The sequence below is a fragment of the Mustelus asterias genome, chromosome 1 (genome assembly GCF_964213995.1).
Source record: "Mustelus asterias chromosome 1, sMusAst1.hap1.1, whole genome shotgun sequence".
Taxonomy (NCBI): Eukaryota; Metazoa; Chordata; class Chondrichthyes; order Carcharhiniformes; family Triakidae; genus Mustelus; species Mustelus asterias.
Window position 1 is genome coordinate 159,548,057 of NC_135801.1, and position 144,179 is coordinate 159,692,235.

General features: G+C 42.6%; 3 protein-coding genes and 1 pseudogene across 3 annotated transcripts; 3 read left to right on the forward strand and 1 right to left on the reverse strand.

Moving 5' to 3' along the window:
• Positions 1–3,363: 3,363 nt before the first annotated feature.
• LOC144501684 (U2 spliceosomal RNA) lies at positions 3,364–3,568 on the reverse strand (annotated as a pseudogene).
• A 4,731-nt stretch (positions 3,569–8,299) lies between these two features.
• Positions 8,300–76,278, forward strand: gba2 (glucosidase, beta (bile acid) 2). The gene is made up of 17 exons (XM_078221941.1): positions 8,300–8,597; positions 15,787–15,878; positions 16,938–17,053; positions 20,355–20,573; positions 21,266–21,505; positions 25,137–25,239; positions 44,651–44,804; positions 47,857–47,982; positions 52,044–52,228; positions 52,665–52,769; positions 54,733–54,840; positions 56,923–57,074; positions 61,724–61,830; positions 64,485–64,627; positions 65,975–66,090; positions 71,119–71,310; positions 73,015–76,278. Exons 1-17 carry the CDS (start codon positions 8,320–8,322, stop codon positions 73,225–73,227), a joined length of 2,649 nt encoding a protein of 882 aa, XP_078078067.1. The 5' UTR covers positions 8,300–8,319; the 3' UTR covers positions 73,228–76,278.
• An 8,922-nt stretch (positions 76,279–85,200) lies between these two features.
• On the forward strand, positions 85,201–110,560 carry taf1c (TATA-box binding protein associated factor, RNA polymerase I subunit C). The gene is made up of 14 exons (XM_078221954.1): positions 85,201–85,400; positions 88,219–88,315; positions 90,746–90,855; positions 91,601–91,696; positions 94,312–94,382; positions 95,385–95,632; positions 98,656–98,784; positions 101,050–101,167; positions 102,473–102,544; positions 103,149–103,284; positions 104,734–104,862; positions 106,445–106,622; positions 107,653–107,790; positions 108,874–110,560. The coding sequence occupies exons 1-14, from the start codon at positions 85,263–85,265 to the stop codon at positions 110,109–110,111; spliced, it is 2,898 nt and encodes a 965-aa protein (XP_078078080.1). The 5' UTR covers positions 85,201–85,262; the 3' UTR covers positions 110,112–110,560.
• Positions 110,561–122,875: 12,315 nt separating this feature from the next.
• hint2 (histidine triad nucleotide binding protein 2) lies at positions 122,876–134,150 on the forward strand. The gene is made up of 5 exons (XM_078221966.1): positions 122,876–123,071; positions 124,228–124,383; positions 126,024–126,128; positions 132,583–132,655; positions 133,859–134,150. The coding sequence occupies exons 1-5, from the start codon at positions 122,970–122,972 to the stop codon at positions 133,948–133,950; spliced, it is 528 nt and encodes a 175-aa protein (XP_078078092.1). The 5' UTR covers positions 122,876–122,969; the 3' UTR covers positions 133,951–134,150.
• The last annotated feature ends 10,029 nt before the right edge of the window (positions 134,151–144,179 follow it).

Here is a 144,179-nt window from a genome sequence, read left to right on the forward strand (position 1 = left end):
CAGAATTGTTAGTGAGAAGCAATAGTTTTATGGCACAAAATATTCATAGCTGGCCAATAAATTGAACAAAGTTATATAACAAAACATACACAGTAAACATTTCCAAAAAGGTATCCTTAACATCAATGAATGGCATTGTTCTGTGAACTGGTTATGTCTGGGTTGATATAACACTTGTACAGTTTGTGCACATTATCTGTTATAAATATTTTCTCAGTGATGTTTGGTGCTCTATCAGGACTTCTGCTATTACTAACAAAATGAAGAGCTGGAGCCAAAGATGTGTGGATTAGGTTGATTGCAAAATCTCACTAACTGTCCTGGCTGGAGACAATATATATCTCTTTAACCTGTGCTTAACCCTCTCTCCACTCACATTGTCTGTACCTTTAAGACTTGATTACCTGTAAAGACTCGCATTCCAACCATTACAGCCAAGTAGGGTGGTGGAGGCAGGCACGCTGACATCGTTTAAGACTTACCTGGATAGTCACATGAGCAGCCTGGGAATGGAGGGATACAAACGATTGGTCTAGTTGGACCAAGGAGCGACACAGGCTTGGAGGGCCGAAGGGCCTGTTTCCTGTGCTGTACAGTTCTTTGTTCTTTATTATTTTGTAAATTGAGTTTGTGTCTTTATATACCCTGCTTGTGAACAGGACTCCCACTCACCTGATGAAGGAGCAGCGCTCTGAAAGCTTGTGGCTCGTGCTACCAAATAAACCTGTTGGACTATAACCTGGTGTTGTGAGACTTCTTACTTAGGTTGATTGGCCATGCTAAATTTTCCCTTAGTATCAGGGGACTAATAAGGTAAATACGTGAGGTTGCGGGGATGGGGCCTGGGTGGGATTGTCGATGGGCCGAATGGTCTCCTTCTGCACTGTAGAGGTTCTACGATTCTTCTATGATGTGAGTGCCTATCACCAAGTGCCGTAACACCCGTATCTGCTTTACATCTACTAGCAGTAAATGACCAATCAAAGAAACGACATCACTTTTACTAATACCACTAAACCTGGGGCTGAAATTATAAATCAGAGGAAGTGGAAAACAGATGCCACTTCTCTAACTTCATTACTGTGGTCAGACTGGCTTCCAATTTCTACTGTAAGCCTATTCATTCCCACAGCTATACTGATTATATTGCCTCTCATCCTAGGTCCTGTCAGAACTATATTCCATTCTCCCTTTTTCTTCTTTTCCATCGATGATGCCATCTTCCACACATGTGCTTCTGATATTTAAAGTTTAAAGTTTGTTTATTAGTCACAAGTAAGGCTTACATTCACACTGCAATGAAGTTACTGTGAAATTCCCCTATGAACAAAGGATACCTTGCCACCATGGATGAAAGGGTCCTTGACTATGTCTGTTCCATTTCCCACACTCCTGCTCTCACCCCTTTCACTCTGACCTACTGCACTGGTGATAATGTACTCTGTACAGTGTATGTTTTACCAGTGGCTTCAAATTCATAATTTCAGCCTCTAAATAACTGAGGTTTGTGACATTGGTGAAAGAGATGTTGTTTATTTGATTGGTCTCCCAGTACACCTCAGCAAGGCATCCAAGTGAACAAGTCAAACTAACCAACATCCAGCGACCCGCACATCCGATTAACAAATCTTTTTAAAACTGGCTCTCAATGGTTCAGGATAGCTCTCTTATCTGGCACAGTGAGTCATAGAATCCCTACAGTGCAGAAGTAGGCCATTTATTTGGCCCATCGAGTCTGCACCGGTTTTCCGACAGAGCATCTTACAAAGATCCTATCCCCATAACCCCACATATTTATCCTGCTAACCTACCCATCTTGGGACGCTAAAGAGTAATTTAGCATGGCCAATCCACCTAACCTGCACATCTTTGGACTGTGGGAGGAATGATGTGGAGATGCTGGCGTTGGACTGGGGTAAGCACAGTATGAAGTCTCACAACACCAGGTTAAAGTCCAACAGGTTTATTTGGTAGCACAAGCCACAAGCTTTCAGAGCGCTGCTCCTTCATCAGGTGAGTGGGAGTTCTGTTCACAAACAGGGCATATAACAGGGCATATATATGACCTGTTTGTGAACAGAACTCCCACTCACCTGATGAAGGAGCAGCGTTCCGAAAGCTTGTGGCTTGTGCTACCAAATAAACCTGTTGGACTTTAACCTGGTGTTGTGAGACTTCTTACTGTGGGAGAAAACCAGAGCATCCAGAGGAAATGCACACAGACACAGGGAGAATGTGCAAACTCCACACAGACAGTCACACAAGCCAGGAATTGAACCTAGGTCCCTGACACTGTGAGACAGCAGTGCTAACCACTGTGCCACCATGCCGTGGAGTTGTGGAGGGGAGGAAGGACCCAGGCAGAGACTCAGTCTATAAGCGCTTCTCAGCTTGGTGGTAGTCGGGGAGATGATGGCCTAGTGGTATTATCGCTAGACTATTAATCCAGAAATAAGCTAATGTTCTGGGGACCCAGGTTCGAATTCCACCGTGGCAGATGTGGAATGTGAATTCAATTTAAAAAATATCTGAAATTAAAAATCTACTGATGACCATGAAACCATTGTCGAATGTCAGACATACCCATCTGGTTCACTAATGTCCTTTAGGGAAGGAAATCTGCCAACCTTAGCTGGTCTGGCCTACATGTGACACCAATGTGGTTGACTCTCAACTGCCCTCTGAACAAGGGCAACTAGGGATGGGCAATGAATGCTGGCCAGCCAGCAATGCCCATGTCCCACGAATGAATAAAAAAGTTTGGATGCTGCGATGAGTGTCAGAGAGACGAAAAATCAGGAATGAAGAGAGAAAACATCAATCAACATTTCCTGAGTATTTTCCCAAGAAGGTTGATTGCAGGCATGTGTAAATTTGCTCAAGATATGCCCTTTTGCAGTTGAAATTTCTGCCAACACTTATTATAAAGTTTACACAAGAAGAATGATTATGTGGGTATAGTGGCATAGAATTTCCAACAGCCACGGAACCATATCCGTTGCACCGAGAGAAATTTAAAAAAAATGTTAGCAATGCAACATAATTGCTGTTGTTGCAGCACCACCTGGTGGTCCTGGATGTTATATTCATGCATAATTGGTTGGTACCTGAGTTTGTCAGATCATGCAACAAGTCTCCAAGTGCAGTCCTGCACAACTCAAATTCATTAGCAAGTGTCTGTGAGATAATTCTTCTGTCCAATCAGTAAAATGATCAAGCCAAACAGAATTTTTAAAAAATTTTTAAAAAATACTTTTCCAATTCAATCAAATCCAATTCAGAGTCTTAACAAGTTGAGGCATTTCAGATCCAGGCTGACAAGACAGGGCAAGCGACCAAACCACCCTGTCCTGGGCCCGATCTACATGAGCCAAGCTGATTGGAGAAGGGGGAGGTTCCTCCTCCAAGACTTGGGCTCATTTGCATCTGAGCCAAAAGGACGAGATGCCGCTTTTAAAAATTGCTTCATATGAAACATATGAAGCTTCAATGTAACCCAATGACCTCAACCAAGTGCAGCATCCTCTCCATACTACACTTGATCTTAGCCAAAAGGCCGAGAAGCGATCAAGCCAAACAGAATAGGTGAAGCAATAGCCCTGCTAAATATTTCCTACTTGCAAACCTGAGGGATTGGACCTCCCCAAGGTCCCTGTGGTACTGTAAACAAGTTGTGGCATCATCAAAAATGCAAGACAAAAATAAAACGTGGTGTGCTGCACACCGGTCCCTTAAGGTAGCAGGACAGGTGAATAAAGTGGTTAAGAAGACATATGGCACGCTTGTCTTTATTGGCCAAGGCATAGAGTTTAAGGGCAGGGAGGTTATGCTAGAACCTTATAAAATGTTGGTTAGGCCACAGTTAGAGTATTGTGTGCAGTTCTGGAATCCATATTACAGGAGGGATGTGATAGCATTGGAAAGGGTGCAGAGGAGATTTACCAGGATGGTCCCTGAGCTGGAGAGTTTTAGTTATGAAGAGAGATTGGATAGGTTGGGGTTGTTTTCCTTGGAGCAGAGGAGACTGAGTGGGGTGACATGATTGAGATGTAGGAAATTATGAGGGGCATAGATAGAGTAGATAGGAAGCAAGTTTTTCCCTTGGTGGAGGGTTCAATGACCAGGGGGCATAGATTTAAAATCTATTTAAGGGCAGGAGGTTTAGAAGGGAGTGAAAGTCTGGAACTCACTGCCTGAAAGGGTGGTCGAAGCAGAGACCTCATAACATTATGGAGTATTTAGATGTGCACTTGCAATGCCAAGACATACAAGGCTTGTATCCAATGAGGAAGAAGGACCACTGGAAAGGGATAAATCAACTTTGGTTAACCATAGAAGTTAAGGATGACAGTATTAAACTGAGAAAAAACATACAACGCGACAAGATTTAAGGTAAGCCAGAGGATTGGGAACATTTTAAAAGCCAACAAAATATGACAAAATATAAAGAGGGTGAAGATAAATTATGAGGGTAAAAAGCAAGTAATATAAAAATAGACAGTGACAGCTTTAAATATATAAAAAGGAAGAGAGAGGCTCAAATGAATACAGGCCCCTTAGAGAATGAAACTGGGGAAATAATAATGGGAAACCATTTTGGCATATCAGGTACGACTCTCACCAACCTTTACAGATGCACCATAGAAAGCATTATTTCTGGTTGTATCACAGCTTGGTCTGGCTCCTGCTGTGTCCAAGACCGCAAGGAACTACAAAAGGTCGTGAGTGTAGCCCAATCCATCACGCAAACTAGCCTCTCATCCATTGACTATGTCTACACTTCCCACTATTATGTTCTTGAGTTGGTTGGTACGTGACCTCAGACTTTTGTATCTTTTTCCCGAAGGAAGAAGGTGGAAGAGAGAATGTCCAGGGTTCGTGGGCTCCTTAATTATGCTGGCTGCTTTGCCAAGGTAGCAGGAAGTGTAGCAGAGCCACTGAATGGGAGGCTGGTTTGCATGATGGATTGGGCTACATTCACGACCTTCTGTAGTTTCTTGCGGTCTTGGGCAGAGCAGGAGCCATACCAAGCTGTGGTACAATCAGAAAGAATGCTTTCTGTGGTGCATCTGTATAAGCTCATAGAATCATAGAAACCCTACAGTGCAGAAAGAGGCCATTTGGCCCATCGAGTCTGCACCGACTACAATCCCACCCAGGCCCTACCCCCATATCCCTACATATTTACCCGCTAATCCCTCTAACCTGGAAAGGGACACTAAGGGGCAATTTTAGCATGGCCAATCAACCTAACTCGCACATCTTTGGACTGTGGGAGGAAACCGGAGCACCTGGAGACACGAGGAGAATGTGCAAACTCCACACAGACAGTGACCCAACCGGGAATCAAACCCAGGTCCCTGGAGCTGTGAAACAGCAGTGCTAACCTTTGTGCTACCGTGCCGGTGAGAATCGTAACTGACATGTCTAATTTCCTTAATCTTCTGAGAAAGTAGACCCGTTGGTGGGCTTTTTTCACTATAGTGTTGGCATGGGGGGACCAGGACTGATTGTTGGTGATCTGGACACCTAAAAACCTAAAGCTCTCGACCCTTTCTACTTCGTCCCCTGCCACTTTGAAAAAGACCCATTTATTCCAACTCTCTATTTCCGGGATGCTAACCAATTCTCAATCCTTGCCAATGTATTACATCCATTCCCATGTATTTTAGTTTTGGAAACTAACCTCTTATGTGGGACTTAATCAAAAACTTTCTGAAGATCACCTGTATTATTCAATAGCAATATAACTTCTTTAATGGTGTGATTTATAACTCAATGATTCAGAAAATCTGACCACAAAATCACCTTATATCACCTCAGCTCTAATTCCTGTTCTGCTTTGTTTAATCTTTTACTAGACATGCAAAATCAGTAATCGGTACTCTCTCCTCAGACAAAGTAGCTCCAAAACCCACTCTACCTCTTACATACATAATCCAGATTGACACTCCAGGGCAGCACTGGGGGAATGCTGCTTTTCCAAAGTTGCATCTTTTGAATGACAGATTAAACCAGTTTGTCTTATGGTACTTTGTACATAAATCGATCATAAATTACACCATAAGCTTTCCAGTCTGGACATCCAATGCTCAGAAAGATCATTTGTCCAGATTTCTTTTGAGTGAGCCCAAGCAAAAAATGGCATTACTTTATTATGATGTGGAGATGCCGGCGTTCTCCTGCTCCTCACCTGATGAAGGAGCAGCACTTCGAAAGCTCGTGCTACCAACTAAACCGGTTGGACTTTAACCTGGTGTTGTGAGACTTCTATTACTATACTATAGTACTTTGGGAGTGGAAACATGGAAGATACGGATGAGTAAAACATTTCTAATTGCTGCTTTATAATGTTTTATCACTGTTTTATGCTTTTGGTGAATTTTATATTGATGGTGTTTTCCGGTTCACACATTAGTCGTTAAGACACTATACGGTCATTCTATAATCCTGAAAATTCCAAAATCCAGAAATGACTTGGTCCAAAGTATTCTGGGCTGGTGGAGAGGATATATTGTAGTGGATGTTTCCTCCTTTTTTAATATACTCCAAAGCAGGCACCAACCCAGCCTCTAGATTTTCTGATATAGAATCATAGAAAAGTACAGTACAGGAGGCTCTTTGGCGCATCGGGTTTATCTGCACCATCACTTTTGAAGAGCAATCCAGCTAATCCCTCTCCCGATCTCTTTCCAAATGTCCCTTCAATCTTTCAGGTATGCAGCTATCATTTGAGGGTGGCACAGTGGTTAGCATTGCTGCCCATAGCGCCCAGAGACCCGGGTTCAATTCCAGCCTCGGGTGACTGTGTGGTGTTTGCACGTTCTCCCCATGGCTGTGTGGGTTTCCTCCCACTCTCCAAAGATGTGCGGATTAGTTGGATTTATCATGCTAAATTGTCCCTTTGTGTCAGGGTGATTAGCAGAATACGTGGAGTTATGGGGATGGTGCCTGGGTGGGATTCTTGTCAATGTAGGCTTGATGGGCCAAATGGCCTCCTTCTGCACTGTATCAATTCTATTCTATTATTCTATCCCATTTCCTACTGAAAGTTATTGTTCGATCTGTTTCCAACACCCTATCTGACAGTGCATTCCAATCCTAACCACTTGTTGAACAAAAAGTTATAAATTTCTGCTGCTTTTGATCCATTACACCTGCACGCTTCTTTTTTCCCACTGCCTACCACTCAACTTCACTTCTCCTTACTCCAACCAGAGGGAGCAGCAAGACACACCTACATTATTAAAACAATGTCTTGAATTAGTTTTATTCTGAGTTCCTTTCAGTTTTACTGAATCAAATGTTAAGACCATCTGTGGCTTCACCAGATTGAGGAAGAAAGAAGTTAATTTATTAGTGACAAGTAAGGCTTACATTAACACTACAATGAAGTTACTGTGGAATTCCCCTAGTCACCACATTTCGGCACCTGTTCGGGTCAATGCACCTAACCAGCACGTCTTTCAGAATGTGGGAGGAAACCGGAGCACCCGGATGAAACCCACGCAGACACAGGGAGAATGTGCAAACTCCACGCAGACAGTGACCCAAGCCAGGAATCGAATCTAGGTCCCTGATGCTGTGAAGCAGCAATGCTAACCACTGTGCTACTGTGCCGCCCCTAACCACCGTGTTACTATGCTGCCTCTAACCACCGTGTTACCATGCTGCCCCTAACCACCGTGTTACCATGCTGCCCCTAACCACCGTGTTACCATGCCGCCCAGCAGGAGGCACATGCGATACTGATTTCTGCCTAGTGACATTGGTCAGTGTAACCAATACTAGTCCATTAATATAGGCAGGTCCCATTTCCTTCAGTAGGGCAACACAAAGCTCATTAATTTGAAATGCTAACTTTGTTTTTTTCTCTCTGCAAATGAGCTGCTAAGTGTTTGCCAACATTTTCAGGTTTTTTTTCAGAATTGTGCCCTTCTTCCTTAAATTATTAAACTGTCACAGCAGGCGAGGAGACCACTCAGCCCATCTTACTCTGCACCCAGGAATTTGACTGATGGAAATAGTCAGGTCCCAACCTCGCCTCACACCAACTTGGCAGTGCGCCTGCGCAATACCCTGCGCGGGCCCTCCCCTTCTGTTGTTCACCGTTACGTATAGGACGCATGCGCAGATCTGGATTCAAACGAAACGGTCAGTGGGGTGCAGGAAAAGTGCGGGGCGGAAGGACAGGAGGGACGGACCAGTGCGGGGCGGAAGGACAGGAGAGACGGACCAGTGCGGGGCGGAAGGACAGGAGGGACGGACCAGTGCGGGGCGGAAGGTCGGGAGGGGCAGAACGGAAGGAGGAACGGACAGATGGGGCGGAGCAGAAGAGGAGAGCCGGACGGACAGCGAGAGTGTGGCGGCTGGACTGACTGTGTGAGGCGAGGAACAAGAATAGGGATGGGAAGCGGGGAGGCCCCGAGCGCTGAGCTGATGCAGCAATACGCGGGCAGCCCCTCGGATGGAGCCGGGATTCCGCACTTCGGCTGGAGGATCTGCCTGGCCCATCAGTTCAGAGAGCAGAGGAAACCTTTCGAGGCCACGGATGTCTCCCTGGCGCATATGTTCAAACACTTGGGCCTGGGAATCCGGTGAGTGAGCGGCAGGAGCGGAGCCGACACGACTCGCTGCACCTTCCCTGGGATTTGCTGCTTCAAAAGCCGCTGTTGTTTCTCTTGAGCATGTGTTTAATGTGTTTAAATCACGGCTGGTGCCACCGACCAGCTCGGGGATATTTTAACATGCATTTGAATCAGGAACAGAATTGTTATGGTGCAGAAGGAGGCCATTCGGCCCATCGTGTCCGTACTGGCTATGGGGGATGGTGGGCCTGGGTAAGATGCTCTTTTCGACAGTCCGTGCAAATGGCCGCCTTCTGCATTGTACGTGTTCAATGATAATGCCCTCTGAACACCTCGGTTAAACATGCCTGCAGCACATTTCAGACCCGAACCTTTCCTCACATCATGCTTGCTTCTTTTGCAAATCATTTACAAATCCCACTTCTCTGCGTTGGACATCATCTGCCACCCATCTGTTCACTCCTCCAACTTGCCTATGTCCTTTCACAGTTTACAATACTTCCAAATTTTGTGTCGTCTACAAACTTTGATATTGCCCCTGCACATCAAGGTCTAGGTCAAAAGCAAGTGCCTAAAACCGACCCTGGGGAACACTATTCTTGTAACTGAACAATGTCCATTGATCATTACTCTCTGCTTTGTATTATTCAGCCAATTTTGTATCCATGTCGCTACTGCCCCTTTACTGCTTGAGTTATAGTCTTTCTCACCAGTCTGTTGTGTAGCATTGTATCGAATGCCTTCTGAAAGTCCATGAACACCACATCGATTGCATTACCCTTATCATGTGGTTATGCTATTTAAGAAGGGTTATAGAGATAAGCCAGGGAACTAAAGATCAGTGAATCTCATGTCAGTGGTAGGGGGAAAAAAATTGGAGAAAATTCTGAAGGAAAAAACCTATCTGTACGTGCAGATAGGTTAAATTTTATTCAGGTATAGTCAGCGTGGCTTTAAATCTTTTGAGGAGGTGACCATGTGTGTAGATGAGGGTAGTGCAGTTAATGTAATTTATATGGATTTCAGCAAAGCCTTGGACAAGGTCCCACGTAGGAGACTTATAAAGAAGGCAAATGCACATTGGATGCAGGGTAATTTGACAGTGGATTTAACATTGGCTCAGTTGAGGAGACAGAGGGTGATGACAGATAGAAGGCTGCTTTAGTGACTAGAAGCCAGTATCCAGTGGTGTACCACAGGGGTCTGCGCAGGGTCCCCTATTATTTGTCATTTATATAAACAACATAGTGAGGGGTAGGATTATTAAGTTTGCTGATGACATAAAGATTGGCAGAGTGAATTTGAGTATGCATGCTTTCTTGTGACACTGGGCACACTCTGCTGTTAAACTTTCCTGAACCCAATCCAGGAACATTTGCTCTTTTCTGCCCAGTCTACATTTGGGTAAAATCCCCCTTTAGAGCTGCTCACTAATGTTTGCATCTCCCTATAATTTGATATTGTTTCCTTTCCTGATCTGAATTTATGACATTTTTATTGAGTCATAGATGTTTGCAGCATGGAAACAGGCCCTTTGGCCCAACTTGATCATGCTGCCCTCTTTTTTTTTTTAAGCCCCTAAACTAGTCCCAGTTGCCTGCGTTTGGCCCATATCCCTCTATACCCATCTTACCCACGTAACAGTCTAAATGCTTTTTAAAAGACAAAACTGTACCAGCCTCTACCACTACCTCTGGCAGCTTGTTCACTACCCTCTGTGAAAAAAATTGCCCGTATGGACCCTTTTGTAGCTCTCACCTTAAACCTATGCCCTCTAGTTTTAGACTCCCCTACCTTTGGGAAAAGACCTTGACTATCTAGCTGATCTATGCCCCTCATTATTTTATAGACCTCTATAAGATCACCTCTTAGCCTCCTATGCTCCAGAGAAAAAAAGTTCCAGTCTATCCAGCCTATTTTTCAATTTCTTTTTAGAAACACTCCCTGACTTTAGCTGACAGCATGGACACGGTGAGTTAAAGGTGTTCCTTTGTAAGAGTCAGTCTCTGGAAAATGTCATGGACACCGTTGTAAAGACACACACAACATCCACTTGTACTACAGGTAACCCCTGCTGCCTACTGGAAAAGCACTCTCGGCCTGCATTGGCAGAGGGCCATTTTGTCAGTCAAGTTCCTCCTGTAAAAAGCTGTAAAAGTAATGCTGAGTATAAATAATTCTACTCGTTTACAATTTCCTCGAAGCTTCTTGATTTTCATCATTACCTTTTAGATTACTATAGCCCAGTATCTTCCTCAAAAAGCATTTCATTTCATGCTCAAAGCATTAGCTGCCTTCATCTAAAGTTTCCAGGTAATAGTATATTGTTATGGATAGAGGAGAGAGATAAACAGAAGCCCCCAATTTCCTAATTCTGTCTGTAATCAATGTAGATTATTTTTGAAAAGTCTAATATGTGTGTTCCCAAGCCCATGTAACTTGTCAATTTAAAAGTTACCGGAAGCATACTTCCATGGATTTAAGGGGAGTATTATTTATTTGCGTGCACACCCTGGAGAGGTCTATTGCTATGTCAATTGCACAATACATACCCAAGAAAAATACAATTAAAGACACTCAAATCATCTACAGACATTGAAACTAAACAGAATAGTTAGCAGTCTGTGTTTTTGAGTCCAGTGAAGGAGGGAGCTTTTCCCACTTTGGAATTGAAGTTCAGATGGCTGGGGTCAAACCCAGGTTAACTGCAGATTTTCTTCTGAAGTCATAGTCGTACTGCATGGAAACAGGCCCTTTGGTCCTACTTGTCCATGCTGCCCAGTTTTTACCACTAAGCTAGTCCCAATTGCCCATGTTTGGCCCATACCCCTCTATACTCATCTTACCCATGTAACAGTCTAAACGCTTTTTAAAAGACAAAATTGTACCCGCCTCTATTACTGCCTTTGGCAGTTTGGTCCAGACACTCACCACCCTCTGAGTGAAAAAGTTACCCCTCTGGACCCTTTTGTATTTCTCACGTTAAACCCATGCCCTCTAGTTTTAGACTCCCCGACCTTTGGGAAAAGATGTTGACTATCTACCTTATCTATGCCCCTCATTATTTTATAGACCTCTCTAAGATCACCCCTAAGCCTCCTATGCTCCAGAGAAAAAAGTCCCAGTCTATCCAACCTCTCCTTGTAACTTAAAGCATCAAGTCCTGGTAGCATCCTCGTAAATCTTTTCTGCACTCTATCTAGCTTAATACTATCCTTTCTATATTAGGGTGACCAGAACTATACACAGTGTAGTGTGTACAGTTCAAGTACAAACTTAAAAACTGTTCAACAGGTTGGCTGATGGCTGCTGTAACCAGAGGCCCAATTTCTTGCATGCAAACTCAGCTGTTCGAATCAAGTTGGAGAAGGCTTTTAAAAGACTTTAAGCCTCACGGATCTTGAAAAGGCAAGATGACGTGGCCTTGTTCCAACAATATACTTTATTCATAGAATTTGTAAAAGTATGGTGGAGTTCTTCGAAAATGTGACTAAACACATTGACGAAGGGAAAGCGATAGATGTGGTTTATATGGATTTTAGCAAGGCGTTCGATAAGGTCCCCCATGCAAGGCTTCTCGAAAAAGTGAGAGGGCATGGGATCCAAGGGGCTGCTGTCCTGTGCATCCAGAACTGGCTTGCCCAAAGGAGGCAGAGAGTGGGTATAGATGGGTCTTTTTCTAAATGGAGGTCGGTCATCAGTGGTGTGCCCCAGGGATCTGTTCGGGGACCCTTGCTGTTTGTCATTTTCAGAAATGACCTGGATGAGGAAGTGGAGGGATGGGTTGGTAAGTTTGCCGACGACACGAAGGTTGGTGGGGTTGTGGATAGTCTGGAGGGATGTCAGAAGTTACAGAGGGACATAGATAGGATGCAAGACTGGGCGGAGAAGTGGCAGATGGACTTCAACCCAGATAAATGCGTAGTGGTCCATTTTGGCAGGTCAAATGGGATGAAGGAGTACAATATAAAGGGAAAGACTCTTAGTACTGTAGAGGATCAGAAGGACCTTGGGGTCTGGGTCCATAGGACTCTAAAATTGGCCCCGCAGGTGGAGGAGGCGGTTAAGAAGGCGTATGGTGTGCTGGCCTTTATCAATCAAGGGATTGAGTTTAGGAGTCCGGGGATAATGATGCAGCTATATAAGACCCTCGTCAGACCCCACTTGGAGTACTGTGCTCAGTTCTGGTCGCCTCATTACAGGAAGGATGTGGAAAAGATTGAAAGGGTGCAGAGGCGATTTACAAGGACGTTGCCTGGATTGAGTGGCATGCCTTATGAGGATAGGTTGAGGGAGCTCGGTCTTTTCTCCTTGGAGAGACGTAGGATGAGAGGAGACCCAATAGAGGTATATAAGATGTTAAGAGGCATAGATCGGGTGGACTTTCAGAGGCTTTTTCCCAGGGTGGAAATGGCTGCTACGAGAGGACACGGGTTTAAGGTGCTGGGGGGTAGGTACAGGGGAGATGTTAGGGGGAAGTTTTTCACACAGAGGGTGGTGGGCGAGTGGAATCGGCTGCCGTCAGTGGTGGTGGAGGCAAACTCAATAGGGTCTTTTAAGAGACTCCTGGATGAGTACATGGGACTTAATAGGATGGAGGGTTATAGGTAAGCCTAGAAGGTAGGGATATGTTCGGCACAACTTGTGGGGCCGAAGGGCCTGTTTTGTTCTTTTCTATGTTTCTATGTTACAAAATATTTCAACCTGAAAATTGCAGTGCGGTAAAATTCAAATCTGCATGTTCCACTCTCAGACGTCCCAGTATAATTGTAATACTTTTGATATGCACAATATACATTCCATGTCTGTCTTACAGCTTGAAGGCAAAATGCTTCAAATTGAAGATTATAGAACGTGCAATGCAATCCAACTTGTCTCCATACAGCATGTTCCACTCTTGATGTGCTTCATTACAATTTCAGTAGTCTATATATTTACAATATATGTTCCTTGTTAGGCATACAGTGAGTGATTCTACACAGTTTCCCAATGTATTATGCTGAAAGGCCTTAGACAGTGACCTTTCCCCATTGCAGTATTGTGGTGACTGCCCAAGCTTTCGTACATCCCCCACCATGTAATCCTGGACCTTGGATTGTGCCAGTCTGCAACGCTTTGTACTGGAAGATCAGCAAGTTTTGGGCAGACCAAGGAGCATCACTGAATCGATGGTCTCCCAACCACAGTTAGTGCTCGTTGTGGTGTGCATTCCTGGGAACAGCCCATAGAGCACCGAGTCCTGTGTCACGGAGCTGCTTGGGCAAACATTGATTTAAAACCATTGCGCATTTCTCCAAACCTTCTTTGTAAAGACACATTCCAGACTGAGGTGGGCAACAGTCTTTTCCCCACCACAGCTGTTTGGAGAACATTGTGCAGAGGGGTGGGACTTCGGGCATGCAGGAAGGATTTGACAGGGAGTGCCTGTCTCACAACTAGCCAAGGTATATCTTGATGATTGTTTGCCAGTTTTCTTGATGAGGCATTCTGACAAATGACTTTGACAGTCTGTTCAGGGATCCATCTGATCATACCTACCATCTCTTTTCCTGTTACATGCAGACCGCTTGCTGCCTGATGGACTTGTGGTTAAAGGTGTTTTGCTGCATAATTTTTTCCATGAAGGATAGGTGGTATTGGCATGGTCCAGCTACTTGTTGCATTTTGTGGCAATGTTGCCAGGCCGCCACAATGGGGATATGTAGAACCTCAGCAGGTAATGATACTTGGTGTTTGCATACTGTGGATCTATGCAGAGCGTTTTGCTGCTGCACACAAGGTGACCATCAGGGTGAGGACAATGTTTGGTACATTTTTCTTCCCTATCTAGAGGTTTGTACGTCGTGCCCCTGTGAACATAGTCCTCCAGGTAAAATGGAAGATGGTCTGGGTGATCATCACAGCATAGAATTGAGGAATGAGCCAGAGCTGCGCTACAGACAGCAACACCAAGAGTGCCTCGCACCTAATAACCAGGTTCTTGCCCGCAATGAAGGAGTAGCATCACTTCCGTGTGCCCAGTTTTTGTTGTGTCACTGGTACGAGCTCCTCCCAGTAGTCTAGCCTGATGGTGAAGGGGACAAAGGATTGATCAGCCCAAAGAACATGGCCTTGCTCTTGCCACAGTTTAGCTTGGCTCCCAAAGCCAGTTCAAATTGGTCACAGATGCTCATCTGTCTGCACACTGACAATGGATCTAAGCAAAAGATGGTGAAGTTATCCATGTACTGGGGGGCTTTGATCTACATGTCCTTGCTGCCTGCAATTGCCAACCCCTGCATCCATCCTGATGGACACTGCAAAAAGATTGATACAACAGACAAATAGGAGAGAGGATAGCCCCACCTGACTCCAGACTTGATTGGAAAGCTTTCTGGTTTCCACTCATTGATTTATGTGCTACTGAAGTTTGTGTAGAGCAGTTGGAACAATTGTAGATTCCCTCCTCAAACTCCATTTTGGAGAACACATGCATCATGTAGGTGTGCAATATTTGGTCAAAGATCTTTTCCTGGCCCAGGCTTTTCAGGCAGATGTCCAGTCCCAGTCCTGCACACAGGCAACTGCATCCCTGAGTTGCACATTACTCTCGTCTTCGTGCTGGGTACAGTATAGGTCCGATCAGGATGGATCACTGAATTTGGAGAAGACTTGACCCGACTGCCAAAGACCTTGGGCAGAATTTAGTACTCCACATTCAGCAATGAGATGGACAGCCAATTTTTATTTTCCTCCCTTTCCCTCTTCCTCTTGTAGATGGGCATGATGGCTTTTCTCATGAATCCTGACATGTTGCCAGCCAGAAGCATATTCTTGCACACTTCCAGTAGGTCTCGGCTGATCCAACCCCACAGAGTTGAACACAATGTAGCTGGTAAGCCGTCAATTCCAAGCTTGAGGGCCTGGAACTCCTTTCCGAACAGCACTGTTACTGCATTTCTAGACATGGTCTATAGCAGTTCAAGAATAGGACTCACCACCACCTTCTGAATGGCAATTATTGATAGGATACAAATGCTGGCATAGCCAGTGAAAGAATGCATTTAAAGAAATGATTGGGGCAAGCTTTTGACCTGTCTTCGTATATAAAGAGGAAGGATTTGATCAAGTATACTGATGAGAATTACTTATGCAATTAATTAATGACTTGACTTTTCAACTGTAAGGAAAAAAGTACTATGGTTTTGTTTTTGAACAGTTATTTCAAATGGTGGTACAGAAAAACTCGAGTAGAGAAGAAGGCACCTTTTATTGACTCGTTCAATTCCATTCCTTTGCGTCAGATTTATGGTAAGTGCAAATGTGTAAACTTGCCGTGCAATATTCGGAAAAATTTTATTCAGGCTATAGTCAGATTTTTCAATTCCCATTTCCATTTGAATGGTAATGTGATATTTTGTGCCAAAGGCTTACTCATAGCATAACTTGGGTAATGAAGACAGAAGTATAGGTATCATCACACCTTTACCACTGATCTTAACCATAGAACCATAGAAAATTACAGCTCAGAAACAGGCCTTTTGGCCCTTCTTGTCTGTGCCGAACCATTTTATGCCTAGTCCCACTGACCTGCACTTGGACCATATCCCTCCACACCCCTCTCATCCATGAACCCGTCCAAGGTTTTCTTAAATGTTAAAAGTGACCCCGCATTTACCACTTTATCCGGCAGCTCATTCCACACTCCCACCACTCTCTGCGTGAAGAAGACCCCCCTAATATTCCCTTTAAACTTTTCTCCTTTCACCCTTAACCCATGCCCTCTGGTTTTTTTCTCCCCTAGCCTCAGCGGAAAAAGCCTGCTTGCATTCACTCTATCTATACTCATCAAAATCTTATACACCTCTATCAAATCTCCCCTCAATCCCAACCTATTCAATCTCTCTCTGTGTAACTTCAATCTCTCTCTGTAACCAGGTAACAAGGCTGCCTGACAAAGATGTTTTTTTTGTAATGTGCAAGGACTAGGATGAATTTTGATAAAATCTGATTTCAAAAGATACTGGAACAGTGGTTAGCGCTGCTGCCTCACAACGCCAGGGACCTCGGTTCAACTCCCAGTTTGGGTCTGTCTATGCAGAGTCTGCACGTTCTCCCTGTGTCTGCATGGGTTTCCTCCGGGTGCTCCGGTTTCCCCCCTCAGTCCAAAAGACGTGCTGGTTAGGTGCATTGGCCATGCTAAATTGTCCCTCAGTGTACCTGAATAGGCATCGGAATGCGGCGACTAGGGGATTTTCACAGTAACTTCATTGCAGTGTTAATGTAAACCTACTTGTGACACTAAAACTTTAAACTTAAACTGAATATTGGAACTGATTTTGTTAAAATACCAAACATTTTTCTTTTCAGGGGCTCCACTAGGTGGGTTTGGAGGAGGTACCATTACAAGAGGGTGGCGAGGGGAATTTTGCAGGTGGCAGCTAAACCCAGGAATGTACACTTATGATACTGTGATTGAGAACCAGGTATGTGTTTGGTGTAGGTGACAACATATCCAGGGCACTGTGAAACTTGACAGTATTGCTGTTGGCTGTACTTGTAAAATTGAACCATTGCAAAGGGGTAGCATTCCCTGAAAATATGTTTGGAATATATTTTCACATGCAAAACAAGTGTCGGATAAGAAAAACTAAAGTTACCTTTGGGTTTCTGTGTTTTTTAGCAGTTATAAGCCAGCTGGATTTGTCTTGCCTGTAAACCTATAATGGAATCAGTTAGTGGCTGAAAGTTGGGTATCATTCTGTAAGAGTGTGTATTATTTTTCCGAAGTTATTTTTAACTTTTCTGGAACCTACAGATTATGTGGGCTCTCAGCAGGTTCGTATCCCCTGGGTCACCATCATGGAGGTGTTAAACCAGTTAAGATTCCATGTAATGCTTGTTTACTTTATTAACATATTGTGGGATATCTCTCCTAAGATTTCTCATAAGTTTTTAATCTGTGCATTGGTGTCAAAACAATCTTGTTTTCTTTATAATTGATTCTCAGAGGAGTTGATTCAATATTATAGAGTTGAAATTTTTGCTGCTAAGAAGATGAGAGACTGTTTCTGGAACACTTCAAGGAATGTCAATCCTAAATAGGAGAATATTGATTAAAGGATTGGTTAAAAGACAAAACAGAGTAGGAATAAATAGACCATTTTCTGCAAGGAGCTGTGCTAGAGCTCCACCTTTTTATAACATAAATGACTTGAATGAAGGAACAAGTATAACTATCCAAGTTTGCCGATTATTCAAACTAAGTTGGGAAAATAAGCAGCGAGTAGGACACACGGGGATATTTCACAGTAACTTCATTGCAGTGTTAAGTAAGCCTTACTTGCGACTTTAACTTTAAAAGATGTAAGACCGATTAGGTGAGTGGAGTAGAAAGCAGTTTTTTTAAAGGGTTACAAACTATTATGTTTATGTTCAGAAGGATTTGTGTAGCCTTTTACATAAGAGTTATGACTGGCCCAAGCAGTGTTTATGCTCTGCATGAACCCCCTCCCATCTTTCCTTTTTGTATTCTTTCATGGGATGCTTGCACCCCAGCTATGACTGTAATACTACATTCTGCAGTCTCTCGTTTCCTTCTCTATGAACGGTATGCTCTGTCTGTATAGCGCGCAAGAAACATTTCTCACTGTATACTAATACATGTGACAATAATAAATCAAATCAAAATCCTCCCACAGTCTGAAAGACGTGCTGGTTAGGTGCATTGACCCGAACAGGCGCCGTAGTGTGGCAACTAAGAGATTTTCGCAGTAACTTCATTGCAGCGTTAATGTAAGCCTACTTGTGACTAATAAATAAACTTAAAAATTTTTTATGATCTTTTGGGTGTCCATACTCCCTACGAGCATTACTGCAAAATCGTCTGTCAGCACTGACAATTAGGAGACAGTCACTGATGGCCATGACCCCTGGAAGTTGCCTGTTTGGAAGAGATGAGCTGAAACATAAAGCTCAGCTGGCTGAGAAGAGGGCCCAGAGAAAACCAAAGCTAATGAATTGTATACCTTTTCAGCCCACTGTCTTCCTCTGCAGTAAATGTGGCAGAGGCTGCCATTTAAGAGTCAGGTTCCTGAGTCATACTGGGCGATGTTGACCACCAGGTCATAAGCCACCGTGTTATCAGATGGAACATAAGAAATAGGAGCAGGAGTAGGCCATCTAGCCTCTCGAGCCTGCCCCGCCATTCAGTAAGATCATGGCTGATCTGAAGTGGATCAGTTCCACTTACCCGCCTGATCCCTATAACCCCTAATTCCCTTACCGATCAGGAATCCATCTATCCGTGATTTAAACATATTCAACAAGGTAGCCTCCACCACTTCAGTGGGCAGAGAATTTCAGAGATTCACCACCCTCTGAGAGAAGAAGTTCCTCCTCAACTCTGTCCTAAACTGACCCCCCTTTATTTTGAGGCTGTGCCCTCTAGTTCTAGCTTCCTTTCTAAGTGGAAAGAATCTCTCCACCTCTACCCTATCCAGCCCCTTCATTATCTTATAGGTCTCTATAAGATCCCACCTTAGCCTTCTAAATTCCAACGAGTACAAACCCAATCTGCTCAGTCTCTTCTCACAATCAACACCCCTCATCTCTGGTATCAACCTGGTGAACCTTCTCTGCACTCCCTCCAAGGCCAATATATCCTTCCGCAAATAAGGGGAAGGCTGAGCTCAATAGGTCTTTGGACCATAGAGGAATCCAAGAACATGAAGTTTGGGCAAGGAGGTTGAGGTTCAGCCATGAACTTATTGAATGATGGAGCAGGCTCAAGAAGTTACAGCCCTACTCCTGCTTCTGTTTTATATTGGGAGAAAATCTTTTCAAAACCATAGTCTACAGCTGAGACAGCATCCTTGAACAGGATGGAGTTAATATTTTGCTCATTTTCCATAGATAACAAGCTAAAAAGAGGAACTGTCTTTTTAACTGTTTTTCTATACTTCCTGTTTTGAAGTGTGTTGCCAAGTACTAACTAATTCTTGTTTATGCACACTTGAGAGGAGATGGGAATTGTACAGCATTGCTAGGTGCTTAAACTGTTGATATATTGGTTTAACCTGACCACTGCAACACCATTTTTGAACTTCCAAATGTCAAAATATTCTTTGTAATCTGGAGATTATCTTAGTTTTATCGCTTTTTGATTAACTGCAACTCTGTAAAGAGGATGGAGTGTTTGTAAGGACTGCAGATGTTGAAAGAACCTGTTAGGATTGTGGTGCTGAAAAGCAGCAAAAGTGCAAGCTAACATAGTTTCTCATTGTGAAAAAGTAAGTTTTCTCTTCTCAATGGCCTTTTTGCCAGACTTTGCCTATGCACCTGAGCTGGGATGTTAATATTTTGTTACTATCATAGTGAGACAGTTATTTTTTTGCCCTGTTTTCTCTTTGAAATGTACCAGAGATTAAAAACTGTTGTGAAGGACATTGACATTTCTCATCCTTCTATTATGTTTGGTATAAAGCAATGAAAAGGGCAAAACGCTCAAATCCTTCATAACCGTAATAAGTGGATCAGGTGGCATCTATAATTACATGTCTCTGGAAGGACTGGGCTGAATTGAAATCTCTCTCTTGTGCTTGATTGGTAGATGTTGTTCTCGAATAATGACTACTTTGTTTTAAAGGGAATGTGGGGCCGCAACTGACTGCTGTGTGATAGAGTCTGGATCAAGATTTAAAATCCTTATGTTAAAGCTAATTTTCACCAGGGTGCACCAATATGATGTGTGGTGACTTTTAACCTAGATTTCTGTTGTGTTCCCAGTTCACTGTTTGCTTAAGAAAGAATGGACAGACCATTTATCAACAAGTGCTTTCTGTTGAGCGGCCTCACAAGCTCCAGTGTTGGAATTGGGGATACTGTGGAGAATATGCTTTTTACCATGCCCTATATCCACGTGCATGGACAGTTTACAACCTTCCAGGACAAAATGTAACTCTGACATGTCGGCAGATATCTCCAATTATTCCTCATAATTATAAGGTTAGTGCTATTATCTTAGCATAATGTGAATTCTCACCTTTTTCGATTTGAAAACCCTGATTTTCTCTTTGGAAGAAAAAAAATCTAAGTATAAAATGTAATTTTTGTTTTAGTTGATCTCCTCCTGCCCATCCATGTCTTTGAGTGGCACCCTGATACTTCAGGATTCCAATATATCCACAGGGTTGCCCCTCTTGATGTGCTACTGTGGTTAAATCAATTTTTTTTGTAATGTCTTTTGTTCAATCCCAACATTATTGAATGTCAGTAATAAATCTTCTGCTCTGGATTCGTGCAGATATCTTCTTTCTGCTTCATTGTTACAAAGGGAATTGTTAATCATGACATTAGTACCCCACCACAATCACCTTTCCCCCTTGTGCTGTCCCCTACTTTCCTGGGTGACAAGCTTCCTTGACTTTATTTCTCATTGCTTTTCGGTGTAACACCAGCATCCAGTGCCTGAAATCCTTTGATACTGCTATTTCTAGGGTGACCTTCTGTCACCCTGTTTTCCACTTGTTATTTATCATGCTGAATAATCCCATTCTGTCTTTGGTTTTTCTATTCAATTAAATTACATTTTGAATAATAATCTGTGAAACTTTCCTTGAACTTTTTAGTTTTTGCCTTCAGCTGAATAGGCCAAAAGCTGTGGAAAGGATTTAACTAGTATATCACTTGCCTTCCAGGACACGAGTTTGCCTGTTGGGGTCTTTGTATGGGAAATTGAAAACCAAAATGAAGAAGATCTGGAAGTTTCGCTTATGTTTACTCTGAGGAATGGTACTGGAACTAAGGATGATCAGACAGGAGGACACTGGAATGAACCATTCCACTTGGATAAAGAAGGCGAGCATGTTTCAGGAGTATTGTTGCATCATTCTGCCCCTGTGAATAGCTACACAATGGCAATTTCAGCCAGACATAAGGTGAGTGAGTTGCTCGGTGTTCCAGAGTTCAGAATAATTTTCGAGCTGTAGAATGCCCTTTTTCGCATACTGTCACTTCAGAGCAATTAGGGATGGGCAATAAATGTTGGCCCAGCCAGCAATGCCCACACCCCATGAATGTTTTTTTAATTACTAAATGTTTCTGCCAACTTAGTCTGGTTGACTTGTTGGCGTCATCTGGTTGAAGAGTCAATAACATGAGGGTCATCAATTAAAAATAATTATTGAGAGTAGAGAAGCTCGAAGAAAAAGGATTCTAGGGGCATGAAATGCATTGCCACAGTTTCTCTTTGAGGCACACTAACGCAACCTTTTAAGGGAAAATTGGACAAATATTGTTTGTACAGAGTTCCTCCACCTGAAGTGTGTTGTCACGTGTTCAGTTGCGAAATACTGACTGAGGTTGTGTACTGAATGTTGATAAAGCTGCACAGAATTTCCAGAGCTGGAAAGAAGACAAATAGATTCTGTTTCATCCTGTTTTCAGATTCTAATCCACCTTTCTCAACAAAAGTTCTATTTAATGTGTGTTGGTGGCTTCAACTATATTCAGGGTTTTCTTTCCAAGCCCTGCAGATGAATGCATATCCCCTTTGATCTTTCTTTTGGTCAGGGAACCTTGTACTTTATGGCTGGAGTATAAATTAAGGGTGATAGTTTCAGATTATCGATTGCTTGTAAGTATATCTTGTGTTGTAAAAGGAAGTAATCTGATGAATAAAATGGCAAAGAATAAGTAATCCTGAAATTATTTTCACGATGAAAGGAAATGACGTCTGTTCAATTATGAACTTCAATAGAAGAAACTACATATTGACTTGAGTATTGCTTAAAAAAAAAAGACACAAGCCATCAAAACTTTTTGTCTTGCACTCATCAGGACAGATTCAGAAAAAAAAACAGTAATAAAGGAAACATCAATTTATAATGCAAGTGAAGGGAGTGCTGATTAGTTGGCAAGTAGACTCTAGTAGAGGCATTGCTATGGAGAATGCTCCAGGGAACAGGTAACTGCCAAGCTTTTGTTTAAATTCAGACCAAGCAGGTCCACTCTGGTCAATGGGATTGAATCACAGAATGGCTGTCCCCCCCAAGCTTTTGTTTAGTTGAAAAAGCTGCAATGCATGGATATGCTCCTTTTTATTCCTACTTTTTTTCATCAATACTCAAGTTCTTTACTACTGTTTCCATTTAGCTGTAGAACTTGGACCGGTTTCTGTTCTTATTTTAACAAGATATTGAGTGATGACACTCCTTCAGAATATCAGCTTCAAAGCTGGATGACCCCTCTCTGATTCACATGGATGCTGGCTTCAGCAATGTTAAAACCCACATGCTCCTAAGACCAGCAAATCTGCTTTTCTTCCCTGCAGCTAAAATGTTCTTCATTCCATTTATTGCATTTTTTTTGTCAACTACTGTTTGGATGGTTTACCTCGAGTATATTGGTTACATTTTTTTTATCTTTATAAAAATCTAAACATTAATGTTAACTAGCTGGGTGGCATAGTGTCACAGTGGTTGGCACTGCTGCATCACAGTATCTGGGATCCGGATTTGATTCCGGCCTTGGGTGACTGTGTGGAGTTTGCACGTTCATAGAAATCATAGAAATCATAGAAACCCTACAGTGCAGAAGGAGGCCATTCGGCCCATCGAGTCTGCACCGACCACAATCCCACCCAGGCCCTACCCCCACATATTTACCCGCTAATCCCACTAACCTACGCATCTCAGGACTCTAAGGGGCAATTTCTAACCTGGCCAATCAACCTAACCTGCACATCTTTGGACTGTGGGAGGAAACCGGAGCACCCGGAGGAAACCCACGCAGACACGAGGAGAATGTGCAAACTCCACACAGACAGTGACCCGAGCCGGGAATTGAACCCGGGACCCTGGAGCTGTGAAGCAACAGTGCTAACCACTGTGCATTCTCCCTGTGTCTGCGTGGGCTTCCCCCGGGTGCTCCGGTTTCCTCCCTCAGCCCAAAGCTATGCAGGTTGGGTGGATTGGCCATGCTAAATTGCCACTTAGTGTCCAAAGATATGTAGGTTGGGGGATTAGTGGGATTGCAGGGATAGGGTGGGGAGTGGGCCTGGTTAAGATGATCTGCTGGAGAGTCAGTGTAGACTCAATGGGCACAATGGCTTCCTTCTGCACTCTAGGGATTCTATGAAAATCTATTCTAGCTGCTATTCAGATTGCCTCCCCCATCTCTCTGAGCAGGGGTAAGCCCTTCAAACTTGTTTTGCCACTCGGTTAAATTATGGTGGATCTGTATCTTAACCACATTCACCCTCTCTGGTTCCATAGCCCTTAATAGCCTTGCCTAACAAAAAAAACTATCAATCTTTGCTTTAAAATGTTAATTTGACTTAACGTCTCCAGCTTCTTGGGGAGGTAGGGAGAGGAGAGGATTCCAGATTTTTTTCCACCCTTTGTGTGAAGAGGTTCTCTCTGAAATCACCCTTAAACAGCCTAGTTTTTAATATTTTATACCCACTTGTTCGGGATTACCCCACTAAAATTGTTTCTCTCATTTTTTGATCATGATTACCTCAGGCAGCTCATCGCTGGATCTTCCCTATTTGTAGGGATTTAAAATGTGTTCTCACAATTTAATCCTTTTAGCCCTGGTAGCATTCTGATTAATTTAAACTGCGTCCCCCAAAGTCGATACGGACTTTCTATTTCTGAATCTAATTAATATTGCCATTTCACCAGATAGTGCTGTGCTTAATGACTGTTTTACACTGCTTGGTTGTGGGTTTTTTAAAAAAAAAATTCATTCTCAGGATGATGTCTGTAAAGTCATCTTTTATTTCCCATCCCCAATTTCCCTAAGATGATCATGGTGAGCTGCTATCGCAGCTTGATACAACTGAGTGACTTGCTATGTGACCTCAGGGCAGTCAACTACTTTGTAGGATTTCCATCACTTGTAGACCAAACTGGATAAGGGCACAAAGGACCCAATTTTTAACTCCAAGTGAATTGGTTTTGAGTGAGTTAGTATCAAGTCCTGGGTTTCTATCCATAAAGGAAATTAGTGAATCAGTTGGGCCTTTATGACATTCAGACAACTTCTTTTGATTAATGCCAGCTTTTTATTTCCAGCTTTTTAGATCTGAATTCAAATTCTCAAACTATCATGGTTTCTCTGGAATAAGAGTCCAGGTTTCTCCGTTACTAGTCCAATAATCTCTGTTGCCACATCCATATGCACAAGAACTACCATCCTTCAGTCAAAGACTTTAATTGTATTTCGGTTGTTAAAAGCAATCAGATCTTTACAGTGGCTCATGAACATGCCTTCAGTGGATATTGCCATATGTGTGGTTCCTCTGCATTATTATCCAGCAATGTGTGATGGATGTCTTCTATTGGACAGTGCTCTAAATGATTGCTAAATTTGGTGCAGCCAGATTATAAAATTTATAGCATAATTTTTAAAACATCTTGCAGCCATTTTTTTTTCTCGGTTGAAAGAGACATCCTTCTTTATATAGTTCTGCATCAGTGAGAGCCTCCCACTGTTTTTCTATGTAAAACATTACAATATAAAGAGTTTTGAATCTAATTTGAATTGAAACTTTTTTTTAAACAGCAAGGTTTAGAAATTAGTCACCAGACTGAATTTAATCCAAACGGCCTGGGACAAGAAATCTGGAAAGATCTGCTTCAAAATGGGAAACTGAACTCAGTGCCAGGTATGTGTATGTTATTTTTAGAGTGACTTTACTGATTTTAAATACTTTTGAAAATTGGCATGCAAACTTTAGCATCACAGCACTTAAGTATTTTGGGTTTGAAGAAGAATTGTTAAATATGCCAAAACACATTCGTCTTTAAGCTCTTGAAAGATAATGAATATAAATGCACAAAGCTCCCCTTCAGATTACTAATATTTGCTTACAACTGAAGCAAACTGCCTGACTATGTGGTGAAAGCAGATTCAATTGTGGCTTTCAAAAAATTAGATAACTATCTGAATAGAAACAAAAAGACACAGGGTTGCAGGGAAAGGGCTGGTGAATGGGACTAGCTAAATTACCTTTCCAAAGTGTCAGCATTAACTGACTCTTACCACCTGTGCTGTAATCATTCTATTATTTTGATTGATGTTCCCCATTTTGAACATCTTCCAAATAGTCTTATCAGTCCCTGGACCATTCCTATAAGTCTTAAAGAGGCCAAACAGTGATAACTTGGAAAGCCAACATTTGGAAATGTTCAATTTAATGCCAATGATTTTTTTAAAAAATCATTTGGTGTACTAAATTATTTTCCTTCCTCCCTCTTAATTTTCTGCCATCCTCTGCCCACTGAGTAATCATGTAGTCATGACAAGATTGTGCTGTCTTTTCCTCCCTTCCCTATTTCACCCCTTTTCCCCCTGTCCCAACCATACCCCATCCCTATCAGGTATCTAATTTTCCTCCTTGTGTGTACACTGAAAGGTCATGCTTTCTGGCATGGGGGAGGGCTGAACTTAGTAGTAGCAACTTCATAGAATCCTACAATGCAGAAGGAGACTATTCGGCCCATCGAGTCTGCATCAACCATAATCCCACCCAAGCCCTATCCTCATAACCCCATGCATTTACCCTAGCTAGTCCCTAACTTGTGCTGTCAAAGTATCACTAATACATTGGGCAACATCAACGTCAGTTGAAAGCTGGTTTCCTCACACCCCATGCCCCCAGTTAGTAAAAGTTTATAATGTGTATGGTTATAATCCAGTTTACCTTGAATACAGTTTACCCATCAGATTTTGGTAAATTGTCTGTATAACTGAATCTAGGAGTGGAGTGACAATAAATCAAATCAAAAAAAGAGAGGGGTAAAGTATTTTAAAGGGGTAAAATGTTTTGGGTGCTGATTAAAAATGTCAAAACATTATGCATCGACATGAGGCTGTAACTCGACACATTAAATCCTTGGTTTTGTCCTGTGGAAAGTAGAATACATAAGCAAGACAGGAGTGTTTTAACTATTGCACTTAGGGCTGCAGTTGATGTATTTTGTACCGTCCTTTTGCATATTTTTGTGCAAGTCATTCTCTAATTTAGAATCTTTTTACACTTAAGTGCATCAGAATGTGTTCAGTGTGAAGAATTCATGCAGTATATTAAATTTGCATCCAAGTTATTCCTTGAATGATGTAACTGGGCTTGCATTGAACTATTTGGAAAAGTAAAGATTCATTTTGGAGTCCTCTTGTTGCCAAAAGTTGACCTTTCTATGAACCACAAACTCCATCACTTCCAATATTCCATTGCCTTTTCAAAGATCCAATTCTTGCTTACTGTTGTATCTTTTAAAATCTTTTTGGCAACTTGAATAGATTTGATCACTCTTAAGTCTCTGAGCTCCTTGATATTGGTGTCAAGGGTTATCTTTTTAAAAATCCATTTTCTATTTTATTTTCTAGTTGTTCAACATTCCCAGGTTATTTTGTTTAGAGATCATCTAACATTAGTACATCAATTTCCTCAACCTTAGTCTTCAGCATGATAAATCTAACTTTGCAGTGGTCTCTAAAACACAAGATATCGGATCCTGGCTCATGCCCATCTGTATATTTTGTGGTCAGCCATTAATACCACCCTTGCAGTTGTGCTTTCACTTCTCTTTTGGTTGTCTTGAGTTTAACCGTGACCTCTGGATGAATGTAATTCCTACATAGCCTCTTTTTGCATTTTTAAAAAACTGTTTCCTATCTGGTTATCTTGGAACTGTGATTATAAGGCTGTGAACCAAATGTTTGACAGCTATTCTACCCTCCATCATTCCTTCAGTCAGTTTAATCTATATAAAATATCCTACAACATTTTATCTTTAAATATCACTGCTAGTTGATTTGCTTTAACATTGCTTATGGATAGTTTAAGATGTGGAGCTGACATTCTTTATATGATACTGCATTGGTCAAGAGCCCTTGCTTTGTTTCAGTGTGATATAACAGTTGTCTTGAGCATGGCTTATTTGGATGCACATGGGAAATGAGTTTCAGACTTGGTCTGAAGGGAAGAAGGTGTAGTGATAACATCACTGGACTACTAATCCTCTGGGAACACAGGTTCAAATCCCACAGTGGCGGTGGTGGAATTTAAATTACATTGCTAAAGTCTAGAATTGAAATCTAGTCTCCGTAATGGTGCTACTGTCAATTGTCATTACCCATCTGGTTCACTAATTTTCTTCAGGGAAGGAAGCCTGCTGTCCTTGCCTGGTCTGGCCTACATGTGACTCCAGGCCCAGAGCAGCATGGTTGACTCTTTAGTACTTTCAAAAATGCTTGCAAGTCACTCGATTTGAGGGAAATTAGGGATGGGCAGCAAATGTTGACTTTGCCAGCAATGCCCACATTCCATCAAAGAATAAAAGAAAGATGTACTCGTCAAATGGGTTGTGCTTTCTGGACAGTTAATATCTAAGGTTAATGGGAATTTTGCCATTTCTGTGCCTTGTCTATGTATATATATATATACAGTCATTTGATAATTTTGGAAGTCCCCGAAAAGAACTGCTTTGTGCTTTTGAAAGGAAGATTCCTTGGCAACCAACTTGACCTAATTATTTCCTGAATACAAGCAGTGGCATAGAAAACTAGACAACTGTTATTCAAAACAAATGAATTGTCAGACTTGCATAATGTAATCAATCTGAAGCCAATTTTTAAATCCCATTCAGAAAACAGGAACTTACTTTTATATAGTCCTTTTTATATTCTCTGGTTGTCCCAAAGTCAATTAAGTAGTTTTGAAATGTAGTTACTCTATAATAATGTATATGATTCAACAAATTTCTTCAATTGATGCAGCAATTATCAATCATTTTTCTTCATTGTTTGAAGAGTGTATGTGTTATGATTTAGGTTTTGAAAATAGCAAGCTACAAAGCCAGTTAACAAATGTGAAAGAAGAAAATTTTACACTTTTAAATAGAAAGTTGATGGCACTCCTGATACTAAAGAGCTGGAATTAGTGAGCATTTTTGAAAGGTTTGGACTATTTGACCAGTCAGCATGGAATTGTAAAGAATAGATTGAAAAAGGGCAAAGTAGAAGTGAATGGATGTTCAGATTGGTGAGATGTATGGCCCAGGATCAATGTTGGGGACCTCTGTCCACCATATACAAGTAGTTTGGTTATGTGAATTAGAGGAACTAAATATTCACAGTTGCTGATTGCACCAAAAGGAATCAGATCGTATTACAGTTAAGGATAGTGGACAACTTAATACAGAAAGTCAAGTAGTAAATTCTTGGGAGAAAATGGAGGGAAAATACTATATGTCATGCAAAACTTTTTAAGTGGGTCAGCAGAGAAATCTAAAGACAATGAGGTTTTTAAAAATGGATTTCAGCTGTGGGGGCAGCTATAAAAAGGGTGAATGAGGTTTTGTTCTGTATATACGGGTACAGTGTCTCAAATCCAGCTGTTTGAAAATTGGATGTTTTTAAAGCTGCCGTGCATGGATTTTAACTATTATTGGATGAGTAAAATAATTTGCTTGTTCAGCTAGATGTTGCATTGGGGTGGTGTTGTGCCAACTAATTATTGGCTGTGCATGTCTGTCTTTTCCCACGATCCGAGTTACCCTTGACCTGCATCGCCCAAACTGAAAACTGGCAAGATCCAAAATCCAGCAGAAATTTGGTCCCAAGGTTGATGGTTTTAAGATATGGTACCTGTAGTGACATTAAATGAGAAAGAAATCTATGTGGACATTAGACAGTTTAGAGAAACTCCATTCTCAAAAATATATTGACACTATGCAAAAAGGTAAATTCTGTATTTAACTGGGATAATACTAGAGATAGGTGGGGGGAGGGAAGGATTGAGAGTAAATAAAGATTGCTTCATTCTTTGGTCAGTCAATAATGAGCGCAATATTTTGGGATGAGAAGAAAATTTCAACATTTTAGAATTTGGGATGCAATGCAACAATTGGCTGCTGAATCTTAGTCTAAAGTGATACTGCGGAAGGAAGTAAATCAACACTGAAAATATTCAAAGGTATTGTAAGAGAACAAGGGCATGAAATTGAAGAAAGTTTCATTGTGTAGCAACCAAGGCACATTCACAATGGCACAAACTTGCATTTTGTGCTGTGGTTTCTTATGCAGCATTTGTCTTGGCTGAACTCAGCATAGCCACTGTGCCATTTGATAGCTACCCTTGCATATGTGGGCATAAGTTAACTACTTTTTGCATTGATCTGCTACTTAGTCTTGTAACTATATTGACTGTGACCAACAACAGCAAGTAGTTTTTCTGACAGACCAGGGTGAACGCTGATTTTTCTCTGATTGAAATTTCAGTTCATCTTTTACTCCGTTATCCTGCTTCTGCTATGATTTTTCTGTCAATTGATGTGTAGGAGGTTGAATGTTGCAGCCAGTGGTGATTCTCCTTTTGCCAGTTGCTTGCTTAAAGTAACCTCGGGAACAGATCGATCACAATTAGTGGGTAGTTGAGAAGAATCAGCGGTGGTCCAGTGTCTCTGGACTTTCTTCCTTCCCTGACAGGTAAGCCTGTTTGTTAACGATAATATCTACTAATCTAAATTTCCATCTTGCTCTTTTGATCTCACGTTTGAGTTTATTTTATTATTCTTCATGGATATTCAGTGTTGGAACCATGGAACTTTGTTAAATAGAAGTGTTTATTTGACTCTTGTATTTATCGCAAGAGCAATGCAAAATGAAAATCCTTTCCTCTTAGTCCTTTGCTTCAAAATATCTGTCCAGTGTTCCTTTAAATGATGCAGTGGTCTCTATGTCCCAACTACAGTCTGGTGGTAAAGGGTTCTATGCTCTGGCAACTCACTAAAGACATTTCTCCTAATACCTCTTTCTTTTCATGTTTATTATTCCAGTCTCTGACCCACTCTGACAATATATTTTATTGTTCACTCTGTGCTGCCAACTCCACAGGCTTTTGAATTCCGTATTAAATTGAGTGCAGTCTTTTCACCCTCAATTGAAGGAGGTGGGAATATATTTTCTTTCAAATTTCCCTTTGAATTTCTCCCTTTCCTCCTCTATTTGAGTAGAATCATGGAATACCTACAGTGCAGAATTAGGCCATTTGGCCCATCGAGTCTGCACCGACCACAATCCCACCTAGGCTCTATCCCCGGAAACCCACCTATTTACCCCGACACTGACGGGCAATTTAGCATGGCCAATCAACCTGACTCGCACATCTTTGGAGTGTGGGAGGAAACCGGAGCACCTGGAGGAAACCCACACAAACACAGGAAGAATGTGCAAACTCCACACACAGTGACCCAAGGTAGCAAGCAAGGTTGTCATTATCATGTTGTGCAGGGTGTATTTTCTTCTTTTGAAATGTCTCAAACTTAATTTTTACTGCTCAATTTTAAAAAAAATGACTTGGAGTAGCAGGAAACCTTAACTGTCGTTCTCTACATTAATCCTGCAAGTGGCCTCTAGGTGTCTGAATAAGGGCAATGTCCCTCCGGTTATGCAACTCCAGCTTTCCTATTCTGCAACCGTTGCTCCCTCAGGGCCAGCTTAACCACGTGTGACAGTTGTTGAAGTCTGTTCATCTGTGAGCCACCTATGAGCTCAAACTGCCCAATTTGTACGGATAAATACAAATTTCTTTTAAAAATTATGCCCAGAATCTCTGATTTTATGTAACCTTTAGCAGGGGGAAGTGGGGGGGAGTTGACTGACTATGCCAGAAATCTGGCAGGCAGATGCACATGGAGGCCGTGGCGCCCAATAGGAAGCCCGCTAAACGGCCTCCGCATAAGTCCCCTGGCTCACTGCGCTGCTCTAATCACCCCCCCCTCACAAATCTAAACTAATTTTCTTATTGCTTCACTTTTGAACAAATAACCAAAACTGTGTTCTTCCCCTCGAGAGCAAAGTATTTCTTCAGTGATTGTAATATTATTATTGGTTGTTCTGTATGTAGAACCAAATCTGCTGGCAATACAAGATTGATAGGAAAGAAAATTGTGAGGATACAAAGAGTCTGCAAGGTTTGTGATAGGTTAAGTCAGCAGATAAAAATTGGCAAAGAGTATAATATGGGAAAATGTGAGGATATCCCTTTGGCAGGAAGAATAGGAAAGCAGGGTACTATTTCAAAGGAGAGACCACAGAAAGCTGTGATGGAGTGGGATTTGGATGGCCTTGAACATGAATCACATAGTTACCATGTAGGTAAGAAAGGTCATTAGGAAGGCAAACAGAATGTTGGCCTTAATTGCAAGGAGGGTGGAGTTTAATTATTTTTCAGTTAAATTAGTGAAAAAAATCGGAGGTTTTTTTTTTCTAAACAGGAAATAGGCCCAGCAGCAGCCTGGGAAGGTTTTGGAGGGTTTAAAAGTGCTTAACTTGGAGGTTTCAGCCTCATTGTTCCACAGGAGCAGGCTGAGGGTAAGGGAGCTTGTGTGTGCACTAATTTATTTAATTATTTTTCAGTTAAATTAGTGAAAAAAATCGGAGGTTTTTTTTTTCTAAACAGGAAATAGGCCCAGCAGCAGCCTGGGAAGGTTTTGGAGGGTTTAAAAGTAGGCCGCACCTTTGAGCGGGCAGCGTCGTTAGCGGGCAGCGGAGTGAGCAGGGGGCAGAGTGAGAGCTAAAAGGGCTTCGGCGAAGGCGAGGAAGGTTGTTTGTTTGTTTTCCCTCGGTTACACCCCCTTTTTGTTTTATCCCCAAATCTAAAAAGGACATGGCTGGTATGAGTGGGAGGCCAGTGTACTGCATTCGGTGTGGGATGTGGGAGTTCCTGGAGACAACTTGCCTCCCGGAAGTCCATATCTGTGCCAGATGTGTGGAACTGCATCTCCTGAAGGATCGTGTAAGGGAGCTGGAGCTGAGGCTCGATGAACTCAGTTTAGTTAGGGAAAATGAGAGAGTCATAGATAAAAGTTATAGTCAGGTAGTGACACCAGGGTCTCGGAAGGAAGACACGTGGGTCACAGTCAGGAGGGGTAATAGTCAGAAGGGTGCTGTGCCAGAAAGTACCCCAGTGGCAGTCTCCCATAAAAGAAAGGAATGGGCAACAGATGGGAGAAGGGAAGGGAGTGAGCAGTCTGTGGAGGGATCCCCTGTGGTTGTCCCCCTCCAAAATAGGTATCTTGTTTTGGATTCTGTGGAGGGGGATGACCCTCCAGGGGTAAGCCACGAGGACCAGATCGCCTCCACGGAGACAGGCTCAGGGATCCAGAAGGGAAAGAAGGGGTTTAGGAGAGCGATAGTTGTGGGGGACGCAATGGTTAGAGGCACGGACAGGCGCTTCTGTGGGACTGAACGAGAATCCAGGATGGTAGTCTCCCCTCCCTGGTGCCGGGGTACTGGATGTCTCCGAGAGTGTAGGAAGCATATTTAAAAAGGAAGGTAGTCAAACGGATGTGATTGTACACATTGGGGGAAATGATGTAGGTAGGAAGAGCAGGGGGGTCATACGAGAGAAATTCAGGGAGTTGGGTGCTAGGCTAAAAAGTAAGACCTCCAGGGTAGCAATATCTGGACTGCTCCCGGTGCCTAGTGCAAGTGAGGCTCGGAACAGGGAGATTCTACAGTTGAACGCGTGGCTAAAGGACTGGTGCAAGAGGGAGGGTTTTAAATTCATAGATAACTGGGAAATCTTCAAGTCAGGATGGCAACTGTACAGAAAGGATGGGTTACACCTTAACTGGAAGGGAGCAAATATCCTGGCTGGGAGTTTTGCTAGAGTGTTTCGGCAGGATTTAAACTAGTGTGGCAGGGGGGTGGGGAACAAAACAGGAGGTCAGTAAATACTGAGGCTGGGGTCGAGCAGGGGGCCAGGGCAAGGTTAGCTAAGAAGAGGAGCACTCTGGAGGAGGAGGACCTGACTGGGCCTGGAGGTCTGGAGTGCATCTGCTTCAAAGCGAGGAGTGTAACGGGTAAAACAGACGAACTTAGGGCCTTAATGCTTGTGCGGAATTTGGATGTGGTTGCGGTGACGGAAACTTGGTTAAAAGAAGGACAGGACTGGCAGCTGAATATTCCGGGGTATAAGTGTTTTAGGCGAGACAGAGGAGGGGCTAAAAAAGGTGGGGGAGTAGCAATATTAGTTAAGGAGCATATTACCGCGGTGCAGAGGTTAGACAACTTAGAGGGGTCATGTACTGAGTCGCTGTGGGTGGAACTCAGAAACAGGAAGGGTGCAGTCACTATGCTGGGGGTGTACTACAGACCACCCAACAGCCCACGGGAAGTGGAGGAAAGGATATGTCAAGAGATTCTGGATAGGTGCAGAAAACATAAGGTTGTTGTAGTGGGGGACTTTAATTTCCCTGGCACAGACTGGAAAGTGCTTAGAGCTGGGGGACCGGACGGGGAGGAATTTGTAAAATGCGTACTGGAAGGTTCTTTGGAACAGTATGTAGATAGCCCGACTAGAGAGGGGGCTATACTGGACCTAGTTCTGGGAAATGAGCCCGGTCAGGTCGTCAAAGTTTCGGTAGGGGAACATGTGGCAAATAGTGACCACAACTCTGTTAACTTTAGGATAGTAATGGACAAGGATGAGTGCTGTCCTACGGGCAGGGTGCTAAATTGGGGGAAGGCTGACTATAGCCGGATTAGGCAGGAATTGGTGGATGTTGATTGGGAGAGGATGTTCGAGGGTAAGTCCGCGTCTGGCATGTGGGAGTCTTTTAAGGAACTATTGATAAGGCTGCAGGATAGGCATGTGCCTGTAAAAAGGAAAGATAGGAAAGGTAGGATTTGAGAGCCGTGGATAACCAGGGAAATTGAGGATCTGATTAAAATGAAAAGGGAGGCGTACGTTAAGTCCAGGCAACTGAAAACAGATGGAGCTCTAGAGGAATACAGAGAGAGTAGGAAAGAACTCAAACGGGGAGTTAGAAGGGCAAAAAGAGGTCACGAGATGTTCTTGGCAGGCAGGATTAAGGAGAATCCTAAGGCATTCTATTCATACGTTAGGAACAAAAGAGTTGTCAGGGAGAAAATCGGACCTCTCAGGGACAAAGGAGGGGAATTATGCTTAGAACCCAAGGGAATAGGGGAGATCCTAAATGAATACTTTGCATCGGTATTCACGAAGGAGAGGGGCGTGTTAACCGGGAGTGTCTCGGAGGGAGGTGTTGACCCGTTAGAGAAAATCTCCATTACAAGAGAGGAAGTGTTAGGTTTTTTAGGGAACATTAAAACTGACAAAGCCCCAGGGCCTGATGGCATCTATCCTCGACTGCTCAGGGAGACGAGAGGTGAAATTGCTGGGCCTCTGACGGAAATCTTTGTCGCTTCTTTGGACACGGGTGAGGTCCCTGAGGATTGGAGGATAGCGAATGTGGTCCCGTTGTTTAAGAAGGGTAGCAGGGATAACCTGGGTAATTATAGGCCGGTGAGCTCTCCAACAACTTCCCGTGGTAGGGAAGTTGTTGGAGAGGATTCTTAGAGACAGGATGTATGTGCATTTAGAACGGAACAATCTCATTAGTGACAGACAGCATGGTTTTGTAAGAGGGAGGTCGTGCCTTACAAATTTGGTGGAGTTTTTTGAAGAAGTGACAAAAACGGTTGATGAAGGAAGGGCCGTGGATGTCGTCTATATGGATTTCAGTAAGGCATTTGACAAAGTCCCACATGGCAGGTTGGTTAAGAAGGTTAAGGCTCATGGGATACAAGGAGAAGTGGCTAGATGGGTGGAGAACTGGCTTGGCCATAGGAGACAGAGGGTAGTGGTCGAAGGGTCTTTTTCTGGCTGGAGGTCTGTGACCAGTGGTGTTCCGCAGGGCTCTGTACTGGGACCTCTGCTATTTGTGATATATATAAATGATTTGGAAGAAGATGTAACTGGTGTAATCAGCAAGTTTGCGAATGACACGAAGATGGCTGGAATTGCGGATAGCGAAGAGCATTGTCGGGCAATACAGCAGGATATAAATAGGCTGGAAAATTGGGCGGAGAGGTGGCAGATGGAATTTAATCCGGATAAATGCGAAGTGATGCATTTTGGAAGAAATAATGTAGGGAGGAGTTATACAATAAATGGCAGAGTCATCAGGAGTATAGAAACACAGAGGGACCTAGGTGTGCAAGTCCACAAATCCTTGAAGGTGGCAACACAGGTGGAGAAGGTGGTGAAGAAGGCATATGGTATGCTTGCCTTTATAGGACGGGGTATAGAGTATAAAAGCTGGAGTCTGATGATGCAGCTGTCTAGAACGCTGGTTAGGCCGCATTTGGAGTACTGCGTCCAGTTCTGGTCGCCGCACTACCAGAAGGACGTGGAGGCATTGGAGAGAGTGCAGAGAAGGTTTACCAGGATGTTGCCTGGTATGGAGGGTCTTGGCTATGAGGAGAGATTGGGTAGACTGGGGTTGTTCTCCTTGGAAAGACGGAGAATGAGGGGAGATCTAATAGAGGTGTACAAGATTATGAAGGGTATAGATAGGGTGAACAGTGGGAAGCTTTTTCCCAGGTCGGAGGTGACGATCACGAGGGGTCACGGGCTCAAGCTGAGAGGGGCGAAGTATAACTCAGACATCAGAGGGACGTTTTTTACACAGAGGGTGGTGGGGGCCTGGAATGCGCTGCCAAGTAGGGTGGTGGAGGTGGGCACGCTGACATTGTTTAAGACTTACCTGGATAGTCACATGAGCAGCCTGGGAATGGAGGGATACAAACGATTGGTCTAGTTGGACCAAGGAGCGGCACAGGCTTGGAGGGTCGAAGGGCCTGTTTCCTGTGCTGTACTGTCCTTTGTTCTTTGAGTATAAAATTAGGGAAGTCAAAACAACTGAATGTGGCATGGGTGAGACCACACCTAGAATACTTTGTACTGTTTGGTCACAGAGGGATATATTTTCATTGGAGGCAGTTCAAAGAAGATTCACTGGACTGATTCCTGGGATGAGGAGTTTGTCTTGGGGAAGGTTGAACAGGTTGGGATAATGCTGATTTGAATTCAGAAGACTGAACGGTGATCATATTGAAAAATGTAATGTTCTGAGGGCGCTTGACAGGGTAGGTGCTGAATGTTTCCATTATGGTAGAATCTAGAATTAAGGGGCAGAGTCATGCATCTCATTTATTTAAGACTGAGGTGAAGAGGAATTTCTTCTGAGGGTCATTAGTATTTGGATTTCTCTTTCCCAAAGTGAAGTGGAGGCTAGGTCATTGAGTATATTCAAGGCTGCGTTGGACAGATTTTTGATTGACAAGGGAGTTGAGGGTTATTGAGTGCAGATATGGAAGTGGTGTTAAGACTGCAATTAGATCAGCCACGATCCTTTGAATGGCAGAACAGGCTTAAGGGGCTGAATGGCCTACTCCTATTTTGTGTTCTTGTATCTTCTAATAAGAAATGAGTACTGGCAGAATAATGGACAGAAATGTAGAACTGGATATAATTAAAGCTGACAGAACTACTTAGACCTTGCCATCATCAGTGCTTAAAAACTTGCAATTGAACATTGCAAACTCAAAAGTAGCAGTACAGTGAACTGTAATTGAAATCTTAATGGGTCAATAACTGGCAAGTAACATTTGCATGATGTAAGTGCCAGGCAATGGCCATCCCAAACACAGAGACTCTAACCATTTTTACTTGATATTCAATGATGTTACCATCACTGAATTCCCCCACTATCAACATCCTGGATGTGCCCATTAACCAGAAACTTAACTGGGCCAGTCATGTAAATACAAGAGCAGGTCAGAGGCTAGAAATCCTGTTGTGAGCCCATCTGACTTTCCTACGCCTGTCTCATCATTACAAGGCACAAGTCAGGGGTGTGATAGAATAATCCCCATTCATTTGGATGAGTGCAATTCCAACAAAACGAAAAACTTGCAACACCATCCAGGGAAAGGCAGCCAGCTTGATCAACATGCCATCCACCGCCTTAAACGTATACTCCCTCCGCCAACTGTGCACAGTGTCAGTAGTGTGCACCATCTACACGATGCACCTCAACTATTCGCCAGTACTCCTTCAATAATACTGTCCAAACCCAGTGACCTCTACCAGCTTGAAAGGCAAGAGTAGCAGATGTAAAAGGACGCCATCAAGTTCCCCTCCAAACTGCACACCATCCTGACTTGGAACATTTTTGCTGTTGTTTCACTGTTGTAGGATCAAATCCTAAAACTCCCTCCCTAACAGTACCGTGCGTGTACCCACACCACACTGCAGCAGTTCAAAATGTCTACTTGGTAAATTAGGGATGGCAACAAATGCAAGCCTAGTCAGTGATGCTCACATCTCGTGGACATGCTCTGAAATGGCTGCTTAGAAGTTGCGTTTCCTCTGAGAAGAGCTGAGATTGCTAATTTAGTTGTTTAGAAACTTTCACTTGCACCTGTGTTCTGTTCTTCAGTGGTGTTGAATGTTCTGCATACATCTGTATTTCAGTTGTTGCCTCGGCATCATCAGGAGCTTGTGATGCCTTTTGATGGACCTTCCAGCTTATGCTGCATCAATATTTAGCGCCCCTGGCTAGCTGCACACAAGTGATAATCAGTACCATCTTTCTCCTGTGGTACCATCTTTCTCCTGTTCTCCCTTTTCAACCAAGTTGCTCTCTGTTAATGCAGCAATTTCAGAGCAAGCCAACTCTTGTGCTACCAGCATAGTTTTTAACAATTCTGTAATGTATTGAAAAATTTTGATGTTCCATAAAGCCAGTGTTCTTGTATTTCTTTATAACAGGTGGGTACCAGGGCTACCAGTTATGATTAGTTGCTCTGTCTTTTGGATAGCAATGATCTCTATGGCACATTTTCAAGCCCAGCTCCCATGTGGGTTAAGCAACATAAACCCTGAAAACATTTCTGGAGTCAACTGGAATGATGTTAAATGACATCATAGTGTCAAATTTTTAGTGCCATTGTCAATCACCTTTATGTAAGCTCATTGCTGCAGCACTATATCTCTGAATTGGCTTCTGTACCATGTAGAATAACTGTTACATGGTACGATGCATCTGGCATAAAATCCGTATCCTCTGACTCAGAGTAGCATCATTTGAAAATGTTAAGAATGCAAGGTTTTAGAAAATGGTTATATTTTAAATTGTCCCTTTTTCAATTCAGGGTAAAATGGATCATGAAACCTAGCTGTGCCCAACAATGAACCCGTGAGATCTAGTTAGCAGTGGGGACGGGTGGCCCAGCTCAAGTGCTATTGAAATCCACGTGCCAGATTTATAATCTGGAAACAAAGAACAGAGCAGTTGGCTTTCTGTTGAGTAGACTTACAGGGCCCTATTTTACCATTTTGATTCTAAGTGCTGGGTGGACTTGAAACTGGGAGTGTTTCAGATTCGACTTTTAGACCTGTTCTCAGGCGCCCCCATACGCACTCTGCCTGCAAAAATATCAGCGATTCCGAATCACGCTGCACAAACCTGTGGGCGGGGCTTAACGTGCCTGTAACTCCGATCGGCGCCTCCAACTACGTATGCTCAAAAAAATGGTAAAATGCTGCTCCCCTGCCATGTCCCTCCCGGACCCAGATAATGCCTCCCCCTAGCCCCCACAGACAGTGCCCCACCCCCACAACCGATCTCAAGCAGAGAGCCGTCAGATGCTCGGGACTTACTTCCTCACTAACTGGAGCACCCAAATCGAACTTATATGGAGCATGTCTGTTTCGCGCTGATTCTGGATGGGTGAACGTGGTAAAGAGGGAAATGGCGGCAAAGTTGGGTATACAGCCCATTAAATGCAAATGCATTTAAATGGCCATCGCGCCTGTTTCGGGCGCAGTCCCGATCGTGGTCATTTTCGGGCCTTGGTAAAGGGGGAACCAGCGCGGAGGCGGGCGCGGATCGCTTTACTCGTCTCATGCCCGACTTTACCAAGTTTTCGTGTCGGAAAACGCAACACGATGGCAAAATCAGGCCCATAGACTCAGATTTCTGTGTACTTTAGAGTATTAGTTACCTACCAAGTAATATCTAGTTGGCTGAATTTATTCCAGTAAAAGTCTTAAAACATGAAATCTTGTAGTACAGTTCCTTTAAGTCACTGAGAATTCAATTTTTGGGATTGTCACAACTGAAATGCTTCAATTTCGTTTGATGGCAACTGAGTCAATTCAGTTCCAAGCACCCTGTGAAAATTTGGAATGTAAACTGCCAGCGAACAAAGAAAAGTGGGGTTCCTATTCTCAATGGGAGATCCTTCATTGCAGTTAAGCAAACAGAGGGGAGGGGGGAAAATGTGCATTGGATAAACGTGCAGGAATTCTATTGGAGATGTAGCTAAAGAGTTTCAATAGATTTTTTTTAATTATCTGGGATGGTGAATAAAATAGAAATTATCTTGTTTGGGCTTCATGTATGCAATAGATGAGTGAAATAGCTTCACAATTGAAGGACCCATGACTGCTAGTAAATGGAGTAGAAACCTAAAATCTGAAGCTGTTGAAATCATTGTTCAAACCGGATGGTTAAATAAAGGAGTAAAATAAAATACTTTTCCTGAACTTTGCATTGTGATTGCCTGGAGTCACATTGATTTCTTTCACTAGACTCTCTGTAAAAGATAGTTTTGTTTCAGCAGGCCGACAACTCTTGTGTACCAAAACTTAACCTTATGCTTGCAGAGAATGGGAGGCTTGCCTGTTTGCCCTTTTGTTACAAGTTGTACTCTCCATAGGTCAGGATAGCTACTATTTAATGTTGGTCCCTTCAATGGATGTAAAAATGCCATGCTACTAGACTTTTCTCAGGAGGCTAAAGAAATTTGGCATGTGTACTACGACTCTCTCCAACTTTTACAGATGCACCATAGAAAGCATTCTTTCTGGTTGTATCACAGCTTGGCATGGCTCCTGCTCTGCCCAAGACAGCAATAAACTACAAAGGGTCATGAACGAAGCCTTGTCCATCATGCAAACCAGTCTCCCACCCATTGACTCTGTCTATACTTCCGTTGCCTCGGAAGAGCAACCAGCATAATTAAGATCCCACGCATCCCGGACGTGCTCTTTCACCTTCTGTCAAGAGAAAGTTACAAAAGTCTGAGGGCGCATACCAACCGACTTAAGAACAGCTTGTTCCCTGCTGCTATCAGACTTATGAATGGACCTACCTTGTATTAAGTTGATCTTTCTCTACACCCCAGCTATGACTATAACACTACACGCTCCACAATATTCACAGTTTTGAGTTGCTACCAACTTTAAAATAAAGGAAAAACCTAGGCCTCAGTTTCTACAGTTGCAGTACACTGATCTGGTAAGCATTGTTTGATGCTTTTGTGTAGCCTGATGAGTTATTGATGTGAAATAACTAAACGCATTATTGATCAACTTCCATAAATGGTCTAATTCTATTTTGAGAGAGAGTGACTGAACTAACAACATTCCTTTATCATGAGCACAATACTGGTTCTGCAAGTGTTTACATATTCCACAGAGCAAAAAGTGCAAATCCAAAAGCACAAGTTCAACTATCCTCAACCAAAGTTTCTTTGTCCGCAATTTCTAAACAGTTTGGCCTTTGAATGCTGGCTGTTCGTTTTTATTTATACTTGCATTTATTATCATCTGAACAAGAATAAGGACGTTCTCTGCAAGTATACTGGCCAATATTTATTTATCATTCAACTGTCATAACCTAAAATAATAGCTAGATAATGTATATCATTACTGTTGTGGAACTTTGGTATTTGCACACTAGTTGCTGTGTTTCCTACAATATGGCAGTGACTACACTAGCTCTAAAACACATTGGGATGCCCTGAGACAATGAAAGACGCTATATAAATGCAACTTTTAAAGCTAGCATGTTTATCCTTTTTTGAGCTTTGTGGGTAGTGTTGCCTCTAAATTCAGCCATGTTCTAGCAGGGTATTAACTGAGACTGTCTGGAGTGTTAATGCAAATAGGCCTGTGAAAAGGTGCAGATATGCACAGATTTGATGCAAGAGGGACAAGCATCGTCATTGTAAATTTTGATCTTACAGAGACCAGTGCCTTCACGGTTATAGAACATAGATAGAACAGTACAGCACAGAACAGGCCCTTCGGCCCACAATGTTGTGCCGAGCTTTATCTGAAACCAAGATCAAGCTATCCCACTCCCTATCATTCTGGTGTGCTCCATGTGCCTATCCAATAACCGCTTAAATGTTCCTAAAGTGTCTGACTCCACTATCACTGCAGGCAGTCCATTCCACACCCCAACCACTCTCTGCGTAAAGAACCTACCTCTGATATCCTTCCTATATCTCCCGCCATGAACCCTGTAGTTATGCCCCCTTGTAATAGCCCCATCCACCCGAGGAAATAGTCTTTGAACGTTCAGTCTATCTATCCCCTTCATCATTTTATAAACCTCTATTAAGTCTCCCCTCAGCCTCCTCCGCTCCAGAGAGAACAGCCCTAGCTCCCTCAACCTTTCCTCATATGACCTACCCTCCAAACCAGGCAGCATCCTGGTAAATCTCCTCTGCACTCTTTCCAGCGCTTCCACATCCTTCTTATAGTGAGGTGACCAGAACTGCACACAATATTCCAAATGTGGTCTCACCAAGGTCCTGTACAGTTGCAGCATAACCCCACGGCTCTTAAACTCCAACCCCCTGTTAATAAAAGCTAACACACTATGGGCCTTCTTCACAGCTCTATCCACTTGAGTGGCAACCTTTAGAGATCAGTGGATATGGACCCCAAGATCTCTCTGTTCCTCCACAGTCTTCAGAACCCTACCTTTGACCCTGTAATCCACATTTAAATTAGTTCTACCAAAATGAATCGCCTCACATTTATCAGGGTTAAACTCCATTTGCCATTTTTCAGCCCAGCTTTGCATCCTATCTATGTCTCTTTGCAGCCTACAACAGCCCTCCACCTCATCCATTGGAGACATTGATGTGTTTGATCTTTTCCATGTCTTTCAGCAGAGTTTTTGCCTCTATGGAAGCTGAACTGTACTTACCATTTTAGGAGTTGAGCCTTGGCTCGGGGAAGAAAACTACAGTCCCGTTGATTCCAAATAAATGCTTATCTGATCCAAAATTAAAACATAAGTAAAAACAGAGCATGCTGGAATACTCCAATCAAGCAGCATTTGTGGAGCGCAAAGCAGTTATCATTGGAACACCACAGATGTGCCCTATAGGCGCGACAAAAAGCAGATTGCGCAACCATTTGCGGAATACCTGTGTTCAGTCCGCAAGTCTGACCTCTGGTTGTCTGTCATTTAATTCTACACCTCACTCTCTCACTAACCTCTGCGGCCTCCTACGGTGTTCCCACGAAACTCAATTCAAGCTCAAGGGACAGCATCTCATCTTTTGATTAGGCACTTTACTGCCTACCAAACTCTACATTGAGTTCAATCATTTCAGACCATAAAACTTTGGTCTTGCCCTCCTTGTTTTTCTCATTCTTTGCTTTTGGATGGCAGCTGTTCATCTTTCTTCCGTTAACGTGCCTAGACTCATGATGTGTTTTTTACTTGTCACATTTCCACCCCTGCTTGCTTTGCATCATCTTTTGTCATTTAATATCTCCTATATTACACCCTATCCCAGACCTTTCTCTTTTTCCAAACCTCTCCTCTTTCATTTGCATAACCTGTTATGTTTCCTACGTTTTCTCAGTCTGATGAAAGGGCATCAAGCTGAAGCATTAACTGTTTCTCTCCATAGCTGCTGCTGAGTATTTCTACCATTTTCTGTTTTTATTTCTGATTTCCAGCATCTGCAGTATTTTGCATTTGTAAAATCTAAGTGTAATTTTTGTTCCTTCTCATTGGGCAAAATTGTAAATTTCCACAACAGGCATTGGCAAACCACTGTAGTACTTTGCCAAGCATAATGATGGACCAGTCCAATGAAAGTCCTTAGTCGCCAATGCGCTCTTGGGGTATGGTATCTCAAAGAGGGAGGAATGTTATGTAACAGACTGATAAACTAAACAGTGTTATCTGGAAGTTATAGAACATAGAACATAGAACATTACAGCGCAGAACAGGCCCTTCGGCCCACGATGTTGCACCGACCAGTTTAAAAAAAAACTGTGACCCTCCAACCTAAACCAATTTCTTTTCGTCCATGAACCTATCTACGGATCTCTTAAACGCCCCCAAACTAGGCGCATTCACTACTGATGCTGGCAGGGCATTCCAATCCCTCACCACCCTCTGGGTAAAGAACTTACCCCTGACATCGGTTCTATAACTACCCCCCCTCAATTTAAAGCCATGCCCCCTCGTGCTGGATTTCTCCATCAGAGGAAAAAGGCTATCACTATCCACCCTATCTAAACCTCTAATCATCTTATATGTTTCAATAAGATCCCCTCTTAGCCGCCGCCTTTCCAGCGAAAACAATCCCAAATCCCTCAGCCTCTCCTCATAGGATCTCCCCTCCATACCAGGCAACATCCTGGTAAACCTCCTCTGCACCCTCTCCAAAGCCTCCACATCCTTCCTGTAATGTGGGGACCAGAACTGCACACAGTACTCCAAGTGCGGCCGCACCAGAGTTGTGTACAGTTGCAACATAACGCTACGACTCCTAAATTCAATCCCCCTACCAATAAACGCCAAGACACCATATGCCTTCTTAACAACCTTATCTACTTGATTCCCAACTTTCAGGGATCTATGCACACATACACCTAGATCCCTCTGCTCCTCCACACTATTCAAAGTCCTCCCGTTAGCCCTATACTCAACACATCTGTTATTCCTACCAAAGTGAATTACCTCACACTTCTCCGCATTAAACTCCATCCGCCACCTCTCGGCCCAACTTTGCAACCTGTCTAAGTCTTCCTGCAAACTACGACACCCTTCCTCACTGTCTACCACACCACCGACTTTGGTGTCATCAGCAAATTTGCTAATCCACCCAACTATACCCTCATCCAGATCATTAATAATAATGAGAATAATAATGAGAATAATATTAAGAATATCAACTTGTGCTTTTCCTGTAATTTGCTATTTGCTAACCAAAATGTCCGTTATACAGTGAGCAATACTTCTGTCCTCATCATCCACAGGATAGCATCTGTTTCTTGTAAGCTGATTTATCAACTGTGTTTGCTAAGAAAAATCTAGGCTGATTTTGATCTACATAACAATGAATTAAAAGCGTATTTTTGTTTGTGCACCTAGGAAAAGGTAAACTGACAGAGAAGGGGCAAGTCACTGCAGCAGCGATCGCAGCTACCTGTGTCGTTCCATCAAAAAATCAAAATATTGTTGAGTTCTGTCTTGCGTGGGATATGCCCAAAATCCATTTTGGATCAAGGGAAAAGGAGCATGCAAGGTAAGAGAATGAACGGAAAAGTAAAAGACCATATAATGTATTTTTCTTGGCCAAACTGGTCTATTTAGAACAAAGAAAGGCTATCTTGCACAGTTGGCTATATCATCAGGTTCTACCCAGTTCTCTGAGAGAAGCTTCTGCAAGATTTCTCGACCCTTTCACCCGAAACAAAGTCCTTGAATAGCTTAAATTTATGTGACATCACCTACTCTTCACTTGGGGTCTGACACTTCACAGAAGGAGACGGTTGGCCCACCACGACTTCGCAAGCTCTCCTAACGAACAATGCATATACTGCCGTTCCTCTGCCTTCTCTTTGTAAACACAGTAAGAAGTCTCATAACACCAGGTTAAAAGTCCAACAGGTTTATTTGGTAGCAAAAGCCACTAGCTTTCGGAGCGCTGCTCCTTCGTCAGGTTCTGTTCACAAACAGGGCATATGAAGACACAAACTCAATTTACAAAGTAATGGTTGGAATGCGAGTCTTTACAGGTAATCAAGTCTTAACGGTACAGACAATGTGAATGGAGAGAGGGTTAAGCACAGGTTAAAGAGATGTGTATTGTCTCCAGCTGGGACAGTTAGTGAGATTTTGCAAACCCAGGCAAGTCATGGGGGTTACAGATAGTGTGACTTCTCTTTGTAACCCAATATGTTTATCCATGTCAGATAATCCAATTCACTTTTTATGAATGCTTCAATTGAATCTGCCTCCACTGCACTCTCAGGCAGTGCAGTCCCGATATTCACCACTTGCTTCACGAAAATCATAGAATCATAGAAACCCTACAGTGCAGGAGGGGGCCATTTGGCCCATCGAGTCTGCACCGACCACAATCCCACCCAGGCCCTACCCCCATACCCCTACATATTTACCCGCTAATCCCTCTAACCAACGCATCTCAGGACACTAAGGGGCAATTTTAGCATGGCCAATCAACCTAACCTGCACATCTTTGGACTGTGGGAGGAAACCGGAGCACCCGGAGGAAACCCACGCAGACACGGGGAGAATGTGCAAACTCCACACAGACAGTGACCCAAGCCAGGAATCGAACCCAGGTCCCTGGAGCTGTGAGGCAGCAGTGCTAACCACTGTGCCACCGTGCCATCCAAACCACTGTGCTACCGTGCCGTCCAAATGTCCCTCCTCCTATTTCCATTACTTCTTTTGTCAATTACTTTAAATCTTTATCCTCTGGTTTTTGATCCTTCCAACAATGGGAGTAGTTTCTCCTTGTCTACAGCCCTGACCCCTTATGATTTTGAATACCTCTATCAAATCTCCTCTCCACCACCTTACCTTCTCTGTGGGAAAACAGTCCCTATTTCTCCAATCTATCTATGTAACTGAAGTTCTTCATCCCTGGGACCATTCTCATGAACCTTATCTGCATTCTATCAGTGCCTTTACATCTTTCCTCAAGTGTGGCACCCAGAACTAATAACTTTTAATAATATTTTTAATAGAAGTTTGCCATTTTACATTTGCCACAAAAAACAACCCATCTCCCCAAGTCAGTCAGGATGTACAACATACCATGCTGCAGGATTCCCAAGAGCTGAAGGTAACTGAGGAAACCACCCTCTCTCTTGACAGGATTCTCTTCTCCGCTTTAACCATTCTCTGTAGGATATTTTGCAATTCATCAAAATGAGCACACAGTCTGTGCCGGGAAGCTGAGACAGTCATCCGCACTTTCACTCTCAATGGCAGCCATCATCTTAATGCCAACAGCATCACTGAAGTATAGGTCGAGCAACCAGCAGAACCGCCATTGCAAACTGAGCCCCACACTGTCCGTCTCCAACTGCCTCAATCAAACAAGGATTTCCTTGACTTAACTCGGCTCCTCTTTGCCAAAATTTAGCCAGGATCTTCCAGGATTGTAGCACATATTTTACACATCAGGGTCAGATAATCAAGGGTTGTGTATCAGGATAAAAAACGGATTAAAAGATAAGTAGCACCAAAGCTTGTGAAGTTGCAGCAACTCTCGTGTTGACATCATATGACTGACCCATCTCTCTCCCCCCCCCCCCATGAATATCCTTTTGAAATTTGGGTGTCCAGAATTATACTCACTACTCCATGTATTTCCATGGTTTGGTTTTAGACCATAAACGTTAACTCTTCACGGAGGCTGCCAGACCTGTTGAGTTTATCCAGCATTCTCTGTTCTTATTTAAGAATAACTTGCTTGAACTGGTAGTTAACATCCATAAGAACATAAGAAATAGGAGCAGGAGTAGGCCATCTAGCCCCTCGAGCCTGCCCCGCCATTCAATAAGATCATGGCTGATCTGAAGTGGATCAGTTCCACTTACCTGCCTGATCCCTATAACCCCTAATTCCCTTACCGATCAGGAATCCATCTATCCATTGAAGTAACTCCTTTGTTTTCCATTGGCTAAATGCTTTCACTGAATAGTCAGTAGTCCTATCAAAATCTTATCGCTGTGAATGGGTATGTTATTATATATGCATTTGCCGCGTGACCAGCTACAACCATTGACTGATCAGTATACATTTTACATTGCCCTTGATTCATCCAAAATTGTTGAGCTTATTGTCCAAAGAAAATCGTGAAATTTTACATTTAGCTTGTAAACCAGCAGCACAAGGTGCTTAATTAGGCAACCCAGTAGCAGAATAAAAGTGCTTTAAATTCACTGAGATATTGTTACTTCCTCCTTCAAATCTGACCTGAATGTTTAGCAACCGTAACCATTTTCTAAGTGTATTGAAATGTTTGTTTACCCTGTCACTACTCCTGTCACTGTCCTGCCATTACTACAACAAAGCCTGTTGTTTGATGGGAACGATTTCAAGAGGAGCTTGAGTTAGTAATTATTGTATCAAACCGTTCAATTTGCATTTAGGATTGAGTGCTACTGAAATTGTTGTTTCAAAATAAATAAGCAAGTTAATTTTTAGTTTAATTTAAACCCATTTTGGAATTGATCTTTACATTATTAAGAGAATAGTAAAGTACTTTGACGGCAATGACCTTGCAGCACATCTTAACATTAGTTAAATTTTGTTTCTAGGTGGTACACGCGCTTTTTTGGGACAAGTGGGGAAGCTGCTCCTGCTCTGAGTCATTACTCCCTAACACACTACATAGATTGGGAGCAAAACATTAATGATTGGCAACGTCCAATTTTAGAAAATAGGTAAATATTACAATGTTATGCAAAAGGAAAACTTGCATTTTATATATAAAATTGTCCTTTACTGCTAAGTTTTATGGCGATATAGGAATAATTTATCATTTTCTTGATGTCTATCAAACTGTCTATAATCTTGCTTGCAACCAAGTGAAACAGTATGTATTGTATAATTTTGTTCTGTATCTTACTCATAGAGGGTTGATGTGGAGATGCCGGCGTTGGACTCAGGTGGGCACAGTAAGAAGTCTCAACACCAGATTAAAGTCCAACGGGTTTATTTGTTAGCATGAGCTTTCGGAGCACTGCTCCTTCATCACGTGAGTCTGTAATGGACACCTGATGAAGGAGCAGTGCTCTGAAAGCTCGTGCTAACAAATAAACCCGTTGGACTTTAACCAGGTGTTGTGAGACTTCTCACAGAAGGGTTGAATGCTGATCTTATCAGAACTTGTTTTAAATGTTACTGACCATCATTGTATGGTGGAGCTAAATTGGTGAATTTTGTAGGTCAAATAGTTCAGATGGGGCAGTTTTTGTGCAGTGTGTGCAGGAGGGTTTCCTGACACAATATGTGGATAGGCCGACAAGAGGTGGGGCCACATTGGATTTGGTACTGGGAAATGAACCGGGCCAAGTGTTAGATTTGTTTGTGGGAGAGCACTTTGGAGATAGTGACCACAATTCGGTGTCTTTTGTTATTGCATTGGAGAGGGATAGGGCCGTACGGCAGGGCAAGGTTTATAATTGGGGGAGAGGTAATTATGATGCGATTAGGCAAGAATTAGGGGGCATAAGATGGGAACAGAAACTGTCAGGGAAAGGCACTAATGAAAAGTGGAACTTTTTCAAGGAACAAATACTGCATGTCCTTGATAGGTATGTCCCTGTCAGGCAGGGAGGAAATGGCCGAGTGAGGGAACCATGGTTCACAAAAGAGGTGGAATGTCTTGCAAAAAGGAAGAGGGAAGCTTATGTAGGGATGAGGAAACAAGGTTCAGATGGCTCGATTGAGGGTTACAAGTTAGCAAGGAATGAGCTGAAAAAGGGGCTTAGAGCTAGGAGGGGGCATGAGAAGTCCTTGGTGGGTCGGATCAAGGAAAACCCCAAGGCTTTTTACTCTTATGAGAGGAATAAAAGAATGACCAGGGTGAGGTTAGGACCGGTCAAGGACAGTAGTGGGAACTTGTGTATGGAGTCAGTAGAGATAGGAGAGGTGATGAATGAATACTTTTCTTCAGTGTTCACCAAGGAGAGGGGCCATGTTTTTGAGGAAGAGAAGGTGTTACAGGCTAATAGGCTGGCGGAAGTAGATGTTCAGAGGGAGGATGTACTAGCAGTTTTGAATAAACTGAAGGTCGATAAGTCCCCTGGGCCTGATGAAATATAGCCTAGGATTCTTTGGGAGGCAAGGGATGAGATTGCAGAGCCTTTGGCTTTGATCTTTGGGTCCTCACTGTCCACGGGGATGGTGCCAGAGAACTGGAGAGTGGCGAATGTTGTTCCTCTGTTTAAGAAAGGGAATAGGAATGACCCTGGTAATTATAGGCCGGTTAGTCTTACTTCGGTGGTTGGTAAGTTGATGGAAAAGATCCTTTAGGGATGGGATTTACGACCATTTAGAAAGATGCGGATTAATCCGGGATAGTCAGCACGGATTCGTGAAGGGTAAGTCGTGCCTCACAAATTTGATAGAATTTTTTGAGGAGGTAACTAAGTGTGTTGATGAAGGTAGGGCAGTTGATGTCATATACATGGATTTTAGTAAGGCGTTTGATAAGGTCCCCCATGGTCGGCTTATGATGAAAGTAAGGAGGAGTGGGATAGAGGGAAAGCTGGCCAATTGGATAGGTAACTGGCTATCTGATCAAAGACAGAGGGTGGTGGTGGATGGAAAATTTTCGGACTGGAGGCAGGTTGCTAGCAGAGTGCCACAGGGATCAGTGCTTGGTCCTCTGCTATTTGTGATTTTTATTAATGACTTAGAGGAGGGGGCTGAAGAGTGGATCAGTAAATTTGCTGATGACACCAAGATTGGTGGAGTAGTGGATGAGGTGGAGGGCTGTTGTAGACTGCAAAGAGACATAGATAGGATGCAAAGCTGGGCTGAAAAATGGCAGATGGAGTTTAACTCTGATAAATGTGAGGTGATTCATTTTGGTAGGACTAATTTAAATGTGGATTACAGGGTCAAAGGCAAGGTTCTGAAGACTGGAGGAACAGAGAGATCTTGGGGTCCATATCCACAGATCTCTGAAGGTTGCCACTCAAGTGGATAGAGCTGTGAAGAAGGCCTATAGTGTGTTATCTTTTATTTAACAGGGGGTTGAAGTTTAAGAGCCGTGGGGTTATGCTGCAACTGTACAGGACCTTGGTGAGACCACATTTGGAATATTGTGTGCAGTTCTGGTCACCTCACTATAAGAAGGATGTGGAAGCGCTGGAAAGAGTGCAGAGGAGATTTACCAGGATGCTGCCTGGTTTGGAGGGTAGGTCTTATGAGGAAAGGTTGAGGGAGCTAGGGCTGTTCTCTCTGGAGCGGAGGAGGCTGAGGGGAGACTTAATAGAGGTTTATAAAATGATGAAGGGGATAGATAGACTGAACGTTCAAAGACTATTTGCTCGGGTGGATGGAGCTATTACAAGGGGGCATAACTATAGGGTTCGTGGTGGGAGATATAGGAAGGATATCAGAGGTAGGTTCTTTACGCAGAGAGTGGTTGGGGTGTGGAATGGACTGCCTGCAGTGATAGTGGAGTCGGACACTTTAGGAACATTTAAGCGGTTATTGGATAGGCACATGAAGCACACCAGGATGATAGGGAGTGGGATAGCTTGATCTTGGATTCAGATAAAGCTCGGCACAACATCGTGGGCCGAAGGGCCTGTTCTGTGCTGTACTGTTCTATGTTCTATACAGTTGAGATGGCATGCTCATGTTTTGATTCTGCATGTATTGTTGCATAAATTGCTCCTCGTTGGGCCTTATTGGCCCTAAAGTCCTGTGCTAGTGGCTAAATGAAGGGCACAGGTGGCTCAGCATGTACTGCAAGGATAAATAAATGAAGCTTCACTTAAAATATGTACCAGAAAGACTGTTGAGGCACCTGTGTTTGTAAAATAAGGTTGAAATAAAAAATAAGTGAAGGCAGCCAAAAGAAAACTGAAATATCACAAACTTTCAGATCTTACTGGAATATACTAATTAAACTTGTGATTATAGTGCTTTGTTTTTTCAATTGCTCTTTGTAAATAGGTTTATATTTTTTCCTTAAACATCTGTTCTACTATGAGAGAGAATATTAAAAAATTAGTATTCTATGTTAATTCTGTTCTAAGGAGCCTGTTCAGTCCCTTTGCCGTACCAACTCAGATCTTGCATGGCAAAAAATTGTATTTTTGGTATCCTACAATTGGCTAAATATAATTTTTGTTCATACTTTTCTGAAGTTTTATAACTTGAACTAATATGATATTTGCAAGTTATTAAATTGCAGACACTTTATTAAGGAAATAAAATTATTCCAGAAATTAATTGTTCCTCCCCTGTTTTGCAGTTAAGTCTTTATTTATTATTGTCACAAGGGCCTGTTTTGTGCTGTAGTTTTCTATGTTTCTATGTTAAGTAGGCTTACATCAACACTGCAATGAAGTTACTGTGAAAATCCCCGAGTCGCCACACTCCGGCGCCTGTTTGGGTACATTGAGGGAGAATTTAGCATGCACCTAACCAGCATGTCTTTTGGACTGTGGGAGGAAACCCACGCAGACACTGGGAGAGCGTGCAGATTCCACACAGACAGTGATCCAAGTCGGGAATCACACCCCACAGCAGCAGTGCTAACCACTGTGCCGCCCAGAGCCAGATTGATCGCCCATTTATTTAAAGGATACTCACAAATTTTTGCTTTAGTTAACTAATTTTAAGCACATTTTTTGTGGAAATAACTAAACGTTTACACTACTGGTTTTAGACATTTTAATCTCAAAATCAAATCATTTTTTAACAAACGTTGTAAATTTGGGATCTTGGTGTTTACATTTTCCTGTTCCATTTAATTTTATAGCCAGTTACCTGACTGGTACAAGTCAGCCTTATTTAATGAACTGTACTTCATATCTGATGGAGGGACAATTTGGCTCCAAGTGACTGATGATTTAAATATAACAAATGGCTTGATTATTCAGAAGGATGGGCTTCCACCCCTACCTGAAGTACTGAAGGAGTATGGACGATTTGCATATTTAGAAGGTACATATACTGCTAACAGTGTACACTATCATTGTGTGTGTGTGCACATGTTGTGGCCACCATCACTTATGTGCGCTGCTTTAAAGTTATCAGCCCTTGGAGACTAATCCAATCATTGAGCTCCACATATTCTCGATATTAAAGTTGACTATAGACATTTGGTAGTGTTTTATTTTCCAAACAGCTCAGAAATAAATAGTCTAATTTTACATAAATTGGACAATTGACCAAATGTTTTGAAATATATGAAATGGAATTTGTTCACGAGTAAATGATTCTGCTGTTGTCTCAATTTTGGACATAGTCTTGTATAACCTAGTGAATTGACACAAACATAAGTCCGTGGGAAGAATCTGCTAAATAATGTGTTCTTTGCTGCTGAAATGACTGCTTAGGTGTTGTAGAGAATGTCAATTGGTTTTCTCTTGCGTTGTAGGACAGGAGTATCGAATGTACAATACATATGATGTTCATTTTTATGCATCATTTGCATTAATCATGCTATGGCCCAAACTGGAACTTAGTCTGCAGTATGATATTGGTAAGTAATATCAACTCTATTTGGAGCACCTTTCAGAAACTGAACTATTTTTAACTTTATGGGGCTAGAATAATTGCCTAATCTTGAGAGTTGCAAAAAATTCATATGACCCTTGCAATACAAACGGTATTTGTTCAGGAGATCAATATTCCAGTGAGCTGTATTCTGCTAACTATAATGCTTTAATTGCACTGTTGAATTCCATTAGTTCCATAAACTCTTTTATTATATTTTTGGCACGTAAATGGAGTTTAGAAGGATGAGGGGGGATCTTATTGAACCTTACAGGATACTGCAAGGCCTGGATTGAGTGGATGTGGAGAGGATGTTTCCACTTGTAGGAAAACTAGAACCAGAGGGGACAACCTCCGGCTAAGCGAATGATCCTTTAAAACAGAGATGAGGAATTTCTTCAGCCAGAGAGTGGTGAATCTGTGTAACTCTTGCTGCAGAAGTCTGTGGAGGCCAGGTCATTGAGTGTCTTTAAGATAGCGATAGATAGGTTCTTGATTAATACGGGGGTCAGGGGTTATGTGGAAAAAGGCAGGAGAATGGGGACGAGAAAAATATCAGCCATGATTGAAGGGCAGAGCAGACCCGATGGGCCGAATGGCCTAATTCTGCTCCTATGTCTTATGGTTACATTGGTGCTAGTTTTAACCATTAATCTTGTACATTTTTCTGGGCATTTACATAACTGGGAAAAAATAATTTTCAGAACCAACTCTATCAATATATAATTTTATCTGGCTGGCTATTAATGTTCCTAGCAATGACATGTGAAACAGTGATTTTAAAAAAACACTTTGGCTGATAGCACTGTTACCTGAATGAGAATTCAATTCCTCCTATGGAGTGATGCACTCATAAGTGACATCTTTCAGATGTTACAATAAATTGAGAGACTCTCTTTGATCAGAAGCATGCTAAAAATCCCATAGCACAGCTCAAAGAAGAGCAGGAAGTTCCAGGCCAACACTCTTCCCTCAGCCAAAAATACCAAACCTTTATTCATCTCTCTGCTGTTTCCACGATCTTGCTGTGCTCAGATTGTTAGGTAGGCAAATGCAGCAGCCAGTTACTGCATTTCAAAATGAAATTATGTACAGTGCTTCTTTAGATTTTTAAATATTTGACATGGGACACATTTCTCAACATGTATTAAAATGTTGCAAATAAGTCACATTTATTTAGGAGATGGGTGGAGAAGAAGTGTTAAATTTATACAATCCAGACTTCTGAAAGTGTAGATTAGATCCAGATGAAGCTCCCTGTGTATCCCATCTGTTTGACATAATGCCGTTCTAACTGGGTTGTCCTTTACCTATAATGTGCTGGAAATACTAGGTTTGATTGGCAATCTTTCCAACGATGTTGACTGCAGACACAGAAAGAGGAATCTCCTGTTCCTAGCATTAGCGTTACCTACACGCTAGTGCAATACTGAAAAATGTCTGGTTTTCACTCTAAGCGTTCCCTTGTTTTCAACCCTTTTGTGATTTGTTAGATTAGCATATTGAGAGGTAATAGGATGCAATTTTGTAGTTATAAGGAGCATGATGAAATAAATTTAAACTCACTGTATTCTGTACATTAACTTATAACTTAAAAATAAACCAACTTGATGGTTTACAGTTGACTTTGTCTCATTCGTGTTTCTTGTCTCCCTTCAGGAAGATGGGAGAAATGCTTGAGGGCACGTGTAACCGCATTATTGACATAACGCAGGGCTTCATTGTCATGAGCCCTGTGCCTCACATGATTGCATGATAAGATTGAGAATTGGAAATAAGCTCAATTGTAAGGAATGTGGTTTCCACCAATGAAAGAGATTGCTGACACTGAATCTGAGAGGATGTTGTGTAAATCCAAAATTTGTAGCATTTCAGATTTTATGGGGCTATTATTAGACAGGTCATTATGTGATGTATTTAAAAATTCATGCTAAGTGTATCTTTTTTAGCTGCTGCTGTATTGAAGGAGGACAATACACAGCGCATACACCTGATGAATGGTAGATTGGCAAAAGTGAATACAGCAAATGTAGTCCCACATGATATAGGAGACCCAGGTGAGATTTGGTGCGTTTTTTCCTATGTCAAAATTAAACTTTAATTTTGCTTTTGTTCTGTGTTAGCAAAATAGATTTTTAAAAAGTCTACTTTCAAGAATACTTGTCGTTTAAAAGATGATAATCTTCCGTATTGCTTTTGGATGTGTCATAGCTTTCTCTACTGGAGATCCGCATATAGGTCTCTACCTTGCTTTTTCTACAATCGCTGTTATGTTTATTTTAACATATTGATACCAATAGGAGAAAATAGTACTTGAGGCATTCTGTATCAGAGTGCTTTAATGACAGAATCTCAAATATTAGTGTACATGTCTGTCTCTGATTTGGTGCTAGCATCTGAACTGGAGCCAGTTTTCCCAATTCTAATTCCCTACTCTTATTCAATGCCAAAATGGTTAGTTAATGTTCCTTCTGAAATGCTGTGGCTGCTTCTAGTCTATAATCTAATAATTTGAATGGGGGAAAAAAATCCTCCTTCCTTTTTAAGCTATTATCTTTATGGCCTCTTGCTCATTGACCCTGATTTTGCAGTCAGCATGAAAAGAACAGTGCTCTTGTTCATGATGCTTACAGCTGCCCACCAAATATCCATAAGCTATTGAATAGCTGTCATTGAGCAACTGATCCAGCACAGCACATTCTATTATAGACTTGTGCTATGTGTGTGTGAGCCTCCAAACAATCAGATTGAATATCACTGAGACACAGACTAAGCAAGATGGTATATTTTGAATTTTTAATCTGATGTAAAGTGGTGGTGGGGTGGGGGGGTCGTCCTTAGAACAATGGGCCAGAATTCTCTATCATTAAAGGCTGTGGAGGCCAAGTCATTGAGATCAGATGTAAAATGCATGTTCCTCCCTCTCAAAATAAAATTTAGTGGAGACAGTCTCTGATTGGTTTGGTCAATTACAAGATTGGTTTGATCCAGGGCAAATTCAAGTAAAGGCTTTCAAGTAGGTGTCAAGAATGCAGATACAACATGGGTTGTTTGAAGCCAAATTAGTTGATCTGATTTAACCTCTGCCATCTCAATGGAATGGTTTTACATGGAGTGGTTAGTTGCTTGAAAAGTCAGTTCTATGACAGCCTTCCTTGCCACATATTTTCATTATTGTATTTTGAATGATTCATTTCATGCCTTATCTCTAACACTGCTTGATTTTAATTATCATTAAATAGTGTTGTTCCTATCAGCAAACATGCAATCATGGAAACTAAAGCACTGGAGCTAAGTTATGGTCGTGTGCTTTAAGCAATCTCTCTGAATTCTACATAAAGCTTTGAAAATATGTTTTACAATTTCTTCAGTTCTTCCTTTAATAGCTAAAGGTGCAGAATATATTTATCACAAATTTAATACAAATCATTGTGCCCTTTTTAACAGAAGATGATTGACTGCAATAGGCATACACTTATGGTATTCAATATCTCTAGATTTTATCAGACCGAGAGTTAGATTTTCTAATTGAAGTCAGAAACTCAGCTTAAAGATTAAATAATTTTCTCAATATATAGATAAAGCAAAACAGTGTAAATGCTGACAGCACTGCAGGCTTAACACCTGTAGAGTGAATATACATATTAAGATTTAATTTGTCATCAGCACAACCATCCATGACCCTGGAAAATACATAAAGGTGGGATACCATGTGAGCAAAAGATTTGATTCAACAGTGATGTGAAGCTGTTGAACCATGTAATTATTTAGTGAGGAGGGCTACCTCATGCTGGAGCTCTGTCCAATGACGTGCGGGTTAGGTTGATTGGCCATGCTAAATTGCCCCTTAGTGTCCTGAGATGCGTAAGTTAGAGGGATTAGCGGGTAAATATGTAGGGATACGGGGGTAGGGCCTGGGTGGGATTGTGGTCGGTGCAGACTCGTTGGGCCAAATGGCCTCTTTCTGCACTGTAGGGTTTCTATGATTCTATGAATGGGTGTTGTCGTCATTACCTGCTACCTGATGGACTTGTCCATTTTTCTTTGTAGAAATGTATATAATTAAAAGTTTAGTTAAATTTAGTTTAATTTATTCTGATTAAAAATGCCCTCCTTTTAAAAAAAATTGTTTTGAATAGATGATGAACCATGGGAAAGAGTCAATGCTTATTTAATTCACGATACTGCTGACTGGAAAGATCTCAACTTGAAATTTGTTCTACAAGTTTATAGAGACTACTATCTAACTAATGACAGCACATACCTCAAAGACATGTGGTCCGTCTGCCAGGTAGAGAATGTTTAATTGTTCTGTGTTTTAAAGTTTTATGTAAAGCTATAACTTGTTCTTATAAAATAACTTTAAATATCCTATTGAGGCAGTCACGGGCTTCTAATAATCTAAACCATGTGTTAAGTCTAGTAACTCACAACCTACAATATGAATTGGGAAAATGGAGTTCAGCCAAATACATAATTTTATGTGATACAATGCAGAGTGGTGTTTATTCTCTGTCGACCTCACATTGGTCCATTGAGCATGTTTTCTGTAGCAGTCATGTATATCTATTATACAGGATGAATGAGGAAGGTAGAATTATACTTTAAAGGAGTGCAGACTCACTTGAGTTCCAAGGTGAAATAAGTGACTTCCTGTTCAAAAAAGGTATTGAAAGTAAGATCTGTAATATTATGGATCTAGGTTACAATGTGATACAATGGTTGCTTTTTCACGTTTGAGATTTTTTAGCTCTGATTTGGACATTTCTGGTAATATTACAGCATTGCTATTCAGTTGCATTTAGCTCAAAAGGGATTACATTTGCAACATAAAGCTTTTGAGAATGTGGCTTGGGAATCATTCAAAGAATGTCCAGAAAAGTACTTTGCTACATACCACACTAGGTGGATACAGTGGAGGTTGTTAAAGACATTCCCAATAAATATTCAAGCATCATGCGTTGAATACTATAGCTTCATTCATGTAAGTCCAACAAAGTTACCTGACCAGATTTAGAAAGGTGATGTATTTAGCCCACTGATTAAGATAATGTTGTATACTTTGTTTTCTAAGTTACAAGTAAATTTATGGATTGGATGAAATTCCACAGTAGACACTACTTTGATTGTGTACACATGTCTGTTCGCTTATGAGTGATCTAGTCCTAAGCATGATTTTTTTAAAGAATTGGTTCATGGGATGTGGCATTGTTGGCAAGACCAGCATTTATTGCCCGTGTGAAACATTTAGTTTGGAAACTTTGAGAAGCCGATACTGAGATTACAGTAACAATACTGTGACACTATTATATGAACATACATACGGATTAGGAGCTTCTCAAGCCTGCACTGCCATTCATTAAGATCATGTATGATCAATTCCACATTCCTGCCTATCCCCAATAACCTTTCACCACCTTGTTTATCAAGAATCTATCCATCTCTGCCTTAAATATTCGAAGACCACTACCACCACTTTGTGAGGAGGAGTAGGCCAAAGACTCACGACCCTCTGAGGAAAAAATTCTCATCTTTGTCTTAAGTGAGCACCTCAATTTAAGCAGTAATCCCTAGTTTTCCAGTAATCCCTAGTTTCCCAGTAATCCCATTAATCCCTAGGGGCGGCACGGTAGCACAGTGGGGCAGCACGGTAGCACAGTGGTTAGCACTGCTGCTTCACAGCTCCAGGGTCCCGGGTTCGATTCCCGGCTCGGGTCACTGTCTGTGTGGAGTTTGCACATTCTCCTCGTGTCTGCGTGGGTTTCCTCCGGGTGCTCCGGTTTCCTCCCACAGTCCAAAGATGTGTGGGTTAGGTTGATTGGCCAGGTTAAAAATTGCCCCTTAGAGTCCTGAGATGCGTAGGTTAGAGGGATTAGTGGGTAAATATGTGGGGGTAGGGCCTGGGTGGGATTGTGGTGGGTGCAGACTCGATGGGCCGAATGGCCTCCTTCTGCACTGTAGGGTTTCTATGATGATTTCTATGAGTTCTAGATTCTCCCAAAATAACAGAAACATCCTCTCCACATCCACCCTGTCAAGACCCTTGAAGATCTTATGTTTCAATAAAGTTGCCTCTTGCGTTTCTGAACTCCAATGGATACAAGCCTAGCCTGTCCATCCTTTCCTCATAAGACATACTGCCCTTTCCAGGTATTAGTCTAGTAAACCGTCTCAAAGTTTCTTCTTACGCAGGCTCACCCCACCACCCTATCCCCATAACCCTGCACATTTACCATGGCCAATCCACTTAATCTACACATTTTGGACTATAGGAGGAAACTGGAGCACCTGGAGGAAGCGCACGCAGGCATGAGGAGAACCTGCAAACTCCACACAGTCACCCAAGGCCAGAATCTGTTGCAGGTCCTATGGCGCTGTGCGGCCCTCATTTACATCCTCCTTTTTAGTAAGATCAATACTGCATGCAGTACTCCAGAAGTGATCTCACTGATTCCCTGTATAACTGAAGCATAACCTTCCTACTTCTGTATTCAATTCCCCTTGCAAAAAGCATTAACATTCCATTAGCTTTTCTAATTTCTTGCTGTATCTGTATGCAAGCCTTTCTTCATGCACTAGGACACCCAGATCCCTCTGAGCTCTGCAATCTCTCACCATTTATATAAGTTTTTTATTCTTCCTGCCAAAATGGGGAATTTTACATTTTCCCATATGATACTCCAATTGCTGGATTTTTGCCCACTCACTTAGCCTATCCATATCTCTTTGTAGTTTCCTTATGTCCTCTTCAGAAACAACAACATATTCTGCAATAAAGGTAAAAATTCCTGATCATGTGAAGTGTCATATCTTTTTGTAAGAGAGACCAGTTATGCTGAGCCCAAGGAAATGTTAGTGCAGATCTGAAATTTGTGGCATTTCCTTTTATTAGTTGGTGGCATTATAACCCTGAAGGAGGTGGGTAACACTCTGCATCTGAGCCTGAAGCTCTGGCTTCCAGTACAACCCCACAACCTGATGGCCAAGAAATATGTGTTCATAACATGGCCAACCAGGATGAGTATCTACCTGAAAATTCCTTCTAACACTACAATGGCAGGCCATAAGAACAGAGAACACTCCTGGTCAGCCAAGCTTGCTGCATCCCTCAAGCTATAAGCCACTAGCGACCTCTTCCAGGAAATAATTTGCTATGGGAGCAGACTAAAGTCTGCCTTCTGCACTACTAAGTGCAGGAGGTGAAACAACAGCAATTATTACAATAAAAAATAAAGTACTGTGGATGCTGGAATCTGAAACAAAAACAGAAAATGCTGGAAAATCTCAGCAGGTCTGACTGCATCTGTGGGGATTGAATAGAGCCAAAGTTTCGAGTCTAGATGATCTTTCGTCAGAGCTCAAAAAAAGTTAGATCTGTAATATTACAGATCTATGTTAGTGTGATACAATGGGTGCTTGTCACGTTTGAGACTTTTTAGCTCTGACGAAGGGTCATCTAGACTCAAAATGTTGGCTCTATTCTTTCCCCACAGATGCTGTCAGACCTGCTGAGATTTTCCAGCATTTTCTGTAGCAATTATTATAACTCTGAGCAGTTGTGGATTCAAGTCTCATTTGGTGATGCAGGCTGACTTTTCCAGGGCAGTACTGGGGAAATGCTAAATTATCAGATGCCAACTTTCAGTCTGACATTTATCTAATCTGTAAAAAAAAATTAATCTATAAAAATTGTCTGCTGTTTTGCTTAATTGACGACTGTAATTCATTAGATGTTAAAGTTTCATTTAGATGTTTTGAGACCAAGGGGACTTGCATTGCAAAATGGTCATGTTTTACTGGACAAACTATATTTTAAACTTTTATTGGTAAGAAGTCTCACAACACCAGGTTAAAGTCCAACAGGTTTATTTGGAATCACGAGCCTTTGGAGCGCTGCTCCTTCTTCAGGTGAGTGGAGCAGTGCTCCGAAAGCTTGTGATTCCAAGTAAACCTGTTGTACTTTAACCTGGTGTTGTGAGACCTCTTACCATGCCCACCCCAGTCCAACGCCAGCAACTCCACATCTTAAATTTGATTGAGTAAGCATCAGTTGCCATGATTGTAGTTGGTGTATTTTTCATTATTTCTGTCAATGACTTTAGTTATTTTTAATCTTAAACAAATAACACAAAATTTCCAGATTGTAACTGGTGTGGTTTTAGTTATTCTAATTTTACTAACTGCAGTTTACGTAGTTTCTTGCTCGCCAGACTGATTTTGGCTCCTTTGAACAAAGGTGCAGGTAGAGAAATTTGATCCAGCCTTTTATTGATGGGGCGGCATGGTGGCACAGTGGTTAGCACTGCTGCCTCACAGTGCCAAGGACCCCGGTTCGATTCCCGACTTCGGTCACTGTCTGTGTGGAGTTTGCACGTTCTCCCTGTGTCTGTGTGGGTTTCCTCCGGGGCTCCAGTTTCCTCCCACAGTCCAAAAATGTGCAGGTTAGGTAGATTGTCCATGCTAAATTGCCCCTTAGTGTCAGGGGGACTAGCTAAGGTAAATACATGGAATTATGGGATAGGGCCTGGGTGGGATTGTGGTCGGTGCAGACTTGATGTGCCGAATGGCCTCCTCCTGCACTGTAGGATTCTATGTTTAACAGAATTGCTTGATCAATTTTTCAGCAAGGGAAACTAAGTGTTTCTTAGAATTTGGACAGAAAACTGATAAAATAACCATATATGAACTCTAGCAGGATTAACAGACTGAAATTTTCTTGCTTTGAAATGTTTTAAAGAGCACTATATTTGGGTAATTACCTTTTGTGAAGCTGGTCGGGTTTCCTGTTTCAAGTTATGTAAGGTGAGAAAGGCCGATACGAAAGGCAGTAAACTTAATCTGAAATCAGGTTTTAAATTGTTTGGTGTGGAGAATTTACAATAAGATAACAAATTAACTATAGTAAACTGAGGTTGCAACTTCATTAATTGTTGCTTTTAGGCTGTCATGGAATCTGAACTGAAATTTGATACTGATGGAGATGGACTTATTGAAAATTCTGGTTATGCGGACCAGACCTATGATGGATGGGCTGTAACCGGACCTAGGTAGGAAATCAATCTGTCATTTATTATCATTTAAGACAAAAAGTTATTTTATTAGAGAATAATTGGAATCTATGCTCTTTTCCTTCCAGTTTTACTTGCATCTTTCCTCTTCCCTGCAATTGAACAATGCATTATTTCTCGCAAAGGCAGGAAACCTGGCCTCATTGCTGCTGTTATCAACAACTAAACTTGTCTTTAATATAGAAAAACATTCAAAGATGTCTCATGGGTGCATGATCAAACAGAATTTATGTCTGCTTAGATTTTTCTGACCCTTTTGGCCAAAAACTGACCTCTGTTCCAATCTTCTTGGAGCATGGTCCAGGGTATTGGACTGTGGACATGAACTTGAGCAACTGTCTTGCTATGTATTGTATGTCCCAAAAGTTGTTAATCTAAATTGGGGCAAGGCCAATTTTGATGGTATCAGGCAGGAACTTTCAAAAGTTAATTGGGGGAGTCTGTGGGAAGGCAAAGGGACGTCTGGTAAGTGGCATGCTTTCAACAGTGTGTTAACCAGGGTTCAGGGTAAACACATTCCTCTTAGAGTGAAAGGCAAGGCTGGCAGAAGTCGGGAACCCTGGATGACTCGGGATATTGAGGCCCTGGTCAAGAAGAAGAAAGAGGCACATGATGTGCATACGCAGCTGGGATCAACTGAATCTCTTGAGTATAGGGGCTGTAGGAGTAGAGTTAAGAGATAAATTAGGAGGGCAAAAAGGGGACACAAACTTGTTTTGGCAGATAAGGCAAAGGAGAATCCAAAGAGCTTCCACAAATACATAAAGGGCAAAAGAGTTACAAGGGAGAGAGTAGGGCCTCTTAAGGATCAACAAGGTCATCTATGTGCGGATTCACAAGAGATGGGTGAGATCCTAAATGAATATTTCTCATCAGTATTTACTGTTGAGAAAAGCATGGATGTTAGGGAACTTGGGAAATAAATATTGATGTCTTGAGGAATGTACATATTACAGAGAAGGAGGTGCTGGAAGTCTTAAAGCGCATCAAAAGCTAGGGAGGAAATTGCGGGTCCCTTAGCCGAGATATTTGAATCATCAATAGTCACGGGTAAGGTGCCTGAAGATTGGAGAGTGGCAAATGTTGTGCCTTTGTTTAAAAAGGGCTGCAGGGAAAAGCCTGGGAACTACAGGCCAGTTAGCCTCTCATCTGTGGTGGGTAAATTGTTGGAAGGTATTTTGAGAGACAGGATCTACAGGCATTTAGAGATGCAAGGACTGATTAGAGACAGTCAGCATGGCTTTGTGAGTGGAAAATCATGTCTCATAAATTTAATAGAGTTTTTTGAAGGGGTAACCAAGAAGGTAGATGAGGGCAATGCAGTTGATGTTGTCTACATGGACTTTAGCAAGGCCTTTGACAAGGTACCGCATGGTATGTTGTTGCATAAAGTTAAATCTCATGAGATCCAGGGTGAGGTATCTAAATGGATACAAAATTGGCTTCTTGATAGAAGTCAGAGGGTGGTTGTAGAGAGTTGTTTTTCAAACTGGAGGCCTGTGACCAGTGCTTCAGGGATCAGTGCTGGGCCCACTGTTATTTGTCATTTATATTAATGATTTGGATAAGAATATAGGGGGCATGGTTAGTAAGTTTGCAGATGACACCAAGATTGGTGGTATGGTGGACAGTGAGGAAAGTTATCTCCAAATGTAGCGGCATCTTGATCAATTGGGCCAGTGGGCTGACGAATGGCTGATGGAGTTTAATTTAGACAAATGCGAGGTATGCATTTTGGTAGATTGAACCAGGGCAGGACTTACTCAGTTAATGGTAGGGCGTTGGGGAGAGTTACAGAACAGAGATCTAGGGGTACATGTTCATACCTCCTTGAAAGTGGAGTCACAGGTGGACAGAGTGGTGAAGAAGGCATTCGGCATGCTTGATTCCATCGGTCAGAATATTGAATACAGGAGTTGGGACGTCTTGTTGAAGTTGTACAAGACATTGATAAGGCCACACTTGGAATACTGTGTGCAATTCTGGTCACCCTATTATAGAAAGGATATTATGCTAGAAAGAGTGCAGGAAAGATTTACTAGGATGCTACCAGGACTTGATGGATTGAGTTATAAGGAGAGGCTGAATAGACTGGGACTTTTTTCTCTGGAGCGTAGGAGGCTGAGGGGTGACCTTATCGAGGTCTATAAAATAATGAGGAGCATAGACAAGGTAGATAGTCAGTATCTTTTCCCAAAGGTAGGGGAGCCTAAAATTAGAGGGCATAGGTTTAAGGGGAGAGGGGAGAGATACAGAAGTCTCCAGAGGGGCAATTTTTTCAGAGGGTGGTGAGTGTCTGGAACAAGCAGCCAGAAGTAGTAGTAGAGGCGAGTACAATTTTATCTTTTAAAAAGCATTTAGATAGTTACATGGGTACGATGGGTATAGAGGGATATGGGCCAAATGCGGGCAATTGGGACTAGCTTCGGGGTTTTATTAAAAGAAAAAAGGCGGCATCGACAAGTTGGGCCGAAGGGCCTGTATCCATGCTGTAAACCTCTATGACTCTGTATCTGTTTTAAAGCCTGCTTATTGGCAGTTTCACAATTAACATGGAATGTAATTCTAATTTTGAACAGTTTTATGTGTATCTACTGTTAAAAATAATTCAGCTGTCTTTGTACAAATTGCAGTGCCTACTGTGGAGGGCTCTGGTTAGCATCTGTGTGTGTTATGTGCAAGATGGCCGAGATTCTGAAACATGACGAAGAGTACAGAAAATACAAAGACATACTAGAAAGAGGAAAAGAAGCATTTGAGAGGATACTATGGAATGGTGAGCACTGTAGTGGACTTGAGCTATTGGCACTTTGATTACAATGAAATACTATTTATAATAATGAGTTATATTTGTAGTTTATAATGAAATACTAACACTTAAGCTGACCATAACTGATTCTTGACCATGTTGGATAGAATAGATGAAAACTATGGAGAGGGAAGCTCCTGTCAATAAATGACAAGAAAATAGGTGTCAAACACACAGGTTTTAATGGTATTATGTTAAGTTGATGTGCTGCATTGGGACCCTCGTTCTTTGCCTCACTAGTTTTGGAATTTCCATTACAGAAAGTACAAATTAGTGAGGTTCTCCTTTCGCAGCTACAAATACTACAAGAAAGGACAGATCTGGTCAACACAGAACATGTATATTAACTTTTTTGCAAATTTTTAATAGTCTTTTAAATGAATTGATAAATGACTTGCTTCCCTTTAGGCATTTTCTTTTTTCTTTGACCTAATGCTGTGTGGTTTTCTGAACACAAATTTTCTCTAGTGTGCAAAAGTTATTCAATCTGAACCAGCCGTTTAAAACCAATTGATCAGTTTTTTTTACCAGGTATATATTTTTAAAAATTAATCCATGGGTGGCATGGTGGCACAGTGGTTAGCACTACTGCCTCACAACACCAGTTTTAATTCCCGGCTTGGGTCACTGTTTGTGCGGAGTCTGCACGCTCTCTGTGTCTGTGTGGGTTTCCTCCGGGTGCTCTGGTTTCCTCCCACAATCTGAAAGATGTGCTGGTTAGGTGCATTGGCCATGCTAAATTCGCCCTCAGTGTACCCAAACAGGTGCCGGAGTGTGGCGACTAGGGGATTTTCACAGTAACTTCATTGCAGTGTTAATGTACGCCTTACTTGTGACACTAATAAAGAAACTTTTTTTAAAAAAGTGGCTGGGTAACATGCAAATAAATGCTATGCATATCCAGGGCAAGATGGGGAAAACCTTTTCTTTTTGATTTTTGTTTTGCAATTTCTTACTGTATGCATGGTTTAAAGAATAACAACTGTTCTTTATTCAAAGTTTGATACATACCATTATGACTAATTTACTAAGTTTGCAGTGGAGTGGTGCAATTTGTGGGGTCATCAAACTGAACTGTCTGACTTGTCATGTTTTCCTGCTGTGGCTACGACCAGCTGGTGGGTCCAGAATTTTAAATTGAGAGAAGAAATGTATTTAACCCTGTGCGATTTATTGTCCTAATCCAAAGGGTTTTTTATAACTTGATGGCGAGACATGTTCTGAAACGTCTGGTGTCGACCAAGTTTATAGATTTTTAGCAAGACTTCTGTGCAGGTAACTCCTACTGAATGTGACATTCTGCTCATCTTGCAGGAAAATACTACAATTATGATAGTAGTAAGAAGTGCTACTCAAACAGTGTGATGTCAGACCAATGTGCTGGACAGTGGTTTGTGAGAGCATGTGGCCTTGGAGATGGTGAATATGAGGTAACTATATTGAATGTTTTACATAATACCATTCAATCCTTCAAATAAGCAAAATTATCAAAACTCTTAAAATTATGTCTCTAAGGGAAGAAAAATAATACAGTCTAATTAACAATTGTCTCTGCCTTGTACATTTTTTGGCAGTCATGAACCATTACTTAGCATTTGTCTGCACACATTGGACTGCTTTCTATCACAGAAAAATATAAAATTAGCAAATTGACTTATTTAAAATGAATTTTTAAGTTAGTTCTGCAGGGCTCAGTGTTGGGACCTCTGCTGTTTGCTTTAAATATTAATTGATTTGGACTTGAACGTGGGGGCCGTGATTGGAGAAAATTGCAGATGACACAAAAATTGGCTGCGTAGAGGATAACTATATACTCCAAAATTATATAGATGGGTTGGAGTGGGCAGAAATGTGGCAGGTGGAGTTCAACTCTGACAAGTATGAGGTAATGCATTTAGGGAGGTCAAACAGTAAAAGGAAATGCACAATAAACAGGAATATACTGAGGGGTAGATGAAATGAGAGATCTTGGCGTTCAACTGCGCAAGTCCCTAATGGTAGCAGTACGGTAGATAAGGTTATAAAGAAGTCATATGAAATACTTTCCTTCATTGGCAGAGGTATAGAATACAAAAGTAGGGATATAATGATGAAACTGTATAAGACACTAGTGTACCCTCAGCTGGAGTATTATGTGCAGTTCTGACCACCACATTACAGGAAGGCCATCATTGCTCTGGAGAGAGTACAGAGAAGATTTACTAGAATGTTGCCAGGGCAAGAGAATTGTAGCTACGAGGAGAGGTTAGGGTTGCATTCCTTGGAACAGAGAAGGCTGAGGGTGACATGATTGAGCTACACAAAATTATAAGAGATAGAGTAGACAGGAGGAACCTGTTTCCCTTGGCAGAGAGTTCAAAAACCGGGGGTTATAGATACAAGCTAAGTGGCAAAGGATTAGAGGAGACATGGGGGAATGCTTTTTGATGCAGAGGGCGGTGGGGGTCTTGAATTTGCTCCTTGAGTTGGTGGTGGAGGCAGAGACCCTAAACTTGGATCTGCACCTCAAGTACTGAGAGTTACCAGACTATGGTTCAGGTGCAGGAAGGTAGGATTAGAAAAGCCATCTGGGTGTCCTTGGGTTGGCATGGACAAGGTGTGCAGAATGGCCTCCTTCTGTGCTGTAACTTTTCTATGGTTCTAGAAAGGCAATTGGGAAGGCATGAAAACAGACCTAGCTAAAGTAAACTGGCAAATGTGGTTAAGGGATAGGTTAATGACAGACGTTTAAAGGAATATATCAGAATACACAGAATAGAGACATTACAATGAGAAATAAATTCCAAGGGAAGACCCGTAAATACAGTATTCTATACCTCTGCCAAAGAGGGCGAGCATTCCATATGTCTGCTTTACAACTTTATTTAAGTTTAAATTACTAGTCTTGGATGTACTCTTCTCTCCCTCAAACTGAATGTAAAATTTGATTATTGCTACCTCGGGATACCTTCATTGAAGTAATTAATTAATCTTAGCTCATTGCACAATACCAGGTCTAAAATAGCTTGCTCCTGGCTATTAACCTCTCTGCTAAGGGAACTAGGACCTTCCTAGCTGCACTAGAGCAGCACGGTGGCACAGTGGTTCGCACTGTTGCCTCACAGCACCAAGGACCTGGGTTCAATTCTGGCCTTGGGTGACTGTGGAGTTTGCACATTCTCCTCGTGTCTGCGTGGGTTTCCTCCGGTGCTCTGGTTTCCTCCCACAGTCCATAAAGATGGGTTAGGTTGATTGGCCATAGTAAATTGTCCCTTGGTGTCATGGGGAGGAGCAAGGTAAATAAACGGGGTTATGGAGATAGGGCCTGGATGGGATTGTGGTCTGTGCAGACTTGATGGGCCAAATGGCCACCTCCTAGACTGTAATGATTCTATTTGAACCCCTCAAAATGTTGTATGTCAATTAAATCTTCCTATAGCAGACCCTGCTCCAAAGAAAAATGACTTCTACCTGTCCAACCTTTCCTTACAGTTAAAACATCTCCAATTCCGACAGTATCCTAGTAAATTTAATCTCTGCCCTCTTTTAAGTGCAATTCTAACCTTCCTGCAGTGCAGTGGCCAGAATTGTACGCAGTACTCTAGCTGTAGTCTGACGATGCCTTGGCCGATAAAGGAAAGTAATCCCGCATCCATTTTTGACTGCCTTATCTATCTGTCTTACTATCTTCAAGGATATGTGGGCATGCACTCCAAGGGCTCTCTGTATCGTTCCAGTTGATTACATTTTCTCTTTACTTTTTTGTCCCCTCTGCATACATTACCTCGCTCTTTTCGGGATTGATTTCCTTTTATCATTTTTCTGCCCGTCTGACCAATCCGTCGATATATTTCTAATAAAAGCTGGAAATGTGAAATTTCTAATGATTGGCCTAACCAATCCCCTTGACCAAAACCATACAAAATACCACTACTGTGGTGCAAACCAGCACCCTACAGCAAATGTGGTCTAAGTACATGTAGAGCACCTTCCATTTAGACTAAATGATGTACTGGAAAATGATGAAGCACCAGAACCTGAAGCCTCTTCCATGGACTAAGCTCCCATGAGCAGACCAGAAGCATATCCTAACTACAAATGGGAAGATTTTTACTCTTCTAATTAATTTTATTTAACAAAAGTTTGTACACACTGTGGTCGGCTTCATGCGGCTACACAGACATTACACAATACCTGCAAAGTACCTGCTGAGAAAATGGATGCATAATAGCAATCTATTGCTGATGAAACTTCATGTTGCGTTTTCTGATGAGGAATGACCATGGGCCAATCACACCAATAACGTATGGAAGTAAAGGCTAAGACTAGCCCTCTGCTCCATTTTCCTGAAAGTTTTGTAAATGATGTACTACTCAAATGTATGTATACTCATAGAAATCATGTTGTCAAAGTTCATTAAATTTGAGAATGAAAGAAAATTCTGCCCCAATCCTACAACTTAAAGCTCTGATACACTTTCATTGGTGCCAACAGCCATCTAATCCAAATCTTTTTTGAGACATGCACTTTGTGAACAGTGGGCAGGTTATTTGACTGTGGGAAGACTCACAGCTGAGCCTGATTCTGTTCCTGTTTTCCAACTTGAGTCACTAGTTAGTATCAGAAGCCTTACCTTTATTCTTCCACTGCTCCAAAGCCCCTTAGTTTAAGGGTGCCATGTTTAATTGTCTCCTTGTTGGTGCCTTGACTAACGTCATGCTATTAAAGCTTTTATTTATTAGTCACAGATAAGGCTTACATTAACACTGCAATGAAGTTACTGTGAAATTCCCCTAGTCGCCACAGTCCGGCGTCTGTTCAGGTCAATGCACCTAACCAGTGTGCCTTTCAGAATGTGGGAGGAAACCGGAGCACCCGGAGGAAACCCATGCAGACACAGGGAGAACGTGCATATATCAGTAATTTGGATGAGGGAATTAAATTTAATATTTCTATGTTTGCTGACCACACAAGATTAGGTGGAATTGAGAGTGGTGAGTTGCCGGGGGAGGTAGTGGAAGCGGATACGGTAGTGACTTTTAAGGGGCATCTTGACAAGTACATGAATGAGATGGGAATAGAGGGATATGGTCCCCGGAAGCGTAGGGGGTTTTAGTTAAGTCAGGCAGCATGGTCGGTGCAGGCTTGGAGAGCCGAAGGGCCTGTTCCTATGCTGTAATTTTCTTTGTTCTTTGAAGTAAAGAGGCGTGAAGGTGATTTAGACAAGTTGAGTGAGTGGGAAAATACATGGCAGATGCAGTATAATGCAGATAAGTATGAAATTATCTACTTCATTAGGAAAAACAGAATAGCAGAATATTATTCAAATGGTCATGGATAAAGGGACCTGGGTGTCCTTGAACAGTCATTGAAAGCAAGGAGTTAGGAAGGCAAATGGCATGTGGATCTTTGCAAGACGATTTGAGTACAGGAGCAAGGATGTCTTAACAGCTGCACAGGGCATCTGGAGTGCAGTGTGCAGTTTTGGTCTCCTTTCCTAAGAAAGGATATACTTGCCATACAGGGAGTACAGCAAATGTTTGCAGACAGATTTGTGAGATGGCAGGATTGTCACATAAGGAGAGATTGGGTTGACTAGGCCTGTATTCAGTGGAGTTCAGAAGAATGAGAGGTGATCTTATTGAAAAGTATAAAATTCTGAGAGGGCTGGATGTAGGGATGATCCCCTGGCTGCATGGCCTAGTACAAGGGGTCATGGTCTCGGGGTACAGGCAAGGCCATTTAGGACTGAGATAAAGAAACATCTCTTCGCTAAGAGTAGTGAATCGGTGGAATTCGCTGCCACAGAGGGTAATGGAGGCCAAGTCACGTTTTTAAGAAAGAAATAGATTCCTTGACACTAAAGAAGTCAAGGGGTATGGGGGGGGTGGTGGTATGCTGTTAAGATAGAGGATCAGCCATGATCACATTGAATGGCAGAGCAGGCTCGATTGGCTGAATGGCCTACTCATGCCCCTCTTTTCTATGTTTCTATCAGCAAATTCGGATAAAGCTTTCAAAAGATTGAAGATTTTTGTTCTGTATAACTTAGTGCTATTGCTGGCTTGATGCATTTACAAGGTCATTGCATGTCTTCAGTCGTAATCATGGCCCAAGTGCTGCATAAAGACTCCTTTAAGTGCTAGTCTAGTGGTACTATATTTGGTGTACTAATGATATGGATCAGTAAATTTCCCCCTGTAATTTCCTAGATGTTCCGTTTTTCTGTGGTCATACTATTTAGCAAGTTAAGACCAAGCACTTTCTCTGTAATAAAGGGAAAGGGAGCTTGTTCACATGAGCCAATTTTAAGAAGCCATGAAAGATGAGGTTTCAGAGGTTTAAAGCTGAGTTCCTTGCCTGCCCTGATGGTCAGATTATGTTGTGTAGAGGAATAACTGAAAACTGAAGTCAATGTTGTGTACATATGTGTATTTCAGAAATCATGGTGCTCAAGATATGTAATTTACTACATACAGGTATTTCCAAAAGCTCATGTCTTATGTGCACTAAAGACCATCTTTGACTTGAATGTGATGAGTTTTGCCAATGGGACAATGGGAGCAATAAATGGAATGAGACCTGATGGTACAATAGACACATCCAGTGTCCAATCAGATGAGGTTTGGATTGGGGTAGTCTATGGTCTGGCAGCCACTATGATACAAGAGGTGAGTTATTAATATGTAGTTTCAAAGCCTAGGTAATTCTTGCAAAATACTACAAAAATAAGCTGAGTATATTACATGAGCTTCCCATGACACTATAATATATTCTGGCTGTTTATAATTGAGATGGATGGTTTAACATTGTAAATCTAGGAACTGACAAACAGGTAGTGTTGTTGTAAATAGTCTGGTAATTCACAAATGAAGTTTAATTAATGATTGCATTTGATTACAGGACAGACATGTTTTTCTGTACCAATCTCCATTTCATCCTAATCCTGATTATTGCTGGAAATAGGAGCATTATAGAAATGCTAATATGGCATCATTTTGTATGCATTCGCTGAAGTTGTTCATAAATGGAGGTCTACTTGGCAGAAAAACAAATGACTGAAATTTTGAGATAGATACGGAATATGCTGGAAATATTCGGCAGGCCTGGCAGCATCTGTGGAGAGAGAGATTTAACATTTCAGGATGGTTGACCCAAACATTGGCTGGAATTTTCTGTCCATCCCCTTGGTGGGGCCACCAAAAATGATGGATGTTCGGCTCGCCGCATCTGCCATGGGGGAAAATTCTGGTCATTAACTCTTTCTCTGTCATCAGATGCTGCCCAACTTGCTGAGCATTTTCAGCAGTGTGTGTCTACTTGAGAGATCTAGTCAAAGGAATTTTGTTAAAATGTTTTTGTTTTAATAAATATACCAGAGGTTTCCAGGCTTTTGGTAGCTGTGGTAAAGGCAAATACTGTGGATGCTGGAATCTGAAAATGCTAGAAAAACTCAACAGGTCTGACAGTATATGTGGAGAGAGAATAGAGCCAACATTTCAAGTCAGGATGACCCTTTGTCAGTTCTGCCTTTAATTCTATGCCCCTGATTATTGACCCCTCTACTAATGGCAGAAGCCCCTTCCTTTCCACCCTATCTATGCTCCTCATAATCTTATACACCTCTATCAGGTCCTCTCAACCTTTTGTGGCGCCAAGGAAAACCGCCCTAGCCTATTCAATCTTTCCTCATCGTTCAGAGCCTGGGCAGCATCCAGATAAATGTCTTCTGCACCGTCTCCAGTGCAATCAGATCCTCCCTATAATGTGGTGACGAGAACTGCGCACACTACTCCAGTTGTGGCCTAACAAGTGTATTATGCAGTTCCAGCATGACCTCCCTGCTTTTGTATTCTGTGGCTTGGCAATTAAAGGCATGTATCCCATTTACCTTCCTAACCAGTTAATCTACCTGCCCTGCCACATCTGTTGATGTGCACTCCTAGGCTCCTCTGATCTTTCTTTGCAATACTTTTCAGATTATAGCAGTTCTGGAAGGTGTTTACCCCATTTTAATCCCCTCCCTGTATGTAAATTATATATGTGCTGAATTGGCACTTGATTAGATAGTTGTGTTTGTGAATCATACCCCAAGATGCGGAAGGAAAGTAAGCTTTAACACTAGATTGTGTTTCAATATGGAACTGGGAGAACAACAAATATTTAACTGCACAACTTTCAATGTACTAGTAATTGATTCTCGTGTTGCTTTACTTTAATATGCAATTAATTGAATTACCTGGAGTTTCTATTTGGAAGTATGAAGATGGCTTTTGAGCAGTCCTATTTTGTCCTTTAAATCTAGGTAATAATGCAATGTATTAATTGTATTCTTAAAATCTTTTTAAATGAATCCTTTCTCTGGGGATTCATAGGGACTTGTCGATGAAGGTTTCAAGACTGCAGAGGGTACATACAGGACAGTGTGGGAGCGACTTGGCATGGCTTTTCAGACGCCTGAAGCCTATTGCAAAAAGAATATTTATCGTTCCCTGGCATACATGAGACCTCTGAGCATTTGGAGTATGCAGCTAGCACTAGACAAAATGCATGACCAACTCAACTTGACTGACTCTGGTTCCATATGAATGAGGATGAACTAGGTTCAGATTTATGTTATTTTCTTCATTCAATAATGCACCCTCAATCTCAGCTTCAAATAAGAGTTTGTTTTTCCAAATATACCAATACTTCATTGTTTTATGACATGTTTGTTGATATATAAAACAAAAGTGCATTCCTTTTGGGTGAATTATATGAATATTCCACAGTAACAGTTCAGGGAGGAGGAGGAAGAGAGTGGTGCAAGATTGGTAATGATGTCCTTTGAATCAATTACAAACACTTCATTAGTACTTTCTTTACAGTAAAGCTCTGATATATGTAGCAAATTGAAACACCTGAACTGCAAATGATAACTGCAGCAAAGAGAAATGGGCATTAAAGTTTCAGATTTCACGTGAACATTCAAATTTGTTTTGAAAATGCAATGAAAGACTGAAACAGCCTCTCGGGCAGCCCTGCAATTTGTTAGAGTACTTATTTCTATATTTTTGAATGTTGAAACCAAGAAATTGCGACCTTTTCAGGCATATGGTAACTGGTACTGTAGAATGTCAGGTTAATACAGTATTTTGGATTACTTTCAAACTATAAAGTACCAATGATGACCTGCTCAGACATTCAATCATTAAGTATATTTTCTAATATTTTAAATCCAGAATTTATATTCTAGTTCCTGAAGGATATGCTTTATTAAGTCACAGGCATTGTCTAAATTGAAATATTTAAAATAGTGAATATAGATGATCATTAAATTGCATCTTTGCACTTTTGAGATATACAATCAGTTAGAAAAATCAGTGCAATTTTACAAATGGTTATGAAAATGTTGATTTAAAATGTTTCTTGGACATATCAATTTTTTCTGGTTTAACTTGCTTTTGAAATGAGATCTAAATAAAACACTACTGTTGTATTAATTTTTTGGTTTAGGGATGCCTACTTTGTGTATGGAACAGATTTTTGACACAAACTGATCCTCAGGTTATTTTAAATCCAGGTGTGAAGGAATACATTGTACATTTTGTGTATAAACAAATTGTTTTTAGTAGGACTTTTCTTGTGTATTTGAGTGCACCCACAAATGTACTGTTCAAAATGAGAGCACAAATGTTGGGTTTATTTACTGTGAATAAAAATTGTTATGCAACTTCACTTTCAATTTAAAGGAACTAAACTACCAGTGCATCTAAAATTGCTATTATTTTGTGCAAAGCACTCATTTACTCTCGTTTGGGAGAGAAAGAGGAAGTGTAGAAAGTGAAGTAAAATGCTATAGACTACACTTTTCTAACTCAAGCCCTGTAGATAAAAGATTTTACCTTCAAAGGCCAATATTGTATACAGAACAGCAGAAATTCTGAGGACATGAGGTTTAAAAAAAAATGCTGGAGTTATTCAGCCAGACACTGGAAATAGGATTTTTTGGCTTTGACCTGACTTTTCAAATGTTTAATTTTAGCATTATTTCTGAAAACGCAGTCTATAATATGTTGACATTTAATGCAGTAAGAAGTTTAACAACACCAGGTTAAAGTCCAACAGGTTTATTTGGTAGCAAAAGCCACTCAAGCTTTCGGAGCTCCAAGCCCCTTCTTCAGGCGAGTCCACTCACCTGAAGAAGGGGCTTGGAGCTCCGAAAGCTTGTGTGGCTTTTGCTACCAAATAAACCTGTTGGACTTTAACCTGGTGTTGTTAAACGTCTTACTGTGTTTACCCCAGTCCAACGCCGGCATCTCCACATCATGACATTTAATGCCACAGAGGCTAAAAAAAATTCACTGAACCTGGATCATGTTTCACATTTTTTTGTTTTGCTCATGCCTCAGATTTGCTTCCTAAATCTCAGTGCACATGTATTGCCTTAAACCTGTCTTATGGATTTTCATTTTTATTCCAAAATAATTTCCTGTCATCATTCTTTCTGTCCGATTGCAATTTTTTTATTACAATAGGACTTATTTTGTTCAGCATATTGGCCAAAGTGAAAAAAGCAAAATGGTAAATAAGGAAAAATACTGCCCGTGCTCTTAGTTTTTTTTCTGATGGTGTCCAGAGAAACAATATACAAAATGGGTTCTAGTGAAATTTTTTGAAAGACAGTTTGAACACAAGTTTTTCTTTTATTTGTTCTTGGGATACGAATGTCACTGACAACATTGATATTGTGCATTAAGTGGATGCAGATGGGACATCTTGAATCATTGCAGCCAGTGCTAGATAGGTTGGCAGTGGTGTGTGTTTGCTGTTACCACCTTTTCTTACAACCACTCACAAGAACAAATATGGCTGGTTCACTAACAAGAAACAATGAATATTGCATTCAACTCGAGAGGCATTCCTCACTGGAGCAAGTGAGCAGACCACTTTGTTTGATAGTACATGTATGAAATTAACTTGAAGGTAAATCTGAAGACTGCAATGGAGATCTGGGGCAAAATTTCACTTCAAGGTGCAAAGACTAATACCCATTTTGAGCTTTTGCTGGAATTGAATTTCATTCTGATCCCCTGTGTATCAATTACTGATTTTTACTAAAATGTTTAACTTGAAGACTGAGAACAAGTGCACAAGTGAAAATAAGACAATCTGTGCTGTTGATACTTAAATTTTAAAAATTCAGTTTTCAAAATGCACTGAGTAGGGCAAGAACTTATAGTGCCTGACTCAAATTGTCAAATTTTAACCTGTTATTTTTGGGGAACAAAACTACAGCCATACAGAACAATGCAAAAGAACATGGGAACAGGAGTCAGTCATTCAGTTCTCAAGCCTGTTGGACCATTCAGTTTGATAATGGCTGATCTGTAACTCCATTTACTTTAATTCCATTTCCCTTAACACTTTCCTGCCACCTTTCACATCCTCTCCACACCACCACCACCCCCCCCACCCCCCTCTCCCCCCGCCCTGCAAGGTTAAAAATAAATTTAGTTTTGATGCAAAGACATATTTATTTGGTTAATTATCACCATTGTGTGTAGTAACTGAACAATCAGCATTAAGGACATGTTATAGTCTGTTACTATTAGACTTGAAATGCTTTGAATGACATTGAATAAAGATAAATTACAATCATCTGTTTGCATGATCTATAGCCAAGTGTTTACTATTAAGGGAATTAAAGATTATTTTGGTTCTTGTTGCCTTTGCTTTTTTTAGCATGTAAAATAATTCATGCTCCACTAGAACAGTAATTGGTATTTGTAAATGTAGGGTTACACTTGTCAGTGTTGTACTTCGTACATTTTCAATATGTGAAGGAATGAAATAAAATACAACTGATATAAATAAATATAAAATAAAACTGCTTGTTTTTGCATTTGTAGTAGAAATGCAGCAGCATTATTTGATCTATTTTCTTGGTTCACCTTCGGTTTGTAGAATGTTAGACAAAAGAGGCTCCAATGCATTTCAACATTGATCCAAAATGTCTACAGCACACAAATTTGATACTATTTCATATTTTTAGAACCATAGAAAATTACAGCTCAGAAACAGGCCTTTTGGCCCTTCTTGTCTGTGCCGAACCATTTTTTGCCTAGTCCCACTGACCTGCGCTTGGACCATATCCCTCCACACCCCCCTCATCCATGAACCCGTCCAAGTTTTTCTTAAATGTTAAAAGTGACCCCGCATTTACCACTTTATCCGGCAGCTCATTTCACACTCCCACCACTCTCTGCGTGAAGAAGACCCCCCCTAATATTCCCTTTAAACTTTTCTCCTTTCACCCTTAACCCATGCCCTCTGGTTTTTTTCTTCCCCTAGTCTCAGCGGAAAAAGCCTGCTTGCATTCACTCTATCTATACCCATCAAAATCTTATACACCTCTATCAAATCTCCCCTCAATCTTCTACGCTCGAGGGAATAAAGTCCCAACCTATTGGGCTACAGGACAAGCATGTGCCTGTAAAAAAGGATAGGAAGGGTAGGATTAGAGAACCGTGGATAACCAGGGAAATTGAGGGACTGGTCAAAAGGAAAAGAGAGGCGTATGTTAGGTCCAATCAGCTAAAAACGGAGGGAGCTCTGGAGGAGTACAATGAAAGTAGGAAAATACTCAAACGGGGAATTAGAAGAGCAAAAAGGGGTCACGAAATGTTCTTGGCAGACAGGATTAAGGAGAATCCCAAGGCATTTTATTCATACGTTAGGAACAAAAGGGTTGTTAGGGAAAAAATCGGACCTCTCGGACAAAAGTGGGGACTTATGCTTGGAGCCCAAAGAGGTAGGGGAGATCCTAAATGAATACTTTGCGTCGGTATTCACAAAGGAGAGGGATGTGTTGACTGGGAGTGTTTCGGAGGGGAGTGTTGAACCGTTGGAGAAAATCTCCATTACAAAGGAGGAAGTGTTAGGTTTGTTAGAGAATATAAAGACTGACAAATCCCCAGGGCCTGATGGAATCTATCCAAGGCTGCTCAGGGAGACGAGAGGTGAAATCGTTGGGCCTCTGACGCAAATCTTTGTCTCGTCACTGGACACAGGTGAGGTCCCAGAGGATTGGAGGATAGCCAATGTGGTCCCGTTATTTAAGAAGGGTAGGAAGGATAACCCGGATAATTATAGGCCGGTGAGCTTGACGTCCGTGGTGGGGAAGTTGTTGGAGAAGATTCTTAAAGATAGGATGTATGCGCATTTAGAAAGGAATAAACTCATTAACAATAGTCAACATGGTTTTGTGAGAGGGAGGTCATGCCTCACTAACCTGGTGGTGTTTTTTGAAGAAGTGACCAAAATGGTTGACGAAGGAAGGGCCGTGGATGTTGTCTATATGGACTTTAGTAAAGCGTTTGACAAAGTCCCTCATGGTAGGCTAGTGAAAAAGGTTGGATCCCATGGGATAAAGGGGGAGGTGGCTAGATGGGTGGAGAACTGGCTTGGTCATAGAAGACAGAGGGTGGTAGTGGAAGGGTCTTTTTCCGGCTGGAGGCCTGTGACTAGTGGTGTACCGCAGGGCTCTGTATTGGGACCTCTGCTGTTTGTGATTTATATAAATGATCTGGAAGAAGGAGTAACTGGGGTGATCAGTAAGTTTGCGGACGACACAAAACTGGCAGGACTTGCAGATAGTGAGGAACATTGTCAGAGGCTACAGAAGGATATAGATAGGCTGGAAATTTGGGCAAGGAAATGGCAGATGGAGTTCAATCCCGATAAATGCGAAGTGATGCATTTTGGTGGGAATAATGTAGGGAGGAGCTACACGATAAATGGAAGAACCATAAAGGGTGTAGGGACGCAGAGGGACCTGGGTGTGCAAGTCCACAGATCTTTGAAGGTGACGTCACAGGTGGAGAAGGTGGTGAAGAAGGCATATGGCATGCTTGCCTTTATAGGACGGGGCATAGAGTATAAAAGTTGGGGTCTGATGTTGCAGATGTATAGAACGTTGGTTCGGCCGCATTTGGAATACTGCGTCCAGTTCTGGTCGCCACACTACCAGAAGGACGTGGAGGCTTTGGAGAGAGTACAGAGGAGGTTTACCAGGATGTTGCCTGGTATGGAGGGGCTTGGTTATGAGGAGAGATTGGGGAAACTGGGGTTGTTCTCCTTGGAAAGACGGAGGATGAGGGGAGACTTAATAGAGGTGTATAAAATTATGAAAGGCATAGATAGGGTGAACGGTGGGAAGCTTTTCCCCAGGTCGGTGGTGACGTTCACGAGGGGTCATAGGTTCAAGGTGAAGGGGGGGAGGTTTAACACAGATATCAGAAGGACATATTTCACACAGAGGGTCGTGGGGGCCTGGAATGTGTTGCCGGGCAAGGTGGTGGAGGCGGACACACTGGGAACGTTTAAGACTTATCTAGACAGCTATATGAACGGAGTGGGAATGGAGGGATACAAAAGAGTGGTCTAGTTTGGACCAGGGAGCGGCGCGGGCTAATTGTTCCTTGTTTCTCGTTTCAAGGCTTCATTCTATGATCATCTTGCTGGTGCCAGTACAGACTGCGGATAGTTGGGAACCTGTCTCGGGGGCAGGGAATTCATATGGTGTTCGTGGAAGTGGAAATGACTAGGGTTGGGAAGCATTTTCTGATCAGGGCCATTGTGATCTCCTGGACTCGTTTCGATCGCCTCAGGGGGTCGGAGAGGAATTTCCCAGATTTTTTTTTCCCCATATTGGCCCTGGGGTTTTTCACTCTGGGTTTTCGCCTCTCCCTGGAGATCATATGGTCTGGAATGGGGGGGTGGGGGTGAGTTAATAGGTTGTAATGAACAAAGCATCGTAGCTGTGAGGGACAGCTCGGTGGATAGGATATTGGTATGTAGATAGGCTGGAAAATTGGGCGGGGATTCAGGATTCAATCCTGGACCGGGGAGCGGCGCGGGCTTGGAGGGCCGAAGGGCCTGTTCCTGTGCTGTATTGTTCTTTGTTCTATTCAATCTCTCTCTGTAACTCAGCTTCTCAAGTCCCGGCAACATCCTTGTGAATCTTCTCTGCACTCTTTCAACCTTATTTACATCCTTCCTGTAACCAGGTGACCAAAACTGTACACAATACTCCAAATTCGGCCTCACCAATGCCTTATATAACCTTACCATAACACTCCAACTTTTATACTCGATACTCCGATTTATAAAGGCCAATGTACCAAAGGCACTCTTTACGACCCTATCCACCTGTGACGTCACTTTTGGGGAATTCTGTACCTGTATTCCCAGATCCCTCTGTTCAACTGCACTCTTCAGAGTCCTACAATTTACCCTGTACGTTCTACTTTGGTTTGTCCTTCCAATGTGCAATATCTCACACTTGTCTGCGTTAAATTCCATTTGCCATTTTTCAGCCCATTTTTCTAGTTGGTCCAAATCCCTCTGCAAGCTTTGAAAACCTTCCTCACTGTCCACTACACCTCCAATCTTTTGTGGAGTATTCACCCCACTTGTATCACTACTAGAACTCTGCCACTCGAACATTACTGTGATCGATTATCATTAAGAAACTGGCATTTGGTGTAGGTATTCACCCCTGCTTCTACAAGTCTAATCCTGGTAAGCACAATTATGGCTATTGAGACCGAGAATGGAACTTAATTAAAAGGGGATAGGGTAAGTATTTAAAAAGGAGAACTATAAAAGAACAGGAATGGAGTTGTATGAGAGTATGCCAGCAAAGGGACCTAATTGGCTGTCTCCACCTGTGCTGTATTTTTTATTAGTCAATGAAAATACCCTTTTCTCGAATCCGACGTTGGAGAATAGTTGGACAATGTGAGGCGTGCAGCAAAAACACAGCATGCTGCCCTTTGTGCGTTCTCTCTCGTCAGCTTCAAAAGGCAAAGTTTTAAATTTTAAAGTTTATTTATTAGTCACAAGTAAGACTTACATTAACATTGCAATGAAGTTACTGTGAAATTCCGGTGCTTGTTCAGGTCAATGCACCTAACCAGCACACCTTTCAGACTGGAAGGAAACCGGAGCACCCGGAGGAAACCCACACACACATGGAGAATGTGCAAACTCCACACAGCTGGGAATTGAACCCAGGTCCCTAGCACTGTGAGGCAGCAGTAATTCACTGTAAATTAGCACTGATGGATGCTGAGTATTCATTACAACAGGGACCAGAGTCTGAGCTGATCGATTGATGAGTTTACTTTCAGAGTAATTCCTTCAATATCTGCAAGTTAACAGCCATGAATAGCCCACCTATCAAAGCCTGCATGTAATTACCAACATTCAGAGCTTACACAGCCTCAACCTGGAGTTAGAGAACAGACTTTCTCCTGTCACTATAGAGCTGCAGGATTGGACTGTGATCTATTGTTCATCTTTATTTATGATGTGGAGATGCCGGCGTTGGACTGGGGTAAACACAGTAAGAAGTTTAACAACACCAGGTTAAAGTCCAACAGGTTTATTTGGTAGCAAAAGCCACACAAGCTTTCGGAGCTCTTAGTCCCTTCTTCAGGTGAGTGGGAATTCTGTTCACAAACAGAGCTTATAAAGACACAGACTCAATTTACATGAATAATGGTTGGAATGCAAATACTTACAACTAATCAAGTCTTTAAGAGACGAAACAATGTGAGTGGAGAGAGCATCAAGACAGGCTAAAACAATGTGTATTGTCTCCAGACAAGACAGCCAGTGAAACTCTGCAGGTCCACGCAACTGTGGGAGTTACAAATAGTGTGACATGAACCCAATATCCCAGTTGAGGCCGTCCTCGTGTGTGCGGAACTTGGCTATCAGTTTCTGCTCAGCGACTCTGCGCTGTCGTGTGTCGCGAAGGCCGCCTTGGAGAACGCTTACCCGAATATCAGAGGCCGAATGCCCGTGACCGCTGAAGTGCTCCCCAACAGGAAGAGAACAGTCTTGCCTGGTGATTGTCGAGCGGTGTTCATTCATCCGTTGTCGCAGCGTCTGCATAGTTTCCCCAATGTACCATGCCTCGGGACATCCTTTCTTGCAGCGTATCAGGTAGACAACGTTGGCCGAATTGCAAGAGAGCAATTCGGCCAACGTTGTCTACCTGATACGCTGCAAGAAAGGATGTCCCGAGGCATGGTACATTGGGGAAACTATGCAGACGCTGCGACAACGGATGAATGAACACCGCTCGACAATCACCAGGCAAGACTGTTCTCTTCCTGTTGGGGAGCACTTCAGCGGTCATGGGCATTCGGCCTCTGATATTCGGGTAAGCGTTCTCCAAGGCGGCCTTCGCGACACACGACAGCGCAGAGTCGCTGAGCAGAAACTGATAGCCAAGTTCCGCACACACGAGGACGGCCTCAACCGGGATATTGGGTTCATGTCACACTATTTGTAACTCCCACAGTTGCGTGGACCTGCAGAGTTTCACTGGCTGTCTTGTCTGGAGACAATACACATCTTTTTAGCCTGTCTTGATGCTCTCTCCACTCACATTGTTTCGTCTCTTAAAGACTTGATTAGTTGTAAGTATTTGCATTCCAACCATTATTCATGTAAATTGAGTCTGTGTCTTTATAAGCTCTGTTTGTGAACAGAATTCCCACTCACCTGAAGAAGGGGCTTGGAGCTCCGAAAGCTTGTGTGGCTTTTGCTACCAAATAAACCTGTTGGACTTTAACCTGGTGTTGTTAAACTTCTTACCATCTTTATTTAGGCAGTTTTAAAATGATACAAATTTAAAACAAAGTATTGCAGGCATAGCGGTTTATTGATGGGGATCTCACAGAAACTTATAAAATTCTAATAGGGTTAGACAGGATAGATTCAGAAAGAATGTTCCCAAGGGTGGAGGAATCCAGAACTAGGGGTTATAGTTTGAGGATAAGGGGAAAACCTTTTAGGACTGAGGTGAGTGTGGACCCAGAGTGTGGTGAATCTGTGGAATTCACTATCACAGAAAATAATTGAGGCCAAAACGTTTTGTGATTTTTAGAAGGAATTAGATATAGCTCTTGGGCGATCCACGGGCCATGTGATGTATTTCACTTACCAAATAAGGATGCAGCTACAGACAAAGAGTCAGTCACATGATAATGTCTTACACTGATTACAATTAAGCAAAGGTTAAATACAGAATGGTTCTGTTTACGGAGTCCAAAGAGATAAGACCTATTACAAGTAGCACTGATGAGGGAGCCTGATTGTGCAGGATATGGTACCAAATCATCAAGTCTCACGTGATATAATACTGCTCGCTAACTAATGATGTCACAGTTGAAACTTGAAGCTGCCTGCCCTCTGTTTAGTGGGGACTGGCCACACATTCTGTGTGGATGGTTTGTCCGCAGTAAGTCATGAGCTCTACCTGGGTCCTGGGGTCCGGTGCTGCATATGGGGTCTAGTTCCCATAGCATTTGACTGGGCAATACATTACGCTTTGCTCCAGTGTCAGTTTTTACCTTCATTCTTGTGTTGCTGCAAATCATGTTCAGAGTGAAGATCTCACCTTTTTCTGTGACGGTGTTGACACTCTCACAGTAAAGTGTTGTTGGAGCATCAGTGGTTTCACTGCCTTGGCTGAGCTCCAGTTCGTTCAGCTTGCTGACGCTTCTAACTTCGGAGGACTGACCAGTGAGGCTGGTGGCAAAGGAAGTTGCTGTGGTTTCGATCTGCAGCATTTTGTGAAATTATTCTACTTGCCACATGTATTGCAGTATTTGCCATACACGAAACATGTTAGTCTGCTCTGAGGGTGATGACCACTGCAACTGGGGCAGGGTGTGCCCTTGTACGGCAAAAACTTCTGTTTTCTGACTGTTCATAGAATAAAATAGAATAGAATCCCTACAGTGCAGAAGGAGGCCATTCGGCCTATTGGGTCTGACTGACAACAATCCCACCCAGGCCCTATCCTTGTAACCCCACGTATTTACCCCATGACACAAAGGTAAATTTACATAGCCAGTCCATCTAACCTGTGTCTGCGTGGGAGGAAACCCACGCAGACAAGGGAGAACATGCAAACTCCACACACACACACACACACACCTATCTGAGGCCAGAATTGAACCCAAGTCTCTGGCTGTGAGACAGCAGTGCTTACCACTGTGCCAGCCCAAAATTCGTTTAACATGCAGATTCTAATGGCTGCTTGTAGTGTTAAATCTTTCTCTTGCAGCACTCCTGCACTGTGTCATGTGACTTTTTTTAGCAGCCACGTCATCACGTGACCACTCAGTCAACAGATCCACTGCCCCTTTCATCCCATGGGCTTCACCTTTGCTTCAAAGTTCAGCGTGTGGTACATTATCAAACTTGTTTTGAAAGTCCATATATCCAATACATCCATCCAGGGGCTCACCTGATGAAGGAGCAGCACTCTGAAAGCTTGTGATACCAAATAAATCTGCTGGACTTTAATCTGGTGTTGTGAGACTTCTTACTGTGCCCACCCCAGTCCAACGCCAGCATCTCCACATCATTTCATTTATTAAGCATTTTCAAAATAGCAATAAATTTTGCTCTGGATTATTGTCTCTGAAAGTTTCCCTGGCCCTTGACAGACTGATTAGTTGTTGGGTTTATCCCTGTCTCCTGGGGAGGGGTTATCGCCTTCCCAACTGTGGCAAGTATCCAGGATTGTCTCCAGCCAGAAAATCTCAGCAGGTCTGACAACGTCTGTGGAAAGAGAACAGAGCCAACATTTTCCAGTCTCGAAACATTGGCTCTATTCTCTTCCCGTAGATGCTGCCAGACCTGCTGAGATTTTCCAGCATTTCCCCGTCCTTGTTTCAGATTCCAGCATCCGCAGTAATCTGCTTTTGTCTCTAACCAGATCTGGCAGCACCTTGGGGGAGAGAGGAAGAGTCACCAATTCAGCTGCTGCCAGACCTGCGGGGTTTTCCCAGCAATTTTCTGCTTTCATTTCAGATTTACAGCATTCTGTTTTTATTCTGACTCTGACCAGAGTTGGCAACCCCTGGTGCATTCAGGCCGGTGCCACCCCACTGAACTGACAACACTGACCAAAGACCCTCCACGGCACGGTAGCACAGTGGTTAGCACTGCTGCTTCACAGCTCCGGGGTCCCGGGTTCGATTCCCAGCTCGGGTCACTGTCTGTGTGGAGTTTGCACATTCTCCTCGTGTCTGCGTGGGTTTCCTCCGGGTGCTCCGGTTTCCTCCCCCAGTCCAAAGATGTGCGGGTTAGGTTGATTGGCCAGGTTAAAAATTGCCCCTTAGAGTCCTGGGATGTGTAGGTTAGAGGGATTAGCGGGTAAATATGTGGGGGTAGGGTCTGGGTGGGATTGTGGTCGGTGCAGACTCGATGGGCCGAATGGCCTCCTTCTGCACTGTAGGGTTTCTATGATATTGGAGAGGCGGCGGGGGCACTGACCTGTCTGAGAGAGAGAGAGAGAGTCCCGGTTTCCGTGGCAACCCCGCCATTTCCTAGCCCTCACCAACATGGCGTCTTCAATCACCCCGGTCAGGTCACGTACTCGGAGTCCGCCGCCAATGGGCCAAACCCCATCTACAGGCTCCGCCTCTCATTGTCTCGTCAGAGGGGCAGTTGGCCGACGCGGGCCTGGGGACGCTGGCGCATGCGCAGCAGCGTGGCGGGCTCGTTCCCCTGCTTTTGGGGACGGGTGCCGCGCGGGCTCAGTGCCGCTCACATGGCGAGCGCTTTTCCGTACTCCCTGTTCCCCAGCTTCTACAATCCCGGCCCCTCTGCCAGGAACCCTCGGGAGCCAGGGGGCTGGGGCAAGTACGAGCAAGTCCAGCCGTTCTGTGTGGAGAGCGGGGAGCAGCAGGTGAGAGGTTTGGAACAGGGTGATTCATCTTCATGCTGCACAAGGCTCAGCAGGTCAGGCAGCATCTGTGTGAGGAGGAGAGAGTAAGAAGTCTCACAACACCCAGGTTAAAGTCCAACAGGTTTATCTGGTAGCACGAGCTTTCGGAGCGTCGCTCCTTCATCAGGTGAGTGATGATGAAGGGGCAGTGCTCCGAAAGCCTGTGCTACCAAATAAACCTGTTGGACTTTAACCTGGTGTTGTGAGACTACTTACTGAGGAGGAGAGAAACAGAGTTGAGCAGTCAATGTTTGAGAGGGGGAATCAACACCAATACCAACCCCAAGCATGATCAGCAAAGCAAGCACCTAGTTTGGTTTCATTGATGTAGGGAAGACCTCGCCATGAGTAATGAATACCGTATTGATTTGATTTATTATTGTCACATGTATTGGGATACAGTGAGAAGTATTGTTTCTTGCGCGCTTATACAGACAAAACATACCATTCATAGAGTACGTAGGGAGAAGGAAAGGAGAGGGTGCAGAGTGTAGTGCCGCAGTCACATATAGGTTGAGGACTGCTTACTATATTGGAGGAACTGCAATTAGCTGTCCCAGCTAGGAGTGTTTGGCGTCCTGTAGGCCAGGGTCATGTGTGAGATGATGCCAGGGAAAGGAGAGTGATTGAATTTTGTGTGCACTTCTGGCCTCCTGATTTAAGGAAGGATGCAAAAGGGTTCAGAGGAGGTTTACTGGATTGATACCAGGAATGAGTGGGTTGTCTTATGTTGTGGGGAAATTTCAAGAGGTGGCCAATTGTGTCTTAAACTAAGGCAATTCAATACTCGCAAGGCAAATATCTCTGTATAAAAGACATAACAAATTTATTAAACATAGAACATAATACAAGTGTACAGCCCACCGGAGTCTTATGAAGGGTTAAATAGCTCGAAGGACAGAGCAACAGAACCTCTCCGAAAGAAGTAAATTACAGAGTAAAATGCAGATCAATTAATCTTTTTCATAATCAATAATTCCATCTTTCATTAGCTTAAAATCAATTCCATTTAACAGTTATACATAAAAACAAAACTCTGTCAGATACCTCAGCCAATCATAAGATACTTAATAGCATGGTGATATCTTATTCTTCCAACTGATTCCCGACGTAGTCTCCCCTTGTCATTAACTAACTCTCTGTCAGTCGGTAACGGCAGACGCTACTGCAATGGATGTTCCCACCGGCTCACTGTCAAGTTGAATACACATGTGTCCCGGCATCCAGGTTCATATCTATTCTATGCCTGGGCAATGAATAGAACTATTCTTAATGTTGCATAATGCGTACCCTCTTAAGAATGTCATCCAATAGGACTTGCTGATTAGTCTGTTCCCAGACCTTTGACTTTAAACTATTGACTCCGACTGCCATGCCTTTCGGTACCTTTGCTTGATTAAAGCGTACGTTTACATTAAAATACATTAAAAATATCAGCATATATGCTTTAAAATCATAATTATTTGTTTTGATTCACTTACTGCATTCACATATGTGTAAGCTGTTTGTGTTAGCTTGCCCAATAATAATTTAACTCTTTACTAATTCCTTGTCCTCTGAAAGACTGCATTCTGCCTATAAATCTATTAGCTGATTAGAAATCCACTTCCACATCTGACGGTGGACAGGTTGGGCTAGTTTCCAGTAGAGTTTGGCTCCACCAGGTAGATTTGGAAAGGATGTTTCTTCTTGTGGGTGAGTTTAGAACTAGAGGGCACTGTTTTAAAATTACAGGTTTTTTAGGACAGTGATGAGGAGAAGTTTTTTTCTCTGAGGTTTGTGCAACTTTAAAACTCTGCCTCGGAAGGTGGTGGAAGCAGGGGTTGTTGAATATTTTTAAGGTGGATGTGGGTAGATCCTTGACAGGCAAGGGAATCATTTCTTTTCGGGAGGTAGATGGGAATGTGGAACTCAACGCAAACAGATCAGCCAGGATCTTATTGAATGACAGAGTGGACTAGAGGGGCCAAATGGCCTACTTGGGTTTCTATTTCATGTGTTGGTAAAAGGTGAACGAGGGTGTTATGAGGGAAATTTTTCTTTGAAAAATGAGCAGGCGAGGGAAAATCTGTCTTTTTTATTTCTTAGTGTCACAAGTAGGCTTATGTTAACCACTGCGATGGGGTTACTGTGAAAATCCCCATGCTTCATGGAGAGGATCATATTAGATTCGGTGGAAAGTGAGAATAAGGGAAGGGGTCCTATTATGGTTCTGAGAAGAGGTAGGCAGGATAAAGTTAAAATTATTTTACATAGTACAAATACATTGGATATTTGTTTTGAGTTAATTGAAAATTTAAAAAATCGCTCAAAAAGTTAAGACTTTACACAGGGGCTTAGGTTTAAATGTTCTGACAATAAATTGGAAGTTCGCAATATTGCTGGCACATCCTATAGGATGCAACACTAATTAATACTGATTAACCTAAATCTTTTTGAAAAGAGACATGTTGTCTGAGCTTTTCACCTTGCACTCATCAGGACAACCAAAAGAATGCTAGATTTCAAACAATTACGTCAGTTTATGTTATAGGACAAAAGGATGCTGATTAGTTGACAAGTTGACTCTGGCCAAGGTGTTTCCAATAGAGAAAATAATGGGGAACTATAGATTCCCCAAACTTGAGTAATTAAAAAAAATGCAAGGCTTGATCTTATTCCTTTTGTTTGCAGATAACTAGTCTCTTCATATGAACATATACATTTGTATATGGGGACCCATTCCTGAATTATGATATTTTATATATATATATATATATACACACAACTGTTGTTACAGGAAACAGAGTTGAAATGGTCAGCCCTGAAAAGCCTGAAGCAAGAAAATTGGGAACCATTGGAACCTGTTGCAGTTCCACTACTTCCAGCCAAAACAGGTGATGCAAAATTGGTTTCATGTGTTAGCTAAGTTATTAGTAACATTGTGAGTAGATCAAATGAGAGATCGCGGATGAAACACATTCTAGTGAAGACACTTTGCCATTTAGTTGTCTTTTCATTGCCACCACCACTATTACTGCAGAGGTTTGCTGGGGCAGATTTCCATCATGTGATAAGCAGGTTGTCGTGGGAACTAACGCGAAACACTTCAGATGCTGAAAATCTAAAATGAAAATGAGACTGTGGCAAAAAAGCATCAGCAGGGCAGGCAAAACCTGGAGCAAGAAGCTGAGTTAATGTTTGAGGTTGACGACCTTTCATCAGACCTGGAAACTGCAACGGTCAATAATATGCAGTATTAATCTTGCTTCAGCATTAAAGTTAAGTTTATTTGTTAGTCACAAGTTAGGCTTACATTAACGCTGCAATGAAGTTACTGTGAAATTCCCCTAGTCGCCACACTTCGGCGCCTGTTCGGGTCAATGCACCTAACCAGCAATGCCTTTCAGACTGTGGGAGGAAACCGAAGCACCCGGAGGAAACCCACGCAGACACCGGGAGAATGTGCAAACTCGACACAGACAGTCATCCAAGCCGGGAATCGAACTCAGGTCCCCTGGTGCAGCACTAACCACTGTGCCACCGTGACATCCATTATGTTGTTTTGGTAACATTCTCAATCGCTTATAGCAAGTTTATATGGCAAAAATGCTGATATTCAAGCATGAACATTTAAACAGAGGGATAGCCAAAGTGTGCATGTGTGGATATTGGGTGAGGATAAGATTAGATGTGGCTGTGACATGGCCTGTGGTCGAACAAACAGAGTCATTCATAGTGTAAACTCACATGAAGAATGACCACTGTGCTTTGGTACTGGGGAGCGGTTGGATTGATCGAACTGACGTGGCAAAAATACTGAATAATCAAAGGGGAAAAGATGAGGAAGAAATAAATACAATAACTGTCACTAGAAAAAAAAGTATTATCGAAACTAATGGGGCTGAAAGCTAATACTTACCCTGGACTTGATGGATTGCATCTTAGGATATTAAAGAAAGTAGCTACAGAGATAGTGGATACACTAGTAATAATCTTCCAAGATTCCTTAAATTCAGGACAAGTCCCAAAGAATTGGAAAACTGCCAATGTGACACCCTCATTCAGAAAGAAAGGGAAACAAAAAACAGGTAACTATAGGCCAGTTAGCTTAACATCTGTCATTGGGAAAATGTTTGAGTCCATTTAAGCAGTGTCAACATGGCTTCATGCCTGATGAATTTATTAGAATTCTTAGAGGTGGTAACAAGCAGGATAGCTAAAGGTGAAGCAGTAGATGTAATATACTTGGATTTCCAAAAAGCATTCGATAAGGTACCACACAAAAAGGCTACTTCATAGGATAAAAACCCATGGAGCTGGGGATAGTATATTTGATTTGATTTATTATTGTCACATGTATTGGCATACAGTGAAAAATATTGTTACTTGCGCACTACACAAAGCATACCATTCGAGTAAAGGATTGGCTAACTGATAGAATATGGAGAGTTGTGATAAGAGGGGCATTTTCAAGATGACAACCTGTAACTAGTGGAGTGCCACAGGGACCAGTGCTGGGGCCACAATTATTTACAATATATATTAATGGTTTTATTGCTAAGGATATTAAAGAAAGTAGCAATAGAGATAGTGGATATACTAGTAATAATCTTCCAAGATTCCTTAAATTCAGGAAAAGTCCCAAAGGATTGGAAAACTGCCAATGTGACACCCTCATTCAGAAAGAAAGGGAAACAAAAAACAGGTAACTATAGGCTCGTTAGCTTAACATCCGTCATTGGGAAAATGTTAGTCTTCATTTGAAAATAAGTGGGAAGGCAAGTCATGAGGATGACTAAGACTTAAACTTACAGCTACAAACTGAACTATGGTTGACACCTAATAGCTGAGATCCAAGCACTAACCTTGCTGCAATCCTGAAATTGACTAATTTATTCCTATACTCTATATTCTGTTTGTCAATTAATCCACAAAGAATGTGAATATATTACCCCAATACCATAAGCCCTAATTTTGTATAACAACTTATTTTGTGGCATCTTATCAAATGCCTTCTGAAAATCCAAATATACTACATCTACTAGTTCCCTCTTATCTACCCAGCTCGTCTGTCAAAACTCTAAAAGTAGGTCAAACGTGATTTCCTTTTCCTGGAACTGGGTTGACTCTACCTTTAGCATTGTTAGCCATGAAATATGCATCATTAGTGAACAAAACATATTTTCAAAGCTTTGTTATTTAGTTTATTCCATTAAAACACATTTTGTTCAGAAACTGGCCTTTATTGGGAGTCTAGTTTTTGTGTGATGGGTTTATGCCTTATTTTTGCTTGTTACTGAAGTCGATTTCTTTTTCTTTATTAGCGTTCAAGTTTCACCCCGTGAGCCTGGAAGATCTTTCTTACACTGGGAGGATAATGACAGCTGGATTAAGAAATGACATGACAATGCATCCACTTAACTTCACGGAACAGGCATGTTACATGAAGCATTTTCTTATTTCATGATTATATGTTGACATGTAGATTAAGACTTGAAGTACATATTGCATATAAATTCATTATAAAAATTGTGATTCTCTCTGGCCCCGTAGTTATTATGATGTGGAGATGCCGGTGTTGGACGAGGGTAAACACAGTAAGAAGTCTAACAACACCAGGTTAAAGTCCAACAGGTTTATTTGGTAGCAAAAGCCACTAGCTTAAAGTCTTAAAGGTACAGACAATGTACAGACAACACATTGTCTGTACCTTTAAGACTTGATTAGCTGTAAAGACTCTCATTCCAATCATTATTCATGTAAATTGAGTTTGTGTCTTTGTGCCCTGTTTGTAATCAGAACTCCCACCCACCTGACGAAGGGACAGCCTGTTCCGAAAGCTAGTGGCTTTTGCTACCATAGTTATTAAACAGTGCTGGTTAGATTAAATGTACACCTGTTTAATTTTTTTTACTGAAGGTGGTAAAGGTCTTTTTCTGCAAGCACTGGCTTTATTTTTTGTAACCAAGCTTGATATTCAAGTTTGTTAAAAAAAATTTAATACAGGAGTCTGTTTACTTTTTAACTGGAATGCGATCCGATAGTTACAACATGCTAAGTTATGGCATAATGTAAAATGCATTTCTAAAATATTCAATGACCTGGAAGGATATAACTATTTGCATTGCATCTACTTTCTTGCATGTTTGTGTCACTGTTGCATTTTTATAATTTTGCAGATGGCGAACTTCTTTCTTGATCAACCTGATGATGCCTTCAGTTCAATGGGTAAACTTCTAGAGGAGAACTTTTATTTTGGAAATTCAATCCTCAGGGTAAGGATTGCTTTTGCTTTCTGTAAACTAATTGCAAGAATCCCATGAAATTATAACAGCTGAATTATATAATCTAAGTGAATTGTATAATTTATTATTGTTCCTAGAAGGTTGTAGTTAGATGTCAATATTTTATTGACGTAATAATACAGAATAAGTGGAAGGATCTTGAGAGGCGTAGGGGAAGCTTGGAGTGAATGTCCACAGATCTCTGAAGGTAGCAGAAATGTTCGATAAGGTGGTTAAGAAGGTATATGGAATCCTTTCATTTTTAGCTGAGGAATGGAGCATTAGAGCAGGGAGATTATGCTGGAGCTGTATAAAATGTTAGTTAGGCTACAGCTTGAGTACTGCATGCAGTTCTGGTCACCCCATTACAAAAAGGATGTTATTTGCATTAGAGTGGGTACAAAGGAGATTCACGAGGATGTTGCCAGGGCAAGAGAATTGCAGCTGCGAAGAAAGGTTGGATATTCTCCTTGGAATAGAGGATGCTGAGAGGACATTTGACTGAGGTGTACAAGTTTGTGAGGGGCCTAGATAGAGTGGATGGGTAAGGCCTATTTCCCTCAGCAGAGCGGTCAGTGGCTAGGGGCATAGATTTAAAGTGAGTGGCAGGAGAGGATATGAGGAAAGCACTTTTTTCACCCAGAGTTTTGTAGGGTTCTGGAACTCACTGCCTGAAAGAGTAGTAGAGGCAGAAACCCTTGACTCATTTACAATGTGTCTGGGTACGTAATTGAAGTCCAGTAACCTCAGGGCTATGGACCAAGTGCAGGAAAATGGGATTAGGCTGGGGGGAAGGGCTCATTTTTTTGGCTGGTGCAGACGTGATGGGCAGAGTGGCCTATTTCTAAATTTTCTAAATATCTGTAAAGGAGGAATGTGGGGAGAGCACAAAGGGGAATTGCTGGCTAACTCCCTAGGAGGGCCAGCATCGACAGATGGTCCATGTAACAATGTTGTAACAATTCTACAGTCCTGTTCTATGTTTTATATGTGGGTTGAGTTTAGGCAATTGAATTTTAATCTAGCTAAATGTAGATATTGTACTTGGGAACAGATAATAGGAGACAAATTAAAGTTTATTTATTAGTCACAACTAAGGCTTACATTAACACTGCAATAAACTTACTATGAAATTCCCCTAGTCGCCACAGTCCGGCACCTATTCGGGTCAATGCACCTAACCAGCACGACTTTCAGACTGTGGGAGGAAACCGGAGCACCCGGAAGAAACCCACGCAGACACTGGGAGAATGTGCAAACTCCACACAGACAGTGACCCAAGCCGGGAATCGATGAAGCAGCAGTGCTAACTAGCCACTGTGCTGCCCAGTTCTGGGATGAATCTACCAAATTATTTAGCATAGAATTGTGTGTTGTAGAAAGTGACGTGGCTTATCCAAAATTCTTCAAGCCTATTACATTGTTCCAAGCAAAAGTCAGCGTTGCGCATTTCTGGAAACCTCCTCAGATTATGGTTGTAACATTAACGTACAACAATTTTTAAGATGTGAATTATCAAGATTAAAACATACCTGATCTACTCTCAATTTACCTAAATCAAAATGCTGCCCAAGTTTAAATTCCAACCAGTTGGATTAAAGGGGAAAAAGATTGACAGGGTTCCTTTGCTTAGTTACCTTCCTGTGACCATCTCTGAAAATGTGTTTAGATGCTAGACAAGGATAGATTGGGATCCCCTATACTACCCCCAATGCTTGAAATGCTGATATCGTCTGGACTTGACCTGAAGATGGTCACTTTGGTGATGTATCATTGGCCAATCAGCAGCTGTAATGACGAATGGTGGTAAGCGCAGAAGTGAAGAACCAATAGCATTAACAGAAAAAATGCAGGATGGATGGGGAGGCGATGGCCTACTGGTATTATCGCTAGACTATTAATCCAGATACTCAGCCAATATTCTGGGGACCTGAGTTCAAATCCCGTAACGGCAGATGGTGGAATTTGAACTCAATAAAAAAACTATCTGGAATTAGGAATCTACTGATGACCATGAAATCATTGTCGATTGTCGGAAAAACCCATATGATTCACTAATGTCCTTTAGGGAAGGAAACCTGCTGTCCTTATCTGGTCTGGCCTACAGTCACAGCAATGCAGTTGACTCAACTGCTCATGGGCAACTAGGGATGGGCAATAAATGCTGGCCCAGCCAGCGATGCCCATATGTATGTTAAAGAGACTTGGAGTCGATGCTTTAAAAAAGTATTAATAAGGAAGAGCTTTTTTCTTGTCCATGGGGATGAGAAAAATTACCTTGCCTCTGGTCTGCCATCGTCACAAATGTTGATGCCTCTGTTGATCTGCTCAGAATGTGCCTTGCCTTTGTTTTTTGGAACTGTTCCTCATTACGACTTATGACAGTGGTCACACATTGTAACCCATATTGTATATGACCAACCTGGCTGTCAGCTTGAGCATTTCTGCCTTCCACCGCCAAATTCCCTTATTATTCCGAGTTATCCTGGGCTCCTGGACCAGTCCAAATTAGGATTGCTTAAAGTAGGCCTTCAATGTTTAATATTGTAAGTACAGAGAGCTTTGGTTACCAAAACGTTTCATCACTGCATTGTTCTTTCTTCAAGGGAAAGGCAAGACAGACAGTGATAAGTATAAACCATATGAAGACATTTACAGAGCGAGTACAACGGAGAGAGTAAGTGCCATCAGAATTAACATCCTGCAAAGAATACATACTGTAATGTTGCTCTTTCCAAAAGGATCTCTCACACAGCAGATTAATTTCTCCAGGTCACGTTTCACTTGTGACATTATGATTTATTGAAACAAAATGTATTCCAAAGCTGTGTGGGTTAGGTTGATTGGCCGTGTTAAATTGACTCCTTTGCTGGAATTCTGCCATCCCGCCCGCCACGGGAATCAGGGAGAGGGGGGGCGGGGGTTGCGGTGGTTGTGGGGGGGGGGGGGACGGGGGGCGGGTGGACGGACGGACAGACAATGGGAAGCTCCATTGACCTCAGGTGGTATTTTCCGGTCTTGGGTCGAGCAAGGCCGTAAAATCCCACCCCTAGTGTCAGGGGGATTAGCAGGGTAAATATGTGGGGTTACGGGGATTGGGCCTGGGTGGGATTGTCGGTGCAGACTCGATGGGCCGATTGGCCTCCTTCTGCACTGTAGGAATTCTATGATTCTATTCAACAACTATACATTAGCCCAGCGAATGAAATTCGGGTTTTAGTGAGCATATGGAAAATTTGATACTCAATGGTTGTCACTCAGAGCCTTTATAAAAATTCATTCATGGAATGTAGGCATTGCTGGCTAAGCGATGCCCATGTCCCACGAATGAATAAAAAACAGACAAGGCTGATTAGGAATCTCTCCTGCTCCTACCATCTGCTATTGCTGTATGTTAGAGAGATTTAGAGTCAATGCTCAGCTTGTTTGGCTATGTCATGGATGCACCTTCCCTGATTAACAAGTTCTGGAGTTGGGCTTAAACCTGGACCTACTGGCTCAGAGACAGGGATGCTTCCGTTTGCACCACTAGACCTCTCAAGTATAATAATACCAAATTATTTGCGATATTACATCGTATGTATTTTTGCATATAGATGTTAAGACCTACAAAAGTGTGCAGACGATGACTGTCCATTTAGCATTCCTCTGACATGTGTGCTCTTCATTAATTTTATAGATGCCCACTTTCTAGTGGGAGTAAGCGAGCCAGACTTTTAAATCTGTTCTTGCGGGAGTCTGTTTTTGATATTCCACCAAACCTACTGGCAGAAAATATCCACGAAGAAATGAAGATTCAAAGAAACAAGCTGCTGTTTGATCATTCGGCCACTGGAGGTGCCCTGGTGTACTGTCCTTTCTCCAAAGAAGCCCGTTTAGAAGAAGGATGTCTGATCTATCCTGGCAGTGAATCCATGAACTCACTCCGTATCCTTTGGGTAAACTTGCCTCACTTGTTTAGGAAAAGGTTATTTATTGTACTTTGCACTTTTATTTTTAGCTCAAATCTATGCCGCAAATGAGACAACTTGGTTGTAAAGTAGCCTGTCTTCACTTCCCCCTCAACACCACCCCCCCCCCCCCCGCCCCATTCCTCCAGAAACAATGTACTGAAAAAGTCTTTATAATGAGAGCAATATAGTCTGAACTCTGTGACCTCTTACCACCTGGAAGAACAAGAGCAGCAGTTACGGGGGCAGCACGGTGGCACAGTGGTTAGCACTGCTGCTTCGCAGCTCTAGGAACCTGGGTTCGATTCCCGGCTTGGGTCACTGTCTGTGTGGAGTTTGAACATTCTCCCCTTGTCTGTGTGGGTTTCCTCCCGATTTCTTCCCACAGTCCAAAGATGTGCAGATTAGGTGCATTGGCCGTGCTAAATTGCCGCTTAGTGTCCCAGAATGCGTAGGTTAGAAGGATTTATGGGGTTACGGGGATCGGGCCTAGATGGGATTGTTGTCGGTACAGACTCTGCACTGTCGGGTTTCTGTGATTTCTATGCGATACATGGGTTTCTCTCCAAATCGTACACCACACTGATTTTGAACTATATTGCTACTCTTCCACTGTCTCTGGGTAAAATAACATGGAACTTACTGCCAAACAGCCCTGTGGGTGTATGATATTTCACACTCCTCCTTTATTACAATGTCTGTATGGTCCACCTGTTTTGTGAAAACAGAAACAAAGTATTCAGTCAGAACTGTGCTCATGTCTTTTGCCTGCATGCACGTGTTGTCTGCAAATGATTCCACTATTTCCTGACGAACCCTTTTACTCTTGTGTGTTTATAAAATAAATTTGGGTTTTTCTTGATTTTTCTGGCTTTCTCATGCCCTCTGTTTTACTTTCATAGAATCTACAGTGCAGACGGGGGCCGTTTGGCCCATTGAGTCTGCACTGACATTAATCCCACCCAGGTCCTGTCCTATCCCCGTAACCCCTCGTATTTTCACAGTATTTCACAGGAATTTCACAGTAACTTCATTGCAGCGTTAATGTAAGTCTTACTTGTGACTAATAAATAAACTTTACTTTCACGCTGGCTATGGGTGGAATGATGGTTAGCACTGCTGCCTCACAGTATTTCTGCAGTATTGCGTTGTTGTTCTCATCTGGCGAATGTTCCCTCTTTTTCGCTGGCTAAAGAGGAAAATTAACGCAAAAGGGAGGAAAGATATTGGCCTGCTCGAGCAGCCCAGCAGGCTGGGAGACAACAGCAGGAGGCCCTTTGCCGGGCTTTTGTTTTTCAGTGCAATCAGCTCCGTGCCGGAAATCAGAAACAGACCTGAGGGTTGAGAGCAGTTTAGAGTTCAGAATGACATACCTGAAACACAGGGTTTAGTGAGAGGGAGGAACTGAAGGAAATCAGTATTCGTGGAGAAATGGTGTTGGGGAAATTGATGGGATGGAAGGCTAATAAACCCCCAGGGCCTGATGATCTACTTGAGGAAGTGGCCATAGAAATAGTGGAATTCATTGGTGGTCATCTTCCAAGATCCTATAGACTTTGGAACAGTTCCTACAGTTTGGAGTGAAACGAATGTAACCCCACTGTTTAAAAACAGAGGTAGAGAGAAAACAGGGAATTATAGACCAGTCAGCCTGGTTATCCACTCTGGTAGCAAAAACTGGCAGGCAGATTATTATCTGAAGGGCTATAAAATGAGAGAGGAATATGTACGTTGAGTCCCAGGTTCTCTTTACACCCATTGCTAAGGACAAGTATGCAGGTGCAGCAGGTGGTAAAAAGGCAAAAGGTATGTTGGCCTGCAGAGCAAGAGGATTTGAGTACAGGAGCAGGGAGGTCTTGCTGCAATTATGAAGGGCCTTGCTGAGGCCATACCTGGAATATTATGTGTTGTTTTGGTCTCCTTATCTGACAAAGGATGTTTTTGCTATAGAGGAAGTGCAGTGAAGGTTTACCAGACTGCTTCCTGCGATGACAGGACTGATGCACGAGGAGAGATTGAGTTGGTTAAGATAATATTCGCTGGAGTTCAGAAGAATGAGGGGGGAATCTCACAGAAACCTATAAAATTCTAACAACACAGTAGATGCAGGAAGAATGTTTTTAAAGTTTATTTATTAGTGTCACAAGTAGACTTACATTAACACTGCAATGAGGTTACTGTGAAAATCTCCTAGTTGCCACATTCCGGCGACTGTTCGGATACACCGAGGGAGAATTTAGCATGGCCAAAGTAAAGTTTATTTATTAGTCACAAGTAGATATACATTTACTGTGAAAATCCCCTTGTCGCCACACTCCGGCGCCTGTTTGGGCACACTGAGGGAGAATTTGCATGGCCAATGCACCTGACCAGCACGTCTTTCAGACTGTGAGGAAACCAGAGCACCCAGAGGAAACCTACACAGATAAGGGGAGAACAGAAAGTGACCCGAGCCGGGAATCAAACCTGGGTCCCTGGTGCTGTGAGGCAGCAGTGTTAACCACTGTGCCATGCACCTAACCAGCACATCTTTTCGGACTGTGGAAGGAAACCCACGCAGACACGGGGAGAACGTGCAGACTCCACACAGACAGTGACCCAAGCTGGGAAATTTGTGATGGAGACTTGGACTAAATCATTTTTAATATGCTAATGGAACATGTATGTCCCTTGTATTATTTCTCTTTAATTAGCCTTTATTTACTGGAAATGTAAATAGTTTCAGAACTGAGATATTAAACTTGTCACAGCTGGAACTTTGGTTTTTCAACTTCAAGTTGAAGGCAAACCACACGTCTGCTCATGCAAGGCACCAGCAAAGTTGCAATGAGTGACTGTCCTGAGTTTTGAAGAACATTATTTGGGGAGCAAAAAAATAGTACCAACAACAAGTTTACTATCATTCCAATATTCTGTCGCTTTGATGATCAATAGTGCACAATTGTTAAAGGCTACATTTTATCAATACTTTGTCAAAGTTCCTTAATATGTTGATATCAGATTTTCGCAAAATCAAGTTAGGCTTTGATGATGATAAAATGCCAAATTTGAATGTGAAATTTAAACCGTTGAAGTTTAACTTGAATGGTAGAATCAATCAGATAGATTCCAGTACTGTGGAAGAAGAAGGTAACTATTTATGTAAACCACTGAGATCTGGAGTGCTGCTTATTATTTAGAATTTATTTTAAATAAGAACAAAGAACAATACAGCACAGGAACAGGCCCTTCGGCCCTCCAAGCCCGTGCCGCTCCCTGGTCCAAACTAGACCATTCTAATAGAAAAGGCTTGTATTTATATAGCACCTTGCACAAGGGGAAGGCGATGGCCTACTGGTATTATCACTGGACTATTAATCCAGAAACTCAGCTCATGTTCTGGGGACCCTGGTTCAAATCCTGCCACGGCAGTTGATGGAATTTGAATTCAATAAAAGGTATCTGAAATTAAGAATCTACAGATGACCATGAAACCATTGTCGATTGTCGGAAAAACCCATCTGGTTCACTCATGTACTTTAGGGAAGGAAATCCACCCTCCTCACCTGATCTGGCCTACATGTGATTCCAGAGCCACAGCAATGTGGTTGACTCGCAACTGTCCTCGGGCAGCTGGGGATGGGCAATAAATGCTGGCCAGCCAGCGATGCCCGTGTCTCACGAATGAATTAAAAAAAACAACTTTAGGATGTCCCAAAACACTTCACGTTGAAGTAGTCATTGGTTTAATTTGGGGATTGGGGGTTTGTGGCAACCAATTTACGCACAGCAAATTTCACAAAGTGTAATTCTCACGGTGCTGGCTGAGGAATAAATCTTGGCCAAGCTATCGGGAGTCCTGCCCTGCTTTTCTTTGGACAGTGCAGTTTAGGTCCATCAGAGAGTTTGGATAAATATCTCATCTGAAAGACAATGTCCTTGGCAGTGCAGCATTTCTGAAGCTGTGACTGATGGAGTTCCACAGGGTTCAATGCTAGGTCCTTAACTATTTACTATCTATAAAAATGACTTGGGTGAAGGGAGCAGATGTATCATAGCTAAACTTGCCAATGGACAAACCGAGGTAGGAAAGTAACTTTTCAAGAGGAGGTGGAGTTTAAGTGAGTGGACAAAAAGTTGGCAGATGGAATATAACATGGGTAAAGATGAGCTTGTTCACTTTGGTGGGAAGAATGGAAAAGCAGAATGTTACTTAAATAAGAAAGGTTGCAGAATTCAGTGGTACAGAGGGATCTAAGTGTCCTGGTACATTAATCACATATAGTATGTGATTAGGAAGGCAAATGGAATGTTGGTATTTATTGCAAGAGGAATGAAATGTAAAAGTAGGGAAGTTTTACCAAAGCTGTACAGGAGCTTGATGAGATCACATCTGGCGTAATGTGTGCAGTTTTGGTCTCCTTATTTAAAAATAGATATAATCACTTAAGAAGCATTTCCGAGAAGGTCGACTGGACTCTTCCTGGGGTCAAGGGGCTGACTTATGAAGAAATGTTGAACAGTTAGGCCTTTATTCATTGGAGTTTAGTAGGATGAGAGATGATCTTATTGAAACATATAAAATCCAGAGGGCAGTTAAAAGTGTGCATATCCGGAGGATGTTTCCTCATGTGAGGAGACTTAAACTTGGGGACATAGTTTAAAAATAAGAGGTCTCCTTTTTAAGACAGAGATAAGGAGGAATCTTCTTCTCGCAAAGGGCTATTGGTGTGCGGAACTCTCTTCCCTAGAAAGTAATGAAGGCTGGACCTTTAAGTTTATTCAAGGTAGAGTTAGACAGATTTTTGATGATCAAGGGGGTGGAGAGTTATGGGGGGTAGACAGGAAAATGGAGGTGAGACCACAATCAGATCAGCCATGATCTTTGAATGGTGGAGAAGGCTCAAAGAACCAAATGACCTACTCCTGCTCCTACGTTCATGTATCTCAAGTATCGGCCTTTATCATGTGTACAAGTCTCTGAAGTGGGTCCTGTCATACTGAGTTGGCAATGGAAGTTTATGTAGTAGAACTCCAGTTTCATTGATTAGTTCCCAATCTTTTGGGAGTTCTGGACCTATGCCAATGCCACTGAAAGGGACCAGTGTCTGAAATCCTGTATTTAATTTTCATTTAAATGCATATTTTGAAGACTTTTTGTATATTTTGATGTTTATTGCCCACATGGTTATAACTGGGTAAAACCACTCTACCCTCGATGGGAACATTCTGTGGGCTCAGGTGACTAAAAGGGACAAGAGCAGGTGCAGGTTCATGTTCCGGTGTTATTAAATCCGCTGGATAATGAAAGATATTTGTGCACGTCTGTGGCAGTTTTTTTTTTCAATATTAAAATTTTGTTTACTGTGTATTATCAATCTGCTGTTTTATTCTCCAATCTTTTCTGAATGACAGTTTTTGTAGGAGTTCGGTCTGACTATTATTGTGGAGTATGGAAATTATCACAGGAAATGAATCCATCTGTTCTACAGGTAGTTCAGGTGGACAATATGGCTACCTGCATTAACGTCAGGTAAGGACTGAATGCTCTATTTATCAGACTCCTAATACCCTGGGCTTTCACAATCAATATTGCTTCTGCGATTTAAAATATTATCGCTTTGATTTAGAGACTCAAGTGCAGAACGTGTAGAGTTGTTGGGTCAAGAAAGTCAGCTTTTCTGATCCTAGGTGGCATTGGGAGTGCGAGAGATTGAACCTATTTGCTTGTGTACAAGGCGGACACCAACTTGAGAGGGTTGTCCTCTGGTGAGAGGCTGAATAAATTGAGCCTGTACCTTCTAGAGTTTAGCAGACGCGATGGGCCGAAGGGCCTCTTCTGCACTGTATGATTCTAAGAGATCAACATTTACTTCAGAATGAGGGGTGATCTCATTGAATCGAGCAAAATTCTGAAAGTGATTGACAAGGTAGACAATGAGAGATTGTTTCTTGCTGGGGAACCTACGATGCAATGTCACAGTCCTAAATAACTCCTTATTTTGAGGCTTCATTCTTCATTCAGATGTTTGTTAATCTTTGGAAATCTCTGTCTATGTAGATGCTCCACGGTTGTGTATACTGAAGGCTGGGATCGTTGGATGTTTTTATTTTGTGGGAAACTGAGGGATATGGGGAACTGACAGGACTATAGAGTTTTTGGTCAGAAGATTAGCCATGGTCATACCGAAAGGCAGAGCAGATCCAAGGCATGTGTGGTCTACACCTGCTCCTATTTGTTAGCCCAGATCTTCCAATTAGGATCTGAAACCTTTGGCAGAATTTTATCATTTTGTAACTAAATGTCAATTTAGGTGGGAAAATCAAGGTGCAGCCCGCTGGCCCTGCAGACAGAAAGGAAGTTTACACACATTGCGCCTGTTTCAGCTAAACAAAATAAGTGACGACCATTGACTGACTCATTCCCCAGAGCAGTGCCTTGACCAATCAGAGTCAAACGGCTTTGTTTAAATTTCAAACCATGTTTGCCAGTTATCTGATGCGTTCTCATTGGCAACACCTCCACCAGTCAGAATTTTTTTCTCATACAGTATAAATTGTTGCTTTCCCCTCATATCGGTATTCTTGACAAATGTCCTGATGAGTGCAAAATGAAAATCTTCGACATGTATCTCTTTTTTTCAGCAATTTATATCTATGGTGTTTTCTGGTTCGCACACTTATGGTCAGACATTCTATTGTCATTCCATAATCCAGAAAATTCCAAAATCCAGAAATGACTTAGTTTTAAGCATTCTGGACTGGAGAGGTTATATACAAAAGGTTTAGAAAAGAAGTACTAAAATACTTTAGCAACGATCTTTTCTTTTTACCTCAGCCCTCATGTTCCTGGAGAACTGGTGATTGCCAGTGAGTGTGGAGCTGCCTACCTCTGGATCCTGGACAAAGGGTAAAGTTAAAGTTTATTTATTAGTCACAAGTAAGGCTTACATTCACACTGCAATGAAGTTACTGTGACAATCCCGAGTCGCCACACTCCGGCGCCTGAGGGAGAATTTAGCACAGCCAATTCACCTATCCTGTACATCTTTGGACTGTGGGAGGGAACTGGAGCACCCGGAGGAAACCCACGCAGACACGGGGAGAATGTGCGAACTCCACACAGACAGTGACCCAAGCCGGGAATCGAACCCGGGTCCCTGACGCTGTGAGGCACCCGGTAAATGCCTTTTCTCAAAATTCCTGCGTAGGTGACGTATGGCATCAGCGCCGGCATCTCCACATCATGCGGAGGTGGCAAAATCATTCTGAGTAATTTCTGGATTAAGAAATGTGAGACAAAGCAAGGCTTCCATTTAATAGGATGAGTTTACAGGGAATTGAACCTCAGGTTTGTGGGATCTTTCGTGTCTTGTGAAATTTGATATTGTGCTGTCCGTGGAGATGCTGCTCAATGGGACTTGCTTGGGAGACTAATATTTTAATACTGCGTCACTCTGAGGAATCCTTTGTTATTCATTTTTATTTTCTTTCTTGTTAAAATGCTATCCTAGCCTTCAGAAAATCCGAAAGGAAACTGACAACCTCTACTTCAATGCTCAGTTGCCTTGGAGATGGTGTGACTTCACAGCTCACCCACGGGTCTACGTGTATGCTGATAGAACTGGGCTTGATTTAACCGACATGAGGGTAAGTTTTTTTTTTCAAACAGTTGTTGAATTTATGGGAGTTGAGTTCAGGAATATTCTGTAATCTTTAAGAAATTGAGATTGTTGTTTGTTCTTTCCTCATCTCCCCACTTCCCAATAAAAATGGCGAGAAGTGTATCTACTGATGTTAGGATGTGTTACTTATTGAGTTTTTAAAGCCAATGCAATAAATACCTTTGAACAAAGAACAGTACAGCACAGGAAACAGGCCCTTCGGCCCTCCAAGCCTGTGCCGCTCCTTGGTCCAACTAGACCAATCGTTTGTATCCCTCCATTCCCAGGCTGCTCATGTGACTATCAAGGTAAGTCTTAAACGATGTCAGCGTGCCTGCCTCCACCACCCTACTTGGCAGCGCATTCCAGGCCCCCACCACCCTCTGTGTAAAAAACATCCCTCTAATATCTGAGTTATACTTCGCCCCTCTCACTTTGAGCCCGTGACCCCTCGTGAACGTCACTTCTGATCTGGGAAAAAGCTTCCCACCGTTCACCCTATCTATCCCCTTCATAATCTTGTACACCTCTATTAGATCTCCCCTCATTCTCCGTCTTTCCAGGGAGAACAAGCCCAGTTTACCCAATCTCTCCTCATAGCTAAGACCCTCCATACCAGGCAACATCCTGGTAAACCTTCTCTGCACTCTAACGCCTCCACGTCCTTCTGGTAGTGCGGCGACCAGAACTGGACGCAGTACTCCAAATGTGGCCTAACCAGCGTTCTATACAGCTGTGGTGTATTGCTGTACTCCTGGGTTGGCTGGACAGCTTTGTGCAGAAATAATTCAAACTTTAACACAAACATTTGCAGAAGGACATGTCAATGCAACAGTCGACCTTGGCATCTGGTAGCAGCAACTGAAATATTCCACTGAAAACAGCAAATCTGTTGCATGGTTGTTGGGAATTTGATTTGACTTGGATGCTTTCCTGGGTTCAGTGACATTAGTCACTCCTGTAAGCGGTTTAAGTCTCTTAACTTCTATGGAATGGGAATTGATTCATTCTTGCCTTATACCTAACAAACTCAGGAGCATAAGCGGATATTCGAGAATTTCATTCTCTTCAAGGGTGGATTTGATGAGATGCGATCAGATGCAAATCGTTAAAATGCTTCATTTCACACAGCAAGAGATGTGATCAGTTTCACCTAATATTCAGTTAGTTTATTTGACTTTCTGTAATACAAAATAGTAAACATGAGCACGCGCAGCTTTAAAAGCACAATTTCAGAAGTATTTTTTTCCTAAATCTTCTCTGGGGAAATGTAACTTTTTAAATGCTGAAACATAGCCATCGTGCACAGTATTTTCTTGCTATCTGCGCACTGCAGTAATACCTCCAGCTGGATAATGCATAAGTATACTGAACATTGTTCCTGTCTGAATCCCATTTTCTGATTCTCAACTTTTAAAAAATATGTAACTTTTAGGCTGGGGAGACCTATAACCAAACGTTGTTTAAGATAGGAGAGGCCGCTGACTGCCAGAAAGGGGAACGTGTGATTCTTCCCAAAAACCTACGAGATGTAAATCCGTACCATCATCTTATTACTACCCAGGTTCGTGCCTTTTAATATTTTTGGGGTTTGTAATTACCTGACATTATTTTGCTTCTTTGCCAGTCCACTAGTGAAAATGAAATGAGTGAATGGCTCAGTCCACCAGGATATGAACATGTTACCTTCGATTCATCACCATGTGGATGAGACATTAAACCAAACTCCTGTTCAACTGAGATACCATAGCTAGATTCGAAGAAGAAAAATGAATTCTGGTGTCCTGACCAGAAATTCCTCCCTCCCCATTAAGAACAGATTGATGGGCTATTTATCTCATTTGGCATTAGTGAACTTTTCAGTGTGCAAGTTAGCTACTGTTTGCCTGCAAAAGAGTTACTGCGCGTTAAAAATCAATTCATTGGTTGTGGGGCACTTTCAAATAAATCAAGGTTGTCCTAAGATGCTATAAATATTTTTTTAGCTCAATCATTGAACATGTTCAAGACAGAAATTAATAGGTGATGACATCGAGGATATTGGGATAATGTAGGAAAGTGGCGTTGAAAAGAAATGTTAAAGTTTATTTATTAGTCACAAGTAGTCTTACATGAACACTGCAATGAAGTTACCGTGAAAATCCCCTAGTCGCCACACTCCTGCACCCATTCAGGTACACAGAGAGAATTTAGCATAGCCAATTCACCTAACCTGCACATCTTTGGACTGTGGGAGAAAACCAAGATAGATGGTTGGCCATGATCCAATTAAATGGCAGAGCAGGTTCGATGGGCCGAATAGCCTACTGCTGTTCTTGTCATAACACCCTATTTCTCAGACTAGCGTGCACACACATGTGCACATACTTTTCTCCCCTTGACTCTCTGCGCTTTGGAGCTTGGGGACGTTGCAGAAATTTCTTCAAGTTGGGGGAGGTGGAGAAAGTAACCAAGTTATTTTTCAGAATTGCACTTTGAGCACCAGTATGGATTCTGTGTATATTATAAGTCAACTTCAGTTCATTTCTGGATTTGAACCAACCCTCTTTTGTTTAAATGAACTGATCAAGCTTTATATAGTTCTTCCAGCATTTAATAAATATTAGGTTTCCCTGATAGCATCCAAATGGTATGACGGAGAGTAGGCAGGTAGCCTGTTTGATTCCCTGGTCTGAGGAAACTGATGGCGCTGACAGTATAATTTGGTTTCTGCATCCAAAAATTAGGAAAGAGTAAAAATGACCTGGAATTCACCACACATAAAGACATGATTTAGTTTATATCAGTTAGGAACAAGATGAGGTCGGTGTGTGTCACACTCCACAGGTGCCTGCTCGTATTTCGGTTGAAGTTTACCAGTGAAATACAGCCACTTTGTTAATGTACTGGAGAATGGCTGATGCCAGGAGACTTTACTCCAACCTGGATCAGTGGAGAGAAGAAAACAAGTGCCAAATGGTCCGGGAAAAAAGAAATTCTGATCCTTTCAGGTCCACAGCTTGGCAGTTATGGGGGTCATGATCTAAATGTTTTAAAACCTTGTACCTAATTGTGAAATCTTTCAAAGATTTGAAACTAATATTCAATAATGATTTATTCTTGCGGTTGCTTGAATACTAAATCAATATTTTACTTTTCAAATATAGTACTCTGCCTACATTGTAGATGAACGATTTCCCACTCTACCTGTCCTGAAGTGGGCCCACATGCTGGAATCACCACCTCTATTTGCACAGGTCGCATGTGGGGCAGCCAAGAACAGAACAAACAAGATTGTCCTGGGGACTCAACGCACACAGGAAGTGTTACTCCTGCAGTATTCAGGTGACTGGTAACTTCTAACTGTTCTTGTTAGTTAATGAGATGAAGGGGATATGAAGGGAATAGATAGGGTGAACGGTGGGAAGCTTTTTCCCAGATCAGAAGTGACGTTCACGAGGGGTCACGGGCTCAAGGTGAGAGGGGCAAAGTATAACTCAGATATTAGAGGGATGTTTTTTACACAGAGGGTGGTGGGGGCCTGGAATGCGCTGCCAAGTAGGGTGGTGGAGGCAGGCACGCTGACATCGTTTAAGACTTACCTGGATAGTCACATGAGCAGCCTGGGAATGGAGGGATACAAACGATTGGTCTAGTTGGACCAAGGAGCGGCACAGGCTTGGAGGGCCGAAGGGCCTGTTTCCTGTGCTGTACTATTCTTTGTTCTTTGTTCTCTTTGAGATTGTGTTTTTCTGCTTCATAGTAATGAGGTACTGATGATTCAGGAGAAATATAGCATGTTTATGGAGGATTTAGGGGGTTGCAGAGAGGCTGGTGGGGAGAGAGGGAGCACCCCCACCTCCCCTCCCCCAGCATTCTGCAGCTGTCGAGGATAATTGGTGGCCACTTAAGACAACTCCCTGCGCAACAACATTGTACGTGTGCATGGCAGATTTGTCCAGGTTTTTGGAGACTCTTTCAATCTCAATAAATATTTTAAATACTCATGTGTAAATAATGTGTCAGACTGCCGTCCTTGGCAGTGCCAGCCTGGGCCCCCTGGCACTGCCCACAAGTGGGTGCAATTGTAATGAACTAGCTTATAAGGAAAGTTTTTTTTAAAAAGTGATTTACGAATTTTGTAATTAATGGAGCAACTTAACAACATTCCCACAAAAATAATGGTATTTGTTTCAGGGCCAGATTGCGTTGGTCAGTAATTATTACACCGATCACATTAAAACCTCAGTTACACCTCATTGATGGTCAGTTGTCAAAAACTCCACAAATTTCAGGCCGATTGTGTGGTAAAGTGAGAATGTGATTCATTTCAAAAATACTGAATTTCAAAGTACCCTTTACAACCTCCATTTAGGTGGGATGCAGCTTCCTTGCCAGTCATTTGGTCCACCCCAAAAACTCTCCTGTATTTACGATATGATGCAACACCTACCGGTCAGGTTACCTCAGCAACATGAAGTGGTGACTGAGAGGCTTCACTCTGCTGGAGCAGGTGAGATTGTGATTTTTTTTAAAAATAGAAGATATGGTTGAAACAGCCTGATAACTAGTATAAGCTGCAGGGCTGCTATAAACATAAGATGTAATTACCATTTCACAATTTCTGCTTTGTATAATTTTATATTGAGTATTAAGATGAGGCGGCACGATAGCACAGTGGTTAGCACTGCTGCCTCACAGCGCCAGGGACCCAGGTTCGATTCCTGGCTTGGGTCACTGTCTTTGTGGAGTTTGCACATTCTCCCCATGTCTGCATGGGTTTCCTCGGGTGCTCCAGTTTCCTCCCACAGTCCAAAGATGTGCAGGTTAGGTGCATTGGCCGTGCTAAATTCTCCCTCAGTGTACCCGAACAGGCACCAGAGTGTGACGACTAGGGGATTTTCACAGTACCTTCATCGCATGTAAGCCTACTTGTGACTAATAAATAAACTTTAAGATGGGAAATATAGCATTTATGAAATCCCGAAAGATCTTTGCTTTACAAACATTGTATTGAGGTGGCAGAAAGGCATGTTACACTTCTAATGTACCATTGGCTGTGTCTTGGAAAACAATGTAATTTCACTTGTGACAAGTTGCTGTCTCACTGGAGAGAACGTAAGATATTATAGGAGCAGAATTAGGCCATTCAGCCCATTGCGTCTGCTCCACCATTCACTCATGGCTGATACGTTTCTCAATCCCATTCTCCTGCCTTTTCCCCGTAACCATTGATCCCCATACCAATCAAGAACCTATCTATCTCTGTCGTGAATACACTCCGTGATCTAGATAAAAGCAAAACGCTGCGGATGCTGGTGTCTGACGAAGGGTCATCTAGACTTGAAATGTTGGTTCTATTCTCTCCCCACAGATGCTGTCAGACCTGCTGACTTTCCAGCATTTTCTGTCTCAATGACCTAGTTGGTACCTTATCAAATAAACAGTTCTGCAATTGAACATTCTTAATATAAATCTTTTTATGCAATTGTGAGGCTATGTGAGGGATAGTTCTGGCTTAAATTTAGAATCTAGTTTAGGTAAACCAAAGTGACTCTGAAAGGAGGGACAAATCTTTGTGTTTTTAATTTTGCAGGACTTGCAACACTTTACCACTGTCGTGGCAAAAAGTCCCTGTCTGTGTTTCAGCTCACTGCAGTGGGAGACTTGTTCTACCAGATGTTAATTCCTAAGAGTTCATCAACCAATAGAAAAAGCACGATGAGTGAAGAGATACAATCGAAACATTCTGCAGAACCTAGGGATGGAGGAGCAGAAGATTTGTCACATGGGGAAAGTGAAAGACTAGAAGGAAACCCTTCACTAAATGGAGTAGATGAACAAAGATTGCAAAGCACTAATAAACCTTTAACACCCAGTTGTGCTGCGCTCACCACGTGTCGGAGGTGGATGAATTCATTTTTGAAAAAGCAAAAGAAGTTTCAAAGTGGTTCCAATATGCTGCACAAACATGCTGTCTTCAATACAAAGCATCTGTTCACCGGTCAGGCGTTTAGGAAGGGCAAAAAATCAACTGATACGTGCAGAGAAATGTGGGATAAAATGCATGCGATTATGGAAAAGAAGCAAGTGCTTTGTGACGGTACTTTTCCAGTACCGGATCATGTCCATGTCCCAGATGTTGTGGATCCCTTGGTGTGGGGAGATGAACTAAGTCAAAGACTTACAGCCACGTGGGAAGGGAAGTGGAGTGAGTGGTGGGAGGAGAAGTTAGGCAGGAACCGGAGTAAGAAAATCCAAGCACTGCGTGCAAAAAGACGACGTGAAAAGTTAGCTAGAGCGGGGCAACGGACAGAGCTGTCGGGGAGCTTCACATCTTCAGTGTCTAACTTATCTGATTTCAGTGAATTTTCAGATTGGAGTAGATCCTCCATGATGGATTTGGAACGCAGTGATTCTTTGTCTGCTACAGAAAGTAATGCTGTATCTAATACGTTATCTGATGTAGAACAGTCAATTCGGACAGTTTCCGAAGAGCCCCAACAAGAAAAGGAAGCTCAGCCCAATGTGTTTGTCCTAGAAGAAAGCCAGGCACCAGCACCGTTTTTTTCACAAGACATACAGTTGGTCAGTATTCCCAAGGAACGAGAGAGAATCCTCCAGAATTACTTGGCTGCATTGGACGACCATCCACCCCAACCTCCTCAAGAGGATGATGAAATAAACTTTCCGTTACCATTAACCTCGTCCACGCAGATGTCTTTGGCAGAATCTTATCAAGTGCCTTCTACTTGTGAAATGTCCTGGCGACCACCCCACAATCAGCCCAGACACGCTCAGCCAAAGAAGAAAAGGGCCAGGATGGGTTTTTAAGAATTTTTACACCAAAAATATTGAACTGTCAATTTGGAATGAATGAGCTTCCACTCACCTTGATCAGATATTGACTCTGACCAACTGGCCAATATTTGCAAGATAATTCTTAATTCCTGTGTGGAAATTTCCAGTATCACATTGATCACGTTTCCACCCGAATGGGTTGTTTGTGTGTTTATTAAAGAACATATATTTATTTTTAAAAAGAAGTAATTGTTAAATTAGTGCTGCCCAGATTTTTCTTTAGTTGTGTTATTGGCAAGCCATCTGAATATTCTGAGACTAATATAAAAAAAACACATTTGAGGTGTGAAATACTTCACATTGTATTTTGTAAAATCTGTGAAACTATTTTCCCCCGTTCTTAACGTTTCCTTATTTGCAATAAAAGCTCAAACTGCGGAATCAAAAAGATGAGAATTTATTAAAGTTTGTTACTTTTGATGTATGTGGGTGATGTCCGGTGTAACTAAATACAATCATCATCATGTTAGTTGCCGATCTGTAGGCCAGAGCTTGGAGTGTAATTTCTAGATGAGCATAGTGTCATAGAGGTTTACAGCATGGAAACAGGCCCTTCGGCCCAACTTGTCCATGCCGCCCTTTCTTTTTTTAAACTCCTACTGAGCAGCACACTCTCAGTACTGAAGTCATGCTGAAATTTACACTGATGTTCCGCAGTGAGGCCTGCAGCCACAGCCATTTGAGTCTTAACCATGCCGCTATTCAAATACCAACAACGCTCTGAAATTATTCTCAAGTCTTAACTAACAAATGCAAAACTGATTGATGCCCTGACAGACACTATCGGATTAGACTCGTACTCCACTGAGCACCAAGCCAGCACCATATGATATGGGCTTCTGTCGAAGTTTGTGCACAACTTGGCTCCTTGGCATTCCAGAATCAGATTGATTTGATTTGATTTGATTTATTATTGTCACATTGTAGCATCAGTACTGGTCTCCACCAGCAGGGACCAGGCACGATTGCCACACTTTTTGATTTGAGTTATTATTGTCACATGTATTAGCATACAGTGAAAAGTATTGTTTCTTGCGCGCTATACAGACAAAGCATACCGTTCATCGAGAAGGAAATGAGAGAGTGCAGAATATAGTGTTACTGCCACAGGGTGTAGAGAAAGGGTGGCAGAGTGGTTAGCACTGCGCCAGGAACCCGGGTTCAATTCCCGGCTTGGGTCACTGTCTGTGTGGAGTTTGCACGTTCTCCCTGTGTCTGTGTGGGTTTCCTCCGGGTGCTCCGGTTTCTTCCCACAGTCTGAAAGATGCGCTGGTTAGTGCATTGATCCGAACAGGCGCCGGAATGTGGCAACTAGGGGAATTTCACAGTAATTTCATTGCAGTGCAAATGTAAGCCTTACTTGTGACTAATAAATAAACTTTGACTTTAATGCAAGGTAGGCCCATTCAAAAATCTGATGGCAGCAGGGAAGCAGCTGTTCTTGAGTCAGTTGGTACATGACCTCAGACTTTTGTACCTTTTTCTCGACGGAAGAAGGTGGAAGAGAGAATGTCCGAAAGTGCGTGAGGTCCTTAATTATGCTGGCTGCTTTGCTGAGGCAGTCGGTAATGTAGACAGAGTCAATGGATGGGAGGCTGGTTTGCGTGATGAATTGGGCTACATTCACGACCTTTTGTAGTTTATTGCTGTCTTGGGCAGAGCAGGAGTCATACCAAGCTGTGATACAGCCAGAAAGAGTGCTTTCTGGTGCATCTATAACAGTTGATGAGAGTCATAACTGACATGCCAAATTTCCTTAGTCTTCTGAGAAAGTTGGTGGGCTTTCTTATCTATAGTGTCGGCATGGAGGGGCCAGGACATGTTGTTGGTGATCTGGACACCTAGAAATCTGAAGCTCTCGACCATTTCCATTTCATCCCCCTTGATGTAGACAGGGGTACTACGCTTCCTGAAGTTGATGACGATCTCATTCGTTTTGTTGACATTGAGGGAGAAATTATTGTCATCACGCCAGTTCACCAGATTCTCTATCTCATTCCTGTACTCTGTCTCATCATTGTTTGAGACCTGACCCACTACAGTGGTGTCCTCAGCAAACTTGAAAATTGAATTGGAGGGGAATTTGGCCACACAGGCATAGGTGTATAAGGAGTATAGTAGGGGGCTGAGAACACAGCTTTGTGGGGCACCAGTGTTGAGGATGATCATGGAGGAGGTGTTGTAGCCTGTACTTACTGATTGCGGTCTTTAGGTTAGGAAGTCTAGGATCCGGTCGCCGAGAGAGACGGAGTTTGGAGATGAGTTTCGTAGGAATAATGGTGTTGAAGGCTGAGCTGTAGTCAACAAATAAGAGTCTGACATAGGTGTCTTTGTAATCCAGGTGTTCTAGGTTTGAGTGCAGGGCCAAGGAAATGGTGTTGCTGTGGACTTGTTGCAGTGATAGGCAAACTGTAGTGGATCCAGGCAATCTCGGAGGCCAAAATTATTCGTGCCATGGCTCACCTTTCGAAGCACTTCATAATGATGGATGTCAGAGCTACCGGACAATAGTCACTAAGGCACGCTGCCTGGCTTTCCTTTGGTACTGAGATGATGGTCGTCTTCTTGAGACTGTTATGACCTCAGATTGGTGTAAAGAGAGGTTGAAGATGTCTGCAAATATCCCTGCCAGCTGGTTCACGCAGAATCTGAGTGCTCATCCGGGTACCCCATCCGGGCCAGTCGCTTTCCACATGTTGACTTTCGAGAAGGTTGCTCTGACATCTGTGATAGTGACCTCGGTTACAGGTTCATCTGAGGCTCCCGGGGTGGAGGGTGTGCTCTCGCTGACCTCTTGCTCAAAATGGGCATAGAATGCATTGAGCTCATCAAGGGGGGTGCATTGGAGCCGGCGATTTTACATGCCTTCATCTTGTAGCCTGTTATGTCTTGCAGACCCTGCCATAGTCAGTGGGAGGCGGTGTGCCTAGCCTGGGACTCTAGCTTGGTCTGGTACTGTCTCTTGGAAACTTTGGACCTCTGTAGATCATATCTGGATTTCTTGTATAGGTCAGGTTTGCCTAACTTGAATGCTTCAGACCTGGACTTCAGCAAACAGTGGATATCCCTGTTCATCCATGGTTTCCGGTTGGGAAACACACAGATTTGCTTCTTTGGCACACAGTCTTCTACACACTTACTAATGAAGTCAGTTACTGTAGTGGCGTACTCGTTCAGATTGGTTGCTTAGTTTTTAAATACTGACCAATCCACTGACTCTAAGCAGCCCCGGAGGAAATCATCCAATTCCTCAGACCAACATGGCACGACTTTCTTGAACAGATTCTCCCGTTTGCCGGGAGCAGGAGCACAACCTTGTGGTCTGATTTGCCAAAGTGTGGGCATACGATAGAGTAGTAGGCATGTTTGATACTTGTGTAGCAGTGGGCTAGGATGTTTGGGCCTCTGCTGGAACAGGAGATGTTTAGGTGGCAATTACACCCTGCGTCACAGCTCCAGGGCCCTGGGTTCAATTCCAGCTTTGGATAACTGTATGTGCGGAGTTTGTACATTCTCCTTGTGCCTGTATGCGTTTCCTCCGGTTTCCTCCCACAGTCCAAAGATGTGAAGGTTAGGTGGATTGGACATGGTAAATTGCCCCTTAGTGTCCCAAGATGTGTAGCTTAGATGGATTAGCCATGGTAAATGTGTGGGGTTACAGGGATGGGGCAGGAGAGAGGGCCAGGGTAAGAGACTGAGTCGGTGCAGACTTGATAGGCTGCATAGCCTCTTCTGCACTGTAGGGATTCTATAATTAATGTCAAAGACCTAGAACTAAAAACGATGGGAGTGAGAGTTGGAGGTGTACATTTTCAAAATCCCCTGATGAACCTACTGGCAAAAGAACTGTTGAGTCTGCCATACAAATCAAGTTTGATTTTCCCCTAATGTACCAAGTTAGTATTGCTTTCACAGTGGCTTTGGTGTCTCTGGATTTGGGAGAGGGTTCTTGCTTCTTATTGTTATCTGGCGATTCTGCTGGAAGGGCACTGTAGGGTTTCCATGGTTCTATAAGGTATTCTCCTCATGCCTTCCATTTTCCTGGTAACACGCCTTTGCACTCTCTCCACAAGCTGTATATCTCTCTGAAAATGTGGATTCCAAACTGTAGATGCGTCCTCCAGTTGTTGGTCTACCAACTGCTTATAGAGTTTAAGATAAAGTGCAAAGGGACCTGGGGGTCCTTGTGCATGAGACGCAAAAGCCCAGTCTGCAGGTACAACAGGTGATCAAGAAGGCAAATGGGATGTTGGCCTATATCGCGAGGGGGATAGAATATAAAAGCAGGGATGTCTTGATGCACCTGTACAGGGCATTGGTGAGGCCGCAGCTGGAATACTGTGTGCAGTATTGGTCCCCTTATATGAGGAAGGATATATTGGCATTGGAGGGAGTGCAGAGAAGGTTCACCAGGTTGATACCGGAGATGAGGGGTTTGGATTATGAGGAGAGGCTGAGGAGATTGGGTTTGTACTCGTTGGAGTTTAGAAGGATGAGGGGGGATCTTATGGAGACTTATAAGATAATGCGGGGGCTGGATAGGGTGGAGGCGGAGAGATTCTTTCCACTTAGTAAGGAAGTTAAAACTAGAGGACACAGCCTCAAAATAAAGGGGGGTCGGTTTAAGACAGAGTTGAGGAGGAACTTCTTCTCCCAGAGGGTGGTGAATCTCTGGAATTCTCTGCCCACTGAGGTGGTGGAGGCTACCTCGCTGAATATGTTTAAAGTGCGGATGGATGGATTCCTGATCGGTAAGGGAATTAAGGGTTATGGGGATCAGGCGGGTAAGTGGTACTGATCCACGTCAGATCAGCCATGATCTTATTGAATGGCGGGGCAGGCTCGAGGGGCTAGATGGCCTACTCCTGCTCCTATTTCTTATGTTCTTATAAACGCTGACATCCCCACTCAGAAAGGATGCACTCAGCGTTTTCTACCCACTACTGCCTGAGCCACATGATTCATAAACTTCAGATTACTTCTAACAGTCATACCCAAATCCTTTCCAATGGTTCAACGTGCTAAAGGCTGGCCATCATTTTTGATCTGATTTATTATTGTCACATGTATACGGTGAAAAGTATTGTTTCTTGTGCGCTGTACAGACAAAGCATACCATTCATAGAGAAGGAACCGAGAGAGTGCAGAATGTAGTCTTACAGTCCTAGCTAGGGTGTAGAGAAAAGATCAACTTAATGCAAGGTAGGTCCATTCAAAAGTCTGGTGGCAGCAGGGAAGAATGAGTCAGTTGTTATGTGTTTTCGGATTTTTGTATCTTTTTCCCAATGGAAGAAGGTGGAAGAGAGAATGTCCAGGGTGCGTGGGGTCCTTAACTATGAGTTTAAAGGAGTTAGAATGAAGTTTTAGAAGCATAGGACAAGAGTAAAAGATAGAATTAGAAGGTATGCTGGGCACAACTTGCAAGAAGCCATTTTAGGAAAAAAACATCAGTATGGTACTGTAGATTAGAATTATTGTGGCTGAAATGGAGAACACTTTACCACATTGATGGCAAGTTGCCACTCCTGAAACCACTGCACCACAGTAAATAGTTCACTCTGGAGAAGTGTATTTGAGAACCCTGGATTATTTTTCCTAACTTTCAAATAAATTTGAACCTCCACCCTCTTATCCCACTATAACAGTTTAAATTAGTGTTCTGGATTTATTGAATCTTAACTATCTTACATATCATTATAAAAATGACACACTCTTGTTGGGGAAAAAAGATACCAGGTTTGCCCAGTCTACTTAGATGGCTGACAGCAGGATTTAGCTTTGTGGTTGTTCTCTTGCACTGCCTCTAATGCTTGATGGTTTTCCTTCAGTTAGAATTAGCCTCAGTACTAGAGATCTGATCTGACCAGAACACTGCACAGTTTATCTGTTCCTCTGACTCCTGTTCTAGTGGTCACCAGTCTGATCCACATGGCAACCATGTCGCAGTATCTATTGCTCAAGGGCCTATTCCCATAAGCCCACATATCTACCCTGCTAATCCCTTGAAACTAAGGGGTAATTTAGCCCGGCCAATCAATCTAACCCGCACTGTGGGAGGAAACCAGTGTAGACATGGGGAGAATGTGCAGACTCCACACAGACAGTGACCCGAGGCTGGAATTGAACCTGGGTCCCTGGCACTGTGAGACAGCAATGCTAACCACTGTGCCACCATGCTGCCCCTTTGGGAGAAATAGTTTCTCCTCAACTCTATTTTAAATTTGCTACCCCTTATCCTAAGACTATGACCTCTCATCCTAGAATGCCCCACAACAGGAAGCATCTGCTCCACATCTACTCTATCCATACCTTTCATCATCTTGGTATACTTCAATTTGATCTCCCCTCATTCTTCTAAATTCCAGAGAGTATAGGCCTAAACTGTTCAATTTCTCTTCATATGAAAAACGGCTCATCTCTGGAATCGATCTAGTGAACCTCCTCTGAACTGCCTCCAATGCCACTACATCTTTCCTCAAATAAGGGGACCAAAACTGTGCACAATACTCCAGGTGCGGCCTCACCAAAGCCTTGTATAGTTGGAACAATACTTCCTTACCTTTATATTCTATATCTTTAGCTATAAATGCCAACATTCCATTCGCTTTCTTTATTATCTGCTGTACCTGCATGCTAATTTTCTGTGACTCATGAACGAGGACACCCAGATCCCTCTGCACCAGAGCATCCCAAAGTCTCTCTCCATTTAGATACTAAGTCGCCTTCCCATTTTTCTGACCAAAATGCACGACTACACTTATCCACGTTAAACAACATCTGCCACATTTTGTTCCACTCTCCTCCCTATCTATATCCATTTGAAGGGTTCTTATCTCCTCATTGCAACTTACTGCCCCGCCTATTTTTGTGTCATCTGCAAATTTGGCTACACAGCCTTCTATCCCTGTATCCAAGTTGTTAATATAGATTGTAAATAGCTGGGGCCCAAGAACCAAACCCTGTGGTACCCCACTAGTTACTTGGGAGCTGTACTATTGGGATGGGCTTCACCTGATCTGTAGTAAGAAGTAGATGTGTTCTGGTGAATTGTATGACTAGGGCAGTAGAGAAACTAAAGTAGTGGGGGGAGGGTGGAATCACAAGAAGTAGCAATCAGAGTTTGACAGTAAGGGGACAGAGTGTAGAAACAGAAAACAATAATTTCTATAAATTCTTAAAAAGGAAAGAGTAATTAAAGGGGGAGAGAATTAATAATGGAATGATGGAAGCTTTGAACAAATATATTGTCTTTTTTAAATTCTTTCATGACACGTGGGCATTGCTAGCAAGGCCAGCATTTATTGTCCATCCCTAATTGCCATGAACTGCATAGTTTGCTAAGCTATTTCAGAAGAAGTTGAGAATCAGCCACATTGCTGCAGTTCTGGAGTCACATGTAGGCCAGACCAGGGAAGAATAGCAGATTTCCTAAAGGACGTTAGTGAACTAGGTGGGTTTTTACAATTATTGATGGTGGTTGCCCTGTTCCTCACTACTTCTGAAACTAGCTTTTAATTCCAGATTTATTAACTGAATGCAAAGTCCATGAGACGCTGTTGTATGATTTGAACCTAGGTCCCCAGATCTAGGGAAGGTGATGGCCTCATGGTGTTATCATTAGACTATTGATCCAGAAATTCAGCTAATGTTCTGGGGACCTGGGTTCGAATCCCGCCACGGCAGATGGTGGAAATTGAATTCAATAAAAAAAATCTGGAATTAAGAATCTACTACTGAAACCATTGTCGGGAAAAACCCATCTGGTTCATTAATGTCCTTTAGGGAAGGAAATCTGCTGTCCTTACCTGGTCTGGCCTACATGTGACTCCAGAGTCACAGTGGCGTGGTTGACTTTCAACTGCCCTTGGGCAACCAAGGATGGGCAATAACTGCTGACCAGCCAGTGATGCCCATGTCCCATGAATGAATTAGAAAAAAAGCTATGATTTTATCAAATGGTCGAGGGGCTGACTGTCCTATGTCTGCCCCTAATTTTATGCGTGCTCGGGTTCTGGCCATGTAGTTTATTTAGCATTCTCTTAATTTGGTTGATCCATGTTCTGCATTGATTGGGTGTGTTGAATTCAGTATGAGGCCTAGATCTTGTTCAAAACCATTCATGAAATTGTGTTTCACACATTTTAATATCTTCACATATTCCGTTTTTTTACACATCTGCATTTAATTTCATTGGTCATAGCCTTGTCTTGACATTTAAATTATACTTCCTGAGTTCAGGATCATCATTTTTATTCAATAATGCTATCAAGGGATATGTTTCAAAGGCTGGTGAATCGATTTGAAGTACATACCAACTTGTATGGAACAAGTTGGAACAAGTTTGAGCTAATTGATCTATTCCTGTTACTAAAGTCCATTCAGTTCTGAGTAGTTAGCTATTTGACTGAGAATAGCAGGGAGACAATCACCGAATGTTTTGTCAATAATGTACAATGGCCACACAGAGAAAAATAATCTTTAAAATCTTGTACTTTCTATTTACCAACCTTGTACGTTGTTGAAATAAAGTTTGTTCACGCAGTGTCAAAATATACTATTGTAAATTGCTTCGTCAAGTATTAATGTAGTTATAGACTGTGGCCACTAGATGGTGGTATGAAACATGTTTCTGCAATCTCCCAACTCAGCAAACTCATTAATTATATGTTCATTTATATGAATATAAAATATTTACATATATTTATGTACACATTTAAGATCAAATTTCTGCAGACTCAAATCGGGGTTAATGTCAAGGCAGTCACACTGATGTGAATACTTAAAAGTGTAAAAAGTAAGTTGGACTCTAAACATTAGTGTCACATTGGATAGCTGAGTTTGTTTTCTTTCAGTTTGAAGGATTGCAGTTTATTTTATACATGACCCCTATGGATTAGGTTAACTATAAAGACCACAAAAGGACCAACATTTTCTCATGCGTTCCAGGGGCAAAATTCTTAACTGTCAAACCAGCCTTAATGTTTTCCAATTTGTATGTTTTTGATTTAAAGTAAAGTTTATTTATTAGTCACAAGTAAGGCTTACATTAACACTGCAGTGAAACTCCCCTAGTCGCCACAGTCCAGCGCCTGTCCGGATCAATGCACCTAACCAGCACGTCTTTCAGATTGTGGGAGGAAACCGGAGCACCCGGAGGAAACCCACACAGATACAGGGAGAACGTGTAAACTCCACACAGACAGTGAGCCAAGCCGGGAATCGAACCCAGGTCCCTGGCGCTGTGAAGCAGCAGTGCTAACCACTTATTGTCACATGTATTGGAATATAATGAAAAGTATTGTTTCTTACGCTACAGAAACATAGAAGATAGGTGCAGGAGGAGGCCATTTGGCCCTTTGAGTCTGCTCTTCCATTCATTACGATCATGACTGATCATCCAACTCAATAGCCTAATCCTGCTTTTTCCCCATAACCTATACAGACAAAACATACCATTTATAGAGTACATAGGGGAGAAGGAAAGGAGAGGGTGCAGAATGTAGTGTTACAGCCATAGCTAGGGTGTAGAGAAAGATCAGCTTAATATGGGGTAGGTCCTTTCAAAAGTCTGATGGCAGCAGGTATGCGTTCTTGGACTTTTGTATCTTTTTCCCAATGGAAGAAGGTGGAAGAGAGTATGTTCAGGGTGCGTGGGGTCCTTAATTATGTTGGCTGCTTTTCTGAGGGAGTAGGAAGTAAAGATGGAGTCAGTGGATGAGAGAGTGGTTTGCGTGATGGACTGGACTACGTTCACAACCCTTTGTATTTTCTTGTGGTCTTGGTCATAGCAGGAGCCATACCAAGCTGTGATACATCTGTGATATGTAGCCTGCTGAATGACATGTAGTTATTGGGATAAAATATGTTTCTATTAATCCTCCCAACTTTCATTAAATGCTGTGTAATGTGTGATGCAGTGTAGAACCACCAGAAATTTCCTTTATATACGAAAGGTGTAGAAGTGTGAATCTCTGATAAGTGACATGATACAGATTTGTATCACAGCACAACTTACCTTGCTGTCTAGAGTTCGAGCCCCCCCCTTCATAGAGTTACAGGAGTTACCCTCAATTCCCACTTCCTAACAGTTGGTTCATTAGCAGTACTGGTCGGGACCTGGCACCTGCCCACACTTCAGCCAGCACTTGAAACTTAGCATAGGGAGCGCAAAGGAGAAATATACATCCTGTACAAAAAAAATTAAAATGACTGGCACATCATGGGAGGAATGTGCATTTGTGTTTGTCCTATACTGCTTTCCCTGACATTAACCCTGTATAAGGCTTTGTTAGAAAATAAATGATATCCAAAACAGAATTCTGTGAGTATACAATAGGTATATCAGTGTACGGCACGGTGGCATAGCTGTTAGCACTGCTGCCTCACAGCGCCAGGGACCTGGGTTCAATTCTTGGCTTGGGTCACTGTCTGTGTGGAGTTTGCATGTTCTCCTCGTGTCTGCGTGGGTTTCTTCCGGGTGCTCCGGTTTCCTCCCACAGTCCAAGGATGTGCGGGTTAGGTTTATTGGCTATGCCAAATTGACCATTAGTGTCAGGGGGATTAGCGGGGTAAATATATGGGGTTACGGAGATAGGGCCTGGGTGGGATTGTGGTCGGTGCAGACTCGATGGGCTGAACGGCCTCCTTCTGCCCTGTAGGGATTCTATGTTCATAAGAACATAAGCAATAGGAACAGGAGTATGTTCTTTAGCTTGCTCCTCTATTCACTGCAATGCAGGCTGATGTTTTAGAACTCAAGACTTAGGGGCAGGAGTGGATCTATGAGCCTGCTCCACCATTCAATAAGCTACGAGCGGATCCTGGGCTTCAACTCTACTTTCCCACCCTCAATTCTACCTTTCTGTACTATGTGCAAAGAGGAAAGAGAGGTCAAGAATTCTTGCATTCTGACAAAGAGTTACACCCAAAACGTTAGCCTGTCTTTATTTAGCTTTCCAGATTGCTGTTGTCCTGCTGTGTATAATTCCAGCAATACCTGTCTTTGTTCTTGATGTGATCTGCATTGCCTGGACAGATGCTGAGCTGATGAAAACACAACCCTGCAAGGAGAGGGGAAAAATTTGAAATCATCCTCTTCTAAATTTTCCTCTCCTGAAAGTTATGGACTACAAGAACCCCCAGGTGCCTCACCTAAGTAACCATTTTTCAAAGTTGCATCTAGATGGTGAGGCTCTGAAATTTTATGCGGGTTTTCTCGGTCTCCCACTACAACACCGGCGTGAGACTGGTGGAACCAGGGTGACCAACCATTCCATATTTTAAAGGACACATCCCTTATGTAAACAATTTGTCCAATATTTCTAAGGTGGCATTTGAGAGGCTGAGCCTGGGAGTGCAAGTTGAGTGATTTGAGCGGGACTGCGAGTCTGTGAATCGGCCAGAGAGATGGCTTTGCACATTGTGACTTCGTAGAATCACAGAATCCCTGCAATACAAAAGAAGACCTCACAGTGCCAGGAATCCGGTTTCAATTCCCAGTTTGGGTCACTATTTGTGTGGAGTTTGCATATTCTCCCCTCCCCCTGTGTCTGTGTGGATTTCCTCCAGGTGCTCCCGTTTCCTCCCACAATCTGAAAGACGTGCTAGTTAGGTGCATTGACCCGAACAGGCACCGGAGTGTGGCGACTAGGGGAATTTCACAGTAACTTCATTGCAGTTATTTGTTAGTCACAAGTAAACCCATTGAGTCTGCCCCGATCACAATTCCAACCAAGCCCTATCCCCATAATCCCCACACATTTACCCTAACTAGTTCCCCCTGACACCAAGGGGCAATTTACCATGGCCAATCAACCTAACCCTCACATCTTTGGAGTGTGTGAAGAAACACCTCCGAGTGCTTCGGTTTCCTCCCACAGTCCAAAGATGTGCAGGTTGGGTAAATTGGCCATTCTAATTCTCCCTCAGTGTACCCGAACAGGTGACTAGGGGATTTTCACAGTAACTTCATTGTAGTGTGAATGTAAGCCTACTTGTGACTAATAAATAAACTTTACTTTTCTTTACAAAGGAAACCCACATAGTCACGGGGAGAACATGCAAACTCCACATAGACAGTCACCCGAGGCCAGAATTGAACCTGGGTCCCTGGTGCTGTGAGGCAGCAGCGCTAATCACGGTGGCACAATGGTTAGCACTTCATAAGACAAGTTGTAAATTTTGGTTGCTTTAAACACCTCCCTGTCCTCAGGTCACCAGCAACTCTCCCACAAAGTGTCCCTCATTCTGATCCATAAGAGTTGGTGACCCTGGGTGGAACCTCCCTGAACCATGTTGTGCTCAGTACGCCAGTGCTGTGCAAAAATCGTGGAGGGCATCACAGCCCAAAGCAGTTTTCATTCGATATTTATACTTCATACAGGGCTACAGACAACATGCGGATGAGAGGGGCCAGCTCTTGCAAGGGGCTAGCATGGGCACGACTAGCTGAATGGTCTCCTGCTGTGCCTGAACGATTCTATGATGATTGTATGACCCGGACAGTTAAAGTCATTAAAGGCAAAATACTGGAAAGTTAAAGCAGTTAATTGCCTGAGCTGTTTTTTCAAATAATTTGTTTTATTACAAATATAAATGTGTCTTCAATTGCACCCACATTGTATAATGTAGCACACCCTTTAAATAACTTAACTGTCTCACCCGCCATGGCCATAAATTACACAATGCACCCTCACGGTTACAAACCACATGATTATAGTTAACCAACCAGCAGCAGCTTTGTGGGTTGTACCGGTGCGGTCAGTTAGAGGAGTTTGGGGGTGGAGACAGAGAGAGGGGAGGACAGGGAGTCTGCAGCCTCTCTCGGGCAGCATGTCCGGAGTGTGGGCACCGCTGCTGGCCAGGCGCTTCGCTGCGGCGGGGCTGCTGTGGATGAGGCCGGCGCTACTGGAGAGCAGAGAGCGCTGTGGGCAGGTAAAGCAGCTCCAGGGCCGAGGCCCAGCACCCACAATGGGGGAAGGGCCAATCACCAGCCGCATCGAGCTGCCCATCAGACCGCGGCAGCCAATCCGACTGCGGGGTTTTGACTTTGCTACATTTCCTGTGTCTCAGAATTCCAAAGCTGCAGCTACAGTTCCTGAGCTTTTACTGGGCAAGGCAAGAGTTAGTGAAGGCAGCTCATTGACAGCCTAACCTCCTCCCTGTAGATGTTGCTTTCCTGCTCAAAGATATCATCCCAATCAGCCTTGTGTGTGCCCAAGAGGAAACCAAACCTTCATTTCTCATAGAATCCCTACAGTGCAGAAGAGGCAATTCGGCCCATCAAGTCTGCACCTCACTCTCTGACAGAGTATCTCAAAAACTGGAGAAGTAAAGCTATCTTGGAAAGTTGTAGGGCTAGGGGCGATTGGAGATAGGGAAAGGCAGAACCATAGAGGGATTTGAAAACCAGAATAAGAATTTTACAGCTGAGGCACACCCCTTTTGTCCAAGTTTCAACCAAGCCTGTAACAAGTTATTTTATTAGCCACAAGTAAGGCTTACATTAACACTGCAATGAAGTTACTGTGAAATTCCCCCAGTCGTCACACTCCGGTGCCTGTTCAGGTCAATGCACCGAACCAGCACATCTTTCAGACTGGGAGGAAACCGGAGCACCCCGGAGGAAACCCCATGCAGACACAGGGAGAACATGCAAACTCCATACAGACAGTGACCCAAGCCGGGAATCAAACCCAGGTTCCTGGCGCTGTGAGGCAGCAGTGCTAACCACTGTGCTACCATTCTGCCCTGTCAGGAGCTGAGTGATCTGGTGGAACTTGAACTAAGCACCAGTGAGCAGGTTATTGCTGACTAAGTGTCGTTTGATAACACTGTCAGTGACACCTTTCATCATTTTACTGACGAACAAGAGTAGATGGATAGGATGATAATTGGCCAGGTTGGATTTGTCTTGCTTTTTGTGGACAGGACACACCTGGGCTGCACCTAAGTTACACATGTTAAACCCCTCTGTATTTTCAGGTTAATCGCAATGTTGTGATGAAGCTGCAGGCACAAGTTACAGTATGAGTGACTGCAATAATGTGTTTGCATATTAAATGCTAGCATTTTCTTTTTCAATATTTAGATTGGTTACTGTTTATCTAAAGTCAATGGCAGTAACGTTCTTAAAGCAACTTTGGCTGATGATGCATCAAAGAAATACGGAAACCAACCACCTACATTATTCTCAAAAATTATTGATAAGTCGCTTCCAGCTGACATTATATACGAAGATGATCAGGTATATTTACTGTACTGAATGCTTCTTCATTGTGGTAATGAAGGCCTCCTGGTGCATTCTCATTTCCATGAATTACAGATCTTTAATATAGAGAAGAAAGAACTTCCATCCACATAAAATCTTGTTTTCAGGATATGCTAGTTAATTACTTTAGAATTGTTAAAGTTTATTTATTAGTCACAAGTAAGGCTTACATTAATACTGCAATGAAGTTACTGTGAAACTCCCCTAGTCGCCACAGTCCGGTGCCTGTTTGGGTCAATGCATCTAACCAGCACGTCTTTCAGAGTGTGGGAGGAAACCGGAGCAAACCCACGCAGGTACGGGAAGAACATGCAAACTCCACACAGACAGTGACCCAAGCTGGGAATCGAACCCGGGTCCCTGGTGCTGTGAGACAGCAGTGCTAACCACTGTGCTAATTGAGACATTGTTATGAGACAAATTTGTGAATTAAATTCGTGGAAAATACTGGAAATGCTCAGCAGGCTTGGCAGCATCTGTGAAGAGAGAAAAACAGAGTTAATGGGCTGAATTTTGGTGTTAGTGTGCCTACCCTGATAAGATTAACTCTGTCAGAACCTGGAAGAGCGAGTCAGATATAATCTTCCTGGAGGCGTCCATCAGGAAACTATGCCTGGGAGCTTTGTCCAATGCTGGGTTCCAGCATCAGGAAATCCAATCAACATGGCCTGTGGGGAGGACTGTCAGACACCTTCACAGTGTGGGTGATATCTGTCCATCAGCAGTAGCAGAGGTGGTGCCATGGAGGAAGGCAGCTGCCACTGAGGCAGGCATTAGCAGAGAAATCAGTCTCCATGAAGTTGTTGCAAGGACATGTCTGCCACCTTGGGATAGATCCTTGGTGAATTACCATTGGCAAATAAAAATGAATCTTTATAATTGAGTCACAGCTTGGACTTCCCCAGTACCAAGTTAACTCTGATCCATTGTCAGGCTCCTGACACTGCGAGGATTCTATGCGATGTCAGATAGTTGCAATGCTACTGTCTTAATTGGGGCCTCAACTGTCTTCATTATCTGCCTCTGTGAAGCGAATTGCCGATTCCCAATGGCATCCTGCTTCTGGAAAAGTCATCTGGAGGTAGGACATCATTGGGGATACATTCCATTGAAGTTTCCCTCAACATTCCTGCACTCCACCTCCAAACTCGTCACTATGGGGCCAGGAAATTTCAGCCCAACGTTTCAAGTCAGCGATCTTTAATCTAATGATCAGGTTATTGCCCTGAAACATTAGCCCTGTTTCTCTCTCCACAAATGCTGCCCGACCTGCTGAGTATTTCCAACATTCTCTGCTTTTATTTCAGATTTCCAGCATTTGCAGTGTTGTACTTCTACCTAGAGTAATTAGAGTGTGTACTGTGCTCTTTATTCCGTTGCTATAAATGATTTCACTGCACTGCATGTTCATTGAACAATGTAAATGTACTTCATGCAGGAAATCTGAAATGGCCAATGAGGGCAGAACATCATAGACACAGGAGGGGGAATTGAGGCTTACTTTTTTTTCTTAGCCCCGAAAGGTTGGGAGAGGAACATGATTCTAAATTACCGATTTGCGTGACTTTTTAATGTCGCCTTTATGGTTCTTTGCTTACTCATTTTCTTCTGTACAGTGCCTTTCTTTCAGAGATGTAAATCCTCAGGGTCCAGTTCATTTCCTTGTGATACCCAAGATCGCTATACCACGGATCAGTGTTGTGTCAGATGATGACAAAGAGGTAGGAAAGGATGGTTACTATAAATAGAATGTAATACTCTTATTCTTTGATGATGTGTCAATATTATTGGGACCATTCAGACAGGAACAGTTTGATCCCAGTCTGTGTTACACTCGCTGATCCCAGTCTGTGTTACACTCGCTGATCTCAACCAGGGCTGCAGTGGAGTTAGGTACAGTTGGCCAGAGCATCCTATGACTGGAAGGGAAATAACTGGCCAGGGTTTCTGCTTCTGAAATTATCCAGCAAAATGTATACACATTAGAAAAATCCCAGTGATGACTGTTAGAATATGAACATTAAGAGGCATTAGAGGAGGTTAGAATTGAGCTGGTCTGTGATGTGTCCTCTGCAGTTGAATAACATGCAGTATCCCAGCTGACATTCTATCTGGATTACATGTGAAGAACTCAACTATGAAGAAAGGCTGGTTAGGGGTTGTTTTCCTTAGAGCAGAGATTTGATTTATTATTGTCACATGTATTAACATACGGTGAAAAGTATCGTTTCTTGCGCGCAAAACATACTGTTCATAGAGAAGGAAACGAGAGAGTGCAGAATGTAGTATTATAGTCATAGCTAGGGTGTAGAGAAAGATCAACTTAATGCAAGGTGAGTCCATTCAAAAGTCTGAAAGGAAGAAGCTGTTCTTGAGTGGGTTGGTACGTGACCTCAGACTTTTGTATCTTTTTCCTGACGGAAGAAGGTGGAAGGGAGAATGTCCGGGGTGCGTGGGGTCCTTAATTATGCTGGCTGCTTTGCCAAGGCAGCGGGAAGCGTAGACAGAGTCAATGGATGGGAAGCTGATTTGCGAGATGGATTGGGCTATATTCACAACCTTTTGTAGTTTCTTGCGGTCTTGGGCAGAGCAGGAGCCATACCAAGCTGTGATACAACCAGAAAGAATGCTTTCTATGTTGCATCTGTAAAAGTTGGTGAGAATCGTAGCTGACATGTCAAATTTCCTTAGTCTTCTGAGAAAGTAGAGGCGTTGGTGGGCTTTCTTAACTATAATGTCGGCATGGGGGGACCAGGACAGGTTGGCTACGGGGGGGATCTCATTGAGATGCACAAAATTATGAGGGACATTGATAGGCTAGATGGAAAGAAACTTTTCCCCTTAGCAGAGGGGTCAATAACCAAGGGATGTAGATTTAAGGTAAAGGGCAAGAGATTTAGAGGGGATTTGAGGAAAAATGTTCCACCCAGAGGATGGTGGGAATCTGGAACTCACTGCCTGAAAGGGTGGTAGAGGCAGGAAACCTCACAACATTTAAGAAGCATTTAGATGACCACTTGAAACCCCATAGCATACAAGGCTATGGACCAAGAGCTGGAAAATGGGATTAGAATAGCTGGGTGTTTGATGGCCGGCACAGACACGATGGTCTGAAGGGCCTCTTTCTGTGCTTGAAACTCTAACTGAATGTCTTTTAGACAAGGTACTTGGAGGGGTTCTGATGCCTATCAGGATCTACCGCAGCATGAATCCTTCACTTCAGGAAGGGAGAAAATGGAAAGTGTTGCTCAGAATGTCATTAAAAAGCCACGGAATGGTTGCAGTTGTATTTTATAAGAAGGAACAGTTTAATTAAACACAGTAGGAGAATTATTTGCTTCTTTCCAGGTGTAAACTGCCTTTTAGAAAATTTGAACATAAAATCTTTTCAAATTGTATCCTGATTTCCACCAGATCCTTGTCATTCATCACCCCTGTGCTCACTGACTAATGTTGGTTTAGGCTGTGCAACACCTCAGTCTTAGACTTTGCATTCATGTCCTCAAATCCTTGCATCAGCTTGCCCTCTCCATTTCTCTGTAACTTCTGCAGCTCTATAATCATCCAAAATCACTGCAGTCCTCCAATTCTGGCCTCCCGAACCTTGAATTTTCATCACTTCACCATCAGCAGCCAAACTTTCAGATGCCCAGGGTGTAAGCCGTGGAATTCCCAAATTAAACCTCTCCCCCTCTCTGTCTCGCCTTCCTTGAAGACGCTCCTTATCCACTTGTGGGGAACTAGTGGGAGACCCCGCCAGATGTTAGACAGACGTTAGAGGTAGGTTCTTTACTCAGAGAGTAGTAAGGGCCTGGAATGCCTGCCTGCAGCAGTAGTGGACTCGTCAACATTAAGAGCATTCAAATGGTTATTGGATAAACATATGGATGATATTGGAATAGTGTAGATTGACTCGGGATATTGAGGCCTTGGTCAAGAAGAAGAGGTACATGACATGCATAGGCAGCTGGGATCAAGTGGATCCCTTGAAGAATATAGGGGGTGTAGGAGTAGAGTCAAGAGAGAAATCAGGAGGGCAAAAAGGGGACACGAGATTGTTTTGGCAAATAAGGCAAAGGAGAATCCAAAGAGCTTCTACAAAAACATAAAGAGCAAAAGAGTAACAAGGGAAAGAGTAGGATCTCTTAAGGATCAACAAGGTCATCTATGTGCAGATCCACAAGGGATGGGTGAGATCCTAAATGAATATTTCTCATTAGTATTTACTGTTGAGAAAAACATGGATGTGAAGGAACTTGGGGAAATAAATAGTGATGTCTTGAGGAATGTGCATATTACAGAGAAAGAGGTGCTGGAAGTCTTAAAGCGCATCAAGGTAGATAAATCCCCGTGACCTGATGAAGTGTATCCCAGAACATTGTGGGAGGCTAAGGAGGAAATTGCAGGTCCCCTAGCAGAGATATTTGAATCATCGATAGTCACGGGTGAGGTGCCTGAAGATTGGAGAGTGGCAAATGTTGTGCCTTTGTTTAAAAAGGGCTGCGGGGAAAAGCCTGGGAACTACAGGCCAGTGAGCCATCTGTGGTGGGTAAGCATTTACAGTAAGGAGTCTAACAACACCAGGTTAAAGTCCAACAGGTTTATTTGGTAGCAAACGCCACTAGCTTTCGGAGCACTGCTCCTTCGTCAGGTGAGTGGGAGTTCTGTTCACAAACAGGGCATATAAAGACACAAACTCAATTTACAGAATAATGAATAATGATTGGAATGTGAGTCTTTACAGCTAATCAAGTCTTAAAGGTACAGACAATGTGAGTAGAGAGAGCATTAGCATAGGTTAAAGAGATGTGTATTGTCTCCAGACAGCACAGCCAGTGAGACTTTGCAAGTCCAGGCAAGTTGTGGGAGTTACAGATAGTGTGACATGAACCCAGGATCCCGGTTGAGGCCGTCCTCATGTGTGCGGAACCTGGCTATCAGTCTCTGCTCAGCGACTCTGCGCTGTCGTGTGTTGTGAAGGCCGCCTTGAAGAATGCTTACCCGAATATCAGAGGCCGAATGCCCGTGACCACTGAAGTGCTCCCCAACAGGAAGAGAACAGTCTTGCCTGGTGATTGTCGAGCGGTGTTCATTCATCCGTTGTCTGGTGTTCATTCAACGTCAACGGATGAATGAACACCGCTCGACAATCACCAGGCAAGACTGTTCTCTTCCTGTTGGGGAGCACTTCAGCGGTCTCGGGCATTCGGCCTCTGATATTCGGGTAAGCGTTCTTCAAGGCGGCCTTCACAACACACGACAGCGCAGAGTCGCTGAGCAGAGACTGATAGCCAGGTTCCGCACACATGAGGACGGCCTCAACCAGGATCTTGGGTTCATGTCACATTATCTGTAACTCCCACAACTTGCCTGGACTTGCAAAGTCTCACTGGCTGTGCTGTCTGGAGACAATACACATCTCTTCAACCTGTGCTAATGCTCTCTCCACTCGCATTGTCTGTACCTTTAAGGTTTGATTAGCTGTAAAGACTCACATTCCAATCATTATTCATTATTCTGTAAATTGAGTTTGTGTCTTTATATGCCCTGTTTGTGAACAGAACTCCCACTCACCTGACGAAGGAGCAGCGCTCCGAAAGCTAGTGGCGTTTGCTACCAAATAAACCTGTTGGACTTTAACCTGGTGTTGTTAGACTCCTTACTGTGTTTACCCCAGTCCAACGCCGGCATCTCCACATCATGGGTAAGCATTTAGACAGTTGCATGTGTAAGATGGGTATAGAGGGATATGGGCCAAATGCGGACAATTGGGCTTAGCTTAGGGATTTAAAACAAAAGGGCTGCACGGACAAGTTGGGCCGAAGGGCCTGTTTCCATGCTGTAAACCTCTATGGCTCTAACTGTCAGACTCTGGCGTGAATTGGCCCTGCCCCCTGGGTTTTTAATGAGATTCACGATTGTAACCTCTGCATTGCACAGAGTGGGGAGATTCGGGTCTGAGGTTGAACTGAAAAAATAGTCGTGATCTAGACCAGTTTTCTCTCCAATTCAGCACTTTTGGGAGAATCGCCCCCAAAGTTTCTGAATTGGGGGAGGACCAATTTTAGTAGAATAAGGCAGGATTTGGGCAAAGTTAACTCTGAGCAGCTACTTGTAGGAAAATCTACATCAGAGCAGTAGGATTCATTCAACATGTTCCTGTGGAAGTGGAGGGTGGGAGCAAAACATCCAGAGAACCCTGCATGTCAGGGGATATCCAGGGTTGGATAAGGGGGAAAAAAGGGAGGCTTATGGCAGATACCCGGGGCTGAAAACAGCGGAAGCCCGAAAGGAGTATTGAAAGTGCAGAGGGTTACTTAAAAAAAAGAAATTAGGAGAGCCAAGAGGGATCATGAAAAAACACTGGCGAGTAAAGGAAAATCCAAAGGTGTATTGTAAGTAAATTAAGGGCAGTAGGATGATCAGGGAAAGAGTAGTGCCCATTAGGGACTAATGTGGTATTTTGTGTATGGAGTTGGAAGACATATATGAGGTTTTAAATTACTTTGCATCTGTGTTCACTATGGAGAAGGATGATGTAGGTATAGAAATCTGGGAGAGCATTGAGATTTACTTAAACAACTTAGTGGATAAATCCCCAGGCTCAGATGAGATATATCCCAGGCTGCCATGGGAGGCAAAATTTGCAGCGGCTTTGACAATTTTCATATCTTCTCAACTCTCCACTCACCTGATGAAGGAGCAGCGCTCCGAAAGCTCGTGATACCAAATAAACCTGTTGGACTTTAACCTGGTGTTGTGCGACTTCTTACCATATCTTCTCTGGCCACAGGAGAGGTAAACACAGTAAGAAGTTTAACAACACCAGGTTAAAGGATCTCACAGGAGAGGTGCCAGAGGACTAGAAGACAGTTGAAGTGGGGTACCATTATTCAAAAAGGAAAGTAGGGAGAAGCCAGGAAATTACAGGCCAGTGATAACTTCAGTGGTGGGGAATCATAGAATTCCTACAGTGCAAAAGGAGGCCATTTGGCCCATCGAGTATGTACTGAACACAATCCCACCCAGGCCCTATTCCCGTAACCCCACACATTTACCCTGCTCATCCCCTTGACACTAGGGTCAATTTAGCATGGCCAATCAATTTAACCCGCACATCTTTGGAGTGTGGGAGGAAACTGGAGCACCCGGAGGAAATCCACGCAGACACGGGGAGAACATGTAAACTCCACACAGACAGTGACCCAAGCTGGGAATTGAACCCGGGTCCCTGTGAGGCAGCAGTGCTAATCACTGTACACCATGCCGCCTATTGGAAAATCTATTGGAAAATATTCTGAGGGACAGAATTAATCTCCAGTTGGGGAGGCATGGTTAATCAAGGAAAGCCAGCATGGTTTTGTCAAAGGGAGATCATCGGGGCAATTCTCCCAGCCCACTGCTCTACTCAAGTAGCTCAGTGGGCCGGGAGATATCAGAAGGGGGCCTGTAGCGGGACTCCAATCGGCATCCAGCCAATTGTGAGGCTCCCAAGCCATGCTTTTTGATGTAATCAGCCTCCAGCTGGAAATTGGCGAGAGGCTGATTATAAGATGGAAGTATCAATTTAATCAGAGAAGGTTGCGGGGGGATCTGATTGAGGTGTATAAAATTATGAGGGGCATAGATAGGATGGCTAGGAAGGAGCATTTCCCCTTGGCAGAGGGTCAATAATCAGGGGCATAGATTCAAGTTAAGGCCTGGAGGTTTATAGGAGTTTTGAGGATAAACCTTTTCACTCAGAGGGTGGTGGGGATCTGGAACTCACTGCCTGAAAGAGTGATAGAGGCAGGAACCCTCACAATATTTAAGAAGTATTTTGACGAGCACTTGAAATGCCATAGCCTACAAGGCTACAGGCCAAGTGCTGGAAAATGGGATTCAAATAGACAAGTGATTGATGGCTGGCATGGGCACGATGTGCTGAAGGGTTTCTTCCCGTGCTGTAAACTCTATGATCTTGGGATGTTTTAATACTTTAAAGATGCTACATAAACTTGAGTTGTTCAAAAATTGAAAAAAGCAGTGTAAAATGTCTGTGTGGGTTTGGTCATATCTGAAAGCACACGCAGTGGCCATGTTGTATTGAATACTATTAAAGCCTGCATGTGTGAGCTCAACCAAGGGGAGATGTTTGATCTGTGATGTGAAGTTTGTTCTCCTTGTTTTAAACAGCTGCTGGGACATTTACTGATAGTCGCTAAAAATATTGCAAAGAAAGAAGGGCTCGCAGATGGGTACAGATTGGGTGAGTCTGTTAATAAATTGATATGTCTCTGTTCGAGGAATGGGGGATATAGTGTTTTTCAATATCTGATGTGATAAATTTAAAGGTTTTATTGACTTCCATTCTGGCCCCAGCTCAGGAATAGTGACAGGTACACCGTTGTACCTATTGTGTACCCTCCTGGTAGGTTATACTGCCCAGAAAATGGGTAGTCAGGCATTATTTAATGGGGAGAGTATTTTTCATCTGCACATAGAGAGAATGGCTGCTGGCAAAGAGGAGACTGCGTTTTGGTGATTTTGTTAAAACTGTAAGATGTGTAATATTCATAACTTCTCGAATTTAAGTGAAATTGCTGTGTTTTCACTAATGCTTGTCCAGCATTCCCAAACTTTATACAGATAGTTAGTGGTGCCTCTTAAAATATACACAGACAGCAAAAGGTGCTGGCAAATGTCCCCCCGCCTATTCAGCACACATGTCTAAATCTCTAGAACATCCAGTAGATCGCTTTATCTCTCTTTCCTCACAACAAAATATATAATTACAAAGGGTGGGACTTAACCAGCACTATGGCGTTGCGTGGGAAAACTACTGGGTGCATCCTGGAGGCCTGGCTTCCAGATTGGGGGCCTCCTGTTAAACAATCCTTTGGATCACAGAGAGACCCCAGTGGCAATGGCCCTCCTGAGGCAACCACACTGCCCTGCCCACCTCCACACAACTCACCAATACAGTATTATGTAAATTGATTTTGTGTCTCTGTGTGCCTTGTTTGGGAGCAGATATCCACTCCATCTGACGAAGGAGCAGGGCTCCGAAAGCTAATGGCATTTGCTACCAAATAAACCTGTTGGACTTTAACCTGGTGTTGTTAAAACTCTTACTGTGTTTACCCCAGTCCAACGCCGGCATCTCCACATCAGGTTTTATATGGGCAGCTTTCAGGAGGCATGGGAGTGACTTGAGCTTTCACTGAATTCTGGGTTCAGGGGTAATGTGCATCAAGTGGCTCACTATTGAGCCTAATTGATATCGATTCCCATGTCAGGCCCTTCTTTAATTGGGGGACAGTTTTCACAACACCAGGAATCCGATGCAGGTGCCCCTGACGGATTCTCCGATCACCCTTGCTAACGTACCCGTTCCGGTGGGCTCAATTAAAGTCTGCCCATTGTTTGTGAGTTTTCTAAAAGCAAACTCTTTTTTTTTGTTGTTTCTTAGTGATTAACGATGGGAAGCTTGGAGCGCAGTCTGTATCCCACCTACACATCCACGTGATTGGAGGACGCCAGATGAACTGGCCACCTGGTTAGAAGGATGTGGCACAAACCAGTTTTTCAGTCACTGGGCGGGATTTTACGGCATCACTTGTCCTAAAACCACAAAATCCCACCCGAGGTCAACGGACCTTTCTATGGTCTGCCCTTCCATCGCTCCAATTCCCGTGGTAGGAGGGGTGCTAAAATTCCGGCCACTATGTTTGTTTCATTCTATTAAAGCATTTACTTTGAAACACTTGCTTGGAAGTAAATTATTTTTCTACAACTGCAGAAGATGTATCCTAGAATTCTGGAATATAAAATTAGAAAAGTAAAATTGTAATTCCCTAGTATGGGTCAGTTAGTATGGACTGGAATTTTATACTGAGGTCTGTCATTCTGCACCCAAGCATAACTGTATGTATGGTGGGAGGAGTTGGGGTGGGGAGGGGCGTGCTCAGCCGGCTTGTCCTGTGTTTTCAGGTGATGGCTCTTTAATTAGTATGAGGTGGGACTTCTGTCTGTCTCCAAGAGGAAGTCCTGCGGCTGGCAGCCCTGCACACCGGCAGTGCCAGCAGGAGTAGTGGCCACTACTTGTGCTGCATCAAAGCGAGGAGGTGGCGTTCAGCAATGGATTAGGACATTCAGGTCAGTCTGAGATCTCACTGGAGCTAGAATGGTGGACTTTGGCGTCAACCACCAGAAGGTGAAGGGAGTGGGTGGATGTGGGGAGGGGCGTTCAATTGGCACTGGTGGTGCCAGCAAGGGGTACACACTCCCCCACCCCCTCCGCCTTTTCACTGAGATTTTTCGCAGGGTTGTCTCCATGCATGGTGACGTCTTTTCCCCTGTGCAACAGTGCTGCTTCTTTGATTGTCCAATATTCTTGGACTCCAGCAGTGGCCACCCTACCTCTAAGTTATTGTGATTGTTCAGCGGCACAAAAATAATTAAACGGCGGTGCACTCCAAAAGAAATTAAGTGGCTGGAGGCCATTTTATCCTGCGCTGGAGTGTTAGCCTACTTTATGAGAATCATGTCACTTTTTTTGTAAGTGATCAGTGCTGAGAGAGATCAGTTATATATTACAATGATAGGGTGTAATATTATCTTTATAAAAATAGAATGTCCTTTGACTTATAGCAAGAAACTTCACGGTTGCTCAACCAAATACAAAGCATGCGGAAATATGGAAATGGTTTAACCGGTTTGGGATCATCTTTAGAGCTAGAGTAAGTTTTTTTTTATACTAGCTGGGTTCTTCTAAATGAATAAATGACTAGCAGCAGATACAAAAGAAGTGGAAAGGGAATTTCCCCTCCATTATCAAGATAAAACAAAAGGGGAAAATGGATTTCTATGACATGTTGAGGAAGTGTAAACATTGATGCAGATAAACAAGTGATTCAGATATTAAGATACTTAGAATATCATAAATCATTATTGAACAGTGTGTATATACTGAGATGGTAATCCAACTGAAACTGTAGACCCTGATTAGAAGGAACCTTATATTATTTCATCCTATTTCCCACTTTAAATGTGCTTAACTACTCGCCAGGTTAAAATGGAACCAAAGATTGACAGGAAAAATTGTGATGGAGCAATGGATGATCTTTAAGAAGGAGATGTTTCAGCTACAGGCTAGGTACATTCCAACAAGACAGAAAGGCAGGGGAGCCGAAGTCAGGTCCCTCTTGCTGATGAGGGAGATGGAGAATATGATCAAACAAAAAAAGGGGATGTCTGATGCATTTCAGGGGGATGCTTCAGGAGAGAACCAGGTCACTTGCAGTAAACGGAGAGTGGAAATAAAGACTGGCAAATAGGAGAAAAGAGTAGCAATTATCACAATAGGTAAACCAAAGATCTTATACCAGCATGTAAATAGTGAGTAATAAGAGGCAGGATGGGGCCTATTAGGGACAAAGTGTGCTTAGAAATGCAGGACTAGAATACTTACTGAGTATTTTGTATCATTGTTTATTAAGGAAAATGATGCTGAAAACATATTGGTAGAAGCAGAGATGGTAGAGATAATGGATGGGTTAAAGATTTATGGGCAGGATGCATTAGAAAGGTTGACTATGCATAGAGTGTATAAGTTGCCTGATATAATAAAAAGCAAAAAAAAACAATGGATGCATTAGGAGCAATGTCTCCTTGAGAGTGCAATAAAAGAGTTAAACCTTAGATTATTTATGTGAAATATTGCAGATCTGAGACAAGATTAGTGAACAAATTGGCTCCAAATTACCTCAGGATTTTTGCTCATTGCGGGAGGGTTAAGACATGCAGGAGACCTAGTGGCAGTGGAAATTTTGACAGGATAGAGAAGCACTGGGTCTCCACACGAAACAGTGGCAGATAGGAATTGCTATGGAGCCTGGAATGGGCAAAAAATTCATTCCACTCTATTAGAAGGCTCTGATATCCGGCTCATTACAGGGTCACTACCTGTGGACCTAGGCCTCATCCCATGTCTGGCCACCCCTAAAGAATGCCAGTACCAATAGGAGAATTGGTCTCATTATAAGCCTAAAAATGTCTTAAAGCTGGCGGTGGTCGTACTTCATGTTCTTCATGCACCTCCCACTGCAGTTTCCTGTGATGCACCGACATGGGAGAAGGCACCTGCACCATTATTCAAACGAGGTGACTGAATGCAACAGTAGTTGCTCCAGTAAGGTCATGATTGGAGGTCATGAAATGTGGAAGGGAGATGCCTACTTCACTACACTTGCACTTTGCACACAGCAGAATCACAAAGATTTTCCAGCACATCGTTTCTTATTCAACAATGCCCTTAAATAAGAAACACTGTCCCAAGATGCTTCACAGAGGCAGAAGGAAAATAGAAGTGAGACAAAGAAGAAACAATTGGAATGGCTGATCAAAAGGTGGGATTTATGGAACCTCTTGAGGAATGAGACAGCAAGACAAGAATCAAATAGCACCTAAACTATTCCCAAGCAGGAGCCTGTCCAAACCTCCCTTTGCTCTTAGCCTCTCCTCACCTGTTATCCTTTGAAAATTATTTGACAGTTTCAATAAGTTCATGCACTTTTTACACACAATCATGTTTACTTTTAACAATCCCAAAGTGCCTTACATCTCCCAAACTTTTCCCCAGACCATAACTAAAGGGATGTCCTACTTCTCCAAAGGGGTCCCCTTGCTACCCAAATGAATCCATCAAGTTCAGACCAGCTCTGAAATATGTTTTTATCTACACGCTCTTGGTTTCACACTCCTGGCCTATCAAAATCCAACTTAAGTGCAGGCAGCTAGCGAGTTAAATGGCCAGTTGCCTCTGTAAACTATACATGTGCAAAGCCTGGCCTGATTCCAGTCCCAATCACAACCAACCCCCATCCCACCCCCTCCCTCCCCCCCAATTATTAACATAGGAAATGCAATTTTTCATGGTTCTAGCCTCATCTACCATATTTTGCCATGATGGACTGGCTCAGGCCAATGTATCCAAAAGCCAGAGAGAGATACCACACAAATACATTCCAAAGCAATAGAGATACACACAAGTACACTGTTAACTAATTAAACTGCACACGGTCACATTTACAACTGACAGAAATACACAAATTCACTGATCAATATTCTATAAGTAGATATAAACAACACTGGTAAAATAAATATACTTGTAAACTAATAACCAAAGTATACACTAACGTATTAAAAGATAACATGCAGCATAAGTACATAGATTACTGACACATAATTGCTCACAAAGACATTAAAAATTAATAGTTATAGTCCAATCCATTTGCATAGAAGACAAACATTAACCTAACAGACTGAGATATATAAATATTTTAATATCCTGAATTTTCTCCTCTCCCTATCCAATTGTTGAAAGCTCCTTGGCCACTGAGAAGATAATGTGGCATTGCACCTCCACTGCCTAGGTGGAGCCGTGATCGTATCCAGATAAAGAGGGGAAGGGTTAAAATATTCTCGTAAAGCATTCTCAGATGCACTAGTATATGTCTGTAAAGAATTCTGACCTGCTAATAGATTATAATCATCTGACAATCTACGCCAGTTTGTGTTTTGAAAAAAATAGTAATTGATTTATACCAAATTTGATGATTTTTATGAGTTTGTCTCATAATATACATAGCATTATATAGGACCCACACAGGCCAATGGGCTCAACCTGTTCATGCCGACAGACATTTATGCTCCACTGGGACATCTTCCTTTTTTCCTCATCTAATGGAGGGGTAGCACAGTAGTTAGCACTGTTGCTTCACAGTGCCAGGGACCCGAACTCAATTCCCGGCTTAGGTCACACGTTCTCCCCGTGTCTGCATGGGTTTCCTCCAGTTTCGTCCCACAGTCTGAAAGACGTGCTGGTTCGGTGCATTGACCCAAATAGGTGCTGGAGTGTGGCGACTAGGGGAATTTCACAGTAACTTCATTGCAATATTAATGTAAGCCTTACTTGTGACTGCCAAATAAATCTATCAGCCATATGAGACAATAGGGTTGCCATTACTGATTATTTTACTCAAGAGAATTGTTGATATTCAGAACCTGAAAGTTGGTTCTGGACATCATTTTAAAGGGGAAATTGGAAAGGTAGTTGAGAATCAACTTGTTTCAATCAACAATTGGGGCAGCACAATGGCAGAGTGGTTAGCACTGCTGCCTCACAGCGCCAGGGACCCAGGTTCGATTCCTGGCTTGGGTCACTGTCTGTGGAGTTTGCACGTTCTCCCTGTGTCTGCATGGGTTTCCTCCGGGTGCTCCAGTTTCCTCCCACAGTCCAAAGATGTGCTCGTCAGGTTGACTGGCTATGCTAAATTAACCCTAGTGCCAGGGGGATTAGCAGGGGAAATACGAGGGGTTACGGGAATAGGGCCTGAGTGGGACTGTGGTCAGTGCAAACTCGATGGGCCGAATGGCTTCCTTCTGTACTGTAATGATTCTATGATCAGGAACTCGCAGGGTTGTCCACAAAGGCAGGTGGGGGCTGAATGGTCGTCAAAAGAGGACATGTACCAACCCACTCAAGAACAGTGGGTTCCCTGCTGCCATCAGACTTTTGGATGGACCTACCTAGCACTAAGTTGATCTTTCTCTACACCCTAGCTATCTATGACTGTAACACTACATTCTGCACTCTCTCATTTCCTTCTCTATGAACGGTATGCTTAATCCGTATAGCGTGCAAGAAACAATACTTTTCACTGTATACCAATACATATGACAATAATAAATCAAATCAAAGCAAAATTCTGTGCTGAAGCTTTCTATGGGGTTTTTTTTTGTTGGAAACGAAATCCGTTGTTTGTTACACTCCGGTTTAAAGTCACACAGTAAGAAGTCTCACAACACCAGGTTAAAGTCCAACCTGTTGTGAGACTCCTTACTGTGCTTACCCCCAGTCCAACGCCGGCATCTCCACATAAAGCCACAGAGGACCTGCGTGGGAAAGGTGACGTGCGGCAGCTGATTGTAACGTGTTGCCACGCCCCAATGCCCTGGCTTTGAGGGGGGTAAATTAGCTGCGCCGACAGGTGGAGGCGTGGGGATCGGCGCAGCTCCAGGATTTCGGGTGTTGTCCCCAGTTTAACACAGAGCGGCTGGAATTGGGCTCGGAGCGCGTGCCCGTGTGTGGCAACAAAGAGCAAAGTGTGATTGACAGCTGTCACCTGGAGCAGCTGAGCACCTGGACACACAGGTGTCTGCTTATCGCGCGAAAGTACTTGCTGCTTTTAGATAGCTGTACGTATTTTCTTTAAGGAAACTACCCGATTTTCTGGGACGCTGTCAGGTTTATTTTAGCGGTTGTGAGTTCAGTTTGAAACCTGTGTGCACCTTCGACTGAGGTAAGTTTTTGTTTATTTTTCCTTACTCCTCTCGCTTTCTTGTATCCTAGTTACTGTTTTTATTGTGTTCTCTCATCTATTCCTCCCTTGGGGCAAGGCGACACCATGCAGTATGGGGGAAAAATCCACTACCTCCTTTGTGCTTAACGAGTTCTATTTGAGTTTATCCAATTTGATTCTTCATAAAGTTTGAAAGGTCATCTGTTAACTTTTTATTTATTAATGCTTGGGAGGCTTTGGAACCAGGTGATATCGAATTTCCCAATAATAACCCATTAAGAGGAACGATTCCAGTCATGAATTACAAATAATGGTGCTTGCATCTCTATTTTCTCATTCACTGTTAAGCCAGAGGTAAAGCCTCACATGTGGGGCTGAGCAATGATAAACTAATGGACTAATTTTTAAAATCTATTCTTTATTAATCCAAGGCACTTCCACTTTGTATACAATAGATACAGGAACTGGTGTGTGTTTTGCGATACACTCATTTGATGCCCTCCCATTAACAAAATCTGACATGCGATGGAATTTGACGCCAATCCCATTACCCTGGATTCTTGTGTGGGCAGAGTAAGAAAGCTGTTAATGAGTAGACACCTGATGCTACCAGCTTTAAAAACTTCCGTCTTCATGTAGCTTGGAAACTTCTTCCCCCAGTAAGGGAAGAGGAGAGTGAGAAAATCAGAAGAGTTGCCATGGTAATGTGTATACAAAGGCAATCTGTTTTGATGTAATTTATGGCACTGAGTTTGTATAAATTCATGTTGGTGTCTCTTTAAAATGTAACCCTAGTGGTAAAGTTTAAACTTAAAATAGATAGTTGTAGAATTAATTCATCAATCAATATACAGCTATATTGATCATAGAATCCCTACAGTGCAGAAGGAGGCCATTCGGCCCATCAAGCCTGCACCAACAACAATCCTACCCAGGCCGGAACCCTATAACCCCACATTTACTCTGCAAATCCCCCTGACACTAAGGGCCAATTTAGTATGGCCAATCCACCTACCCCGCACATCTCTGGACTGTGGGAGGAGACCGGAGCACCTGGAGGAAACCCAGACAGACACAGGGAGAACGTGCAAACTCCACACAGACAGTCACCCAAGGCCGGAATTGAACCCGGGTTCCTGACACTGTGAGGCAGCAGTGCTAACCAGTGTCCAACCATGCTGCCCACAATAGAGCTTCTGATTATTGTAATAGTCACTCTTCTAACGGGTTAAACTCAAGTGCCCTGTTGAGGCATTTGTTTTTAGTCTGTATACAAAAGTAGTGTGATTTTGTGTTTCCAAAAATGGCAGCTTTACACCACAAAAATTTGAAAGCTTGCACAGAATGCTGTGTTTGCATAAATCACTTTTAAAAATCTGCTTCCTAGCATTGGTTTGATAACGTCGGCATTATGTGAATAATTTGGATGGAGGGAAAAAGGTGCTTCTATTTTCAATGCAAATTCAAGACAACCATTGCTCCCATGAGGGAAATAAAGCTTTGTCTCTCTCTTCAAAATGCAATCTTTTTGTATTCATATGTATTTTTAACCCAGCCAGTGTTGGAAATTTAAAATGGGATTCTGTGTTGCATACTAAAAACAGTTCTTTTTCTGGGTGGGGGAAGTTGAATTTAAACAACACACAATAATATCTGGTTTTAGCAATTAGTTTCAAATGAAGGTGCTTGCTTTGTTTGTTTGTTGCCTATGGCTGCAACATAGTTTAAGATTAGCTGCCTATTACTGCAAGTCTGTAAATTGCAAGATTCCCAACATTGACCACCCCCCACGAGTTCCACTGCAAACCTTCCTCCAGCTCCCCTGAACGAATAAAACAAATGTACTGACAAGCTGCCTAGCATCAACTGTTGAACTTGTCCTGGCACATCACCTTAGCATGTCATCTTATAGATTCTTCTTGTAGATTTCACTGTGCTCTTTTTCCTATAATGTGGAGATGCCGGCATTGATGAAGGAGCAGCGCTCTGAAAGCTTGTGGCTTGTGCTACCAAATAAACCTGTTGGACTTTAATTTGGTGTTGTGAGACTTCTTACTACTACTCTTTTTCCTACTCATTTTTGGTGTAGAGGAAGCTTGCTGTGTCCTGCATGCTTTGGCAAATGGCCCTTTTTACCACAATTTATTTTCCCTACTCCAGCAACCCCCACTGAGTGTTGTTAAGGCCTAGGCCAGAGACTCCAAAGAGGTTTGTGAAGTTTTACATTTGTTTTTGGCATTGGTGAGCATAAGGTGTTTCATTCTAGGTATGATTCAAGTGATCCACTAGGAAGCTTTTATCAAACATGCTTATTTAAGAATACAGTTAGAATGTAACAAAAATAATTAGCGTAACTTTTACCAATTCCAAGACTTAAGAATTATACTGTTTCAAGTTTAACAGCTAGCTATCTCTGTTCCAATTTAAAGAAATACCCAATAGACATACACCCTTCTTCAGAATTAGCCAGCACTAATTTTTCAGATTTTTACATTTCTGGAGAGAGATCCTGACAGCAGTTTTCAGAGAAGGATATATCCTTAAAACAACAAAACCTCAGAGAGGTAAACCCAGTCTCTGGCAGCTTCCAGTCTCCAGACTTCAGAGGGGGGAAAAGAAGAGAGACACTACTCTCTTGCTCTCTCTCTCGCTTTCTCGCGCTCTCGCGCTCTCGCGCTCTCGCGCTCTCGCTCTCTCGCGCTTTCGCTCTCTCGCGCTTTCGCTCTCTCGCGCTTTCGCTCTCTCGCGCTTTCGCTCTCTCGCGCTTTCGCTCTCTCGCGCTTTCGCTCTCTCGCGCTTTCGCTCTCTCGCTCTCTCGCGCTTTCGCGCTTTCGCGCTTTCTCGCTCTCTCGCTCTCTCGCTCTCTCGCTCTCTCGCTCTCTCGCGCTCTCGCGCTCTCTTGCTCTCTCGCTCTCTCATGCTCTTGCTTTGGAGTTTAACCCTGATAAATGTGAGGTGATTCATTTTGGTAGGACTAATTTAAATGTGGATTACAGGGTCAAAGGTAGGGTTCTGAAGACTGTGGAGGAACAGAGAGATCTTGGGGTCCATATCCACAGATCTCTAAAGGTTGCCAGTCAAGTGGAAAGAGCTGTGAAGAAGGCCTATAGTGTGTTAGCTTTTATTAACAGGGGGTTGGAGTTTAAGAGCCGTGGGGTTATGCTGCAACTGTACAGGACCTTGGTGAGACCACATTTGGAATATTGTGTGCAGTTCTGGTCACCTCACTATAAGAAGGATGTGGAAGCGCTGGAAAGAGTGCAGAGGAGATTTACCAGGATGCTGTCTGGTTTGGAGGGTAGGTCATATGAGGAAAGGTTGAGGGAGCTAGGGCTGTTCTCTCTGGAGCGGAGGAGGCTGAGGGGAGACTTAATAGAGGTGTATAAAATGATGAAGGGGATAGATAGAGTGAACGTTCAAAGACTATTTCCTCGGGTGGATGGAGCTATTACAAGGGGGCATAACTATAGGGTTCGTGGTGGGAGATACAGGACGGATATCAGAGGTAGGTTCTTTACGCAGAGAGTGGTTGGGGTGTGGAATGGACTGCCTGCAGTGATAGTGGAGTCAGACACTTTAGAAACATTTAAGCGGTTATTGGATAGGCACATGGAGCACACCAGGATGATAGGGAGTGGGATAGCTTGATCTTGGTTTCAGATAAAGCTCGGCACAACATTGTGGGCCGAAGGGCCTGTTCTGTGCTGTACTGTTCTATGTTCTATGTTCTATGTTTTGCGCTCTCTCACTCTTGTGCGCTCTCGCTCGCGCTCTCTTGTGCTGCTCTCTCATGCTCTTGCTTTTGCGCTCTCTCACTCTTGTGCGCTCTCGCTCGCGCTCTCTTGTGCTCTCTGTATATTAAAGGGCACCATCTTTAGACAACGCGGCTTCAACAAAATCCCAGGAATGTCTGCAACATCCTGCAGAGAAACATGATTAAAATACATTTATTTTTCCACAGTGTCCAACTAGTGCATATTAATGACACGTTTGTAGTCTTACAGATTTATTTCTAGTCTCCATTTTGTGGATCTTCGCTCCAACTCCCATCTGCAGAGCTCTTTAGCAGCCAGATCATTGATATTGCAACATCTACTGCTGATTTAAGAGTCTGTGTTCTTTTAACGAACAGCTTTCTCTGAAGGTCGAAAATGGATTTTGAAATGCTTTTGAGGAACTTAAATCTTTCATAATAATGAGCGGTTTTGGAGATAAATGCTCTTGTAATACACTTGTCAGTTTGTTGTAGGTTTTAACTCCTGGCTTTGCTACATGGACTAGACTTTGCAGTAATGTAATGGACGAACCTGTATCTGAGGTCAACATTGCAGATGTCAGAGCAGCTTTCTTGAAAGTCAACCCACGGAAAGCGACTGGTCCAGATGGGGTACCCGGATGAGCACTCAGATTCTGTGTGGATCAGCTGGC

Bases quoted from the DNA above. Each gene is read 5' to 3' on its own strand.
- taf1c (XM_078221954.1), top strand. From the start codon at position 85,263: ATGGCGAGCGCTTTTCCGTACTCCCTGTTCCCCAGCTTCTACAATCCC. The intron at 98,785-101,049 runs GTAACTATTTAT...TCTGAATGACAG, and splicing joins CAGTACTGTGGAAGAAGAAG to TTTTTGTAGGAGTTCGGTCT. The intron at 106,623-107,652 runs GTGACTGGTAAC...ACCTCCATTTAG, and splicing joins GTTACTCCTGCAGTATTCAG to GTGGGATGCAGCTTCCTTGC.
- gba2 (XM_078221941.1), top strand. From the start codon at position 8,320: ATGGGGCGGAGCAGAAGAGGAGAGCCGGACGGACAGCGAGAGTGTGGC. The intron at 20,574-21,265 runs GTTAGTGCTATT...CTTGCCTTCCAG, and splicing joins TTATTCCTCATAATTATAAG to GACACGAGTTTGCCTGTTGG. The intron at 61,831-64,484 runs GTAGGAAATCAA...TACAAATTGCAG, and splicing joins TGGGCTGTAACCGGACCTAG to TGCCTACTGTGGAGGGCTCT.
- hint2 (XM_078221966.1), top strand. From the start codon at position 122,970: ATGTCCGGAGTGTGGGCACCGCTGCTGGCCAGGCGCTTCGCTGCGGCG. The intron at 123,072-124,227 runs GTAAAGCAGCTC...TTCAATATTTAG, and splicing joins GCAGAGAGCGCTGTGGGCAG to ATTGGTTACTGTTTATCTAA. The intron at 132,656-133,858 runs GTGAGTCTGTTA...GTTGTTTCTTAG, and splicing joins CGCAGATGGGTACAGATTGG to TGATTAACGATGGGAAGCTT.